Source organism: Caretta caretta, chromosome 13 (genome assembly GCF_965140235.1).
Source record: "Caretta caretta isolate rCarCar2 chromosome 13, rCarCar1.hap1, whole genome shotgun sequence".
In the NCBI taxonomy this organism is placed as follows: Eukaryota; Metazoa; Chordata; order Testudines; family Cheloniidae; genus Caretta; species Caretta caretta.
The window spans coordinates 10,300,562-10,444,740 of NC_134218.1; the positions used below are offsets into that span (position 1 = coordinate 10,300,562).

At 44.1% G+C, this 144,179-nt stretch overlaps 3 protein-coding genes across 5 annotated transcripts in view; 1 reads left to right on the top strand and 2 right to left on the bottom strand.

The window, feature by feature from the left end:
• Window positions 1-69,840: 69,840 nt before the first annotated feature.
• CDH26 (cadherin 26) lies at window positions 69,841-104,288 on the bottom strand. Its single transcript, XM_048820597.2, has 17 exons — window positions 104,209-104,288; window positions 93,820-93,897; window positions 93,058-93,180; window positions 91,585-91,746; window positions 89,255-89,402; window positions 87,119-87,285; window positions 86,817-86,945; window positions 82,732-82,917; window positions 82,277-82,545; window positions 81,256-81,398; window positions 79,581-79,814; window positions 78,693-78,908; window positions 76,265-76,395; window positions 74,267-74,335; window positions 73,588-73,641; window positions 72,781-72,867; window positions 69,841-72,042 (listed from the first exon to the last, which is right to left on the bottom strand). The coding sequence occupies exons 1-17, from the start codon at window positions 104,239-104,241 to the stop codon at window positions 71,851-71,853; spliced, it is 2,421 nt and encodes an 806-aa protein (XP_048676554.2). The 5' UTR covers window positions 104,242-104,288; the 3' UTR covers window positions 69,841-71,850.
• A 22,530-nt stretch (window positions 104,289-126,818) lies between these two features.
• On the bottom strand, window positions 126,819-136,795 carry FAM217B (family with sequence similarity 217 member B). 3 transcript variants are annotated; one of them, XM_048820426.2, is made up of 4 exons: window positions 136,360-136,795; window positions 134,881-134,992; window positions 134,686-134,771; window positions 126,819-132,457 (listed from the first exon to the last, which is right to left on the bottom strand). In XM_048820426.2, exons 1-4 carry the CDS (start codon window positions 136,377-136,379, stop codon window positions 131,254-131,256), a joined length of 1,422 nt encoding a protein of 473 aa, XP_048676383.2. In that variant the 5' UTR covers window positions 136,380-136,795; the 3' UTR covers window positions 126,819-131,253. The 3 variants fall into 3 exon arrangements, with proteins under 3 accessions (XP_048676383.2, XP_048676382.2, XP_074974837.1); XM_048820425.2 differs by having other exon boundaries at window positions 136,355-136,795; XM_075118736.1 differs by lacking the exons at window positions 134,881-134,992; window positions 136,360-136,795 and having other exon boundaries at window positions 134,708-134,771.
• A 6,684-nt stretch (window positions 136,796-143,479) lies between these two features.
• Window positions 143,480-144,179, top strand: part of PPP1R3D (protein phosphatase 1 regulatory subunit 3D) — a 5,896-nt gene continuing 5,196 nt past the window's right edge. The window contains exon 1 of the mRNA XM_048820370.2: window positions 143,480-144,179. This exon is cut by the window's right edge and continues 5,196 nt beyond it. The gene's annotated coding sequence lies outside the window, so the exon portion shown is untranslated.

Below are 144,179 nucleotides of genomic sequence, written 5' to 3' on the forward strand. Positions count from 1 at the left end.
TGGAAAGTGGGTATGTACTCATTTTGTACCTGCCAGCCCCTGCACAATCAGATTGGTTAACTAACTTACCTGATTTTCATGTACAAAATTGGCACGTGCCTACTTTTGTACGCACAATCTATCATGTGTGCAAAAAAGAGGTATGTAAATTTGGTGGCTCGGAAGGACAAGATGGGCCTGCATTGTACTGTATAATTCTTGCAGCTTTATGTATATTTTATAGATAAAAATAATGAGCCAGTTCTGTTATATTTTACACATCCTTTGGATTCACACATTCTGTAAGTGCAATACCCCCTGGGGGATGAATTTCATGCTTAGATAGAATTGCCACTAAAGATAATGGGAGCTTTGCCTAGAGAGTTCTTCAGGATTGACCCCAATTGCTAAACTTAAATGATTATGTTAGGTTGTTGATCTGATGATAGCCTTATGGTCTGTGCCTTGCATTCATATCAATGTATTTAAAATATGCCAGATCCTAGTTACCTGCTAAGGTTCATGTACTTTTGGGGTAGAAGTAGAAAACCCTTTCACTAAATAGAATCACAGCACTTACCATATAAATGAGTGGAGTTCTTTTTGCGGGAGAAAGGAAGTCTGCAAACTCTGACTGGAATCTCCCTTACAATTTATTGTAATGCCCAAAAAAGCACCTCTAGACTAGTTAGACCCAGAGGACTTTCACTAAGGCAAAAGGGACCTATTTAACTTATTGTCATGGGGATCTGTTGAACTTATCATGACAGACATTGTATGTGAGAAGGGGAGATCCAGCGGAAGAGGAAGGATGATTCACTGGTTAGGATATCAGCACTGAACTTAGGAGACCTGAGTTCATGTCCTGAGTTCATGTCCTCTCTCTCATTGACTTCCTATGTGACCTTGGTTAAGTCGCGTAGCCTCTTTGAACCTCAGTTCCCATCTGCAGAATGAAGGTAATAACTCTTCCCTATCTGACATGTAGAGCCCTGCGCAGATATATCCGTGGATATAAAGCGGATATCCACAGAATTGCAGGGATCTAGCGACAATGAGCGAGACCAGCAGGGTCATGGCCAGCGACTGGGCCAGAAACCACAGTGATGAAAGCAGCAGCATGTTGGGCCACCACTTGCCTGCTGGGGCAGGGACCAGGTTCACTGGCAGCTGTCCCTGGTCATGCAAGCGGCTTGCACACTCCCGGACAGCAGTCTCACACTGCTGCATGGATGGGAAGGTGAGAAGCCTTCTTAGTACAACCCTTCCACCTCAGTTTAGCAGATTCATGAAGTTTGGATTCACTTTAGATAAGAATGCATATTTCAGGCCCAATTATGTAGCCTGTTATGCTCCTCCCACCCCTTCCAATTAAGAGCTCAATGTACTTGCATACTTGAGTAAAGCCAGTACCTCATCTGGTATAAATCAGCATTGCTCCATTGACTTCAATGGCGTTCAACCAATTTACACAAATTGAGAATCTGATCCTATATCTTTCGGAGTGTTTCATTGCAGACTCCTGCTCCCACAGGGAACTATGGTTCCATCTGTGGGGGGGGAGAAGGGTACTTTACCTTGGGGGAGTCACATGTGAGTTATTCCTCTGCCTTTGCCTCCTTTTGTTACTGTGATTTGCATGAAAATTACAGTCACAGGGCTTGTGAAGTATTAAATGCCTGTGTGAGAGCTCTAGAAAAGCCCAGGAGAGCATGGCTGTTACATTCACCACCAATAGATCATCTGTGAGTAGGTTAAGACGATAATTAGTTCATTACAAAATTACAATGCTGTGGTGAAGGCAACGTTGTTTTCTACACAATAAGCCTACCATGTATGTCTGAGGTGGAAAATGCAGCTCGCTGACAATCACTTGTCGAAATCTGTATTGCATATTAAACATCCAGAAGTGGCTCCTCCTGGCCTGTGTGGAAATAAATGATTGCAAGTTTTAGACTTCAACAAACTTAAGTTTAAGAATAGAGACGATTAAGACAGGGAAACGCTGAGATACGGACTCCAGGCTCAGCTCAGGGACAGTGCTGCAGGGCACGGCCATTCCCATACAGCTGCTCAGCTGCAGCGCGTCTGGTGAAAACACTCTAGAGCTCTCCCGTCGGCATAAAAACCACCTCTGCAGGTGGCAGGAGCAATGTCAGCGGAAGAAGCTCTCCACCCACATAGCACTGTGCACACGAGCGCTTATGGCAGCATATGTCGCTCTGGGGGGGTGGTTTATTCACATCGCTGAGTGACACCCACCCATGAAACCATGCTCCAACGGTCACTACATATAGGTTCTAGAGGACCAAGGGGAGAAGTATTGAGAACATCCCACTAGCCACGTCTTGTTTAAGTCAGACACTGGTAGCCTTAGCTCTCCGGTTCACAACATTTGCTATGGTATCTTGAGAGAGAGCGAGAGAGCCAGAACTCAAACCATTTAGGGCTTTATAGGTGAAAAGCACTATCCTTATACCTGAAAACCAATCCGCAGCTAGAGCAGCTCATGAAGCATGGGCCCAATGCACTGCCTATAGGAAACATGGGCTTAGCAATCAGGCCCCTGCTGTCTGCATCAGATGCAATTTCCAAACAGATTGAAGGCATAGCCCAATGCAGAATGTTTTACAGTTATCCAGCTTCATGGACTGCGTAACTGTGGCAGGGACCCAACAGTGAAAGAGAAGGTTTTAGTCCTCTCAGTGAGTGCAATACATAAAAAAACATCCTTGGACATCTACAAGCAGCTGGGGAGCCAACAACCCCCCACCCCCACCCCACCCCAAACTGGGAAGGTGTCTAACAAACTGCAGGTGTCCTTTTGGAATCAGCGGCCTTGGTATAATCTCTACCACTTCTTCCAGTTCCTTTTCTAGCCCTGTAAGCATTACCTTAGCCTTATCTAGGTCAGGCTTCAGCTACCTATGTCTCCTGTGTACCCCATGTTATTGGTAATGTGCTTTGAGATCCTTGCCTGAAAAAATACTATATATATAGGCGCAGCAGAATTCAATGCTTATTTCAGATAATGTCAATCTTTATATTTAAGAATTTTCTTCAGTTTTTATCAATTTAAATTTTCACGTTTGCAGGAAATTATGAGCAGTCATCAGACAAGGCGGGCTCAGACAATTATTTAACAACAGTAGACACCAAGATTCAAAAACAATTAAAGCTTTTAACAGTTCAAACACCAACTGTCAACACAGGAAATATCCTCAAATCCAACTCTAATCAGTTCTCAAGCAGCATTTTCTTACTTTGCCTATCTGTTAATTTTGATTATTATTAATGGAAATATTTTTTCATCAGTTTGTGTGTATACAGCAAAATTGATGTTTACCGACATTTACTATCTAATCCTTCCAAGCCTGTAAATAAATATAAAGAGCTATGCCATTGCCAAAAGTACTTAGTATTGAGTGGTCATAGCAATATGCTTTGTAACATAAACCTGGATATGGCCATGAAACACTTGTGTGGAGAAAAGGACTGCAATCAAATTATTGCTTGTTTTGATACATAATTTTGAAGCCAACGTTGAATATAGCTTACTCAGTTCATTATCTTAGGTGCAACAACTACAACAGTATCAAATTCAGCGGTTATTGGATGTGATCAATTTCCCTGGGCTCCTATATAATTATATCAAGTAACCCATTACAATGGCAATCCATTATTTATGGGCATCTAAATGGCAGAGAGGAGGGCATTAGCAGGATGTCTCCATTAGCTACAGTTGCTTCAGGATGGTATAAAATCTGCTCCCAGATCCAGTTGCTTTGAGTCAGATGATCAATAGTTTGTGGTCTAAGGTACAACTTGCAAAAATGGCAACCATAATCATTTGTGTCAAAGTATTGCGCAAACACACTGGGCAATATTCACCCCGGGTACTGCTGGAACAAACCAGAGTTCAGGGCAGAAAGTCCACCAGATGGGAGGTTACAGTGTCACTGCATTGGGGGTCCACACAGCCAAAAAGGTGGTTGGGGATGCTTTGATTCACTGCACTCCCTTTGCAGCTTGCACTAACATGGCTCTTGGGGAGCCCCCAGTAGAAATAAAAGCTACTCACCCCTGAGAGAAACAAATTTCCCCAAAGAATGGATCCAAAGGGAAAACTCTCTCTCCTTGTTCCAGCAGAACTGAATCTAGCCCACAGGCAGCATAAATATTTCCTTCCTTGTTAAAATGAGCTTGAGTGGGTATTATATAGGAAAAGACAAATTTATAAGCATGCAGATATACAGAGCCAGCTTCTTAACTGGTAAAAACCAGCATAGTTCATTCTGGACCATAAGTCATTTTTTAAAAATGCCCTTGATGTCCACTATCTCACAATATTTACCTAATATTCATTTCCATCTATTTACATTGGCATTCTGAATGAATCTCAACTGAACTATGAAGTTTTATAATACGTGTTCTGGGATTTTTTAATCTGGTAGTGGGAGCTCTAGCCATTGGCACATGGGCCCTGCATGCGGTTAAGATCTATTTCAAGGTGGAAAAGAGGGTTTTCCTCTCCATAAGCCGTGATGAGACATTGGATCTGATCAGAGCCAGTTGAGACTGGCTTCCACCTGCCCATCTGTTCTCAGACTCATAGCGTCCTTTTTAAAGTTCTGTCCCTCCTTCTTTAGAGCAGTCACATGCAGCCTTTCTGAATGCTCTCTGTAGCTCATGAGGGCAGTCAGAGGCCTCCAAAGCTAGACTGTTGCCACTTAGCAGCCACAAGAAAGTTCTCAAGAGTGCTGGGCTGCCGTCCGCTCCTTGTTGATACCCTGGGCTCCCACTACACCACGAAAAAGAGCCCTAATCTCATTCCCAAGCCTAGGTCTGTGCATCATCCAGTGTGACTTTCAGCATGTAGAGATATTTCCCATCAACAGTTCCTATTCCTGTGTTCTCAGTAGCCTGTATGTTTAGTGCTTTCTAGGAAATGCCATCACCTTCTAACAGTGTGTCAGAACAAAGCTAAGCCAAAATGCCCTCACAGCTACCTGACTGACTTTTTTCCAACTGTTTCCAACCCATTCTCATGCCTTTCTGCCCATTGCAACTTGTACCGGTGGAGCTGGGTCTTAGCATCAGTGATGACAATGAGCTTCGCTTTGCCTGCAGTGGTCCGCAGGCTTTTTTCCACCTTGCTTGCTGTGATGGGGGGCGGCATGGAAGGGTGAAAAGTTATATTTGCATTTCTGCATATTCGTAGTTTTCATCTGGCCGGAAAACTTGCCAAATTCTGTCTGATATTTCCCTTATTCCTGCCAAGTTATAAATGCAAAATAGACTGAAAGATTGGCCGCTCTCTCTGAATAGATCTGCCAATAGCAACACTTTAAACCTCCTTCTAAGGTCATCTCTGTAATTTTGTTACATACAGCATAAGATTTTACCCAGAAGCTCAATTTCAAAGTTAAAGGGGAGTGTCTACATATCAAAGCAAGGAGATACAGTGATTACTTGTTTGCATGTTGCATGAATGTTGTCATTCATTAACCCAAGAAAATAGGAACTTGCTCTTAAACCCACTATGTTCTCCATCACCCTCACTTCTTCCCCTACCCCACCTTGCAGATAGAAAAATGACTTCCCAAAGACTTTTGGGAAAGCAGCTGTGTGACCACATCTGGGTTTCTTGTCAATTCTGCATGCTGACTGGGGGAAACTAAAAGTAACATGGAAAGTAACTTAAAGTAGGGAGGGGATGTAGTTTGAGGACTGAAATAGGAGCCAAGAAATTAAGATTCTAATTCCAGATCCAATATTGATGTCCTCTACAGTCCTGGTTTAATCAAGTAAGGCCAGACTGTTAGGTGCACTTTTTGCTCACATACAAGCATGCCTGCTTTACGTTGTCATATCCAGATGGAGGCCTAGTCCTATTCACTGCTGTGCCAATGACTTGCCATGTAATCTTGAGCAAGTCATTTCATCTCTTGTGCCTCAGCTTTGCCTTCTGTAAAATGGGGCTATGTACTCACCTCACCGGGTGCTATGAGGATTAATTGGCTAATGTCTGTAAAGGAAAAAGCACTATGTACAATGAATGCTAAATGTTGTTATTGAAATATTTATCTGTGCATGCAGGAATTGGCCAAATAAGATCAAAGAACTCTGAAAGAAAAAGCATACCTAACACACTGCCCTGAAAAGAGGTATTAGATTATTAACACTTTGAGGCTGGGATTGTTTCTTAGCATTTGTTTGTACAGTACAATAAGAACCCAGAGTGATTAGGGCCTTTTGGTGCTACCATTATATATCTATAAAATTTAACAAAACATAACAAGAGTTAGGCTGCAGTTGTGCTGAGACCAAAGCCTGTCCTGCTGGCCAATACTGTCTCCTTGTTTCCTTGCACTCTCCCCATCTGTCTGTATCCATCTGTTGTCTCTTGCTTTATGCTTCGATTGTAAGCTCCTTGCGGAAGGGATAGTCTTTTGTTCTGTGTTTGTACAGAACCTGGCACAGTGGAGCCATGCCTGGGATTCCTAGGTGCTACTGAAATACAAACAGTAAATAGTAAAAATAATGGCTTCAACTGAGTTATGCAGTTTAGACTGACTGAGAATCTGGCTCAATTTCTTTTAATTTCTGCCTTGTGCTTTTCATTCCCAAGACTGCAACAATCATGGCAGGGACTAAGCATCATCCAGACCTAGGTTTCTTCATTTTCTTTCCACGGAACTTGTATAAAGTTAAAGTTTTGTACTTTGGCCTTTCCGTGTCATAAATATTAAATGTTAATATGTAAGCTCCATCTGGAAGACCCTTCATTCTCAAATTCTCAGCTCTATTCCCTCAGATAACAACCAATAAGAGATCATTAAATTAGAGGAATTTTATTTACCCAGAGTGAGAGCGTGACCTGTAGTACACAACATATGCAAAATATTAAGGACGAATATTTTATAGATCAATTTTTCTTTATTGCTGCTTATCTGTGAAGAAATGAGAAGATAAAATCATTGGAGTAGTAAAGCAACCACCACACCAAGTTTACTGCTGCAACTAAATTTACCTTATTCCTGTGTGTGTGTGCAGGCAGTTAAACTACAATAAAGAAAATACTGCTTAATAAAATATTTTCTTTAACTTTTCCACTGTGCTGTCTGCCTTTCAGTTTCTTATGGTCCTGTTTGACACCTACCAATTACTCACACTGGCATGCCCCATTGTTCCCAGGTTTGTGTGTGTGGGAGGGAGAGGAGGATATGGAATTTGCTTTAAACACTGTTCAAACCTAAGCAAGGCTAATTTATAACAGCTTACATTTATATATCTCCTTTCATCCTGAATTATCGAAAAGTGCTTTTTAGATCTATTATATTAGAGATGGGGGAACACTTCATCCATTACTGAAATGCAGGCAACTTTGGTTTGGATTGTTTAAAACAGGCAGTGAAGAAGGATAGCGTAGCCAGTTGAAATTTCAGGGGAATTTAAATACGCAGACTGCTGTGAATGGGGATTTTAAGGCTAACTCCCTGACTATTCAGAACAGTGCAAAGAAAAATTTAGTCACCGAAATGCCAATAAGGTACTTTCAGCAACACTTTTCCTCTTAACCTGTTTGGGGAATTGACTCATTACTACCTCCAAAGGTGGAGTCTGATACTGAATTGCCACTTCCTACAGCATCTTTAATTTTCCTTGAGTTGTCCAACAAAAGCATTGATTTACCCACCTTATCTGCATTGTTAGATCTGCCATAGTTACACAGTGAGGTACTAAGGCTGCAATTATAATGGTATCAAACTACATGTGAGTTTAGAGTTTAAATCCAATATGCATGTCCACAATGACCCAAGTGGTCCAGCCCCAGCAATGCTACCTGAGAATTTCAGTGCCAAAGGAGTGTGTGGCTGGGGGAATGGAGAGAAGGTATTTGTGGCTTTGTGCGGGCGGGGAAAGCAGTGGTGATTGTTTTTTGTAAAAAACGAAGGGGGATTTCTAGAGGCAGCAGAGTGACACTTTAATGCAAAATCACTATCTCCTCTCTATAAAACCTGATGAATTTCTTCCCGGTCACATTTTTGAAAACTCATGATTTGCCTATTTATCCAGTAATTGTGAACCCCTTGGTCACACTGTTGAGCAGTTACTCACATGAGCAAGCTGTCCTGTTGAAATCAGTGAGGCCACTTGTGAGTCACTGTTCTCCAATTTCGCGTGGGCAGAGGAGGAGTTGTACGCAATCCTGCATTTTCAAAACAGACCCGGAACCCAAGGTTGGTGCCATAATCTGAACTTGAAGAGGTTGTTTTCTAAGAGAAGCACCATCCTTTTGTGTCCTGCATTCTGCCTTCCCCTAGGTGGTGAATTGTAAGAAATCCTGAAAGAAAGGCCTGTTACCTTTGCTGTTTTCAGCACCTCTAAAATCATAGTGTCATTTCTTTATGCTTTGCAACAAGCTTGATTTAATTTTATTCGTAATCTTTATAGTATTCTTAGTCCTCAATACAGCAAACAACTTAAGCATGTGCATAGCTTTAAGTATGTGAGGAGTTCCACTTAAGTCAGCGGGATTACTTATGTGCTCAAAAGTAAGCACATGTTCAAGTGCTTTGCTGGATCAGGATTCTTATTTCTATGGGATTCTTTTTTTTTTTTTTTAGTCTGTTCTATTTTGGACCTCTGTTTTGCTCCACTCTTTCTAGGGGCATTTAGAAGCAGAATTAATGTATATTTTTTCATTGTTCAAACTGATGCTTTGCTCTTTCTCAAAAATAATACCATTATACAAAGTAATGGCAGCTAATTTTCCAGTGGGGAGATTACAAGAAGTCCAAAACATTTTCCCAACTATTGCATTTTCTATGAGTCCCTGGATCATCTGTTAGCTTTAATGTACATCACGATTCCATTGAACGTGGCATACAACTGTTGCAATTTACACTGCACCCATCAAAATTGATGTTTATTTGAAGGCTTTTAAGTAGATTTTGTCAAGATTAAAAGTAATTACTTTGTAAAGTTCATTTCCCACTCCTCCTGCTCTCGTCTGCTGAATAAATATTGCATGAGGATGAAATACAGAAGGGTCATTTACATCCATCACTTTTAAATGTTACTGATATCCATATGCAGTTCATTGTTGTGTAACATCTCCTGGATGCATTATTCCAACTCACATAACTGCATGTTTCAAATAAAGAACTGAACACAAGCTCCTCTTTATCATCATGTATAGAATAAAGCAAGGGGGAAGGGTTTGTCTATTAATTTTATTGCTAATACATCTTCCATTTACAAGGCTTTGCCATTTAAACATTTTTGTTAATCACTGTTATTAAAGTATATATCTCATTAAGACATCTATTGTAGCTAGGCTTAGAAGGATTAGATTTTATTGATAAATGTTAGTAAACATCAATTTAACTATACACACATAAGCTGTCAGAAATATATTCCCATCAACAATAATTTAAATTTACAGATAGCCAAAGTAAGAAAAATACTGTTTGAGAACCTCTTAGAGTCACAATCCAGGGATTTAAATTTGGCTTCTTACAAATAGACTAGTTTTAAATTTGGCTTGTTACAAATAGACTAGTGAATGAATAGTAAAAACAGGTATGATTTGCTGATTTCAGGATATTTATTTAGTATATTTTGACATATGATGTTGACAATTTGTGTTTTAATGGTTTATAAAAACAAATTTTTTGAACCTCTTCATCTACTGTCATTAAATAATTGACTGACCCCCATGAGTTTCTGCAATTGTGAAAATGTAAATAGATAAACATTAAAAATACAGAGGTGTCAAGGTTCCTCCCCCACTCTGAACTCTAGGGTACAGATGTGGGGACCTGCATGAAAAACCTCCTAAGCTTATCTTTACCAGCTTAGGTCAAAACTTCCCCAAGGTACAAAATATTACACCCGTTATCCTTGGAATGGCCGCTACCACCACCAAACTAATACTGGTTACTGGGGAAGAGCTGTTTGGACGCGTCTTTCCCCCCAAAATACTTCCCAAAACCTTGCACCCCACTTCCTGGACAAGTTTTGGTAAAAGCCTCACCAATTTGCCTAGGTGACTACAGACCCAGACCCTTGGATCTGAAGAACAATGAACAATCCTCCCAACACTTGCACCCCCCCTTTCCTGGGAAATGTTGGATAAAAAGCCTCACCAATTTGCATAGGTGACCACAGACCCAAACCCTTGGATCTGAGAACAATGAAAAAGCATTCAGTTTTTACAAGAAGACTTTTAATAAAAACTAGAAGTAAATAGAAATAAAGAAATCCCCCCTGTAAAATCAGGATGGTAGATATCTTACAGGGTAATTAGATTCAAAAACATAGAGAACCCCTCTAGGCAAAACCTTAAGTTACAAAAAGATACACAGACAGAAATAGTTATTCTATTCAGCACAATGCTTTTCTCAGCCATTTAAAGAAATCATAATCTAACACATACCTAGCTAGATTACTTACTAAAAGTTCTAAGACTCCATTCCTGTTCTGTCTCAGGCAAGAAGCAGCACACAGACAGACCCAGACCCTTTGTTCCTCTCCCTCCTCCCAGCTTTTGAAAGTATCTTGTCTCCTCATTGGTCATTTTGGTCAGGTGCCAGCGAGGTTACCTTTAGCTTCTTAACCCTTTACAGGTGAGAGGAGCTTTCCCCTGGCCAGGAGGGATTTCAAAGGGGTTTACCCTTCCCTTTATATTTATGACAAGAGGGACCTAGACAAATTGGAGGATTGGGCCAAAATAAACCTGATGAGGTTCAACAAGGACAAGTGCAGAGTCCTGCACTTAGGACGGAAGAATCCCATGCACCGCTACAGACTAGGGACCGAATCGCTAGGCAGCAGTTCTGCAGAAAAGGACCTAGGGGTTACAGTGGACAAGAAGCTGGATATGAGTCAACAGTGTGTCCTTGTTGCCAAGAAGGCCAATGGCATTTTGGGATGTATAAGTAGGGGCAATGCCAGCAGATTGAGGGATGTGATTGTTCCCCTCTATTCGACATTGATGAGGCCTCATCTGGAGTACTGTGTCCAGTTTTGGGCCCCACACTACAAGAAGGATGTGGAAAAATTGGAAAGAGTCCAGCAGAGGGCAACAAAAATGATTAGGGGACTGGAACACATTACTTATGAGGAGAGGCGGAGGGAACTGGGATTGTTTAGTCTGCGGAAGAGAAGAATGAGGGGGGATTTGATAGCTGCTTTCAACTACCTGAAAGGGGGTTCCAAGGAGGATGGACCTAGACTGTTCTCAGTGGTAGCCGATGACAGAACAAGGAGTAATGGTCTCAAGTTGCAGTGGGGGAGGTTTAGGTTGGATATTAGGAAAAACTTATTCACTAGGAGGGTGGTGAAACACAGGAATGCGTTACCTAGGGAGGGGGTGGAATCTCCTTCCTTAGAAGTTTTTAAGGTCAGGCTTGACAAAGCCCTGGCTGGGATGATTTGATTGGGGATTGGTCCTGCTTTGAGCAGGGGGTTGGACTAGATGACCTCCTGATGACCTCCCTTCCAACCCTGATATTCTAGGATTCTATGAGGAGCTACACAGTCCCGACTCCTCTATGTCGGGGCCTTGCACCGGCACACCCACACTGCCTGAGTGGGAATTATAATTTAAATCTGAGATTATTTGTTTCATTTGTTGGGCGTTTAGAGTTTAACTTCATGGGCGAATTCCTAATGTTTTATCCTCCACATCCTTTTCCTAAGGAAGGGGCCACCTTGTTTAACAACCAACTGCCTATGAAGGTGTATCATGGTTCTGCACCTGCCCCAGATGTCTTTTATCTCCTGGAATTTCCAGCTGGACCCACCAGGTGCTAGTTAAATTCCAACCCAGAGACCAATCACATCTGTAATTCTAGTCCCTGTAGAATCCTGCCTCAGGTGTAAGGGGCACTATGCATAAAGTATAGCATTTTGTTTTGTTTTATAGTCAAATTGTGGGTGAGCTATTCTATGTGACATCACCCTGGCTTTTACCACACAAGATTATACTCTCATACACAGAGCTCACTAGAGGCAGTGAGGGTCACTCTGGATTTACACCAGTAAAACTCAGGGCATTAATTCTAATTTTCACATACAGTATGTTTTGACTCTTAGAAAGAGACACTCTTTAAAGAATGTGGGTGTGTAAGGTGAAGCATCCATTGCTGTGATTTGTAAATTGAGTGTTGAAAATCACTTTTTGGAAATCAGGTCTCTTTAAGGTGTCTCAAATTGAGCACCCAGAAATAGAGAGACCCAAAAGCATTAGCCGCTCTTGAAAAGGTAATTCCAATATTAAAATAGCTTTCATGAAATATATTAGAACAATGATCTTATTTATCAAATACTGAATACTGCTTTTGACTGTATTATGGACATCATATTATGTCACACATACCCGTATACCTTTCCTGGCCTGTTATGTCTGGCTTTTCGATTGTAAATTCACTGAGGCAGCAAATTGTCATTTAGTCTGTGTTTGTACGGTGCCTAGCACAATAGCCTCTAGACACAACTGTAATATAAATGTTAATAAAGTTCCATATAAAATTTCTATAAATATGGATATACACTATGTATCTTCAAATGTGCTTATGCTTATTGCATCTATAGATTCTCTGCATAATGTACAAGCCAGATAGGATTCTTTCTCTCCTATAGTTGTTTGGGAAATCATAACCTTGATGCAAAGAACCTGTCTCTCAATGCACAAGTTAAATTTAGCACATAGGTATGAATTAGGTGAAGGACTTGATGTCTTTTCCAAGCATCTAGGGGCAAATGTTCAAACTGGGAGGTTCAAGGTCTGTACACAAAATTGTGTGCACAATTACCATGGCTACATTTGTAAACAGGGTGATTATGAAGGCTAATTGCTATTTACACTTTTTAGAAGCCCACCTAGTCATTTGTATTTGCGGTGACCTAATTTGTGAGTTCACGTGTGAATATTCATGATATTTTATATTGAGAGCTCAGGCACCTGTTTGAAACTTTCCCTTCCAGGTGCTCACGTGGAGATCTAGATAAATGTATGAACCACAACAGAATTGCTCCAGAAAGTCATTATAGAGCGTCCTCTTTCCCCAGAGCTAGAACTCTGCTCGGCATTGCTCCATTATTCTATTACATTGGTTGCTGCACAAGGTAAAGAATAAAAATGCCCCTGGGTGGGGAGTTGGATAATATATGCATGAACTCATTTCATATACAGTTTCACTGAGACTTTTAAAACCCCAAGTCATGGAAGATTTCACACATGCTCTGTTTTATAACTAGAGGTTCATCCATAACATTGGTTAATCTAGGTTGGTGTGATAAATTCAAAGTGGTTGGAAGTCTCTCAGGATGGTTCTTTAAAGTGTGTTTTGCTCTCTTTTTCATAAAAGAAGTAGGGCCTTGTTTGAAGATGAATCCTCAGCTGGAAAGTTGCTTTTAGTTTTAAATGGAGAACTGACAGATTTTCTTCACTCAGGCTTTGGCTGCAATCCATCCTTGACTATCAACCTTTCCAGAACTCCAGCTTCTTCCTCCTGTTTCCCTTCCTTTTGGAGACAAGGAAATATTTTTTTTAAAATGTAGCTGTAGTCTCACCTAACTTATCAAACCAAAGTGGGAGAGTTTTCAGTGGTAAGGACAAATATCTGACACAGTGGGCAGTGATAACAAATCCCAAACATCCCTAGTGCAGACGTATTGCTGGAAGGGGACTAACCTCTTGTCTCAGATAACCTGGCTTCAGTCATGCAGTCACTGCGATGATTTAAAGTCTCTGGTCAATAGAGGCACAAGACTAGTGGTTTCACCCTGTTTCCAGTGGGCAGATATCCACATCTAGAAACACCACTCCATCCATACTGGCACTATGTGGCAATGTTAGCAACATCTGCAGTAAAGCCAGGGATTGACTGGGCATGAGAATTGACTTACCCTCTCACTCCTAATGTGTGCTCCATGCAGGCCCAATGAGCCTAACTTGGGGACTAGGTACATCATGTTTGCTAGGACCCCACCCTTTCCCGTTTCACTTTATTTACACAAACATTGCAGCTGTTTTGGGGGCCCTGTTTTGGTGGCTCAGGGCTCTGGTACAATTGTCCCCCCCTCCCTCCACCCCTCTCATCATCCCTGGCTCCATCCAGGTCAGAGTTCGGGCAGTAGGGATGCCATGGCTATGCTGCATCTCTCTCTCTCTCTCTCTGATAAATAGTGAGCTGTCCTTATGGTACATTTCAACAGCTCTAAATTCATTGAAAGCTAAGAAAGAAAACATCCAGCCCCCATCCTCCTGCCCCTTTTGTTAAATAGGGAAAAGGGGGAGGAAATAAAATGCAGCAAATTGTTCCCTTGTTGGGGTAAAGCCATACACTTCATATCAAAGATGTTAGGGAAGCTGTTTTAACGTGTTGCTGGCTATGATACAAGGCAGCTTCATGGGTCTTCACTAGGAAATATGGTGTGTTCTTTACTCATGTTAGCTAATATGAAAACTAACATGAGGTAAAATCCTAGTGAAGACCACAGAGTGTGTAGTTTTAACATGAGTTAGCAGGGTGAGGTAAAGACTAAGGGGGAGCCAAGATTTACCTGAACCAGCTAACTCATGTTAAAACTACACACTCTGTGATCTTCACTACACTTTTACCTTGTATTGGTTTCCATGTTAGCTAACATGAGTAAAGAACACACCATATTTCCTAGTGAAGATGCACCTGTGGTCTTACTTTGGCATAAAGAGGGGAAGGCAGCTACTAAATTAAAGGAAATTGCATGCAAAAGCATTGCAAACTCTGCAGTTTTGGTTCATGGAGGTTTGACAAAATGTTTAGGTTTGGTTTTTTTAATATCTGAACCCTGAATTTCTCTTTGAATGTCAGGTTTAAAAACCCCAAAGCCACACTCAATAAAAACAGTTTGCGTTTTTCTGATTTGCAGAGCCCGTGCAAAACTGCCAAAGTTTTGTGTGGTCATTAGGGTTGCCCACTTTGGTTGAATGAATTCCTGGAGATTTCATCACATAACATAATCTTTAATTCCTGGAGACTCCAGGACAATCCTGGAGGGTGGCAACCCTAATGGTCATAAATGAAATCACAAGTCTTTCCCCACAGTCCATACATGGGAAATGAAGAAGGGCCTGAGTTTATTTCAAAGGTCTGTGTCCTTCGGCAGCCCTTCCAATAAACATGGGCCAAGTTTGGGGTATGTTATAGAGCTTCCAGCACACCTGGGTCCAAGCAGCTTCCGGGTTTGTAAGAAGAGATGAGCCTCAACCAAAACACTGAACTTTGGCAAATTTAGTGGTTCAGCCCATCATTTCTTGCAAATAATGATCTGGCCAGCGCCAGTCCATAAATTGTGCTCATAGGGAAGGCAGTTTAGACAATCTCCTTTTTCTTTCCCAGCTCTCTCACATATCCAGCGAGCACATGTATGTTCAACATTTGGACAACGCAAATCAGGGCCATTAACTCCATGTATTTCTGCTCTTGATTGCCAGAACATGCTGAACTTCTCAGTGTTTGTGACATTAAAGCTGAGTGAGAACAGAAGAATCCCCTCTCTGACAATTGCCTTACCTCACTCGAGCTTTATCTCATCCCTTACCTGTTTTTTCTAATGGTGTGTTCAGCTGTCCAGCCTGAAGTAAAAAGGATTTTCTTTAGTTGTTACATGAATTCTTCTAGCAAAACATTCAGAGTCTTTTCCTGGGACATAAACTGTTGGCTAAAATGTCACAGGATTTTATTTGACAATCTAAAGTTAATTGCAAATAAGTTTATGCACTCATAAAAGATGATGTTATGCATCTATTAAATCTACCATATGGTAACTATTCACAGGGGGGCGGCAAGTGGAGATATTACTAAGTATTCATTTAAAACAAACAGATGGAAAAGGGTAGTTTAGAAAAGTAATATTAATTACGAATGAGAATTTGTACAGCATCAAAGGCCCTCAAAGAGCTTGACAGACATTAATGAATTTGCATCCATGTGCCACAGAGAAGTATTGGTCATTCCCACTTCAGAGATGATTCCAATAGCCCAGGTGCTTACAGCAGTAGAGTCAGTTGGGTTTTTTTTGGCGATTTTTTTTCTGCCAAAAAATGGCTATTCCTTGAACCTAAATTGGTTTTGATGAATCTCTCGACTCAAATGCTGAAGAAAAGTTTCAAAATTGTCAAAATGTTTTATTTTCACATTTTTTCAACAAAGGTTTCCATTTTTCTGGTTCGAAATGACTTTTCATTTCAAAATTTAAGCTAATTGGACTGAAAAGGGTCAAAGAAAATGGGTCAAAATTGAAACTACATGTTTTGATTGACCCAAACAGGAAAAAAATAGTTTTTGATTTGCAAACATTTGAGATTTTGACTTTTTGTCCTGATTCAGGATGGTAAAAAACTGGTTACTCGAAGATATTTGAGAAACAGGAAAACCATTTCCTGCACAGGTCTACTAATAAATACTGGAAGTGTTTAAAAGTCAAATAAAAAGAATTTCTCTTCCTCTTTATGCGTTTTGGGGCAAATTTGCCAGCCCATAGTCCATGAGCCTGGAGGGCTCCAAGTTTAGTGGGACTGATGTGGATCTGATGCAATGGGAGCAGGGGGCATGTGGAATTTGCTGCATGCTCTGTGAGGGCTCCATCTACTCCACGGTGCAGGTGTTTTGGAGGAGTGAGAACAAATGAAAGGAATGGTAGGGTTGGTGTATCCATAACTATGCGGATTCTCCAGCCCAAAGAAGTAGCCAATCTCCCCAGCTTCTGTGGTTCAAGATTTCATGCCCCAGCCCCGTTTTATTTGCAGTGAGAGCATGGTCCTGTCCCATATGCTGTATGGGATAGTTAATGTGCTTCCATCTTACTACCAAGTGCACTACTGATTCTAATACATTTGGGCTACTCTACGCACCGGCATGTACTCTGGGTAAGCAACAGGTGAGTTGTGTTATAGGAGAAGCAGCTTCTAGCTCTAGAAAGGAGATCCAGCCAACAAGATTCCTCTTTATTTTTAGTGTCCTCTTTATTTTTAGTGTCTAGGAGACGGATCCATTTACAAATGGTTTTCAGAGGAGCCCCAAGGTTTACCTAATAAAATGATCCTTCAACTGCAGAAACAAATTACAGTGCAAACGAACAACAGAAATCTCAGCTCTTTCAATGTAAGTCAAATACGTCTCATTATTGTTGATGCACAGCATCATTACATTCACAGAAGCTGGAAATCCCTTGTGCCATTCAGCTTGACACAAACCAAATATAGAAAGCCTTGGCTGGATAATAAAGTCCCTTATTAAAGTGAAGATAATTTTGCTACTGTGCAAAACAAATATTTGTGCTCCTTGCTCATCTGGTCAAGTTTAAATGAGATCACTTGGTTAGAGGAGGGCACTGGTAGCCATCACTCCTGGCTTCTATTTCTATCTTTGCTGCTGAGTTGTATATAACCTTGACCAACCCACTTAGCCTCTTTAAGCTTCATTTTAATTCCCTCTGTAAAACAGGCATAACAATATTTATCCTTAATGTCTGAGCACTGCTTTGAGACCTGCGGATGGGAGGTGTTCTTTAATGGGCCGAATAATTACTTGTGTTATTATTGTCTCTGGCTTAAGGTATTGCAGTGACAGGTTCTAAAGAGGGGTGTTTTTTTTTCAAGTTAAATGAACTGTATTAACTGCAGTGCAAACTTTCTTCTAGCAAGTCTTCATTTTGAAGGATGACTGAAACTTCAACAGTATCCCACTTTGCCATGACAAACAGTTTAAATGTACCATGGTGACAGGTTAACTTTAAAGCTATTTCAAGTTAATCACATGCTGCTAGAGACCATTGTGCACAGACAAGTCCTACGCTGGCAATTCTAACAAAGTATAGAAGATTCCATTTTGCGTTCGCCTCAGCTAAGGTATTAATTGAATAAAGAGGTAGAAATGAAACCAACTCCAAGTGCTCCATTAAATAGTTAAGTGGGTTCAGCTTTCTCACTCATCTCTGAAAATCTAGACTGTCTATAAAAACATTGAAAATATATGAAGACATGACCAAATTATGGCTGCTCCACACGGGTGATGTTTAGGGAGTGAGTACAGGGAACTCATTTTTCCACCAGAGCTACTGTGCACAATTTAAAAGACGCACGCCCTAATCATGTGAGGAAGGCACTGTAGCCTGTAGCAGCAGGCTATAAATCAGAAAGTTATGAGTTCTAATCCTGGTTCTACCACGGGCTTGACTGAAGCAACCGTGCTCTTGTCTCTGAGATTCACTATGTGGGGATGATATTTACATACCCACCTCACAGGGTTCTTGGATTTGGGCTTGTGCATTACACATGTGGCAAAATTACGTGTGGAGCAGACACTGCAGGGTGGCAAGGTGACCATGACACATCTGATCCCCTCTTTGCTCTGGCAAGTATGAGAGGGAGGCCTCCAAAGGTGCCATGAAGTCCACCGGTGAGTGTTCTTATCCCTGTTCCTCATTGAAGCACATTGCTTTAGCTACCACTGCTTTTGCAAAGCACACACCCCACTGAGGCTCTGGGAGCCTTGACTGGAAATTCCCTGTGGTATCGGTGGACTTTAAAAGCCCCGGGGCTGCAGTAATCACACAAGGACAGGACACGCTCAATGAATGGGACGCTGGTAAGGAAGAATTACTAAAAGAAGCCTGTTATCAATTGATATACCAAATTAGTGCTAAAACATGTAAATTGTTAATGATGTGTTGTTTCCATTAGGGAACAGAAGGTTCAAAAGGCAAAAAAAGTTTGCTGGCTAGCACAGCAAGAATCTCTTTAATGTTTAGCCTTGGGGGAGGGGGAACAATACATTGATCTTCTGAACAGGTTTGTCTGTAATCATGTATGAAGTTTCATCATATGAATATCATCAGCATAAATGAGAAGATCTAATTCATTTAGCAGGTTTATTTACTAAGCAACTTAGAGCAGATTAGATCATGGCTGTGTTTTACCATTTGGCACATATGATATTTATTGACTTAATGGCTTCATTAAGGAACATTCAGAGAGTGTATTAACTGAGGGAGTCTATAGATCAACCTGCTGCAAATTTACTAACTTAGTTTGAGCATTTTGCTATTTCAGTTACAGACTTAACTGTCTCCAATAAGGTTTCCCGTGTGAATTTAATAAGAGAATTATTGTACCAAAGAGTTATTAAAAGCATGTGAGTTTTAGCATCCATATAAGAGTGGGTCCGGATATTCTGCAAGTTGATAAACCTCAACTGGACCTTAAGTATTTGCTTTCATTGAATGAAAATCTAGCCATTTTAATGCATGCACTGGTGTTTGCAAATATCAATTATTATGCCCACAATTTAAGCATCTGCATTTTCAGCTGCAGTATTTGTGTGTGGACATGTGCAATACATGGCTAAGTGCTCTGTCTCCCTCAGGCAGCTGGTCCACATAGAGGATACAGAGCCTGCAACTCCTGCTAGCTAACAGACTTTCTCCTTTAGCTTCTATGGCAGAGAGCCGCGCTTTTCACAATGCCAAAGATTTAGTACCCATTGTCAGCTCATGGTTGTATTTGTAACATATGTGAAAATGTGCACAGACTTCACTTAATAGAAGTCAGGTTCCAGAAATGCTCATATTCAGTTGTCCTATTAAGTGTACCATGTAGAAGGTTACTGTATTTCTTTAAAAAAGTTTCTCAAAAGATATACTAACTTGTCTATAATTTGCGTCAGTGAAGACACCCAAGAGAAATGCTTCGCTGTAGAAAGAGGAAAGGGGCTGCTACATAGTTGGAGGCGATATCCACTCTCAGTAAGCAGTCAGCAGCACTGCATCAGGTTACGCAGCCAAGGAGCCCCTGACCACCCGCCAGGCGGCTGCAGTCTGGTGCTCACTGAAAGGCTGAGGGCAGCGCTTGGTGAACAGCCCTTCAGCCAGGAGTCGTGCGGTGTGATATGGGGCAGCAGTGCTGGTGCATTTGAATTTATAAATCAACACCTTGTGTGTTAGAAGTGATGCAATCTGATATTATCTATGTAACCAGGAACACAAAGCAATGAAATATTACCAGTGTCTACACTTGGGTATAAAAAAAAATTAGGTCAAGATTGTCTCTTGCCCTGTGCTCTTGCATAAGACCTCCCTTGTGTAGGCTACCTGTATCACAGGTCAAAGCACAGGGAGACAGCAGCCTAAGGGCGTGTTGTCACTGCAGAAGTAGCTCCAGTTATCTACACTGAAGTTACTCCTTTCGAGTTAGCCTAGCTCGGGGGACACCGTCACCCTGCGAAATAACCTTCAAGTTGCTGCATCCACATAGGGGATGCACGCTCTCATGTGTGGCACTAAGTCTTCTGGGGGCACCTCCCATGATTCCTAGTGCTTCCGTTACCTGAGTTAGTCTATGCATGTTTTTGCAATGTATTGTGGGAGAATTTATCTGTTCTTTCTGGAAATTGTGGGAAAGCATTGGAGGACAAGTGGAGCTAGCTTGTGTCCACAGTGCATAGATTCATAGATTCCAAGGCCAGAAGGGATTATCTAGTCTGACCTGCTGTATAACACAGGCCATAGAAACCCCCCCACCCCCAAAAATAATAATTCCCAGAGCAGATCTTTTAGAAAAACATCCAATCTTGATTTTAAAACTGTCAGTGATGGAGAATCCATCGTGATCTCTCTAATTGTTCCAGTGCTTAATTACTCTCACTGTCAAAAATTTACATCTCATTTCCAGTCTAAATTTGTCGAGCTTCAACTTCTATCCATTGGATCATGTTAGATGTTTCTCTGCTAGATTGAAGAGCCCATTATTAAATATTTGTTCCCCATGTAGGTAATTATACAGTAATCAAGACACCCCTTAACTTATTCTTTAAGCTAAATAGATTGAACTCTTTGAGTCTATTCCTATAAGGCAGGTTTTCTAATCCTTTATTCATTGCCATGGCTCTTCTCTGAACCCTCTCAAATTTAACAATATCCTTCTTGAGTTGTGGGCACCAGAGCTGGACATGCTATTCCAGCAGTGGTCTCAACAGTGTCAAATACAACAGTAAAATAACCTCTCTACTCCTGCTCAAGATTCCACTGTTTATACATCCTGGGATCACATTAGCTCTTTTGGCCATATGTCACACTGGGACCTCATGTTCAGCTGATTATCCGCCATGACCCCCAAATCTTTTTCAGAATCTCTGCTCCTCAGGATAGAGTCCCCCGTCCTGTAAATATGGTCTGCATTCCTTGTTCTTAAATGTAGACCATTACATTTAGCTATATTAAAACATATATTGTTTGCTGGCGCCCAGTTTATCAAGTGATTCAGATCTCTCTGAATCAGTGACCTGTCTTCTTCATTGTTACCATTCCCCCAATTTTTGTGTCATCTGTGAACTTTATCGCTGATGATTTTATGTTTTCTTCCACGTCATTGATAAAAATGTTAAATAGTGTGGGGCCAAGAACCAATCCCTGTGTAACCCCACTGGAAATACATATGCTTGATGGCAATTCCCTGTTTACAGCTACATTTTGAGATCTGTCAGTTAGCCATGTTTTTAATGTCTGCCATGTTAATTTTATATCATTCTAGTTTATTAATCAAAATGTCATGCAGCAGTAAGTCAAACACCTTACTGAAGTCTTAGTATATTGTCAACACTATTACCTTTATCAAGCAAACTTGTAATTTCATTTAAAAAAAAGATATCAAGTTAGCTTGATAGGATCTATTTTCCATCAGCCCCTGCTGATCTGCATTAATTACATTACCCTCTGTTAATTCTTTACTAAGCGAGTCCCATACCAGCCTCTCCATTATCTTGCCTGGGATCAATGTCAGACTGACAGGCCTTATAATTACCCAGATCATCCCATTTACTTGTTTTAAAAACTGGCACAACATTAGTTTTCTTCCAGTCTTCTGGAACTTCCCCCATGCTCCAAAATGTATTGGAGAGTGGTTGGGCTAGCAGCTGACGAGTTGTGCTTACCTGAACTTTTGCCTATGCTCCCTCTCAGGCCAGTCAACCCAAGTTAAAAATATTTTAACTGAGGACTTTTGTGTTGAGAGAGGAGCAACACTTGAGTCATAACTTTGCAGTGAAGACAACCCAAAGTGAAGCTGCTGCTCCCCTTCCCACCCAGAGTCCTGCTTTGTCCCCCTCCCCAATGTACCAGCCAGCGCAGCAGAGAAGTCATCTGATGCTGGTCTATACTAGCAATACGTGACTTCCTTAGGGGAGTGAGGAGAGAGGTCGGGGATTAGTCGTGACCCTTCCAGTCACGGTTTGTTCTCTCGTCTGCTCCTGGGACCGTGCAGCAGCACATCACCCCTTATTCCACAAGAATATTCCCCATTTTAGATTGGGGAATTCGGCTGTTCAGGGGAAAACACATTGGTTGACAAGTGATTAGAAATCAGTGAAGCAAAAAACACGATACGTTTCTTCAGAAAATATCCAAGCTGTTAATTATTAATTTAGAGTGACTTCAAAAAGCGATCCCTAACCATCTAATGGTTTCCTCCTGGTAACTTCCCAGGCTACAGGTGGTTGGGGAGAGCTTAATAAAACAGCTGCTCATCAGCTCCGGTTTCTCATTATCTTAACTTAAAGAGATTCACTGTCTGTGATCATGTTAGAAAACAACTCTGCTTTCAAGAGCCGCACCATATGTTTACATATAGCAAAGCCTGATCTGCAAAGCAGCTATGGTAGGCAGACCTTGCAGATTTGGTCTGCCTAGGTAGAGGGGTTGATCCTTCACAGTACAGGTATGGAGTGCTGTGTGTGAGCACAAAGTGATGAGTAAGACAGAATGCACAGGACTGGATCTGGCACCCATGAGACGCAGCTACCAAGGTACTTCTGAGGGCAGCACGTAGCTAAGTGCCCGTGAGCATGAGGAGAGGCAACTTTAGAGCTGGTCAAAGTGTTTTCAGCAAAAAAAAAAAATTGGCAGAAAGGTTTGGTTGTCGAATTTAATGTTTGATGGACTTTAGAAATTTTCAAAATGGTAAAAAAAAAAAAAAAAAAATCCCACGCTCACTTTTTTTCCTCCTCTGCATCACTCCTTTTTTCACTGGGGAAAAAAATGGGGAGAAAGTTCAAAAAGTGAGGGGAAAGCGGGGAACCCCAACAATTTTAAAGGGCCTTTTTCAAAAGGAAACCAATCGCTTTTGAAGTGTTGTTTGTTGTTGAAAAACAAAACAAAAAACAAAATCAGGAAAAGTTTCAAATGAAACAGACAAAAACCTGTTTGGTTTTTTTTCTAAAAATTTTCACGGAAAAAATAAACAAATGAACCAATTTGCACTCTCCGTTAGAAACAGCACTGCCTCTGACATGCCCATTCTCTTCCCATGTCCATCGGGAAGAGCTGCTTTGCTTAGAAGACAAGAACTAGGGCTTAACTTTACTTGCAGCCTGTGTTTGCCTTTCAAGACTTGAGTTATAAGGCGGTGTGAGGGGGACAGGAAGGAGGTCATCTGCACCAACTACTAGAGGGCCAGCACAGATTACTTCCCCTTCCCACCTAGGAGCAAACTGAGACTCCCTCCGAGCACAGTTTGGCCCCTCATGTGCTCACAGGGCAGCACCAACCACTTGCTGCCCCTTACTCAGACCTTGTTAGTATTTAGGCCAGTGGGAGTTTTGTCTTTGATTTGGGTGGGTGCAGAGCCGGGCCCTTAGTTCAGATGTCAGTCGTAAAAGGCACGGTGGGAAACACATACTTAAAACAGGAAAATGTGTGTAGTGAAAGCAAGAGGAAAGAGATGCAGAACTGGGAACACCAATAACTGTAGCTGTAATGGAGCCTCAGGGTAGGAAATCAGTGTCTGTGCAATTATTTAAAACTCCACTGAGTAAAAGATAAATCAGCTAACAGCGAGAAAAGCCACGGCTACAGCTGGTATTCACGTGTACCATTGAGTGGCCCATCACTGACCGTTGGAGATATTTGCTGCTACCAGTGCAGATCGGCTACATTCCATGTAGGCAGTCGCATCATATCATCCCTTCCATAAACTTATCAAGCTCAGTTTTAGAGCCAGTTAGGTTTTTTACCCACAGGGCTCTCCTTGGAAGGCTGTTCCAGAACTTCACTCCTCTGATGGTTAGCTGATTGCCATGTGCGGGGATGGGAAGGAATTTTTCCCCAGGTCAGATTGACAGTGAATTTGGGGGGAGCGGGAGTTGCCTTCCTCTGCAGCATGTGGGTACAAATCAGTTGCCAGGATTATCTGGGTATATCTCATTTAATAATTTCCCTGCCATTGTAGGGGCCTTGGGCACAGGTGCACCTCTGTCCCTCCAATTCTCTACCTGTAGCACATCATAGTTTAGTTTCCTGTGGGTTGTAATACTTTGGTCTCATTTTGGTTGTTGGATTTAGTGCGTGAGTGAAGTTGGTGGCTTGTGAGGTACAGGAGGCCAGACCCTTCTGGCCTTAATCTCTATGATCCTGCCCATTGTTTAATGTTAGTGGGATGGGAGCGCCCGTTTTAGGCAAAGTGCCCATAGCATAATTAGAAAATGGGGAGAAAAATATTCTGCCTTCACTGCTTCTATCTGCAAGAAGGCATCATGTTCCGGGGGATGTTCCCGGACTGAGAGTCAGGAGACCTGAGTTTGGGTGCTCTGGCAATGACTTGCCCTGCAACCTTGGCAACCCACATACCTACAGTGAACTGCGCCTCAGTTCCGCCCCCGCCATACCCAACTGTAAGTGCTTTGAGAGCTCTGTAAATGCTTATCATTTCCTGTCTGTCTTTTGCTTCCTTTTTCTCTTCCTTCTTATACAAGTGATGCGGTCAGTGAGACAGTTCTTGTTCCGTGTCCACCCAGTCGTGTTCTGACAGTTAACCCAAACATCAGGCTGATACCCCAACTGATAGTTATTTGGGAGGTCCTTGGTTTGCTATGAATACTAACAACTACCATCGTCAATATTTTGATTCTGCTCAGTCAGTCATGATAAGGTTGCTATGATGGGTGAATTAATAGAAAATAAGTAGAGTAGATACAGTAATAAATTGCTAACCTGACAGAACCGTCAGCTCTCCACCCAGGTACTGAAGAAGAGTTGAGAGATGTGTATGATTGGCTTTGGTTAATGGGTGATATCTGAATTAGCATATTGTGCTGTGGGCACTTGGAAGCCTCAATCTACTGTATTAATACTTAGCAATTAAGTAGCACTTTACATCTTCAAAGCACTTAGGTCACAGGAGATTACATTCATTTAAAAACAATGATAAAATGGTTGTGGTTTATATGTGGGAGAGGAGGGAAATATCAGTTCTGCTGACCAAAGTTTCCGCACTAGCTGCAGCGAGAGATGCTGGGAAGATTCATCTGTGGGTGGAATATTTTATAACAGGATTTTTGTCAGAGCAAAGCTGGGTGAGCAGTGCAAGCATCAGACACTGAATTTCCTGGCTGGGCCCCTGAACGAAGGGTAGGAGGGATCACTTGTTTTTGCCGGTTTTGCTTTGGATTTCCAACCCACCATTTAGGGCAATTTAACGCCTAGATCCTGCCAACACTTTGTCATGTGCTTAGCTTTAAGTGTACGAGCTCTACTATTGACTTGAGTCAGACTACTCACGAATATATACAGGATCAGGATTGAAATTTGCTTCCTTTCCATAACATGTGCACAGAATGCACCACAGCTCCCTCCCTAAGAGACACAGGTGCTATATTAATGCCTTTTCTTTTGTTTTGCCAGAAAAGATAACCTTAGATCCTGTTTTGCACATGGGGACCCACTGAGTTTCCTGCTTTAGGTGCATAGCACTTGAAATCACGTCAGTCGAGACGGACTTTGAAAGCTAATACAGGGCCTGATCCAAACCAGAATGAAGTTCAGGAGAATCTTTCTAAGGATTTGAGTGGGCTTTGCATTAGACTCACAGTTTCCACAAATCAATGTTCTGTCGTTGTAAGGCAGTCTGGTCTCTGCACTGTTCTCGTCAGCTCAGGTCCTCCGCTGACATGGGAAAAGCAACCATGTTTCAGGCCAAGTTGTACAATACACTTGCAACCTTAAATGGAATTAAGTGGTAAACTTAGCGGCTGGTGCGGGGGACGCTACCTATCAACTCAAAGTCTAGTTGGTTTCCTAAAAGGAGGTTTTGGTACTATACCTGCTCTTGGTCCTTTCATGTCAAGTTTTAATGCTATTACAATCATTTTTTTAAAAAATGGGATTCTATGCCCTGTTGCTGTGCACACAGACAGGGGAAACTGTCTCGATCTTATTTCACTGTTTCTACTGTACAAAGGGCTGGCAAAGGTACAAAGCAAACAAACAGGAAAAATAAATATTTTCTTCCTCTTTCAGTTGTAGTCAAGTTAGATGTTACTTGTAACAATGGAAGGCACCACATTTTTGGACAGATTCACTCATGATTTTTGAATGCTTGGGGTTGGTAATACTGATGAAGCAGGAGATTTGGGGTTTGATTGGTGCAGTAGCTTGCATAGGAAAGCAGCCTTGTCTGGGCATTGGGATAAGCCAGACCTGTTTGGGTCTTGTGCAGCCCACCGAGCCAGGTCTAATTGCCATTAGCTGTTATCTTGCGTGCAAAGGCCATTCAATTTGGAGACTTTCCCTATACATTTGGGTCATTTTTTGTCCTTAGCAAAGCCCTTTTCAGTGCAGGATTTTGGTTATGCACAGAGATATGGGATATAACTGTGTGATTCTGCCCAAAGGCCATCCTCACACACACGGTTCCCACCAAAAATGCTGAATTTGCCCCTTCCGCATTTCATAACAAAATATTTTAAAAACTTTGACTTCCAGGCAGTTCTGCATTGCAACATTAATATTTTGCTCCCCTCTGCTTTGAAAATACTGCTCTATATTTTGTATCTGAGACTCCTGGAAGCACCGTAGCATTAAGTCAATGTAAATGCCCTCATGATATGGCCAGGTAAGCTTTGTTTTTGGACTAAATCATCCCTGCCTCTTAGAAAAGCTTGTTCCCACTGGACATGGCAAAAGTCATATTATACAAACTCTATAGTAAATTCTGGGCAATCTATTAAGTATGTCATGCAGCACTCTTCATTTCATGTCCTTTTCAAGGTGAACAGAAGTGTCATCAGCAACTGGTTTGTGAAGGTGTCTGTGAGTGTTGGCAGGTAAATAATTTTTTATTTATTTATAGCCAAAGTTAACAGTCCATGTAATCATGTGCATCAATCTGATTGCTATAGAGGCAGCTGTTCTGCTTACTGTACTTTGGTAAGAAGTCAGAAATGTGCAAGATGAATGGGAGCACAGGTTTGGCACAAGGGAACATAATGACAGCATTCACTGAAACCAGAGGTGCAGATCTTATTAATAGCATTTGGCATATTGAACACATGAAGCCCCATGGGACATGGACTGAAAGGGGGATGATCTCAAGTGGATCCATGTAAACAAGAGCAAGGGTGCTCATTAGAGCCTCACAATTCTGTAAGTGGTTGGTTTGTTAAGATCATTCTGCAGCCATTGGTGGGAGAAGGGCCTAAAGGGAAAGAGAAGGAGCTACATACGCTGACCAGATCTGAAGGAAATGGCATAAGTAGAAGTTAAGCTAATATTGAACCAGCTGCGTTTAGGAGATCACAACCCCACTGGCCGTGGACAGTTACCTTAACGAAGTTCCCACCTTTTGCTCCTTACTCTACGTCATTAATAGAGCCATTTCTTTAACAGTCAGAAAGCAAATGGGTGATCTCCCATCGGACATCATCCTCTACTTAGTGGTGTCTGGAAGAAAACCAAGGAAAAACTGGAGTCCTGCCTCCATTCTGCTTTCAATCTATTTGTTTAATAAAGAGGGAACATTTCTGAAGTTGCAGGAATAGTCTGCCTGTGAGAATCATTTTCAGAGCCTTCCTTCCCGTCGACTGCTGCTTTCTGAAGGGGGAGAACCAACAACACCCAATTACCAAGGAGCAGATTGGTATGGAAGAAACCCTCGTGTCTGCAGTATGTAAGGTCTCTTTCAATGTCTGCAGCAACAGGATACTGTATATACTGAGAAGAGTAGGGTGTGACATTATTGTATAGAACCTTTAACAGGAGTCAGTGGGGCAGCTAGAACCAAATCCTTTTGTAGAACAATCTGAGCTCTGAGCTTTTCTGAAGAGTTCCTTCAGGCCCTGGTGCACCTTAGCAATGCAGGTTGTTGAAGGGGAAACTTCCCCAGCACTATGGGAGAGCTCTTCAGTTGTGAAAAGTCAGAGTCATTCCAAATCTGATACTATATGATTTAAGAGAAGGGCATTTTCTCTAGCTGTGGGACCCAAGGAGCTGTACAACACAAGAATATGCATTCCCATTTCTGAAGAGCTAAAATAAACAAGCTTGAGAGAGGAAAATCCTGTGCCACTTGTAAAGGTTCATTCTTCCCACCAGAGATGTGCTTGGGGAAGCTTCCAACACTATTAAAGGACATTCTGTGGACACTGAGAATGAAATATTTATTGAGCATATTATTCTATTTATGATCAAATAGGTTTTTAATGTCAACCTACTACAGACTGGTTCTTTGGGTTTCCTAGTGAGCAAGGAATTTTTTTTATGGCCAAGCATGTTAACAAAATGCTATTTGAAGGCACCAGGTCTGGGCCTCAGCCATTCATATTTTAATTAAACTGCCTTTGTTCTCTTTGTAGGCCAGATCTTTGAATTGACTTCGCTGGCCATTGACTTGAGTAGCAACAAGTTCCAACCTACTGATATTAGCATAGCATTTACCCCTTATCTGGATTTAAACATACACTCCCCCAGTCCTACCACAATTAATATTAACCCGCTGAGCTACTCTCAGTACAGCTTAACGAACCTTTGCATCTTTCCTTTAAATAATACTGTAGTGCCAAAATAGGTCTGCAAGATACTGAGCAGATCTGCAGTGGTTAGGGCTCCTCTTGCAGCCCAGTCAGACTGTGGCCTGTGTGGCTTTCATAAATGAGTGATAGCCCAGCACTGTCACCCTGAGAAGGTTTTACTTACTTCAGGTATTTACATGTTGAGCTGGTCTGTCAAGGTGATGAACAGGAGACTTAGTTGCTCAGCAGCTTTTGTTATAAAATTTAAAAATGCCTTTGTATTCATGAGTTGCATTTCTGTCTCCGAGAGGAAACCTCACCCAGGAGCTACCAGGATTCATTGCTCCCAAACCTCACATCTCTTTAAAATACTGTGGAATAATCACAAAGAGGACATAAATAAAAAGCAATTAAAAGGCTATTTCTTATTTGTCATTTTGTAGCTCTGAACAAGGGATTTAATAGAGCAGGGTGAATAATTCATAGCAAAATTATCCAATTAGTTTTGCCACTTTGTTTGCAAACCATCCAGGACAAATGGTTCAGATTTGTTATGTGAATTTATTCAGTAGTAGGGCATGTGGTAGGTTCCTATTCCCTAGATAGAGGAAGGAAAGTTAAAATGAGTCTATGCTTATACCCCCGTGCAAAGCCAATGAATTCAGCAAGTATTTGTAATGTGTCCCACCTGGAATCCCATCAGTGACCCAAAAAAACATGCTCAAGATCATTTTAAAAACTGTTTGCTGCAAATTTGAAAGTTACTTTAACAGTTATCAATCATTTGTAATGCAGCAGCACTCAGAGGGTCCAGTAGCGATTAGGACCCGACACGTTAGGGTGCTGCACAAACACACAGGAAGACATAGTCCCTGCTTGGAAAAGCTTGGTGTAAATAATAAAATAAACTTTCCACTTTGTTGCCAGTTATATCAGCAACTCACACATTTCCACTGAACTCTTCCCAAAGTCTCCTTGGCACAGACTGTACAGGCACAAAGAGCAGCAGACGGCCCCACAGCAGGCGTTCACATGAAACACCACGCCTGAAAAGATTTTGAAAGGCTAACAGCACTGCTTTTACCTTTGATCTCTTCCCTAACCAAAAGCCTGTTGTGTTTTTGTTTGGTTCTGTTCCCTTTCTTACCATCTCATCCGCATTTTGCAGAATTTCTGCCCTTCGTGTTTGTCAGTTCTGGCAAGGCATTTGAAATCAAAGCAGCCAGGCCACGAGTCCTGTTTCATTGTCTAACCACCAGTAACTTTAAGGAAGCTTTAAGTCTTCTGGCCATTCAGAGAGCAGGGTGCATAACACTAACATACGTCGTGCCATAGGTGTCATGGCGCTTTAGTGGCAAATGTAAAGAAGTGTCTGCCCTGAGACGTTCACAGTCTAAAGTGGAATACAGCTAGGTCATTGCAGGTGCTGGGATAGAGAGGAGGAATAGGTGTCCATATTGGAAGGTGAATCTGATTTGGGACTACTAGAGGAAGATGATCCTAATCTGTTCTCCCCCTGCCAGAAATGCCCTTTCTTCCTGCACCACATGTGGCTGGCCTGTTCCCATTGCAATGAACAAGAGGAAGGGACGTTAAGAAGTATGTACAGCCAGATATTTTAAACTATTTTCAAAATCAGATGAAGCAGGGGTTCCCCAAGTGTGGTTTACAGGAGCTGGCTGCTCCTTGTTTCTAGGTGTTTGGACCCTTCATTGCAGAGAGGAGCCCAGTTGCCGGTAGAAGCAGCTGGAAATGAGGAGGAGCCATCTTAGCTGCTCATAATCAACTGCTGTAGTTGCCAGAGGGATGTAACAGGGATGTGGGGTGAGTGGGGAGCTGGTCCATGCAGTGGTGAATGGGAGAGCAGGTGCTCCATGAGACAATCTCTATTAAGCTGTGGTCCATGCTATGTAAAATATAGCAGTCCCTGGGATGGAGAGAGAGATAGGATGTGGTCTGCAGCTCCTGCTTCACTCAGTGGGGTTGCTCCCAGTAATGTCAGTTCGACAAAGAGGAGACACCAATGGTCTCTAGCAGCTGAAGTAGGGCTGAGGTAGGACAGTCCTCCCAGTCCCAAGGATTTCAAGCATTTCATGCACATACACAAAAGCAAATTGCCAGAGATTGATGGGCATGGCAAAGTGACACCTGAGCTTAGCCCCTGGGTTCCAGGAGTGGCTCTCAGTCCCATTGCCAGCAGTAATTCACTAAGTGAACTGAGGGAATTGGGATTGTTTAGTCTGCAGAAGAGAAGAATGAGGAGGGATTTGATAGCTGCTTTCAACTACCTGAAAGGGGGTTCCAAAGAGGATGGATCTAGACTGTTCTCAGTGCTAGCACATGACAGAACAAGAAGTAATGGTCTCAAGTTGCAGTGGGGCAGGTTTAGGTTGGATATTAGGAAAAACTTTTTCACTAGGAGGGTGGTGAAGCACTGGAATGGGTTACCTAGGTGGTGGAATCTCCGTCCTTAGAGGTTTTTAAGGTCAGGCTTGACAAAGACCTGGCTAGGATGATTTAGTTGGGGATTGGTCCTGCTTTGAGCAGGGGATTGAACTAGATGACCTCCTGAGGTCCCTTCCAACCCTGATATTCTATGATTCTAAGTGAATGGAGAGCTTTAGAATTGGGCTGCACATTAGAGATGCCAGTGGAAGCACATCCTGTCCTCATAGGAAGCCAACGGCGGCCACGTCATTGACAAACAAGCAAAGGGGCAGCTTCCAGTCCAGTCACTCACAATGCTTGTCTCTGACAGTGTCCAAGGGAGAACACCAACTCACCAACAGGGGTCAAGTTCACAGTCTGGCCCACAGAGTAGGGGCCCTGAACTCTGCCTCCATGTGATCAGCAATGATGGGCAGTAGCTGTTTTACATGTAGGAAACAAATGAACCATTTTTAGTAGGAGAAAGAGAAATGGGTCCCCTGCATATGTCCACCTGTATCTCTCCCTGGATACCTTGCCTAGGCCTTTGTTCAAAGGAACTCCTGAGCAGCCTGCATGCAGCATAAGAGACGTTATCTTTCCATTCCCTTGTTCATATTCACCTTTGCAATAACATTTCTGCATCTTTGCTGCGCTGTTTAACTGGACTATTTACAACCACAACATAAACTTTGGCTTGCGTTTCCTCACAAGGACAGGCAGTCTGCTGAGAGTGCAGCAGCTCCTGCCCTGCCAAGGCTGAACGCTAAAAGGATGCCTCACCGGATTTGAAGTTACATTTTCAAGGAGTCATCATGAAAATACTAATGCTATTTAACACTTACACACTGGCTTTTACCCAAGGCCCTTAAAGTGCCTCACAGAGATGGATCATGATTGGCATTTTACAGGTGGGAAAACTGAGGTACAGAGAGAGATTAAGTCACTTGCTCAAGATTACACAGTGAGTCATTAGATGAGTGAGGAATTAGTTCCGTGCTTTAGCTACGATGCATCTTCCCCACCATTCATTCAACCTGTGTTATCAGGTTAAATTCCATCACTATGTTATAAGAACACAGTTCAGATTTTCAGACAGTGCCAGAGACTCATGGAAGATGCCTGGTTAAATCCACTGCACTGTTTAAGAACCTCAACCATCTGTATCCCAGCCTCTTAGCAGGTTCCATTATGTCTTTTTGGTTACAAATAGCGTTCCCTATATCTGTCCTTTTAAGAGGTAGAGGGAAGTTAAAGGATGGGATGGAAGCCAGAAGGAAGAAGAATTTTGGGGCTGATTTTCAGAATGTTGTGGCCTGAGATCTATGAATTTGGACACCAATTTTGCACCGGCAGTTGCCACAATTGCATGTGCAAACAGGCATTTATGTCCACAGTCACAAAAACATGCAAAATAAGCCCTGGTAAATGTATGCAGCCTTCAGGCCTCAGCCTTCTGAAAATCAAGCCATTATGACCTCTGCTTTAAAGCAGTAAAATGGGGATTATACCAGCATTTTCAAAGCTCTTTGATGTCTTCTGATGAAAATGCAAAGTGTTATTTTATTACAAAAATGTGCACCACATACCTGTCAAGGGCAACTGCATTCCATACTCAAGCAGAAGCAGAGCCTTAAGTCTAAGCTGATGTAGAACTTGTTCAGTTATTGTTCTTTCTGCAAAGTTCCGGCATGACAGTGATGCCACTTTAAAAGTTTTGCCGATTTGGAATGATTCTACCAGTGTGAGAGACTCCATGTACTTAAAAGTATAGGATAACCAATGAAACAGATAACTTCTGAAACAGACGACAAAATGGACGACATTTTTAAGCAAGACCATTGCGTGCTTCAGAAAATCCTTTAATCGCATGCACAAACCAGGGGCTTGTAGGCACGAGTGGCCAGCTGTGTCTCTGACTGGTCATTTATACCTGCAAGGCACACACAGTTTGCATGCACCTTTGTGGTAATTCTGCACACACTTTTTTTACATTCAATGGCAGAGAATTTTTAAAGTCAGGCCCAGAAAGAGGAAGTGTCAAACGACATCCCTAACGTATACATCATTAGAATCTACCTTCTGGATTGGTTTGGTAGAAAGCATTGCCGCCTCCATGGAATATTTCTTCCAAAGGGAGCATTTCAATCCACAAATATTGAAAAACCAGTAGCAACGTTGTGAAAGGCTTCCAGGAAAATTTATAACTTGGGAGGGCGGTGAGTATTTTAACAGTGTCGGTGTATATGTGGATTTTTAAGCAACATTATATAGTGTATTACAATTTATGCTTCTGCTCTTATTGCTTTGATAAAACACATTGGGCACAAGGAAGATCTATAATGCTAACATTGCTATCACGTACATACCTGGTAAAAGCACTCTCAATTTCATTATTTTGACAGGCAGATTCCATTAATACATCCACAACAATCATGTTCCTCTTTTTAAGAAGGTAAAAGAGGAGGATTATTAAAAATTACAGGCAATCCCTCTATCCACTTAATCTCGCCAAATTCATTTTACAATGGCTGCCAACACCAATAACATCAGGCAGTATAATCAGCAGTGCATAACATGGCAGGACCTGGGTAGTCTCCATAAGGATTTCTTTCCTCACCCCACAATGAAGCTACTTTTCCCTATACAGTCAGTTGCCCCCAAAATCCATGTAGAAAAGATGTCTGTTAGATGACAGTCTAGTTGTTGTACCACGCCCCACCCAGCAGGCCCTTGGTGTAGCTCTCAACACTGAAGAGTCATGGTTAGTGAACAGGGTAGTAGGACAGTGTGTCAGATACCACAAGAGTTCTGCCTCTGGAAGGGAGGGAGACCATAGAGTTCCTGAGTACCATGCGAGGAGGTGGAGGGTAGAACATCCCACCCCTTCTCCTCCTCCACCACTGGTGGCCAGTAGGACAAGCCTCCTGGCTAGCGACTCACCTGCTGCATGGTTTGTTGAGGGCTGATTGGTGCATGCCACTTTTTGAGGCTCTGCTTATCATTGATTTATGAAGAATTAACCTGGAGGTTAATAGGGCTTCTGCAGGAGGGCAAAGTAGGGATGCCCCCAGAAATGTTTCATATGGTACACACAACTGAATCACTGTCACTTTAACTTAGCATGGTGTCTACACAAACACTTGTTTATCTTACACTAGGAAAAAACCCTCATGTCCCCATCCCGTCCCATCCCGTCCCCCGGGCTAGCCACTGCCCTTCTCCTGGCCCTATGGCTCCTCATACTTGTGCCAGGCCTTCATGATGTCACTGGGAGAGTCCTGCAGGCAGAGCAGAGAGGAAACAGGCTTCTGGAGACAGGGCGAGGCCTGGAAGGCCCCTAGGTGAGACTCCTAGTACAGCAGCTGACCCTAGAGCAGTGACGAGGAGGAACAGCACTGTCCATCCTACTGCCCACTCAGATTTGGCCCCATGGCCCTCCACCATGACAAGGGTAGCAAGGCAAAAACTGAGTGAATGGCATTGGGCTGTCATGCATGGGGGTCGCAGTGCCACTCCAGGGGCTGTGGGCCAAACCTCAGTGGTGCTGTGAACCACGTGCACCAAGTCACAATGCCACTCACTCCATGTTGGCCTCGCCATCCCTTCTCCTCACCCCTGCCGTTGAGACAGTTCTTGCACCAGTACTGAACCAAACCAAGTGGAGTTCAGGGAGTCTCCCCACCACAAACTGGGCCCGAGGCACATGCCTAGGTTTTCTATGCCTGAATCCAACCCTGCCAATGGTACACACCATGTGTTCGGCTGTGGGTGTCACTGGGATGAAGTGACTCATCTTTTCTGGAATCTGGATTGGAATCTACACCATGTTTGTCAATATGAGCTGTTGGGGTCCACAGCTACAGGGCGTGGGAAAAAATTCTCATCGCAAGCAAGTGTGACAGAAATTAAGTGGATCCAAATATTACTGGCTACCTTTTGCATATGTAAGCCATGCCAACCTAGGCTTGAGAGAGAGATTGAAGGATCCGCTCATCTTCCTGGCTCTGTTAAAGGAAGTCATAGATGAAGAAAATAGGGAGGGAGTGAAAAAGGCTGCCTTGGCTCCTGTATCACAAAAGCCAAGAAGAAACGGCGACTAGCCAAGAAAAGGATGTGCAAAAGCAATTGAAGGACTTGAAGGATCAGGCGGCTGCTGTGCAGATATCACAAAGTCAGCTCCCTTTACCTAAGCCTGTCATGGAGGAGGGAGGTAGCCACCCTAAGCAGCCTATTCAGATGCATCCAAATCAAGAGAGACAGAGGAGACCATCTCAACCCATGGGCCAAAATCCTCTGGTCTGTTTCCACTGTGGGGAAGCTGGGCATAAAGCCTGGAGAAGTCCTAAGCCCAGGAACAGGGGAGGCACAATTCGGAAGTGTCTACAGGGTTATGCCATTCAGAGAAACACCAGGGTCATGCCATTCTCCAGCATGATCAATCTCCCTGACATAGTGACAACTCTGGGAAAGTACCTGCCTAAAGGTCTGGTAGGACCTGCCTTGGAATGAGCTAGAAGGACACACCTGTAAAGCCAGCTAAGGCAATGACTCCCAAGTGACCCTCAGCTTTAGATCCCTATATGGCAAATTACTGCAACACCTGTCTGCCCGCTCTGCAAGGACTAGCTGTATGGGGACTAAGTATACTCCAAGTACATCACTGTTCAACTGGAATTTCCCCCTGATGTGACTGGAGTCAGGCGTAAAGTGGACACATTAGCCCTGATCTGCCTGGATCCACAGAGGGATACACAGGTGCCTGTTCTCATTGGTACTAATGCCAATATGCTTGGACAGCAGCCCATGCTATGCCATGAAAAGGGAGGAGGCGACCATCCTTACATGCTCTGCATATACTTTATGGTGAGGGATGCCTACCAGAAGAAGAAAAACTCACCCATGTGGAGATATTGAAGTTTGTGGGGAAGCCCATAATGATACCTGCAGGAATGAAAAGTCTTAGAGAAGCTACTCCAAACAGCAAGTACCAGGGAAGAGGCTTGAGCCACATCTCAAGGGAGAGGCAACACATATAATTTTGCTGATCCACTTTCGGTGCAATTAGCCCTTAGGCAATCCTGTCCAGCCATTATGGGTGGGATTTACCATTGGTCTCATTCAGAACCCACTGATGTCAATGAGCACAGTGCCCGGCCACCTGAGTGCTTTTTAAAATCCCGCCCTTTACATCTAATGATTTGGGGGGGGGAACCTCCCATTACTTTCAGTCATTACTTTGCCTATTCTGAGCTGTTAATTTTGCAAGAGAAAAAGACAGGCTGCCTTCTTCTAATTAAAAAAAGGACTGGCATTTCCTGTATCCTCAAGAGAATGAGTGCCCCCTACTGTTCTTAAATGGGCCTGTTCCTGCCAGTTTTACCACCATTTCCTCAGAGACACCAGTGACTGGCAAAATGGTACTTTTCTTCTCCACTATTACTGTAAATAACTTTATAAAGTCTACATCTGCCACAGCTTTGTAACAAAATAATTCCACACACCACTTGACCACAGGGATATGGAGATATTAAAGGAGATAAACATTTATCCTGTCAACTGAAATCTCTTTAGTCTTTCCTTTAAGGTCATGCTAAGTGTAAGTGACTAGAATTTGTTCCTGGGCTGGCACACTTTCCTGACAATTCTGCAAGGTGAAATAGATACCACACAGTGATATCTAAGATACCATAGTACTTCCTTTGACTTAGGCTAGGAGACACTTTGGCATCTCAAACTCGGATTGTATAAATGCTGGCTTTGTAAATTCCCAACAAATAATGTGTTGTTACATGTTGATGACCTAAAGGCAACCACTGTATATTGAACAAGGAAGGGGCTTTTCTTCTTTTGTAGTCCAGTACCATGTAAAGTTACTAAAGTACCTTTGATAAAGAGAACGCAATGGTAGCGGATAGCTTTAAGGTCTGAGCAGTGACAAAGCATCAACAATACGTTCACTTAATAAGTTTATAGCAATTTGACCAATAAGCCAGGATCTGTGCAGTTGTAATGGATCCCTGCACAGACCCTCAGCCAGACAATCTGATTCCTCTTTTCACAGTGCCCAGTTTGAAGGCAGATATTTCAGAGATGTGCATATGGATATAGCTCAATAGAGCTGACTGCTCACGTTGACAGGATGTTAATGAAACTGATCCAGAGTTGGTGATTTACCTATTCTGAGCTGTTAATTTTGCAAGAGAAAAAGACGGGCTGCCTTCTTCTAATTAAAAAGAGCACTGGCATTTCCTGTATCCTCAAGAGAATGAGTGCCCCCTACTGTACACTCACTGTCTTGGAATAGTAGAGCTGTTTTTAATTTAATTTTCTCCACCTTTATATCAGTAAACCCAAACAAAGAGAATACACAGCAATAATACAAAAGGGAATTTCCTTACAGCTGAAGTCTTAATGCTTGCCTTTGAGGTGTATATTGCCACAGTCCTTGAAATAAACTGTTGAGAAAAATGGGTTTCAGAGTAACAGCCGTGTTAGTCTGTATTCGCAAAAAGAAAAGGAGTACTTGTGGCACCTTAGAGACTAACCGATTTATTTGAGCATAAGCTTTAGTGAGCAACATCCGATGAAGTGAGCTGTAGCTCACGAAAGCTTATGCTCAAATAAATTGGTTAGTCTCTAAGGGTATGTCTACACTACGGAATAAGGTCGAATTTATAGAAGTCGGTTTTTTAGAAATCGGTTTTATAAATTCGAGTGTGTGTGTCCCCACAGAAAATGCTCTAAGTGCATTAAGTGCATTAACTCGGCGGAGCGCTTCCACAGTACCGAGGCAAGCGTCGACTTCCGGAGCGTTGCACTGTGGGTAGCTATCCCACAGTTCCCGCAGTCTCCGCTGCCCCATTGGAATTCTGGGTTGAGATCCCAATGCCTGATGGGGCTAAAACATTGTCGCGGGTGGTTCTGGGTACATATCGTCAGCCCCCCGTTCCCTCCCTCCCCCCGTGAAAGCAAGGGCAGACAATCATTTCGCGCCTTTTTTCCTGAGTTACCTGTGCAGACGCCATACCATGGCAAGCATGGAGCCCGCTCAGGTAACCGTCACCCTATGTCTCCTGGGTGCTGGCAGACGCGGTACGGCATTGCTACACAGTAGCAGCAACCCCTTGCCTTGTGGCAGCAGACGGTACAGTACGACTGGTAGCCGTCATCGTCATGTCTGAGGTGCTCCTGGTCGCCTCTGTGAGGTCGATCAGGAGCGCCTGGGCAGACATGGGCACAGGGACTAAATTTGGAGTGACTTGACCAGGTCATTCTCTTTAGTCCTGCAGTCAGTCCTATTGAACCGTCTTATGGTGAGCGGGCAGGCGATACGGACTGCTAGCAGTCGTACTGTACCATCTTCTGCCGAGCAGCCATGAGATGTGGATGGCATGCAGTCCTTCTGCACCGTCTGCTGCCAGCCAAAGATGTAAAAGATAGATGGAGTGGGTCAAAACAAGAAATAGACCAGATTTGTTTTGTACTCATTTGCTTCCCCCCCTCCCCTGTCTAGGGGACTCATTCTTCTAGATCACACTGCAGTCACTTACAGAGAAGGTGCAGCGAGGTAAATCTAGCCATGTATCAATCAGAGGCCAGGCTAACCTTCTTGCTCCAATAAGGACAATAACTTAGGTGCACCATTTCTTATTGGAACCCTCCGTGAAGTCCTGCCTGAAATACTCCTTGATGTAAAGCCACCCCCTTTGTTGATTTTAGCTCCCTGAAGCCAACCCTGTAAGCGCCCCTCCCAGCGTCAGAGCAATGGCAAACAATCGGGCATCTGAGAGTGCTGTCCAGAGCAGTCACAATGGAGCACTCTGATGGGGCTAAAACATTGTCGCGGGTGGTTCTGGGTACGTGTCGTCAGGCCCCCGTTCCCTCCCTCCCTCCGTGAAAGCAAGGGCAGACAATCATTTCGCGCCTTTTTTCCTGAGTTACCTGTGCAGACGCCATACCACAGCAAGCATGGAGCCCGCTCAGGTAACCGTCACCCTATGTCTCCTGGGTGCTGGCAGACGCGGTACGGCTTTGCTGCACAGTAGCAGCAACCCCTTGCCTTCTGGCAGCAGACGGTGCAATACGATTGGTAGTCGTCCTCATCGTGTCCGAGGTGCTCCTGGCCGCGTCGGCTGGGAGCGCCTGGGCAGACATGGGCGCAGGGACTAAATTTGGAGTGACTTGACCAGGTCATTCTCTTTAGTCCTGCAGTCAGTCCTATTGAACCGTCTTATGGTGAGCGGGCAGGCGATACGGACTGCTAGCAGTCGTACTGTACCATCTTCTGCCAGGCAGGCAAGAGATGAGGATTGCTAGCAGTCGTATTGCACCATCTTCTGCCAGGCAGGCAAGAGATGGGGATGGCTAGCAGTCGTACTGTACCATCTTCTGCCGAGCAGCCATGAGATGTGGATGGCATGCAGTCCTTCTGCACCGTCTGCTGCCAGCCAAAGATGTAAAAGATAGATGGAGTGGGTCAAAACAAGAAATAGACCAGATTTGTTTTGTACTCATTTGCCTCCTCCCCTGTCTAGGGGACTCATTCCTCTAGGTCACACTGCAGTCACTCACAGAGAAGGTGCAGCGAGGTAAATCTAGCCATGTATCAATCAGAGGCCAGGCTAACCTCCTTGTTCCAATAACAACGATAACTTAGGTGCACCATTTCTTATTGGAACCCTCCGTGCAGTCCTGCCTGAAATACTCCTTGATGTACAGGCACCCCCTTTGTTGATTTTAGCTCCCTGAAGCCAACCCTGTAAGCCGTGTCGTCAGTCGCCCCTCCCTCCGTCAGAGCAACGGCAGACAATCGTTCCGCGCCTTTTTTCTGTGCGGACGCCATACCACAGCAAGCATGGAGCCCGCTCAGCTCACTTTGGCAATTAGGAGCACATTAACCACCACACGCATTATTCAGCAGTATATGCAGCACCAGAACATGGCAACGCGATACCGGGCGAGGAGGCGACGTCAGCGCGGTCCCGTGAGTGATCAGGACATGGACACAGATTTCTCTGAAAGCATGGGCCCTGACAATGCATGCATCATGGTGCTAATGGGGCAGGTTCATGCTGTGGAACGCCGATTCTGGGCTCGGGAAACAAGCACAGACTGGTGGGACCGCATAGTGTTGCAGGTCTGGGACGATTCCCAGTGGCTACGAAACTTTCGCATGCGTAAGGGCACTTTCATGGAACTTTGTGACTTGCTTTCCCCTGCCCTGAAGCGCATGAATACCAAGATGAGAGCAGCCCTCACAGTTGAGAAGCGAGTGGCGATAGCCCTGTGGAAGCTTGCAACGCCAGACAGCTACCGGTCAGTTGGGAATCAATTTGGAGTGGGCAAATCTACTGTGGGGGCTGCTGTGATGCAAGTAGCCCACGCAATCAAAGATCTGCTGATATCAAGGGTAGTGACCCTGGGAAATATGCAGGTCATAGTGGATGGCTTTGCTGCAATGGGATTCCCTAACTGTGGTGGGGCTATAGATGGAACCCATATCCCTATCTTGGCACCGGAGCACCAAGCCGCCGAGTACATAAACCGCAAGGGGTACTTTTTGATAGTGCTGCAAGCTCTGGTGGATCACAAGGGACGTTTCACCAACATCAACGTGGGATGGCCGGGAAAGGTGCATGATGCTCGCATCTTCAGGAACTCTGGTCTGTTTCAAAAGCTGCAGGAAGGGACTTTATTCCCAGACCAGAAAATAACTGTTGGGGATGTTGAAATGCCTATATGTATCCTTGGGGACCCAGCCTACCCCTTAATGCCATGGCTCATGAAGCCGTACACAGGCAGCCTGGACAGTGGTCAGGAGCTGTTCAACTACAGGCTGAGCAAGTGCAGAATGGTGGTAGAATGTGCATTTGGACGTTTAAAGGCGCGCTGGCGCAGTTTATTGACTCGCTTAGACCTCAGCGAAACCAATATTCCCACTGTTATTACTGCTTGCTGTGTGCTCCACAATATCTGTGAGAGTAAGGGGGAGACGTTTATGGCGGGGTGGGAGGTTGAGGCAAATCGCCTGGCTGCTGGTTACGCGCAGCCAGACACCAGGGCGGTTAGAAGAGCACAGGAGGGCGCGGTACGCATCAGAGAAGCTTTGAAAAACAGTTTCATGACTGGCCAGGCTACGGTGTGAAAGTTCTGTTTGTTTCTCCTTGATGAACCCCCCCACCCCTTGGTTCACTCTACTTCCCTGTAAGCTAACCACCCTCCCCTCCTCCCTTTAATCATTGCTTGCAGAGCCAATAAAGTCATTGCTGCTTCACAGTCATGCATTCGTTATTCATTCATCACACAAATAGGGGGATGACTACCAAGGTATCCCAGGAGGGGTGGTGGAGGAGGGAAGGAAAATGCCACACAGCACTTTAAGCACAGCACTTTAAAAGTTTACAACTTTAAAATTTATTGAATGACAGCCTTCTTTTTTTTGGGCAATCCTCTGTGGTGGAGTGGCTGGTTGGCCGGAGGCCCCCCCACCGCGTTCTTGGGCGTCTGGGTGTGGAGGCTATGGAACTTGGGGAGGAGGGCGGTTGGTTACAGAGGGGCTGCAGTGGCAGTCTGTGCTCCAGCTGCCTTTGCTGCAGCTCAACCATACACTGGAGCATACTGGTTTGGTCCTGCAGCAGCCTCAGCATTGAATCCTGCCTCCTCTCATCACGCTGCCGCCACCTTTGAGCTTCAGCCCTGTCTTCAGCCCGCCACTTACTCTCTTCAGCCCGCCACTTACTCTCTTCAGCCCTCCACCTCTCCTCCCGGTCATTTTGTGCTTTCTTGCACTCTGACATTATTTGCCTCCACGCATTCGTCTGTGCTCTGTCAGTGTGGGAGGACAGCATGAGCTCGGAGAACATTTCATCGCGAGTGCGTTTTTTTTTCTTTCTAAGCTTCACTAGCCTCTGGGAAGGAGAAGATCCTGTGATCATTGAAACACATGCAGCTGGTGGAGAAAAAAAAAGGGACAGCGGTATTTAAAAAGACACATTTTATAAAACAGTCGCTACACTCTTTCAGGGTAAACCTTGCTGTTAACATTACATACATAGCACATGTGCTTTCGTTACAAGGTCGCATTTTGCCTCCTCCCACCGCGTGAACGGATTTTGGTTGAATGCCAGCAAACATACACTGCAATGCTTTGTTCTACAGTGATTCCCCAGTACGTGTTGCTGGCCTGGAGTGGTAAAGTGTCCTACCATGAAGGACGAAATAAGGCTGCCCTCCCCAGAAACCTTTTGCAAAGGCAGAACCGCAAATGCCAGGGCAAAGTAATCCTTTCACATGCTTGCTTTTAAACCATGTATAGCATTTTAAAAGGTACACTCACCAGAGGTCCCTTCTCCGCCTGCTGAGTCCAGGAGGCAGCCTTGGGAGGGTTCGGGGGGTACTGGCTCCAGGTCTAGGGTGAGAAACAGTTCCTGGCTGTCGGGAAAACCGGTTTCTCCGCTTGCTTGCTGTGAGCTATCTACAACCTCCTCATCATCATCTTCTTCGTCCCCAAAACCTACTTCTGTATTGCCTCCATCTCCATTGAAGGAGTCAAACAACACGGCTGGGGTAGTGGTGGCTGAACCCCCTAAAATGGCATGCAGCTCATCATAGAAGCGGCATGTTTGGGGCTCTGACCCAGAGCGGCTGTTCGCCTCTCTGGTTTTCTGGTAGGCTTGCCTCAGCTCCTTCAGTTTCACGCGGCACTGCTTCGGGTCCCTGTTATGGCCTCTGTCCTTCATGCCCTGGGAGATTTTCAGAAAGGTTTTGGCATTTCGAAAACTGGAACGGAGTTCTGATAGCACGGATTCCTCTCCCCAAACAGCGATCAGATCCCGTACCTCCCGTTCAGTCCATGCTGGAGCTCTTTTGCGATTCTGGGACTCCATCATGGTCACCTGTGCTGATGAGCTCTGCATGGTCACCTGCAGCTTGCCACGCTGGCCAAACAGGAAATGAGATTCAAAAGTTCGCGGTTCTTTTCCTGTCTACCTGGCCAGTGCATCTGAGTTGAGAGCGCTGTCCAGAGCGGTCAGAATGGAGCACTCTGGGATAGCTCCCGGAGGCCAATACCATCGAATTGTGTCCACAGTACCCCAAATTCGAGCCGGCAACGTCGATTTAAGCGCTAATCCACTTGTCAGGGGTGGAGTAAGGAAATCGATTTTAAGAGCCCTTTAAGTCGAAATAAAGGGCTTCATTGTGTGGACGGGTGCAGGTTTAAATCGATTTAACGCTGCTAAATTCGACCTAAAGTCCTAGTGTAGACCAGGGCTAAGGTGCCACAAGTACTCCTTTTCTTGTTGAGAAAAAGATAGAAATCTAAACTGGGTGGCCCTTACATGCCCACTCAGGGGTACAGGAGGAAGTCATAATTCTAACATCACTCCCTCTGCATGGTCATGTCAGGGCTGGTTGTAATTGTCGTTCAAGGGCTCAGGAGAGCCTAAGGGTTGTTCCCTAATGCCTTCCGGCATTCTCTTTGGAACAGTCTGCCGTGGCCCTGCTCTTTGCTACAGGCTCCATGGATATGGGGCCTGAATAATACAAGAAACAAAAGGATGGGAGTGTTGAGAGAACATTGCACATGGAGAAATCAGAAATGACTAGATAGTAACAACTCCAAAGAAAAGAGACAGGAAAGAGAGAATTTAGGGACACCAGTCAAAACTCTGATCTGTTGCCAGCGCCAGTCAGAGAACTGTGAGCACAGATGTGGCGTGGGGGTGCAACAAGCTGTGAAGTGGACAGTGAGTGAGAGGTGAATAGAAAATGTAAGAGGAAAGTCTCTTGGACATCTTGTAGTGAAGGTGGCTGGATGAAATATGGCATCTAAGGTACTTTAATATACACAGGCAGGGCTAGCATCCTGAGTCCTTGGAAAGGACACTGCTGTATCAAGTGACAGTATTGAGATGCTTCCTTGACAAACTGTTCCCCAAGAGATTGCTCTGGAATGACTGGATTGTGTTGTTAGGTTTTTTTTAGCATGCAATTAGTTATTTGTGTGAATATATACATGTATGCTATGTTTAAGAAGGATGAATTCAAATTGGAACAGGTACAGAGAAGGGCTACTAGGATGATCCAAGGAATGGAAAACCTATCTTATGAAAGGAGACTCAAAGAGCTTGGTTTGTTTAGCCTAACCAAAAGAAGGCTGAGAGGAGATATGATTGCTATCTATAAATATATCAGAGGGATAAATACCACGGAAGGAGAAGAATTATTTAAGCTCAGTACCAATGTGGACACAAGAACAAATGGATATAAACTGGCCATTAGGAAGTTCAGACTTGAAATTAGATGAAGGTTTCTAACCATCAGAGGAGTGAAGTTCTGGAACAGCCTTCCAAGAGAAGCAGTGGGGGCAAAAGACATATCTGTCTTCAAGAAAAAGCTTGATAAGTTTATGGAGGAGATGATATGATGGGATAGCCTAATTCTGGCAATGAATTGATCTTTGACTACTAGCAGTAGATATGCCCAATGGCCTGTGATGGGATGTTAGATGGGGTGGGATCTGAGTTACTTCAGAGAATTCTTTCCTGGGTGTCTGGCTGGTGAGTCTTGCCCACATGCTCAGGGTTTAGCTGCTTGCTATATTTGGGGTCGGGAAGGAATTTTCCCCCAGGGCAGATTGACAGAGGCCCTGGGGGTTTTTTGCCTTCCTCTGCAGTGTGGGGCACAGATCACTTGCTGGAGGATTCTCTGCACCTTGAAGTCTTTAAACCACGATTTGAGGACTTCAATAGCTCAGACATAAGTTAGGGGTTTATTACAGGAGTTGGTGGGTGAGATTCCGTGGCCTGTGTTGTGCAGGAGGTCAGACTAGATGATTACAATGGTCCCTTCTGACCTTAAAGTCTATGATTTTGCTGTCTAAGGAAAAGGGATATACCTGACTCAGGTAATGGAGGGGGATAAGGATAGAAATGATGTGAAACCTAATCACAACGTAGAAGTGCTGAAGTTTGGTTAAAACCAGAATATTCAAGACAGGAAGGATCCAGCAAATTTATTTTTCTCAGTATATCTCATATGTTTAGGAGATGGGTGTGTTTTCCAAGGTGATAAAGAACACTCAGAAACAGTCTACTAGACAAAGGACTAATTAGCAAGACCAAACAATAGGGCACTGATTCCCTGAAGGATTATGTACCTTCATTGGTCTGAAGTCAAAATGAAGATTCCCATTTACGTCAGTGGGCTTTGATTCAGGCCCTTTGAGGCCAAACAGTGAAGTTAGTGAGTGGGCACAGTTCAGCGTCAAAAGAGTTGGCAAGTAAGGAGCTAACATGATAGGATCAGTTTTCTTCACTGTGTAATCAATAGCTTGTGAGCATAAGGATTTAGGATGGATTCATACTTTCATGGGAGAGCGTCCAATAGATGTTCCTGATGGTAGGCTAGATTCTCTATTTAAGGCTAAGATTTTCAAGAGGGATTTACAGGGTTTGGGAACCCAACTGCCCGTGAAGTTCAATGTCATTTGGGTGCCTAATTCTCTTAGGTGCCTTTGTGAATTCTAGCCTTAGTTTCTTGACAGTAGGCCTTTCGGATCTGAAAGCACAGAATGGTCAGACTTCGATAAGAGACTTTGAAAGAGGGAAAGGCTTGTTTTTTTACAGCTGCCACAAGGATCTGTTCTGCATTTGATGGGCCAAATTCTCTGTCTCAGTTAATGGAGCTGCATGAGTTTACACTAGCAGAAACTGTAGCCTCGTGGGTGGGTAGCTCCTGTTGACAATACTGGAAGTTAGGGGAGTTCTTGGAAATACCTCCTTATACCCATTAGAATATAGTGGTAGTGTTTCCATCAAACTCTGGATGTACATTAAGAAACAGAGGTTGGGAAAACATCATGTAAACATGAAACTAATCTGATTTATGACTTTCTGTTTATTTAAGGTCCAGTCCTGCCACTCTTACATTGAGCAGTGCCTTTGTCAAGGTTCCTTCCCCACTCTGAACTCTAGGGTATAGATGTGGGGACCTGCATGAAAACCCCCTAAGCTTATTTTTACCAGCTTAGGTTAAAACTTCCCCAAGGTACAAACTATTTACCTTTTGCACTTGGACTTTATTGCTGCCACCACCAAGCGTCTAACAAATATATAACCGGGAAAGAGCCTGTTTGGAAACATCTTTCCCCCCAAAATCCTCCCAAACCCTACATCCCCTTTCCTGGGGAAGGCTTGATAAAAATCCTCACCAATTTGCATAGGTGAACACAGACCCAAACCCTTGGATCTTAAGACCAATGAAAAGGCAATCAGGTTCTTAAAAGAAGAATTTTAATTGAAGAATAAAAATAAAAGAATCACCTCTGTAAAATCAGGATGGTAAATACCTAACAGGGTACTCAGATTCAAAACATAGAGAATCCCTCTAGGCAAAACCTTAAGTTACAAAAAGACACAAAAACAGGAATATACATTCCATTCAGCACAACTTATTTTATCAGCAATTTAAACAAAACAGAATCTAACGCATATCTAGCTAGATTACTTCCGAAGTTCTAAGACTCTATTCCTTTTCTGTTCCCGGCAAAAGCATCACACAGACAGAGAGAACCTTTGTTTCTCCCCCCCCCACCACCCCAGCTTTGAAAGTATCTTGTCTCCTCATTGGTCATTTTGGTCAGGTGCCAGCAAGGTTATTCTGGCTTCTTAACCCTTTACAGGTGAAAGGGTTTTTTCCTCTGGCCAGGAGGGATTTAAAGGTGTTTACCCTTCCCTTTATATTTATGACAGCCTTACTTGAGTAACCTCAGCAGGAAGTACCAATGTGAGTAACGATGGAAGAACAAGCGCTTACTGTTTTACACTAGCATTGATGTTATTCATTGGGTAGTAAAAGTGATCTTTGGATTTCCACGCCCACCCTCCTTTTTATTGGGTATTAGAAGGAAGATTATTTTATTCTAAATGATTGGGCAGAAAACAGGCTCAGAATTAATGTCTATGTTTGAGTTATAGAGTTTTTGTTGGTTTAGCCTCTCTTGGAATTCTCTACTCAAAATAATCCAGTTGTCAGACTCAATCCTCATTTTCAAATCCAAACAGAATTTTTTTTCTCCCAATATTGTATCTCTTCACTAGACTTTCGCTTATGAGCTCTAAGATGCTTCTGAAAAGGGTTCTAAGAATAATAAGTATGTGCCTAATTATTTTTCGCTGTGCTTTTATAGCCATGTTGGTCTCAGGATATTAGAGACACAAGGTTGGGGAGGTAATATAATTTATTGAACCAACTTCTGCTGATGCAAGAAAGAAGCTTTCGAGCTACACAGAGTTCTTCCTCAGGTCTGGTTTTCTCATTCCTTTCTACTCAGTTTGTGTCTCATGTTAATTGTTGATGTCACTTTTTTTGCTTAGGTGTAGTATGCAGGACAAAATGTTGGTTAAAATTAAGTTCTGAAATCCACATGCAGGCATCTTGTGAGGTCTGATTTTCTTAGGTGCTGAGCTACCTGCAGCTCCCAGTAATGTTTAAAAAAAATCTTTATGGGAAATTTTGCCATGAACCCAAGACCTTTTCCCAGGTTGGAAACTTGGTGTCAGGGGCAGCTGAAAAAAGCACTCAGAACCTTTAAAAGCCTCTTCCACCTATGCGCCTAAATTACCCAGCTTTAGGCACCCAGGTTTGAAAAGTTTGAGCTCCATCTGCAGGTCACATCCCTTCCAAAGGAATCCATTTTGTCACTCATATCTGTTTCTTTCACCGCAATAGACAACTCATCACAACTCATCGATTTTTATGCAAAGAAGTCAGCTTTATGGCAAAGATGACATGTGGAAGTATGTGGCTATGCCTATTGGGAGCTCTTGTGTGTGAAAGCACTAAACTCCAATTATAAAGGGGAAGGTGCCACGATAACCTGCTGTTACTTGATGCCGCGTTGTGTCAGCATGGCTGTGCTATAGTACAAGTCCTTGGTAAGGAAAGGTATGAAGACTATTGCAGGAACATCCTCTTATGTCGTGTTTCCTCAGTGCTCTGCACAACAGGGCTTACTCAGAGGTTCCAGGCAGGAGCACATACAAATATATACTATTTATTTGCTTATGAGTCAAATCCTGATTCCTTTACACACGCAAAACTCACTTTCATGGGAGATTTGCCTTGGTAAGGGCTCAGGACAGAAATATTCGGCCCTGTGTGTTAATATCCATTGTTTACTATAGTAAACACATTTAGCATTGGAAGGTCTCTCGTGTGCCTTGATTGTGTGCCAAGATTCTCATCTTGTTTATACCAGTGTAAATCCAGGGTAATTCCACCGAACGAATCTATCTGTTGTAACTCCATTTGCGTCAGTGGGATTACTCTGGATTTACACTGGTGTAAGCAAGATGGGAGTCTGGTCTTATCTGAGGCAGTTTGCTATACAAGTGTGATTGTGCAGGTTCTGTGGCCTGCAACGTGCAAGAGGTCAAACTAGATGATCACAATGGTCCCTTCTGACCTTAAAGTCTATGAGTCTGGGCTGATACTTGCGACTGCCTGCCACGTGGCTCAAGGGATCCTGCACACACACATCCACAGCCAAAAGCTCATCGCCCACTATTTTATAAAGAAGTTGCTGTTTTTAACACTTACTTCAAATCTGGGTCAGTTACAGAAGGGGACAGGAGGGGCTTAGAACCAGAATCTAGTATCGTTCTACTTTCTCCATTCGCCTCCCATGACACAAGTTACTTGCAGTGTCCCAGCCCCAGAGGGTAGGCGTGAGTTCACAGGGTACGTCTACAGTGCAGCGGGGAGGTGTTACTGCAGGACATATAGACATACCCAAGCTAGCTTTGGGTTGGCTAGATTAGTAGCAATAGCAGTCACACTGGCAGCACAGGTGGATGCAGGACTTAGCCCCACCCACCCAGGACTCTGGGTACACACTGGAGCAGCCGCCACTAGATCAAGGGGGGAGGGATAGCTCAGTGGTTTGAGCATTAGCCTGGTAAACCCAGGGTTGTGAGTTCAATCCTTGAGGGGGCCATTTAAGGATCTGGGGCAAAAATTGGGGATTAGTCCTGCATTAAGCAGGGGGTTGGAATAGATGACCTTCTGAGGTCCCTTCCAACCCTGATATTCTATTCTATGAAAAGCTAGCTGAGGTGTGCTTACACATGCTGCAATCCCACCTTCTGACTACACTGTCGACATAACCATGGTGAACGAGCCCATGCAAAATGCAGCGTTTACTTTCCTTACCTGCTCTGGGACACAGTTCTTTTACTCTCTCTCCTAAGCATGTTTTATTTTCCTCCTCTGCAGGACCAGCTTCAAAGGCAGGGCGTGCTTAGACTGAAAATAAAGATAAAAGATAGAAAAAGTTCTTGGGGAATAATCCCTTATGGAAAAGTCCTATAGCATTCAATAGAGAGGATTCCATAGAAACTACTCCAAACACCTGGAGAATTTAATAGAGAATGGGATTCCTTCTATAGGAAGGAAGTGGAATTCTGTGGAAATCTATGGACTTCTATAGCAGGGATAGAATTAGCTATTAGGTAAAACAGGATTATTCAAAAGGTCTATAGAATGGCTACCTTTTTCTATTAAATTCAACAGGGTTTTTTTTAAGGAATGGCTTGGGGCCAGATTGTGGGCTTGGGCTAGGGTTAGGATTGGAGCCAGTTGATGTCCCAGGTTAGCCTTAATGGCCCTGTAGGGAGGCAGTGTGGTTCCCCAGTGCCCCGGAGAGGGACGAGCTCTGCCAGACACCAGAGTGGGCAGAGCCAGAGCACTCCAAGCGCACCCCTCAGATGGTCAGAGGCTGGACAGGAAGAGCCCACCCCCAGAGCTTACTTGAGAGGCCAGATGCCTCCATCCCAGCTCCCGCTGGGGAGATTCCAGCAACCAGCGGTGGACCTGGAGACTGGCCTGACTGGCCAATACTCGATGCAGATCAGCGTGTGGGAGAGTTGCCAAGCCTACCCCTTGCCTGCTACCCAGAAGAGTCACTGAGCCTATCCCTCGCCAGCTACCCCAAGGATCCAATGGTGATTGACGCCCCTAAGGATAACACCTTGATGAGTGGGTGGCAGTCTCTCCCTCTCCCAGGCCGCTCGGAGCCTGAAGCCTAGGTGTGCTATCTACCTGAGTTTGCTCAGCCCCTGCCTGAGCCTTGAACTCATTGCTGCCCCGCCCTGACCTAGGGCCTGGGCCTGTTGACTATATAAACTGCTGTTCAGCCCCTGCCTGAGGGCCTGAGATGTGACTCTTTACTGCCCTGCCCTGACCCAGGGCCTGGGCTTATCATCTGCTAATGGTTACCTGTGTGTGATTAGCCCCCTGCCAGATGGCTTGAGCCAGGACTCCTGCAGCCAGACCAATTCCCCGAGGGGCCATGCAAGGACTAAGGGTGGCAGTGTAGTTCCCCTCCGCCCTGGAGAGGGATGAACCCCGACGAACCCCCTCCACAGGCCCATACATTAAAAATAAATGAGGAAGATGCAATGAAAATATTTCATTCCTCTCCTTCTTGTGAGCCCACTGGCAATTCTAGCCAAGCCAATGGGATTTGTGTCCCTCATTTGCCTTCTGGTAGCACATGTGGGCCCTTGGCACCTGAGGGGGTTAATCCTCCCTTTCTTTATTCTGGCGAAACTCCCACTGATTTCATTTTGGAGTTGTGCCCGTGTAAGGAGGGCAGGATGGAGCTGCAAAGTGATAAAGGAGTAGGTGGGTAATTGCTGTAATTCAGATGTCAAGTAACCAGCCAGACTATTGTGTCTTCCCTTCCCTTCCCTTCATGTTCCTTTGTATTTTTCCACCTTCAGCGGCCCTGTTTGATTCTGACCGTGGTGCCTCTACATTCTCACCTATTACAACAGGCTCAGTCTCATTTTCTGTCCTGTATTCAGCTGGGAAATCAGTAAACCAGAAAGTGGGTGGAATGTAACCTTCATTGTGAGTATGAGACACAATCCCCAACAGCAATATTCTCCCCTGGGTTAAAACATACCTGACCCGATAGGGCCTGGGCACGGAGGCCATTAGAGTCCAGTTCTGAGTAGCACCAGCCAAGGGCGCTGGAACCTTTGTAGATGTGGGGGCATAACGTGAAATACCAAATTCTTATCTCCTGGAAAAAATTGTAATTTTAGCAACACACATACAGGACCCAGTACAAACAATGCAAACTCCTTTTGGAGCCTCTTAAATTCTACTACTGTATAAGCCTGATGGGCTTTGCTCCACTGAGGTCACTAGAAAGACGCCCATTAATTTCAGTGGGCTTTGGGTCAGGACCATCTTCGATCCCATGAGATCGAACATAGAAAAACAGCTCTACAAATGTTTGAGTGCTAGCCACAGAGGTATTGCGGGGACAGGGGGTTCAGCAGCAAGGCTATCAGATCGTTTTTGAGTCGGGCGACCTGGGTTCTGTTCCCATCTTTGTCACTCTTCCAGTGTGTGGCACTCGGCAAGTGCTTGGGCCTGTATTTTCTAATGTGGGTGCCTACAGTTAGCCACCTAAATCCACTTGGGTACCTAAATGAAGGTCCTGAATTTTTCAGAGGTGTTGAGCACCCACCCCTGTTTTCCATTAGAGTCAATGAGACCATTCACATGGAGAAGGTGAGGAGGATTTGGCCCTAGTCATGTTCTTGTTGTGGTATTTCCTATGATTTGGTAGCAGAGTGCAGTCCTCCTCTTCCTATCTCCTAGAGAAACTAGCTTTTTCTGCACAAAAAAGGTAGAAAGTATACTATTGGGTGTTTAGTTTAAAAACAACGAGGAGTCTTTGTGGTGCCTTAGAGACTAACAAATTTATTTGGGCATAAGCTAAGTTTAAAAACGTGTATCTTGCTTAATATTTATTCAGCACACTAAAAATATCTTCCTGGGCTTTGCTTTCATTTGGCTCATAAACCTGGCAGTTGCAACAGCTAAGAACAATATTTATTCAGTATATTAACACAGCATCGGTTCAGAGAGACTTTATATTTTTATCTATTATATTTATATGTCTCCTGTTGCTGTATAATCAGAGCATCTTGCATCCTTTAACCTGTTAACCTCACCAGACCCCTGTGAGATAGGACACTGCTGCTGCCCTCATTTCTCAGCTGGGGAACTGAGGTTCAGAGAGACTAAGTGACTTGCCCAGGGCCACACAGCAAGTTGATGGTGCCGCAGGAAATTGAATATGGGTCTCCAAAGTCCCAGTCTAGCACCCTCACAGCTGAACCATCCTTCCCTGATTTCTTTATTACAGGCGTGATCCTGTCCCGTTTCCTCCTGCTGAGTAGTACCTGGCTCTCAGAGTACTCTCCTTGCGATCGGTGAGACTACTTGTGGCCGGTAAGGGGGCGCAGAACCAAGCCCTGTGTGCTTATTAGACATTCAGCCTGATTTTTTTAAAATATTTTTTTGGCATTTTTACGATAGTGCAAAGGATTTATGCATTTGTGCTGTAGGAGCTGAACATACACATTCATTTGATTGCACAGTGCGCTATTCTGCAACCCTGCTTCGCAGGCAGGCCGTGTGTTATACCGGTACATTCAGATGAGGTCATTTATGCCTGGATTTCCTAGATTTTGGCCTAGCCCTTGTATGAGCATTCAGGGGAGGGGAAGAAGAGCCTTCCCATTTGTGTTGCCCATGTGAAAGCCAGGCAGAAATGATCCCTAATTCTGCCCACTGGGATGCCCAAATGAGGTGAGGAAGAGCAGGTGGAGCCATGGTTCCCCCTTCTAGTACCCCAGCCAGTCCCGCACACAGGGGCTAGGGGTGTTAAAAAGGAATGTAACAGTCTGTGCTCACCTGTATGCACTGCGAAGCTCCAGGAGGCAGTCTGCATCCCAGTGTGTCTGGGCTCCCCCCGAAGCAATGCAGCACTGTCCCTTCCCCAACACGGTGCTGTGCCTACAGGGCACAATCAAGCCCTCTATGATTTATTATGGGCTTAGACATTACAGTCTGAGTAACTCCAGAATTCCTTGTTTGGTCCCTTAGAATATACAGCTTTGAAGAGATCCATTTTTGTAGCGAGATTGCAAGGGCCCTGTGGGTAAGAAATTGCCAAGAGACCCTGCTTCATTCAGCCCAGATTCCATGAACCATACCTCCTCCAGCTCCTGCAATCACTTAGGAAGTTTGCTGCTTTTGTACCCCTTTTGTCCCCCATCACCCTGCCCGTAAGGAGACCATTTGATTTGATTGGTGTAACGCTGGCAGCTCTCAGCATATGGGCATGTTCACTCCTTCAAAGTTGCTTTGTGACCAAGATAACTGTGGGCCTGATCATCCTCTCATCTGTACCAGCCAAGTCCATTGGCTTCAGTGGAGTCACTCCAGATTTCTCCTAGCATAAGCAAAAGCCATATCAGGGCCTGAAGAAGGGAATTCTCTCAAGCTCTAATGGATTTCAGAAATAGGGACTCACTCGTCACTATCACTTTAAAATGAATTTCTAAATGAAAAGATCCTTTACACTGTCGATATTATAACATGGAGATAACAGGTTCTGTTGGATTTCCATCAGCGGCTGCCTGTGTCAGCAGCTTTGCAGGAGCTTGAATACACTCTAGTTTCTACACTAAAAGCCGCTTCTCTAGGTTGTTTTTTTTCCTAGGTACAGTGTTTCTGCTGGTTCCTCATACTGCCCTCGCCACTCCTTTGTTGTGTAAAAATGTGTCATGTGTTCTCTGGAACATTTGTTGGTACAGCATCCACAAATCACTTTTCATTCTCGCCCATGTCTCTTCTAAATGCAATTCAATTAAATAGACTGATGGTGTTTGTATTAATCTAAACAGCATTCTTGGCAAGATGACAGGCTGAACTGGAAAGAGTTGTTGTGTTCTTTTTCTGAGAGCCGTGATCGCGGCAGGGGTTTCTTGGACCAAATATAGCAGGAAACTTTTTTTTTTTTTAAATTCTCATCTCTGGTAATGAAGAGAAACTGTCCAGGGCAGGCAGCACACAATACAGGACATGGTATGAGTCCTCATACTGCCTGCAAAACACATTGGGGGGAGATTTTCAAAGGCACCAATGGCAGGTAAGCACCTAACTCCCAATATTATTAATAAAGTGGTAGCATCTGGGAGCCCTAGTCATGGACCAAGACCCCATTGCGCTAGGTGCTGTACAAACACAGAACAAAAAGATTATTCCCCCTCCCCAAGAGCATACTAAATAAGCACGTTTACAATTCATTGACTTTCACTGGGAGTTTGGCACCTGACTGCACATATCAGAGGTGGGCAAACTACAGCCTGCGGGCCACATCTGGCCCGCAGGACTGTCCTGCCTGGCCCTTGAGCTCCCGGCTGGGGAGGCTCACCCCTGGCCCCTCCCCTGCTGTCCCCCCTCCCCTGCAGCCTCACCTCGCCGCACCACCAGCACTCTGGCCCGCCGCTTCTGCCGGGCAGCGTGGCGGCATGGCTGGCTCCAGCTGGGCGGCAGGGCTGTGAGCTCCTGCTGCTCTGAGCCACATGGTAAGGGGGCAGGGAGTGGGGGTGGGTGAATAAGGGGCAGGGTTCTCAGGGGGCAGTCAGGGGACAGGGAACAGGGAGCAGAGGTTCTGGGGGGGTGTGATCAGGGGGCGGTTGGATGGGGCAGAGGTTCTGGGGAGGCAGTCAGGGGATGGGGAAAAGGGGGGATTGGATAGGCATGGGAGTCCCAGGGTGGGCTGTCAGGGGGTGGAGGTGTGGATAGGGGTCGGTGAAGTCAGGGGACAGGGAGCAGGGGGGGTTGGATAGGGGTAGGGGGCGGTCAAGGGACAAGGAGCAGTGCGGGGTTGGATGGGTCGAGGGTTCCAAGGAGGGCAGTAAGGGGGCGGAAAGTGGGAGGGGGCAGATAAGGGGTGGGGGCCAGGCTGTTTAGGGAGGCACAGCCTTCCCTACCTGGCCCTCCATACAGTTTCGCACCCCGATGTGGCCCTCAGGCCAAAAAGTTTGCCTACCCCTGGCATATATGCTTTTGAAAGTGTCTCCCATTTTGTTTGAACTAAGAATCCCCACCCTGAAATTGTGTGACAGGGTAAATGATCTTGCAAACAACACAGGAATTTTGTGGAGGTATTTTCACAGGTATTTTCCTTTATACTGCCAAAATGTTGCTGATAACTAACCTCTTTAAAAAGAAAACAAAAATGTCCTGGCCCAGATCATATACATTGCAGCAGGGTCCCAATAAGTCATATTCATGCTCGAAGTAGTAGCAGTCAAGTCAGCGAGGTGCAGCGGTGGTTGATTTATCCCACTCTGTACACGTGTTTAATATTTCTAATTTGCAGATAGCTTTCCATAGGATAGAGCTTTGTTCTGACATTTTTATTCTTTGCAATGAGACATTAAAGAAAAATAGGTTAAAGAGACATCCTACCAATCTTGGTCCAACAGGGACCTTTCAATCTATCTCTAAGGTACCTGTCCTGGGGTTGGGATATTGGACTGGGTTCAGTTCCCCACTCAGCCAGGGATTTCCTATGTGACCTTGGGCAAAGTCACCGTGCCTTAGGAAAATGGGGGACATTGGACTGCCCTCCCTCACTGAGGTGTTGTGAGACTAAAATCCATTAATAAGTGTGCGGCACTCCAAGACTGTGGTCACAAGGGCCATAGAAGTGACCTAGGGAAAGATATCAAAATGCCACCCAATTCCTCTCCCCAGCACATTCACCAGGGCTGTGCAGGAGCCAGGTCTGTGAGTGTTTGTAGCTCCTTCCCCAAGGCCTGGCTCAAGCCTTCTCCCTGGTGCTTGCTATGTGTAGCAGCTTCTCCCCTCTCCTCACATGGGCTGGGTCCTGGGTTCTTCATTTTTCTGACTCCCGGCACCTCCGCCCAAGTCTTGGGCCCGGGACACAAGGGGTACTGGGATACGGCACAATGCCGCTAACGGGCAAGAAGTATAAAATCCGGTGCACAAGAAACACCAAAGTACATTAATACAAACCCCAGCAAAAGAATGACACCCAAAATAACAGTGTAACAAAGGGGCCTTTACCGGGAGCAGGAACATAGATTCTGGAGAAGAAAAGGGTCAGGGCTGACAGGTACTGAGCATCAATGCATTCCCTACCTCCCAACCCCTCCGTGTCCCATCTGGAAGGTGCCAGGCAAATGGAACACTGGAGACAAGTGCCACAGGGCTGTGAACAGCTGAAACAAGAAGGGTCCATTTACTGTGTCTCCTCCCCTGGGTGGGGCAGGGTCCTCTTCTGGCTTCCTGGTCTCGTGTCCTATTGGGGTCTCATCTGGCTCTTGGTAGCTGGCCCTGGGTTGGTTCCCTGCCACTCTGACACTGGTCTCTGCTGGGCTGGAGCTGCCTGATCCCATGCAACCGGATCCCACAGCAATGCAAAGATGTCCCCTTTGCACACAGAGGGGGAGTCAAGCAGAGATTCCCTGAGCTGCTTTGCTTCTCGCAGCTCCCAAACTCAGAGCTGAAACTTAACTAAACAGTCTCTTAGCCAGGCTGTTCTCTCACCCCAGGGGCTGAGCCGCCCTGGCTCATCGTGTGCCCAGCAAACAGCTTGTCCAGAGCACCCCATGCAGAAGCCTGCCTGTTGGCCTCAGCAGAAGTTTCTAGTCCATTCTGTCTCCATCCCTGATGCTGAGCTTGCTGGGAGATGGTGTCAGAGGGCTCTGGTAGCCATGACAGTTGTAACCCCTTTGCTAGGACCCCAACGAGGCTCAGTCTGGCACTCCACAAGCTGGCAATAGGGTTGCCACCTGTCCAGGCTTTACCAGGATTGTTCCTTATGAGGTTGCTGTCCTGGGGAATCTGTGGTGGGGGCTCAGGACACACTGCCAGCTGTCTGGTTTTAGGGGCTCAGGATCATCATGGAGGTCCTGGGTTTTTGTACCTGAGAGGTGACAGCCCTAGTTGGAAAAATCCAGGTGGGGGTGACATGAATATCAGTCTTCTTCCCACAGCAGCAAAGTAGCTTCAGGGCTGCCCCCTCTCATACACACACATTCCACTGGATCCATTGGCTCCTCAGTTCCACATCCTACCTCTGAGCAAGGAATCCCTACGGAGACCATTGTCTGTGGTCTGTGCTGGGAAGCAGGGATGGACCCCTGGGGCAGGCTCCTTGAATCTTCCTTCCCCAGCAGCAATCCTGTTGCATCCAGTGCCTTCCACAGCTGCAGGGAGGACAGCAGGATTTCCCCCCAATATTTAATTCATACTAAGTTGGGAGAGAATCAGATATTTGTTTCATACCATCCCTCTCCTACAGTTTAGCATGTAGATCCTTTCCAATCCCCAGCTTTGTTCCCCTTCTTGCCTCCTCCAGTGTTTAGAAATGTGAGGGCCCCAAGCCAGGCGTGTGCAAACCTCCCCACGCAGCTCAGCCCAGGCATCTCAATCCTGACCCGCAGCAAACCTGCTAATCCAGCTCTTAGCCTTTTGGAAGCAGAGGCTGCCAATTACAGTGAACTGTGACAATTTGCAAACTAGTGGGAAAACTGAGGCAAGGAGGAGACCACCAAGCTCATTTTCACTCACAGCCTCACTGGGATTTGAACCCTAGTCCTGAAGGGATGTTTGTTTAATTGCATTTCCCCATTTGTTTGCTCGTGTGTGGAGCCTTAGTTTATGCATGCAGCAGATTTTGACTTGGCAACGTCCAGACTAATGTAGAGCATACTTGCATTGTGCTGAGTTTCAGTGTTGCACCATCATGTGGCTACTTAATGCTGTGAACTGCAAATTTAAACACACACAATGAAGGGGGGGGAACCACCCTCTACTTGAACTTTTATCCATTGCACCTTTGTACCAGCGATTGTGGTATTGTGCTAAGCATCATTTATTTTCTCTGTTGCTCTGTGGTATTTATATAGTGCCAATCACTGGAATTTACACTGCATATTGACACATTCAAATCCCACATGTGGACATGTGTGTGCTCCAGGGCAATTGCAAGCGTAAGTTCCCCTTTTCCACCCACAAATAGTAATTTGCTTGTTTTCCCATAAGCACTGCATTTTTGAAAGTCATAAAAACAAATTTCTTAAAGTACCAAATAGAATTAAAGCCACTAACCTGAGCACATCTGTCTCAAAGGAAAATAGAGGGAGACATTTTATGTCATTCTAACGTACCACTTAACAGAAATATATGAACAAGCTGGACAACCAAAAAGATTGTTTGTGTAAAGGACAAACTCTAACCCAAACACACAGCTCAAACCCCCAATAAACCATAATGGGCTTCTCACCTTCCTTCTCTGTATCACCTATTAATTAAGATATAAATTTTTAACAGTGAAGCTAATTAATCACTGGAACAATTTACCAAGGGTTATGGTGGATTCTCCATCACTGGCAATTTTTAGACCAAGATTGGATGTTTTTTCTAAAAGATCCATTCTAGTTCAAATAGGAATTATTTCAGGAAAGTCCTTATGGCTTGTGGTATCCAGGAGGTCAAACTAGATGATCACAATGGTCCCTTCTGGCCTTGGATTCTATAAATTGGTCCATTTTTTCAGATGATGCCAGTGAGAGGAGAGATTGTGTCCTAACAAAACCAACCCCCCCACCAGGCAACCTCCCTACCCAAATGAATATTCTTTATAAAGAGGTTTGTTTTGAAACTGAGTAACAGTGAATATTCTTCCTTTGCTTCTGCTGCTTGCTTGAGTAGCCTCCATATCCAGTTTACTGATGCCATCTTCTGGTTACTTACTTGACTGCTTTATGTAGTCCAAAGCTTTAGTATTTATCAGTGCTGTTAAAGAATTTTCTAAAAATCACATCCCAAAAATAGTTTTCCTTCCTTATTTTTAAGCATGTTGATCAAATGAAATATTAGAAAATTATTAGTAGCATGTAATCATATTCAGCATTTATGAATACTGTAATCATCATATTTTACAAAGACAGCTCTGAATGTATGAGTCCAACAATTTTGCTATGTTTCCCATCGTTGCCCATTAAGAAATGGTGCAAATTTGATAATATTTACAGTATATCTTATTGATGGCATTTTCTCGGATATGACACCAGATTATCCCAAATCACTGGACGTTCTATCCTTTGAGAGAAGGTGAGCAAGAACAAACCACATGTAACAGATGTCAGGTTGGTATAAGAACCTCTATAGAACAGAGTTGTTCTTTATGTGCGGCTGGGAATTTTAGGTGTGTCGCAGAGTTGGGGGTCTCTGTGCAGCTGCGGGTACTGCCTCTGAGGAGATGTGAAACTGAGACCCTGACTACTTGTGGTCATTAAAGATCCAGTGGGATTTTTTTGTATTCTCCCTAGTGCCCTGGCCAAATCCTGTGCCTATCAAAATCTCCCCCTATGGTTTCAGTTGGATATACTGAACTTCACTTCCTGATCTAAATGTATGTGTAGTGTTGCTGAAATAAAGGGTTGATGATATTACCATTTTTGGCCTAAGTGGCTAAACAGCCAAAAATTCAGGGTCCAGTAGGTTGTTCCAATGGGAAGTAGAAATTGATAGAGTCTGGTATTTTCTTTGGTGCAGTTTTGTTTATTTCCAAAGAAGGTGCAAAGTCCTGTGTCTCTGAGCACAGGGGAACTCAAATGACAGGAAACAGCTTCTTTTGCTCACAGCACCAAGAGCACTCATTCCAGCCTGCACCTCAGACCCAAAAACCTCTTTCCAGGTTTCTTCCTAAGTCAGCTACCATGCTTTCAGCTGCTCCTTTAGGTTGTCTGTCTCACTCAGCCTGTTCGTGTCTGATCTCAGTTTCTGTGTGATCTCTCTCTACACACACACACACTCCCCTACCCAAAAGAATACTCAGCCAAAAAACCCCATGGGTGGATTCTCACACTTCTTTTGTCTTAGGTAGGGCTCATGTTTACAGTGATCTTAACTGAAAGGTGAGTTTGCACCTACCAATCTCACTAGGGTTTTAACTCAACTCATCACAATAATTTCCACCCAGCTCGTAAGAATATGTTGCAAGCCAGAAGTGACTGCACTTCTGTAGGGGTGAGATGATCCTTCTATAGCAGGGATCGGCAACCTTTGGCACGCGGCCCGTCAGGGAAATCTGCTGGCTGGCCGGGACCATCTGTTTACCTGCAGCGTCCGCAGGTTCGGCCGATCGCAGCTCCCACTGGCCGTGGTTCGCTGTGCCAGCAGCAGTCTGAGAAATGCCCCAGTCCCCGGTACAGTACCGGGAGGGGGGGGGGTTGTTAGGATACGGTTAAATAACGACAACAGGCATTTTGGAGCATTGATAACCGTTTACTTTGGAACAAGGAGGATGTGCCCCCTGTATCACTGTGATCAAGGTCGGTGGGCTACACTTCAGTAAGCAGAGTCAGCATAGGGAAGTGGGAAGTTGCACAGCAGGCCAGGGGTAGGGAGTCCTCTTCTATCCCACCTAGGGTGCTGAGGGTCAATACTGCAACCTCATGGCTTAATTATTCTCGGCTGCCCCCTTTTGTGGGAGGAGAGATCCCTGATGCAGTGTGGGATGAAACATCTCTCCAGCTGGTAGTAAGACTGAGGCACAGTGACCAAGCAGGTCATTTACCTATTGTCTGCGTGACAAATTCCCAGCTGTGCATTCTCTGCGAGTTGGTTCCTGGCTGTAGTACCAGGAAGTCCCCTCCAGCCCATCAGGGAACAAACCTCCAGAGCCCGTTTGGCGGGTCATTTTGAACTGTGGACACTGGAGACTGTCAGCTCGTACATCCTCAGCCAGGCATTTCCAGCTTCGGTCAGACACTAATGATTTTCAAAATGCATAAAGTAAAGGGGAAGAAAAAGATCAGACAAAAAATGCACAGAGAAGTGATGTTACACCAGTGACTCGTATGTGGGCTATACTCCCTTACTCGCCAGCTTTGCAATCAGAATGCAATTGCACGCTAAGCTGGGAAGCCACATTTTTAATAACTTTCTCATTATTGTCAATTTTCAGCCCCAGCACACATGCAAAAAAGAAGAAAAAATGTCATTTCTGGTTTCTTTAAAGGTGCTAAATGGCTTTGCACTGAGTTGTGAATCTTTGCCACTAGCACAGTCGCTGCAAAGTCTGTTTGCCTCTTACTATCAGAAAACCCTTGGAGAAATCCTCACAGGCCTAGGTGTGCTTTTTATGCCACCCCTAATTCAACACTCTGTTGTTAAGTGTTTAATTATTAAGACAGTGAAATATGACAACAGCCAAGATGTTAATTGAGGAAACTAATTACAGCTCACCACACACCTGGGTCACCCTCAGCTTAAAAACCCACCTGTCATTATCATCTAGTTGTCCTTTGGATGGCTCCTGATGTAGTAATCTCTTAATTTGGACAAATGGCTCCTTCAGAGGGGAGCAGATGACTCCAAGTTGATGGAGGAAAATCTTCGTCCTCCTACAGCAGCAGCTTAACGGTCCTAAGAGATCCCCTGTCTGTGCCACCACACAGAAAGGCCAGGCTGTGGGAGAAAAGCGGGCAAGAGGAGCTTTTCCCTTGGAAGATCCGAGGAGCCTTATTATTGCCCTGCAGCCCAGTGTGGAACATGTGGAACACACATCAGCACTTTGTAGGTCTTTGTCCCCCCGTAACGGCAGGACCATATAAGAGGTTACGGATCAGCTGCTGCTCCTAGCTATTAGGCATAGGCCCTGATTCAGCAAGCTGCTTAAGCGTGTTAAACACATGAACAGTCCTATTGCCTTTAAACATGTGAGCCATTTAATTGAAGTTAAGTGCATGTTTAAGAGCTTTGCTGAGCTGGGGTTTTAGGCCTTTGCATTTGTCAGCAGAGGCTCCTGCTTTCAGCTTGAGAGGCCCTGGGTGACAACCCTACTAGGGGGTCATCATTCAACAAAACACCACATGAGTTGCTGGGGGATGAAATGTACAATTGCCTTTGATTCGGTGAACAGCAGTGAATATGACTGACCGTCTCTGACGACCAAGTGCTGTGAGTGGCCTGGACAAAGGGTCCTGCTTCTACAACAATTAGTGGGAACATTTTCTGAAGTGTCTGAAGTCACTTTTGAAAATGGGGCTTAGGTTCCGAAGTCCAGACCCTCAACAGTACTTAGCAGCTGAACTCCCATTGATTTTAGTGGGAGTTAGGCACCTGAATGCCTCTGAGGATCTGGGCTTCAGGGGCTTTTAACAATTTTACTCTAGATCCCTCCAGCTTTAAAATGTATCCTCATAAGAGCTGGAATCCAGAACCTCAGTGCAGTTTGACAGCTCCAGTTTTTAAACAAGGGGGTAGATCAAACCAACTGCAGCCTCCTCTCAATTGTCTGATTTGAGGGAAGAGGGTGGCCGCTGAGGTGGTTAATTTCCCCAGGCCTGATTACATGTCACTTTACTTTTCAGTGAGATTTATAAATGAGGCAAAAACAAAGACACAGATGAAGACCGTGCAACAATAAACGCATGTGCGGCTGCGACTCCCACAGACTTAAGCATAGCAGGGACCAGGAATAATGGCGATTCACAGGCATCTTGACCAACCCCCTTACTGGTAGCAGGTAATTGAAATGCTGTAGTCCATCGCTACCACTTACAAAACTATGACCCCCAAAGGCGCTGAGTTTAAAGCAGGTCTGGAGCAACCAAGAGGCCCCACACATTCCTTCAGACACAGGGCACCAAGGAAGAGGCGAAGTGTATGCTGAACAATCAGTGCTTTGGTCCCAATCCTGCAGACCAGAATTAGGAGGAGTACATCATCGAGCCTCGTTTCTCTTCCACTTCCTCTAAGTTCAGTAGCACATGCCACTTGCTCTTGGGGCAGCACTACCAGTCACTCCGCCTCACGCTAGGGAAACGGGTCAGATGCCTGCTTAGGACAGCTGGGCTCAACTCTCAGCTCTGCCAGAGTCCCTGTGCAGTCTTGGCAGCTAACTTAGTTCCCGGGGTCACTTTGCTCACACTGGCCTACCTTCCTGTATGCAAATTTGAGTTCCTGAACACACAGAAATTCTGGGTACTAGTTCGCATTGCTACCATATTGCAGCAATTCCCTCCTGAACCCACTAGTTCATTATCGTCTGCTTAGCTCTCTGAAGCAAGTGTTCTTGTTAGTGTTTCTCACAGTCTAAACCTTCTGCTAGGGACTCTTTGGTGATTATCTTGCTGCATTGGGCACCAGACTGGGAGTTAAACATGCACCCAAGTGTGTGAGCATTTTGTATACCTAACACTTCATGGAGCAGTTCTGGTTCTATTGAATGGGGCCACGGTACACATGCACACTAGTCCACTTCTTGCAATACATTCAAAGGAGTCTGAACACAAGTCCAGCCAGCTTGTTTCTGTTCAGATGTGCAGTAAAAATCCTGTCTTTGGGCTTTTACAAATGTGAGTTTTGTGTATGTAAATGTCTGGGCCAAAAAATATTTTAGGCACAGTTAAAGGAGACCTGCTGAATATGGAGCCCTGACTTTTAATGGGGAATGAGAAAGCAAGGGCTTGAACTTTAGATCTTGGGGGTGGACTTCAGTGTTTGCTTAAGTAAAGAAAGAAAGAAAGAAAGAAAGAAAGAAAGAAAGAAAGAAAGAAAGAAAGAAAGAAAGAAAGAAAGGCCTTTGATTGGAAGCTTGAAACAAAAAACCAGGAGATCACACCCAGCGCTTGGGAGACTGATGATCCTGTATCATCATTACAGGCAGCAGGACAGCCGCTGATGGTGCGAACAGTCTCACAGGCACAGACGGGGATGTCTTTCCAATAGAGCTACATGTATTGAGTGGCAAGCGACACAAGAAAATGTGCTGCCTCCAGGCGCCCCCAGACATGCCTGTCTCTGGATTCTTACTCGGTCTCCCATGATTAAGAGCCATTTCTTGACTAGCTTCCTGCCGTCTTGTCTGCAAAAGCGTGATGGATGTAAATGTGTCATGTGGGTGAGATGTGCCCTGATTTATGCCTCTTTCTCACTAGTTATTAATCATCATGTTGCTCGAAAGCCTCCAAATAATCCTTTTTGATTGTAGTAATCGAGTGGAGAGGACAGACCTCATCAGCTTGGGCTCCCCTGCTGCCAAACTATGCTAAAAAGCCACTCATGCCTTGAACAGATGTTGCTAGTTTTTAGACCAGTAGGAGATTAATGGAATAATTTAGACTCCCTTTTGAGAGCAAATGCCAGCTCAGTCAAAATCCACACATTGACTGATAAGGGAGGGAGTGTTGTCCAGGGGTTAGAGCAGCGAACTGGGAATCCCACTTCTCTTTAGCTTTGCCATTGTCTCTCTATGAGCATTTGGGCAAGACACTTCACCTGTCTGTGCTTCAGTATCTGGGATGACGGTGTTCATTTGCTTTCCCTGAAATGTCGGGAGGCGTTTGTAGGTGTTTGTAATGTGATTTGAGATCCTTAGATGAAAACTTGGATGTCACTAGTGAGAGGCAGACAGCCACTTGGAAGAACACTGACAGATGTTCAAATAAATTGAGCATCGAATTATGCGATTAAATTGCACATGTAACTATCACAATTATGTGCACAAATCATGGACCAGTGTGCCCAGCAGCATGCATTTAGGTGTGAAATTATCCAGTTTGTGATCAGAAATGGATGATAGCAGAGTAGGAATCCATTTTGCACATGTAACTGCACAAAACTGGCAGGCCTGAGAGGAAGGACGGTCTTGTGGTGCTGGTTCCTGGGTGAGAGATCTGGGCTCAGTTCTCCACTCTGCCGCAGACTCCACCTGTGGCCTTGGGCAAGGCATTCACTCTTGGGCCTCAGCTCCCTGTCTGTAGCATGGAGATAACCGCCCTGCCCTAATTCAATGGAGTGTTGCACGGATAAGTACACTAAAGATTGTGAGGTGCCTGGACACCACAGTAATGAAGCCCATGTAAGTACCTTAGACAGATAAAAAGTCTGGTTGTAAGAGGCAGCATTAGAGGCAAGGAACCTGCTCTAGTCACTGTGAAAAGGAAAAGAAAGGTCTTGTACTTAAAACCCAGGACTGAGGGTCGGGGGAGCCAAGTTCCATTCCTGGCTTTGACGCGGGCATGTTCTGTGTCCTTGGCCAAGGAAGGATCTGTTTTTTGCCTCAGTTTCCATTCTCTGTGGTAGGGGTGTTACTTCCATAGCTCACTGAGTTGTTGGAAGGTTAAATTGATTTAGCGTGTGTAAAGGGCTTTGAGGTCCTTTGCTGGGGGGCGCTGTAACACTCACTGGTATTATTTTATGGAGTAGGTAAAGGTTGGCATAGTACATGTGATGGTGAATGGCCTGTAATGGTGGGTCCCCGTCATTTATACAGCCCTGTACTTTCTCTTAGCTCAAAGATGGTGGGTTTGACCCCCTCTTATGCCCATCGAGTCTGTGTGTGTTATATCTGACTACAGTATGCTACACACCCAGTACATGTGAATAGTGACCATACACACGCCTTTCTTTATTGTGTGTGGGGGGGCGTGTTTTGTTTTTTTTTATTTTATTTTAGTTTTCAGCACCCTAAACAGAAAAAAGACATCCCAACTCAAATCTCACTCCCAGGGGAACAGTTTGTAATAAAACAGCCCTCGTAGGTATTGATACTTTGCTGGAGGCTGACTAAAGCACTGGGCTTGATCTAAAGGCTCCCAGCTGCAATGATTAGTTACAGGCAAATTATCAGAGTAATGATTTATTGTGTTAGCAGATCCTGCCTCAGGCATTTAGAAAACTTTAGCTCCTTGCCCATCAGTGAAAGTTCTTTGATCACACTGGATTGAAGATTTTCAGCTTTGAATATCGGATTAATGGCATCTGAGCGAAGGGATTGATAGGTGGAGTAAACTCTGAAATGAGAGTGCGGGATCTGAGATACTGGACTTCAGATCTACTTCTGATGGAGCATTTTGCTTTTCTCATGAAGAAAGAACACAACAGAGAAGTGAGGTTACAGCTGACTCCATCTTCTGCACATGTTCATTCACTCGTGGCTGTGGAGTAGCTTTTGCAGATATCCTCCCTTTCCTCATTCATGAACATCAGTGTCATAACACAGCTCCACTGTCATGTTAGAGTGCGTGTGTGTGTGCACGCATCTGTGTACACTGCACACTGTTATACAATATATACTATCAGTGTAGCCTGAGGAAATCTCCATGATCCTTTTCTTGCTTTCCCATTAGTATCAAGAATTTTGCAATGATGCATGAGGAAGCCTATTGCATTTTTTCTCCATCACAATTAACATGTAGTTTCTCTCTGTGTAAACAGGTGTTTTGGAGAAAGCGGACAGTCATGCCCACTGCTGCTGTTCATGGTTCTTAGCATTAAGAAAACAGCAGCTTTAGCAAGTTTCAGAGTAGTAGCCATGTTAGTCTGTATCCGCAAAAAGAAAAGGAGTACTTGTGGCACCTTAGAGACCCTGGAAATGGCCTGCCTTGATTATCACTACAAAAGGCTCCCCCCACCCCCGCTCTCCTGCTGGTAATAGCTCACCTTACCTGATCACTCTCGTTACAGTGTGTATGGTAACACCCATTGTTTCATGTTCTCTGTGTATATAAATCCCCCCACTGTATTTTCCACAGTATGCATCCGATGAAGTGAGCTGTAGCTCACGAAAGCTTATGCTCACATAAATTTGTTAGTCTCTAAGGTGCCACAAATACCCCTTTTCTTTTTGCAGCTTTAGCAAGTCACTTTTTACTAAGAGTGTTACATTCACAAAAGTGTAACAACATGGACAACCACCAGGTGGCAGCGTACCTGTGACGTCACAATGCAGAAAGTGCACATTAATAGAGTCCTGCACGGATACAAAATTTGTATCTGCATCCTATCCACAGACGTGGTCTATGGATATCCATAGATATAAAGCAGCTATCCACAGTTTTGCAGGGCTCTAGATACAAAATTTGGATCTGCATCCATCCACGATCTGCAAACATGGTCAGTGGATATAAAGTGGATATCTGCAGATTTTCAGAGCTCTACGTATTAATATGTTTCAGAGTAACAGCCGTGTTAGTCTGTATTCGCAAAAAGAAAAGGAGTACTTGTGGCACCTTAGAGACTAACCAATTTATTTGAGCATGAGCTTTCGTGAGCTACAGCTCACTTCATCGGATGCATACCGTGGAAACTGCAGCAGACATTATATACACACAGAGATCATGAAACAATACCTCCTCCCAGCCCACTGTCCTGCTGGTAATAGCTTATCTAAAGCGATCATCAAGTTGGGCCATTTCCAGCACAAATCCAGGTTTTCTCACCCTCCACCCCCCCACACACAAACTCACTCTCCTGCTGGTAATAGCCCATCCAAAGTGACAACTCTCTTCACAATGTGCATGATAATCAAGGTGGGCCATTTCCTGCACAAATCCAGGTTCTCTCACCCCCTCACCCCCCTCCAAAAACCACACACACAAACTCACTCTCCTGCTGGTAATAGCTCATCCAAAATGACCACTCTCCCTACAATGTGCATGGTAATCAAGGTGGGCCATGTCCAGCACAAATCCAGGCTTTCTCACCCTCCCCCCCTTTTTCCCGGGGACACACACACACACACAAACTCACTCTCCTGCTGGCAATAGCTCATCCAAACTGACCACTCTCCAAGTTTAAATCCAAGTTTAACCAGAACGTCTGGGGGGGGGGGGTGTAGGAAAAAACAAGGGGAAATAGGCTACCTTGCATAATGACTTAGCCACTCCCAGTCTCTATTTAAGCCTAAATTAATAGTATCCAATTTGCAAATGAATTCCAATTCAGCAGTTTCTCGCTGGAGTCTGGATTTGAAGTTTTTTTGTTTTAAGATAGCGACCTTCATGTCTGTGATTGCATGACCAGAGAGATTGAAGTGTTCTCCGACTGGTTTATGAATGTTATAATTCTTGACATCTGATTTGTGTCCATTTATTCTTTTACGTGGAGACTGTCCAGTTTGACCAATGTAAATGGCAGAGGGGCATTGCTGGCACGTGATGGCATATATCACATTGGTGGATGTGCAGGTGAACGAGCCTCTGATAGTGTGGCTGATGTTATTAGGCCCTGTGATGGTGTCCCCTGAATAGATATGTGGGCACAGTTGGCAACGGGCTTTGTTGCAAGGATAAGTTCCTGGGTTTGTGCTGGAAATGGCCCAACTTGATGATCACTTTAGATAAGCTATTACCAGCAGGACAGTGGGCTGGGAGGAGGTATTGTTTCATGATCTCTGTGTGTATATAATGTCTGCTGCAGTTTCCACGGTATGCATCCGATGAAGTGAGCTGTAGCTCACGAAAGCTCATGCTCAAATAAATTGGTTAGTCTCTAAGGTGCCACAAGTACTCCTTTTCTTTTTACATATTAAAATGTTACAATTTGATACTATATGGCAGAGATGCTACAAACCTTTCAAATAATTTTTCGAAGATGCTGCAAAGGCATCGGATAAAATTAATTGTAATTGTAGTAGCAGTAGAAGTACGTTGCCTCTTAGATAGTCATACACTTCAAGGCCAGAAGAGACCATTATGATCCTCTAAACTGACCTCCTGTATAGCACAGGCCACAGAATTTCACCAGTGATTCCTGCATCTAGTCAATCACTTGTGATTGAACTAGAGTGTAGAGTTTTAGAAAGGCATTCACTCTTGAATTAAAAACTCCCACTAATGGAGCATTTATCACATCCCTGGCTACTAGATCCAATGGTTAGTTACCTTCGCTGTTCAAAACGGTGTCTTATTCCCCGTCTGACTTCTACTGCCTTTGACTTCCAGTCCCTGGCTCTTCTTTTGCCTTTGTCTGCCAGATTAAAAAGGTTCTTTGGTGTCAGATAATGCCTGACTGTGATCAAGTCATTGCTTATGCTCTCTTTAATAAGGTAACTAGTTTGCGCTCCTTTTGTTTCTCACTATAAAGATGGGTTTTCCAGATAACAGATGATCTCTCTTGCTGCAGAGGTGCAAGCAGTGAGTGTAGGAACATCAACAAGAGGCCTGGGATTTATAGGGGTAACATACTACCATGACATAGTGTTTTATTTTTTAGCACTTAGTGTTGCAGCTGACTGAAGCTCTGAATGAGACACAACACCACTGAGCCATTATCTCTATGACTCATGAGACTAGATAAGAGGATAGAAAAGCTTAAATCAAGAACACAGAAATGGGTGCGTGTAAAAGCCCTATAGCAGAGTAGCCAGCCGTTATGTTCTGTGGCTGTTTCATTTAGTGATATGCCCACGTTTGGTAGAAATTGAGTCTCTGCAAAGCGACACAGAGGTGTGCTAGCATATGGTGTTCACTTCAAGTCCACTCCACTGTCACCTGGTGCTAAAACCGGATGGGAATTTGAGAAACAGATTTGTAAACAGAAGATGCCAACCCCTGGCAAAATGGAAGTGAGATGTTGAGTCCCTATTGTGTGGCCCCTCTGCACCCTCTCCAGCAGGTGTGCAGGACAGTCGGACCTAGAGTAAACAGCATAAAGACACAGGACAATGTGAACAGGAACATAAAAGGTTGAGTCTTGCCCTGAAGTGTAACAAAGGTGGACCTGGGTGGGTATCAAGCAGAAGAGAATTCCACATGGGGGCACTTGTGAGAGGAGGTCAGGGGTCGCGCACGAGCAGGAGCATATGTTTATTTTAGATACATAAAAAGCCCGATTCAGACTGTTAGGCTCTGATAGAGGCCTTTCTACAGGATAGGGGAGCAGGCAGATACTGGACACAGTGTTCGTATATAATACTCTAAATACTTTTATTGGTTACAATATAAATCTCACTCACTCCACATTCACACCCTAAACATACTGCACCAGAGTCTGAAGATTAGAACCAAGTCCCAATGGCCAGTTGAGGTCCGCTCCAATCAATCAAGGCATGGGGAGCAGGCTAGCATAGCTCTTCAAAATTAGGGCTCTGGATCGATGTCTGACTCCAAGTTACAGATGTATATAGATGTATAGTCCATTCCATCATGTCAACAGTCCTTTGTTTCTGTTCACTGGGCCTTTCACCCACAACTCCATCCTGGGCATAATCCAAGGTGTTTCATTTCCCCCAATTTTTGTCCACGGCTCTAACGGATACATTGCTATGACAACACCACCACTGTTATTCCCTTTTCTGCTGATTCTTTATCTTTCCCCTGGACACAACAAATTGTTTCACACAAACAGTCCGTGGCCGCTCACAACCTTAAATCCTTGCTTCTGTTGCCAGCACACAACTCACGTACTCATGTCAAGCGCACTTCACTCACACAAGGCCTCAAATAGCCTATAACGTATTACAACATATTTATATATGTGTATACATACGTGTGTGTGTGTGTGAACATATGAGGTTATCTCCCAACAAGACTCCCCAAAGTATATGTACAAAAGAAAACATCTAAGTCATTAACAAACTCACTAGTGTCAATTAAAATCCACTTCCAGACTCAGAAAGTCACCTGCCCCAAAAGAGTTACATGTTCCCCACCCAGGCAGATCCTTGTTCAGACAGGACAAGACGATGTGCTCGTCTGTCCATAACAAGACTAAGTTCTGCACTCACTGTTGTCAGATTGTAACAAGTCACATACCCGCAGCAAGCAACCACCAGCTATGCTGCACCAAGCAGCACAGATCAGAGCTTTGTTCCTCCTGCTCCCAACATACAGGCTATCCGACAGGAGCTGAAGGAGAATCCCCTACTCCCCTGACTGGCTGCTGATATATCCCCTGTGAGTCTCCAGACCCTGGAGGCAACACATGAATGTACGTTCAAGTGGGTCTCCCACACACTGGCCAGTCCATTACACTCTGACAAACTAGCATTTCACTGAATGGATGTATTTGTACTGCAATCTTTGAGAGACCTTTCTCCCGCACCCTCAGATCATCTTATGCATGTACCAAGATTCCCATTTCACCAGCATGCATCTGCCCCAGCGAAGAGCTCAGCATGTCCCTGGAACAGTGCAGCCAGAAAGTTACTCAGTTAGCATGCTCTGGTTGGGAACCTTGTGGGCACTTCCGTCTATTTGCTCTGCCAAAGCAAACCACCCCAGGTACTGAGCCACTGCTAGGACTTTGCTCCTCTCTAGCCATACAGGGGAAACTTTCAGGGCCCACCTCCAGATTCTGCGTGCTTGCTTATGCAACAGGCCTGGACACACAGAAGTGAACTGATGCCTATTTTGAATGTACAAAGACAGGCTTTGCCCATACAAAATGGGTGCGAGCCAGCATCTGTGGGTGGAAGACGAGCCAGCTGCCTCACAAATTCAGGACTAGCTGGAAACGACCTTTGCTTTCTTATTAATCAAAAACCTAGCATTTACCAGAATTTGTGCTTGCTTTGTGATCTGAACTCCCAGCAGATCTACTGTAAATATCATCAGGATGGTGGCTTTTCGTCCACTTCTACAGCCCTACATGGGCGTCAAACACCATGGATTTTAAAACACCTTCCTATTTCTAGATTATTTCAATCTCTAGCTCTCTGAGGGGTGAGAGCAGATACCTGCAGGACTCAAGAATGATACAGGGCCCAAACAATTGGTGACCTGGTTTCCTCCGACATTCCAATTCGTGGGCTGCCCTAGCCCCTCCACACAGAAGATGAAGACACAATATTCAGCGCTGGCAAAACAATGGCAGGCTGACAATAATGACAGGTCTTTCTGTATCTCATGGGGGCAGGAGGAAAAAGGTCCCCACCATTCCATTGTTCCTATGAGACCGGCTGCGACTGAAATCATTTCCGGCAGATTTCATCCAAAGCAGCAAACTTTGGTCCCAGGGTGTCCAAGAAGTCCTTGGGCAGTTCATCGTCAACAGTGAGCAGGGAACTGAAGGAGCCGCTTATCTCTAGCTTTCCCTCCTCGGCATATATGTGAGGTTGGTACATGACCATGTTCTCCTCCAGGTTGCTGAGGTGATAGAGCCTCTGAGGAAGGGAAAGGGAACACATAAGAAAACAAAATCTCCCTGGAGACTCCGTCTTTCACACCCCTTTGGAAACCAGTGGGATTCATCATAAGTAGCAGGTCAGCAAGAAGTCCCATGGTGATACTATAAGAAATACTCGTCACTCCCACCCAACCAGCCAGCCCCTTTAAGGCACAGTATGCAGACAGGCACATCGGCTATGCCAAAGAGCGCCCTGGGAGCAGCGCTGCAATAGAATAGCACAGGGAAGCTATCATAAGAAATACAAAAAGCATGAAAAATTACTAGTTCCCCCGCCAGTACAGAACGGAAAGAGCAAGGAACCTGGCTTTACCTATGCACCTGCAATGGGAAGCACTGCAGTGCCCAGTGCCTGTCCCGAAAGGAAAAGGTGCACATGTGACAGACAGACAAGTGTCCAGGTAACTTGTAGGTGACCAGAATGGCACAGCAAGAAGTGCTGGAGACACGAACTCTTCAGCAAAGGCTCAGAGAGTGTTGTAAGTGGCCCCTCCTCACACTCCCTCCACTTCTGTACCTTGCTCTTAGCCAGGGGTTTGGATTCTGCTGCGAGTTAATGCCCGTTTTACACACCCTAGCCCCTTTTGCCATTCCCGGCAGGTGTGTCTCTCCTACGAGCGGCTGCAGCCGAAGTGGAAAGTTCCCACGGCAGCCCGTGCTCCACAGCCAGGACCCACGGACAATACCACGGCGTTCCAAACCAGCCATTTCCTACCTGATTCAACATGTCACCCGCTGTTCGTACCATCTCATTGCGGGGTCTTCTGTGGAGTGTTTCCACGTGCCTCGAATACTGGACCCCCTGAAAGAGAGACAAACCCTTGGACCTCGGCAAGGCCATAGCCCCTGCATCAAGATTTTACAAGTGTCATTCTGGTCTGAACAAATTCCTCGGCACTCACTGTATGGTATAGCCATTTCTCCTGTGCATGTGTAACCCACACACCTCCTAGGTGTGGTGTCCTGTCCCATCTAGTGGCAACAAGACCACTTCGACAGAGAGGGGTAAAAATGAGTCTGCTCTACAGCCTTAGCTAACAGGCAGTTGGCTTTTAGCTCATGCAGTAGAGGCTCATGTACTAAACTCCAGAGGTCCCCGGTTCGATCTTGCCTGCTGATGACAGGGGTCTGTCGGCGTTACACGTGTCTTGTCTATTTAGATTGCAAGCTCATCTGGGCAGGCACCATCTGCTACACTGTGTTTGTACAGCACCAAGCACGATGGGGCCCCAGTCTTGGTTGGTCCTTTGGGACGACTATCATAAACATGGTGAATCAAAAGAATTCACTGCATTCCTTTTAGTTAAAGACACCAAAGGCAGGACCTGATCCTGCCAATATTTACTCACACAAGTAGTCCTTACTCACAAAGGCCTAGTGTTTTAAGTGAAGTTTACCAACTCAGGGTTATGCTATCCAAATAAAGGCGTTATGCTTTGCATTTTTTTTAACCTGTCCCCAGACAGACATAGTTTGTGGAGCCCATTAGTGAGCATAACACAGTGAAAGACATTCTACTTACATGGGAACTGTGGTTGCCGCTTACTGGTCTGGACTGGACCATTGTGCTGGCACCCTTTAAAAATTAAAAACAGGGAACTGTTGCATGATTCCAGGAAAGTTATTAGGGGTAAATACAGGGGTCTCAAACACGCGGTTATTTCCTGCAGGCCACCAAGCTTCCCCCGGTCTCCCTCCCTCCAGCGCACTGCGTCCCCGCTCCTCTGCCTGTCTCCAGGCACTTCCCACTGCCAAACAGCTGTTTGGCGGCACTTAGTGCTTTCCAGGAGGGAGGGGGGAGGAGCAGGGAGCTGTGTGCTCAGGGGAGGATGCGGAGAAGAGGCAGGGCAGGGGTGGAGATTTGGGGAAGGGGTTGGAATAGGGGCAGGGAGGGGGTGGAGTTGGGGTGGGGACTTCGGGAAGGGGCTGGAATGGGGATGGGGATGGGGAAGGAGTGGGAAGAGGTGGTGCAGGGGTGGATCCTCGTGGAATGGGGATGGGGCCGGGGGCAGCGGGGGCGGGGGGTGTCAGTGATGCGGCCCTCAGGCCAGTGTACTAGTCCTCATGTGGCCCTCCTGGTGATTCGAGTTTGAGATCCCTGGGTTAATAAAACCCACCACAGTTAACCTCTCATTCCCCCCGCCCACCCAACACCCACACACACACAAAATACTCTATGCTAGTTTGTAGAGTGTACTTACACATAGACCTTGGTCACAGTGTCCTCGACTGGATGTAAGGGAGGGAGATGGTGCCATTACATTTACATCCTACAATGACAAACAACAATCTCACATTGCTAAACTATCCGGCTGGACAGGTAAGAATCTTGTAAGGGGAAATAGTTTTATTCTGAATGGAGACTAATCTTGAGAAACGTCAGCCTCAGACAATGATCAGTGACTAAGCACAGTGCTTCGAATGGCAGTGCAATCTCATTTTAGTTAAAGGTTTATTATTTTCAAATAGGGGCTGTCTTAAGTTATTCTTTTCACTGTGGTTCATTTTCTTAGGCCGCGTGTTAGGCACATCTGTGACGTTGGCAGACCAGGTGCCAGCTCATGCCAAAGCCCCACGTCAATTCACTTGTGTATTAGTATTGATCAAAGTAATTGTTAAATGTATAAGAATGTATTTGGTGTTTAAGCATTATGAAAATGGGATGTTACATGCATTTTTTTAACTTATCTGTAGCCTGTTATAATGTAATAGCAAACATTTACATTGTAAATACCCCTGTAACTAAATAACCCTTCAAAGAAGCCTTGTGGAATGCTAATGAAGGACTTTAACAGAAAAGTGCTAATTTCAAAGCAAGTGGCCATAGTATGTGATGACTGGAGGTCAATGACTCAAAATTCATTCCTTACTCACTGTCAGAGGAAAAGCCCAAATGGGTAGAGACACTGTCAGCTTGTTTTGTGTCAGGAGAAGCTATTAAAGATGGATTCAAGAAAAGATCCTTGATCTCTGGAGTACAGAGAAGTGTACCAGATGCAAAGCAGAGATCGCCACAGACTAATGAGGAGAGGCTGAGGGAACTGGGATTGTTTAGTCTGCAGAAGAGAAGAATGAGGGGGGATTTGATAGCTGCTTTCAACTACCTGAAAGGGAGTTCCAAAGAGGATGGATCTAGACTGTTCTTAGTGGTGGCAGATGACAGAACAAGGAGTAATGGTCTTAAGTTGCAATGGGGGAGGTTTAGGTTGGATATTAGGAAAAACTTTTTCACTAGGAGGGTGGTGAAGCACTGGAATGGGTTACCTAGGGAGGTGGCAGAATCTCCTTCCTTAGAGGTTTTTAAGGTCAGGCTTGACAAAGCCCTAGCTGGGATGATTAGTTGCGGAGTGGTCCTGCTTTGAGCAGGGGGTTGGACTAGATCAGTGGTTCCCAAAGCCGGTCCGCCGCTTGTTCAGGGAAAGCCCCTGGCACGCCGGACCGGTTTGTTTACCTGCCGTGTCTGCAGGTTCGGCCGATCGCGGCTCCCACTGGCTGCGGTTCACCGCTCCAGACCAATGGAGGCTGTGGGAAGCGGTGCAGGCCAAGGGAAGAGCTGGCCGCCCTTCCCGCAGCCCCCATTGGCCTGGAGCGGTGAATCGTGGCCAGTGGGAGCCGCGATCGGCCTAACCTGCGGACGCGGCAGGTAAACAAACCGGTCTGGCCTGCCAGGGGCTTTCCCTGAACAAGCGACGGACCGGCTTTGGGAACCACTAGACTAGATGACTTCCTGAGGTCCCTTCCAACCCTGATATTCTATGATTCTATGAGACAATCTGGGTATCCTGAGAAGACTTTTGGGAAACTGGCGGTGTGGTTAGTTTACTATAGAATTGGCTGCCAGCGTTGTCTTTGGTGTATGATCTGGAGTACCTATTGATATGGGGTAAGTGACTGGTCTCTTGGGACTGGGAGCAACCTGATGTGGTGTATTTTTGATTTGTGACCTTTTAATCACAAAGTCCAGTTTGTCTGGGTGGCAAGATAGACTGGAGACTCTATGGGGACTGTCTATGACTCCATGGTAATACTGATGGTCATTTTCCTGCCACATTCTGCTGAGAAAGGGAGGTGTGTTCTGCTCAACACCAAGTGACAGGTGACATGAGTGATAAGACCAGGTGGTTGATAATCTGGGCAGACAGGTATCGAGTTGGCAGGATGCTCACAATAGGAAGGTGGATACATGCTCAGTTGCTCACCTGAGACAAAAAGTTTTCACTCTCTTCATTGTACTTGATTAAAGTCTGGTTGCCTTCTTCAAAAGGGAGATTGGCTTGGCTTTTCCTGCTTTCAGACCCACGTGAACACTGCAGCAGAAGACAGCCTGCCACTGAAACAGGAAAAGAATGACCAGAATTGCCACTGACACCTCACAGCCTTTCAAAGCAGCCCCACAGGCATGAATATAGAGATCAGATTTCAGATCTTTTTTATTCTGAAACATGAATGAATGAATGGTGACATAGAAAACATCAGACTGGACTAGACCAGGGGTCCAGCTAGCTCAACATCCTGTCACTGACAATGGTCAGCTCCAGATGTTTCAAAGGAAGGTGCAAGAAACCCCACAACAGGCAATTGTGGAGTAACCTGCCGCTATGGGAAATTTCTGTCTAATCAACTCTCCAACAGCACCTACTATGAAGAACTCAAAGAAGACCCCACACCACAGTTTACCCAGGAATTTATGGATATCATCAAATCCTTTCCCCAAACAACTTCAAGAGAAACTCTACAAACCCATCCCCAGAGAACCCACCACTGGGACCTTCTGCATGCTTCCCAAGGTACACAAACAAGGGAACCCAGGCTGACCCATCATATCTGGCAACAGTACTCTCAGTGAAGGAATATTGAGACTCCTAGAAACCATCTTCAAACCAGTCACCACACAAAAAGACTTCCTCCAGGACACAACCAACCCACAAACTCCACAACATTAACAATTTCCCTCAGGACCCCATCTTTGCCACCATGCATGTCACTTCCTTGTACACCAACATCCCCCACAATGACAGCATCGCTGCCACTGGACAACACTCAGATCTCCAACCTGAACCCATCGCCAAACTCATCCATTTCATCCTGACCCATAGCAACTTTACATTCAACAACAAATGTTTTACCCAAACCATGGGAACAGCCGTGGGTACTAGGATGGCTCCCCAATATGCCATCCTCTTCATGGGCCACTTGAAGAAGAGTTTCTGGACAAATGCATCAGAAAACCACTGATAAACCTAAGATATGTCTATAATATTTTCATCCTCTGTATAGATGACTTAAACTTGCTCATAGATTTCCACCACAACTTCAACAGCCAGCATCTGTCCATTATACTTTCTTTGCAACACTCGCGCACTAGCATCAACTTCCTGGACACCAGAGTCAGTTTCAGCAATGGAACCCTACAGACAACTATGTACAAGAAATCCACAGATTACCTCCACAAATCTAGCAACCACCTCAAATACACCAAGAAAACTGTTATCTACAGCCAGGTACTCAGATACTACCGAATATGCTCCAAGGAGAAAGTCCAGGATATACACCTTAACGCACTGAAAACTGCCTTCACCAAACAAGAACACTCCACCAGAGAGGAGGATCACATCCTTGAACCCGCCCAGAAAGAACCTGCTTCAATACAGAAATAAAACACCCTCTGACCGCACAACCCTTCCTGTCACCTACCACCCATACTGGAACCCATAAGAGGCATCAAATAACTACAACCCATACTCAGTAGGACCCCATCCTGAATTAAATCTTTCCTGAAAGCCCTCTTCTGGCCTTCAAACAATCCCCCAGCCTCTCCAAGCTCATCATCAGAAGAAAGATCCCCACAGACTAGGACACACCAACTCACAGCTGCACCAGACCCTGTCAGAACAGATGCAAAACCCACAGACATATCTCCGCTGCTGCAATGATCAACCCCTACCTCCACTGATATCATAATATGTCGTATACCTCATTCAGTGCACTAAAATGCTCAGTAATAACACTTTTCACAAATTTCAGAGTGGTAGCCGTGTTAGTCTGTGTCAGCAAAAAAAAATGAAGGGTACTTGTGGCACCTTAGAGACTAACACATTTATTTGGGCATAAGCTTTCGTGGGCTAAAACCCACTTCATCTGATGAAGTTACAACTTATAACTTATAACGCTACAGTTAATTTAGAGTGCCCCCCCCCATGCATATGAGTCATTGAAATAACCCCTTCCAACGTCCATTACCCTTCATTTGTCAGCACTGGATATCATCTGCCATTGTGCTGCACATCATGGCATTTCTGCCAAATCATTTAGCAGACTATTCTCTTGGTTGCTGGAGATGAAGACTGCAGTGGTCGTTACACGAGCACAGCTATGGTTCCCACTGCAAGGCGAAGGTGGCTCCAGAATGTAATAAGACCACTGAATAGTGGTGACACAAAAGAGCAGTTATTTAGTTCCACCGCTACAGCACTCACACATATTGAGAGAGTCAAATGGCCATTTTACTGCCACTTGTTTCTTTTAAAGGCAGGTGCAATATGCCACATATTAATAGGTTGCAGCTCCCATGAGATCTTATACCCAGGTGATGAGTAAGTGAGGGGTAAATTTTAGGAGGTATCTTGCCTAGAAATAACAGGAGAGCTGCCAAAATCACAGCAATGGCGCCAAGACTCACTGACACGGAGTTCGGTTCTTCACATACACGTCCATCTGGGCAATGGCAGAGCCTCACAGACAGATTCTGCTTCATCGAGAATCCCTGCCTGTCCAGAATTAGGAGAGGCACCAAATACTTGCCACGTGGGAGGCTTCTCAACATTAAAAGTTCAACTGAGTCACCTAAAAGAAGAAAGGCAAGAACTCCTGAGCCTTACATAAAAAAGCAATAAACAGCCTGAAAGCACAGTGTTGATGGAGGAGTGGCTTTTTTCCATTTTGAGCCCTTCTGAATTATACAAACTGAGTGGGGAAATTGATTGGAAGCACAAAGGGACAGAATGTCAGTGAGGTTAGGTTCACTATTTGGTGTTTAATTTGCACACACCACTACCCAGACAGCAAGCACAAAGTGGATAACTGCATGTGCCAGTTCTTTAGTGCCTGCCTGTACCTGATAACGCTATCCAATAAAATAGGAGATCACTTTCCAATATGTGTAATGCTTTCAGTTCCACAGTGACAGTGTCAATGATCCCAGCAGAAAACTGTTTCTTGCCATATGTGAGATTTTAGAGGCCTCAAAGCAGAAAGTTGAATGGTACAAAATCCTATTGAGCCTATAATCATGGACAATTGTATTAAAAGACAGATTCTGACCTCAGTTTACTCCAGTGACTCCACTGAAGTGAGAGCGGACTTACTCTGAATCTATTCCGAGGTAGGAATGCAGAACTGAAAACACTGAAGTGAGACTAAATAACAGATGGTAAATATGACTATGCCTGTGTTAAACGGTGACAGGCTGACGAAGTGAGCAGGGGTTTCACAGGGTGTGTTGGAGGAAGAACTTACCAAAACTCTTTCCTAATCTCCAGTTTTGCTTTATATTTTTTGAGTCATCAGCGAGTTTAAATGTAAAAGGACCAGAAAACGGATGGGAGTCGTCATCCTCCGCCTTTACGATGAGAGGAGTCAGTCTCGCTTTGTCACAAACTTCCAAGGAACGTGTAACTAATGTTGGCATGCGGTCATTGGTGTCAGACAGATAGAGCAGAATGGTACCAGTGCCCGTCTTCGGCGGGACGCCTAGGTGGAGAAAACAGAGCTTGGCCAAGATATTGGCAAGAGTCTGACACGATTCCCCCGCCCAATTCGTTTCCTATTAGTCCCTGTATAAGTAAATACATTAGCAAGATGTAAGGACATTAGGATTTTCTGTACTGATCCTCCACTCAGATTCATGGTCAGTCATTTCATAGTGTGTTTTTGACCTGAGAATATGCTTTATTAGTAATAATCAATTCGCCAGGAATAATCAATTAACCCTTGATACTTCTGTCAAGTAGATACATATCATCTTCCTCTCTTCTTCTTAGGGGAGATACCAAGGAGTTAGATGCATTTCCAAAGGCACACAGCAAGGTCACAGTCAGGACTAGAACATATCCTCTCTCTCATTCCCCCAATCTCCTGCCCCAGTTATGAGATTACAGAAGGAAGTACAAAAGGAAGGTGGAGGGTGCAGTACTTAGGACACCTGCTCTGCCATAGATTTCTTGTGTGAGCTTGGACAAGTCAGTCCATCTCTGTGCCTGCATTCCCATCAGTACATGAGGGATTGTAGCACTGCCCTACCCTGTAATCCATTACCTGTACTGCAGCTGATTAGTGTCTGGGTGAAATCAGAGGTGTCGATTGAGACCTGCAATGCCCTACCTCTCCCCCTGTAAGATCCCAACACAGTTGCAATCATCTGAGGTGCCTGAGCTGACAGCAACCTTGTCTGCTAAGCGAGGCTAGAAGCGGGCCGTTCTCACTGAGGGGGGCCTCCACTTGTCACATTCCCTTGGTCCTCTAGAGCTCAGATCTGGTGAACTTTAGGGCACAATACAAGTCTGACCTGTTTTCCCAGGTGCTCACTTGAGGCACTGATTAGGAGACAGAGTGGAGCTCATTTTAGAGCAGGAAGGGTTTAAGCGGGAGGGTGTTGGGAAATTTCTTTTCTTTGAATGTTTATTTGCCATATTGTGATGGTAGTTGTGCCTTTATCCTTCACACATGTGCGTGGAGAATTTGACAGGAGACACTGAAAATCTGATCCTCCGAACAAATATGCAAATGAGCAGCATTCTGGATACAAAACAAGCAGGGAGTCCTGAAAAGACAGATTTAGGGCTAGTCTACACTGGCAACACTAAAGCCCTGCCCCGGCAGCGTTTTAACATGCCTGGTGTGGTCGCGGTGCAGTGCTGGGAGAGAGCTCTCCCAGCGCTCTAAAAAAACCACCTCGACGAGGGGCGTAGCTCCCAGCGCTGGGGCACTGTTTACACTGGCGCTGTTAATTGCCAGTGTAGACAAGCCCTTTCAGACACATATCAACAACTGAAGACCTTATCACTGTGCAATTGACTTGAGTATCCCCACTCTTCCTCTACGGGGACTATTTTTCCCTCTCTACAGTGATGCTAACACTCACAGCACATACTCAGAAACTGTCTCATTTGCTACCATCTGAGCAGAAACTCACCATCATCTATGGCATGAACAATGATGAGGTAAACACTGTTGTTCACATAGGAGGATTCCCGATCAAGTTCTTTCACAGCAGTAACAATGCCAGAGTTCTCATCAACAGTCACCCACCCTGACGGATCATGAACTAGTTTGTATCTGAACAAAACAAGACAAAAAACCCAAGGCCACACAATTATTTAAATGTCTTAGGCACTCAAATACAAGCTCCATTACATCTCCTGGTATCTTTTTAAGCCTCAGGTATTTCCACTCTGGGACTTTACTTTTTTGTTTGTTTGTTTGTTTAATGTTTCTTGTTGATGAAAAGTGATGAGGTGGGGTGGCTTCACTAGGGACTCAATTTTTTTTATCAGCCAAAACATTTGCAGTGTAGCTGGTGGCAATGCAAGATTCCCCACACCAGTGCTAATATGCCTCACCTAAGAGCCTGGAGGGACCACTGTTAAGGGTGAGACGATAGTTTAGTCTCCATTCCAGTTCAATTGTGAGGAAGTCAATGGGAGTTTTGACCAAGCAAGCACTGTATGATTTAAATCATTATTTTTACTTTTCCAAAAGCAGAACTAGATATTTCCTAAGGACTTGTTTACACTACCATGCGCGATCGATCTAAGATACGCAACTTCAGCTACTTGAATAGTGTAGCTGAAGTCGACGTACGGAGATCTACTTACCGCAGTGTCTTCACTCACTCTCCTGTCGACTCCGCTTGCACTCCTCATTCTGGTGGAGTACCCGAGTCGACAGGAGAGCACTCAGTGATCAATTTATCGCATCTATACTAGATGCGATAAATCTACCCCCGCTGGATCGATCACTGCCCGCCGATCCAGTGGGTCGTGTAGACAAGCCCTAAATCTGGAGGGTTGGCTGTATCCAGTCAGTCTAGTGATCCAATATACAGTTTAGAACAGCTGCACTAAGTAGAGATTTCTTTGTTAAAGTTAAAAAGCTCTTTCCTTTATGTTCCTTAACAATTTCCCCAGCTCAGAATTTATAGTGTCTCCACTCACTTTATCTTATTTGGCACCACATCTGGATCTACAGCAGAATATACTCCAAGCCTTGTCCCAGGCTTCACGCCTTCTTCTTTTTGAAAAGCAAGCGTGGGAGGGTGAAATTCAGGAGCATCATTTGTGTCTAGGACTTTCACAGCCACAGATGCACTAATGGGGAATACAGGAGGGCTCCTCGGTTTTCCTTTATGACACGAAGATAAAGGTTCTTCGTTTTCAACAGAAATGACAAGTCTCTTCTCTGAGTCACCTTCATAGTCCACAGGCTGCAAACCCCAAAGAGAAGCTTCCATTAGAAATTATGGCTTTTCCTGTGGAAAGATCATCTCTCGAAAAGTGAGAGCAGTAACTGATCCCAAATTACAAGCAGCTCCAACTACTAACATTGCAATCAATCTGTACATGCTCCAAAATGCCATATGATAACAAATCCATGACTTCAGTAACATTACCTTAATGAGACTTAAAATGCCCTCATTTGTTTCAGGATCAGTCTCAATGATGAACTGTTCCTTTTCATTGCCTTTCACTATTTTGTACTTTGCTCTCCAAGCAGGTGTGTTTGGAGAATCTTGATCTTCCACCTGGAGCCTTAACACTCCTGTCCCTACTTTGCCTTCTGCAATTTGCAGCTGATACTGAAAAAAAAGAGGATTGTCTCAGCAATGTCTAACCAGGAATCATCACATTGAACTAGTCCATCAATCCAGGTTCCCATCACACTTCCAAGCCCTGAAGATCCACTTCACAGAGGCCTTGTTCCTCTGCCCTAGCTTTAGGGTCCTACTCCTTGGCAGTGCAGCTCTAGTGTAGACACAAAACTAGGGCCTCTCCTACAGCTTCCTCCAGGACCCCATTCCCCAGGATGGCAGCGGCTCTGTGGATATGGCCTGAGGTTGAGTAATCTCTGAAGATCTGGGTGGGGACATAATTCTGCACAGTGTAAATATCTCCATGATAATAGTTACTTCCATCAGATTCTGTATCTTCTGCTGGTAATTTTAATTTTTTGTTTAGGGCTCAATGATGCCTCCCTTACTCACACAAAATAGCATTTTACTCTGCAAGCTGACTCACTTATATCAATTAAACTACTCATGAAACAAGGTCCTACTCAATGTGACTAAGGGTGGTAGAATCTACACTTGTATCCTGGAGCTTATCTAAAGCACCATCCATTGCCAGAGACCATTGCAGCTTCTCCACCCCATGTACCCCACAGTGCCTCTCATACCATTTGAAACCACACATAAATACAAACCCTGTTACCCATTTGGAGTGAACAAATCACAATGGCTACAAAGGACCATAGAACTTAACCAGCATGTTTTACCCCCACAAAGCCCAAACCTCACGCAGAAACCTGCTGGAACAGGTGCATTTTTGCTCTATGACCTGAAGCTTTCAAACTCTAGCAAACAATCCTGGGAGAGTGAATTACATAGGCAGAGGTCTGCCATGGCTAAATCTTAGTCAGATGTTTCTTTTGTGCACTTTGTGGCCAGTGCAGCAACGTAAGACCCTTTTCTCCTGGTCTGCACCTTAACTTCTTAATACCCACACATACCCTGTCAAGCCTCCCACTTTCATTCACTAGAACAGGCAAGTTACAAAACCAGTTTTAACCTTTTCTTATTAACTGGACTAGAACCCTAAAATCCTCAGCTGACTCATAAATTTTTCAGATTTCTTTCCCCAAAACCAAACAACAAAGGAGGAGACAGCAGAGGGGAAATGGAAACAGCGTGCTGGTTGCAGATTGGGTGGTAGGTGGGTGGCTATAATTACTGTCAGCTCAGACTGAAGTCATGGCTTCTTCTCAAGCAGAGAGTATTTCTGGTCCCTTAGAGGGCAGGAAGCCTGCTTCAGGAGAAGAATTCTGGACTTCCTTAGTTCTTGGACGAGGTAGCCTCTCTCCCAGCCTCAGGTCCAGCAGAGAACGCATTTGATCCTTTCCAGACCCACAACAGTGGAGGATGCATTGTTAAACACAAATAACATTGAGCCTGCATGCCAGTAGGTTGTAATCAGCCTGGTAAAACTCGTAACTCAGCAGAAAGAAAGAAAGAAAAAAAACAAAGGAAAGGGAAGATCCTGATTCTGAAACAAAACAATAAGCACCCAAACTGGCCCCACTCTCCTCAAAATCACTCTGGGTTTTTTATAAAGCCCTCAGGTTAGGCTGTGCACTATGCTCCTTCCAGAGTCTTCCAGGAACTACGTCTACCTAAAATAATCTTTACTCAGAAACCAGCCTAGATACATATCAACACGTCCAGTTCACAAACAAGGTTCTCATCACACATCAGATCTTCCTCAGACTAACTCTGGCCATAAGTTTGAGCTCTTTTCCAGAATTCTAAGGTAATTGTTCATTAATCCATAGCCCTTTTAACAGTCACTTTCCTTTAGGCAAGCTTGGTTCATTGGCCCCACTGTCATAGCAAGCCCCCTCCTGAGAGCACCCTGCTGCTGGTACTAGAGAGAGTTTTATCCTCTGAACTGACAGTAGAAACAACTCGGCAAAACTTAACTACCACAATGGGATATACAGAGGGTTCATAAGTAGCCAGGGGTACAAGGCATTATGGATCACAACCAGAATTGTTTTATGTAAGCAGTTCACAATCAACATTTCCGGTTCTTGGCTATATTAAAATTAATTGACTCTATAACATGCATTTGAGAATGTAAACCCCACACTGGCACTGAGTGGATTAACAAGAGCCTGGGAGCTGGAACCAAGAGGGGTGCTAAGTAGGTCAATTAGCAGATCCACCTGGAAAAGAGTCAGGACTGAGAAAACTCAGAGGGAGAGCCAGGAGAGAGGAGGCTGGGAGTTCCTGCTCTCTGAGAATGGTTTGATAGAAGTCAGGAGAGAGGAGAATTGGGAAAAGCTGCAGGAGGGGAGTTAGTTTGTGTGGTGCATCTCAAAATGGAGGCAAGATTCCTGGGAGGCAGCGCTGGGGTGTCAGTGTTCAGCTGAAAAGTAAGTACCAGGGAAGACCTGTGAAGGACTAACGTTCAAGCCTGGGAGAGATGGAAGTGAGTCAGAATGTACTTTTGGTTTGGGATTTGGTGAAGAACTCCAGGGAAGAATCCTACAAGCCACAGCCCTGAAAGAAGCGGGTGCCTGAGAGGCATGCAAGTGCACAGTGAGCGCAGAAAGGGGCTGGTGGGAAAAGTCTGTGGACAGGCTAAGATTGGAAGTGGTCCTGGGGAAGCAGCAAGGAATCTGAGTAGATGGAGCTTGGCTGCTTTCTTCAGGGTCCCTAGACTTGAACCCAGAGAGGAAGGAGGGTCTTGGTTTCACACTGGGCCCCAGAAAAGGTCCTGGAGACCACGTGTGGAAGGACTACTTTGTTAGGACTTGGGACGGAGACTTGGCTTGAGGCTGCCGCTCTGTTGTTTATCAGACTTTCTGTTACTCCAGAAGGCATGGGACTAAATGTGGCCTGGCCAGAGGGTTGAGTCACAAGAAGACTCAGACTGCTGCAGGGTCGGAGAGGCTGTTGGTAAGGGGTACCAGATGAGGAGAGCCCGCTATGCCATGCCCAGCCAAAAGAGGGCGTGACAGCAGTGAGTCCACTTTTCTACAACATGTAAATTCTGTTTTAATAGCACCTAATTACAGAAATGGCACAAAAACTTTTAGAGGAGCCAATATCAGTACACGGGAATCCACTGAAATTGATGACATCCTGTCAATTGTCTTCCTGTCAACACTTATGAGATTTCTATTGCCAGTCATAGATGCCGAGGCCAGAAGGGACCATTCTGATCATCTAGTCTGACCTCCTATATAACAGGCCCAAAATAATTCCTAGAGCAGATCTTTTAGAAAAACATCTGATCTTGATTTAAAAATTGTCAGTAATGGAGTGAATTGTTCCAATGCTTAGTTACTCTCATCAATAAAAATGTATGCCTTATTTCCAGTCTGCATTTATCTAGCTTTAACTTCCAGCCGTATCATCCCTTTCTCTGCTAGACTAAAGACTCCATTATTATATACGTGTTACCTCAGATAGATACTTATAGAATGTAATCAAATCACCCCTTAACCTTCTCTTTGATAAGCCAAATAGATTGAGCTCCTTAAGTCTATCACTAAAGGCTGGTTTTCTAAGCTTTTAATCATTGTCATGGCTCTTCTCTGAACCCACTCCAATCTATCAACATCCTTTTTGAACTGTGGGCACCAGAACTGGATACAGTATTCCAGCAGCAGTAACACATTGCCAAATATAGAGGCAAAATAATCTCTCTACTCCAACTCGAGATTCCCCTGTTTATGCGTGTCATTAGCTTTTTTGGCCACAGTGTCGCACTAGGAACTCATGTTCAGCTGAGTATCCATCACAACCCCCAAATCTTAGTGCTGTTGTGTTAATAACCCACATCCATATATACTTTAGCTTGATCTTGCAAGGTGCCAAGCACTCTTAATTTGCCATTGAGCGTATCCGGCACCTGGCAGGATTGAAATTTCTTCATCTTGGAATGGTTCAGTAAAGTAGCTGCCCTTTTTCCTTACATTTTCCTTGGTAAACACAGGCAGGTGGTTGTTTGTATCTTCAATGGCAATGTTAACTGTTGCAGGAGATGACATTTGTGGGGTACCATGGTCTCTGGCTTTGATCAGAAGTTTGAAAGAGCTGGCAGTCTGAAAAACAAGTTAATTAACTTCCAAAATATAGATTAGGAAAAAGTGTCTGGTCATTGCTACAAAATTGATCCTTTAAACTATTTATACTTGTGAATCTCTCCCTACTCCACAGATTCCTATATGAACCTAAATTTACACATGGCAAGTATATATCATATTATGTACTTCACCTGATAATCCAAGCATCCTGAAATCACTATCAAACCACTGGTAGGATCGATGTTAAATCTGGGCTCTTTCAGATTGGGTGTCTGTGTAGTAAGAGAATAGGTCACCCGAGAATTAGCCGTGTCTTCTTCATCTTTGTCAAGGGCTGTCACTTGGAAAACTGGCTCATCTAGGATGACGAATTGAAGCATTTATTACACGAGCTCACTACTGACAGGGATGTGCTTGGACCTAATGACCTTTATCCCTCTCTACTACTTCCCCTCTCCCCTCATTACCCCAGGCCTTCTGCATATCCACTAGACTCCTCTGTGCCTCCACAAATTCTCTCCACATTTGGACTGAGATTTGCCACTTATGTTTCTCTCCCTCTGCAGCTCCTGCCTCCTCTCCCGCTGTTATAATTACTCTAGCTCATTTAGGGACACAAATTTGAAGGAGAGATCTATACTATAAAGATATTTATTGAATTTCTGTATTTCTTTACAAAACATTCATTAGTTTCTAACCTAACAGTGCTGCCAGCCAGCCTCGCACTGTGTGTTCACATCACTGTTCTTTCCAAGCACACCCCATTCTGTTTTTTGTTTATCATCTGGTTCATTAGTGGAACTGGAAAAGGTTCAGAGATGGCTTCCATGCAAGGAAAAAACTACAAATATTAGGGCTGCTTAGCTTTGAAAAGAGATGACTGAGGGAGGATGATAGAGATCTATAAAATCAGAAATGGCGTGGAAGGAGTGAATAGAGAAGTGTTATTTATCCTTTCAAACAACACAAAAATCAGGGGTCACCTGATGAAGTTAATAAGCAGCAGATTTAATGCAAACAAGAGGAAGTACTTCTTCACATAATGCACAACTAACCAGTGGAACTCATTGCCATGGGATGTTCTGATAGCCAAAAGTATAACATGGTTCAAAAAGAACTGCATAAGTTCATGGAGGATATGTCCGTCAATGGCTATTTGGCAAGATGGTCAGAGATGTAACCCCATACTCAAGATGACCTTAAATTTCTGACTACCCAAATCCAAGAATGAAAGACAGGATGGATCACTCCATAATTATCCTGTTCTCTTCATTGCCCCTGAAGCTCTGGTACAGGCCACTATCAGAGAAATGATACTGGGCAAGGTGGACCATCATATCACCCAGTATGGCAGCTTTTATGTTCTTATCTGTAAGGATGAAAGGGTCCAGTCCTCCAACATGCTCAGCACCTCCTGTAAGGACCAGGGCCCTATCAGCTTCCAAGTCCTGCAGCAGAAGTTAGCCCACTAAATGCCTGCCAGGAACACTGAAAGCTCTACTGCTGAAAATGACTGTGTTACATATGGAGATAAGGGATATTGGAATTATGTACAAAGGATCTAAACCTGTTCCCACTAATCAATGTGAATTTTGCCATTGACATCAGCAGTGTACGACCTGGGATTTTTATTTCCAGGTTGGAGCTGGCCCTGTCTACTTCCCATCTCTTTAAGTTCTCTACAATTTTGTGCAAGTTTTGACTGATAAAAAGGTACCAGACCCAAGGACTCTGGAGGTTTTGCTAAAGATATTTGGTGTTTATGTATAACGTGCTACCATTGTGTATTTAAAGTTAATGTAGACAATAACTTTGGCATTATAGCTTCTCAGATGCAAACTAAGACACTTCATGCAGGGCTTTCATTATGAACCTTCTCTGGTCTAGGAAAATAGCTGACTTTAAGCCTCAAGCTTTGCAACACCATTTAAGCTGCATGATAAAAATGACTCCCCAAACTGCATTCCCTTTTTTGCTGCATTCTTTACAAGAAACTGATTTCAGACCAATTCTTCCTTTAGGTAAGACTTAAATCCGATTGCCATACTGCAATCAGAGGTGATAGTAGCAAAGGGATTGCTATAGGGCCCAAGCCTGAAAACAACAGCATGTACCATGGTACTGAAGGCAATGTGATAATGATAGTCTGTAGGTACCTGTTATTAGGTGATTACAGAATTTGGACCTGTCTGTACATTACTTATGATTCCAACAGAAATGGAAAATTGTTCCTTCGATCCCTAAACCAATGTATATTGGAATAAAAACTATAGATGAGGAAAAAAACCCACAAGCCACTAAAAATTGCTTCTTTAGATAGCACTTACCTGTATTGTGGTTTTCTTTTATAGTAATGTTAAATTCCTCCTTGGGAAACTTGGGTGCATTATCATTAATGTCTTTAATCTTAATAATGAAAATTAAAGATCTGTCCACTATCTTCCCAGTCACTCTATGTGCAACATCAAAACGTATCTGAGTAATGGATATCAATACAGAAACAAAGTTAGCCATCAGAATTGCACAGGAATAAACAAGGGGAAATAGGTTGCTTTTTATAATGAATCAACCATTCCCAGTCTCTATTCAAGCCTAAGTTAATTGTATCCAATTTGCAAATTTAATTCCAATTCAGCAGTCTCTCATTGGAGTCTGTTTTCGAAGTTTTTTTGTTGAAGGATAGTCACTTTGAGATCAGACATCGAGTGACCAGAGAGATTGACGTGTTCTCCGACTGGTTTATGAATGTTAGAAATGGTGTAGATTGTGGACCAGGCTTGGCAGGCTTCTTTCTGGCCCATTCAGAGTTGCTGCAACTATGCACCAGCTTGGCCTGGGTTCCTCTCCACACTGTGCTTGTGGGGCAGCACTCCAGACAATAACTCATGTGATAGAAGAGGGCCCAACTCTACATCTGGAGGGTGGCTCACAATGCCTAGCCTCCCTGCATACAGAGGCCATCCTTTGGTTATGGTACCTAAACACTGAGCTCTGACATCTGCATACAAGTGGAGAAGGAATTTTCTGTTGACCAGTATCAATTCTTCCTTCAGTGGTGAGCTGGAGCCGGTTTGCACCAGTTCCCTGGAACTGGTTGTTAAATTTAGAAGCCCGGGACAACCAATTCTAAAAGGGCTTCTAAATTTAACAACCGGCCAAAAGTGGCACCTTAGGCACCGACTCTGTGGGTGCTCCGGGGCTGGAGCACCCACGGAGAAAATTTGTTGGGTGCAGAGCACCCACCAGCAGCTCCCCGCCCCACGCCCGGCCCCAGCTCACCTCCGCCTGCTCCCCTGAAAGCGCTGCCCCGCTTCTCCACCCCCACAGCTTCCCGCGAATCAGCTGTTCGCGCGGGAAGCCTGGGAGGGCTGAGAAGCAAGTGGCAGCTTCACGCTCAGGCCCAGGGAGGCGGAGGCAGAGCAGAGGTGAGCTGGGGCGGGGGGTGCGAGGAGGGCCGCCTGCACCCCAGCGGGGGGGGGAGGGGGGGCAAGGGGAACTGCTCCCCGCCCCAGCTCACCTCTGCCACCCTGGACCTGAGCGCAACACTGGCGTCTCAGCCCTCCCCGGCTTCCTGCGCGAACAGCTTTCTCGCGGGAAGCCGGGGGAGTGAAGAAGCAGAGCAGGGCGGCGCGTTCAGGGGAGGAGGAGAAGGCGGAGCAGAGGTAAGCAGGGGCCAGCTGCCAGTGGGGGCTCTGCACCCACCAGATTTTCCCCGTGGGTGCTCCAGCCCCAGAGCACCTACAAAGTCAGTGCCTAAGGCGCCACTTTTGATGTGATCAGTCGGGAGAGCAGCTGCTCCCCCTGCTCCCCCCCAGCTATGCTATCCCACCCCTAGGAGCCAGAGGGACCTGCCGGATGCTTCCTGGGACTCCCCACCTCGCCCCCTGGCAGGTCCCTGGCTCTTAGGGCCAGGGTGGGCACCCACTACGGTGGCCCACGAGACCCTCCTGCCCAGTTCTGGGGGCAGTCAGGGGACGAGACGGGGGGTAGATGGGGCAGGGGTCCCGGGGTGGGGGGCGTCAAGGAACTTGGGGGGTTGGATGGGGCAGGAGTCCCGGGGGGCGGGGGTGGGCCACGAGCCCCTTGAGGGGTGAAGAGGGAACCGGCTGTTAAGATTTTGGCAGCTCATCACTGACTTCCTTTATACATCAGCAAAAATTTGCTTCCAGAAACAGTAACAGTGCAATAGGATTGTACTACAGGCCAATAGTTTATGGTTTTACAACTCATACTTTGCTGCTAGAATTGATATTTATCATGAGGTGTACAACAAGAACCTTAGACTTCAGGATGTTTATTCAGCCATGCTTCCTTAGAACTGCTTATGCTGCTTCATAGCAATGCCACTGTAGCTATGCAAGGAGTAAAATTCTGGGTTTGCAGAACTTCAAGCATGACACAAAGGCTAGACAATGACACTGATCAATGTTTAGATAATTTAAGCAATTTTATGGAGATCATTGGCCATGCAGATATTTATTGACATATTTATGGTAACTCTTATGATATTTATTATCATAAGAGTTAAGCTAGAAAGTAACAAACAAATACAGACTTGAATTTACTACTGGATTTTCGCCTTCACATGAAACATTTAGCACTAGGAGAGTAATTTAGAGTTGCCATATGCTTAACTGTTCTTCTAAACTCTATTTACCTTAAAATAGGGGGTGTTCTCTCTGTCAATGGTACGATGTACGTACACATGTCCTTTGGCATCGTCTCCTATAGAAAACAACCCAACCTCAGGAGATTCATTTACACCAGGTCCACTGATTAAATATCGTATGGACATATTATATGACACATTGTTGAACAGCTACAAAAGAAATGGAGTATTAGTGAAATGCTAACTGTATCATAAGGATTAAGTTTCAGCACCAGGATTCAAAGGTTTTAAAGAAACACTGCTAAAAGTTCAGGACAACATATTGATCTGGTACATTTTTGTAGTCATGGTTATATGACTCTACACTCTGGGAGAGTAAATATCATTGGATGTTTCTAGCTACTATGTTAATTCAAATTGTGATGCCAATTTTTGAAAAGAAGCAATTTTTACCAGAAGTGGGAGATCTTCAAAGTAATTATGGAGTCTTTGTAATTAAGGGTTTGATCCAAATCCTATTGAAATTAATAGAAAGCCAGCTGGATTGGACCCTAATATATTAAGAGCAAGGACAAACTCATAAATTAAAGAACAACAAATCCCCAGACCCAGTTAACTTGGACGCAAGTGTTCTGAAGGAACTGAAGAACAAAGGGTATGAGCTGTTACCAAAAATCTATTATCACTCATCAAAAGCAGCAACTGTAAAAGCAGATACTGAGGACAGCAAAAAGTTATGCCTATCTTTAAGATATGATCACTCTGAGAACCTGAGAATTACAGACTAGTGAACCTTACTTCATTATCAAGTACTCTTGTTGAAAATACAATTAAAAATAGATGAATACTATAAAGAATGCCTAGATGAACATGATACAACAGGGACAAACCAGCACCGCTTCTGTAAAGGAATATCAAACCTCTCTACCACAATTCTTTTAGTGTGTCCAGAAAAAAAAAAACAGCAGATAAAGGAGAACCAGTTGGACGTTCAAAAAGTCTTTGACAAAATCCCTTCAAAAGGCTATTAAGGAGACTAAGTAGCCATGGAATGAGAGGCAATGTCCTATCATGAATTAGAAACAATTTTTTTTAAAAAAGACCAAAATGTTAATCAAATAAGGAACAGACAAAGACTTTAGTTTTCTATTGGACTTTCTCCTCCACGTAAACTCTAATGTACTTAACGCTAACTCATAGGAAGAAACAACTCCTATGGATACTTTTTCCTGAGTTTTCCATGGGTTTCTTCTCTTCCTCTGAAGCAGCTGGGGATGATCACTGTCAGGGAAGGAATACTGGCCTAGATGGACCACTCGTCCAACCTGCTGTGGCAATTCTTATGTTTCTATCTTATGTGGTGTGGAGGGAAGGTACCAGTCTCTCGAATGAGGACCAATCATGCTCCACAGTGGAAGAGTGGCAGCCTCTCCACCCCATTACATTGTAGGCCCCAATCTCCAATGGAATGTATTCTATAGAGGAAAGTAGGAATATCCTTGCTAAGAGCTTTTGTTTTACCTCTCCCACAAGTTTGGGGAATGGTTCTTTGTCCTCCTCTTCAAGTTCAAAGGTGGTTATAATCCATCTCCTTTTTGTACGCCGTAGAGGACGAAGATTGTCTGACAGATAAAGATCCAGCCCCTGTTGGTATAACAATGTATTCAGGTCACAAAAGTGGGAGATGACTCTCCCAATAGATTGTGAATTGCAGATTTTGTTTTTATGATTAAACTATTTTATAAATATAAGAAGTCGGAGTATAAACCTAATATTTTAAAATCATTAAAGTTTTCAACAGAACTGTTTAACAGATGCAGTTGTAAAATTTTAGACAGGTAAGAGGGGTGTCAGAGGGGACAGAGAGAGGGTGGGGGCCCCAGGCTGGGAGGAGTCACATAGAGGCTCACGTGGGGAGGTCATGTGCGCCCCTTTGTGTCCCTCCCATAAGTGCAGTATTGGCAAGAAATGATTTCTACTTGCATCACTGCATACTAACAGGCGCAGCCATAAGAACAAATTCGGCACTTAGATACAAAGGGGGCAGGTACCTGATGGAAAACTTTTGCAAATAGGCCACTCTTCCCTTCAACTTCTCAAGCATAAAGGGTTCACCAAAGAGTGTGACCTGGCCTTTTAATAATGCAACTAATTCTTCCCTGTCTTTTCACATCATGTTGATTTCTTGCAAGCCCAAGACTAGCATTGCAAATCCTAAAAATTTACACTCTACTCCCAATTGTAAATACATTATTTATTAAGTAAATTAGTAGATTAACAAACCTTGCTGCTTGTCTTGTGGATGGTCTTTATTAGACTGACACTGTCCTTTTCATGAGAGGTGCTGCCAGCAGCAGTAACCTTATAAAACAAAATGGTTTTAATTAGGGAGATGGCTAATTATAAAATGTCTGTGAGACTTATGTAATATTGTACTTACCCAACAGAAAGTACATTGCCTTTTCAGACAGAAAAAGGAACCAAAAGACATCTGACTCTAAGAGGAGTTCTGATCAAGCATTTCCCAAATTGTGAAGTATAAAACAGAGTTTGATTTATAGTGGATTCTGTTTCTTTACTCTCCAGAGCTTACTAAAAGTTGCTAGTATCATAAATTTGTTTATCTTCTTGTAGTAATGTTGCTTCACACCTGACCCCATAAATGTGTGTTTTTTTTCAAATCCAAATGAAGACTAGGAAATACTAATATTTTGATACGTAGTCCTACAATATACCAGTACTTAACCTAAAAGGATAATTGCCATAGGACAGGGTACTCTTACGCAAGCAAGTGGTCAATTATTTCTTTGCTTAAAGAGTGAGCTTGTTGACTTTTATGGCTTAAAGTGTTAGGTCCTAAAACAAGGACTTATTAGGTGGGATTTTCAAAAGCACTCAGGGGTGGTTCAACTCTCTTCCCACTGATGTCAGTATTGTTGGGAGAAGAACCACACCAGCCCTGAACAATTTTGAAAATCCCACTCTATTTGGTCTGCAGTTGAGATTTTCAATGGAGACTAAGGGAGTCATGACCCCAACTCCCCTGGAATTTCAATAGCTTTCTAACTCCCTTGGGCTCCTTTGCAATTTAAAGGAAAGCAGTTCCACAAAACAAGTTTCACAGCTGTGGCATTTTCAATGTTGAGCTCACAAGTGGGGGTATGTTTTCAACAAAGCTGAGACTTAGGCTCCATTTTCCAGATGTAATCTGTACCCACAAAACTGGAATTTTTAATTCTGTGCCTGCAAAATTATTTGCAGAGGCAGTCAAGGCCACTAAACTACTTGATTTGCAACTGCAATGTAATTGTGGATTAAGTGTTGTGCGTGCAGTTTATGACCAGAAAAGAAAGCCCATCCTTTTGAGAGCTTTCTGTCTCTAGAGTTGTGACACTCTGTACCTCGGGGGAACGCCCAGCACCCCCATGTTCATTCTTGTAAAATGACTGAGTGGTAGCCAATGCAAAGTGTCATGTTGGGTGTCTTCAGAAGCCTCAAGATGTACTGAGCATTGTCGTTACAGTGATGTTATAGTTATGTTATGGGTTATAATTTCATGTATATAGTTATGAGGCTGAAAATGTATCCTTATGGCTCAAAGCAAGCCCAGACAAAAACTCTCCAAGAGCAGAGAGGCAGTTCACATCTTATCTGGGCAGGTATGGGGCAAACCCAGCCCAGCCTCACAGGAACAAAAAATGCTGGCCTAGGCAGCAACAAAAGAATCTGTTGGGGTATGTCTACACGGCAAAGTTATTGACAAAACTTTTGTCTTTCATGGGTACTTAAAAAAAGCCCCCCCTGCGAAAGACAAAAGTTTTGCTGACACAGGTGACCGTGTGAATGCAGCTTTGTTGGCAGGAGCTCTCTCCTGCTAACAAAGCTAACACAGCTCGCAGGGCTGGAAATATTTTGTTGGCAAAAGTGCCGACGAAGTACCAACAAAGAGCATTTACCCATGCTGACTTTTAGCGACAAGGCTGTGTCAACTCTGCCTTGACGCCAAAAGCTGCATGGTGTAGACAAGCCCTTAGACTCTCGAGAGAGTCACCTCCCTTCCTTTGGTCAGTTTGGAACTGCGATGAGGTAATGCTCACCTGACTCTGAAGGGAGCGGGGGGGCAAAGCCAAGAGAGAAGAAAGGACATGATAAATGGGAGAGACATTTGCCATGCTCTCTCTCTCTCTTCCACCTACATCTACAGACATCACACCAAATGACTGAAGTGCTGATCAAAGGGGACAGCCTGGCTGAAGAGCAACCAGCCAGCCTGTGGTGAGAAGCATCTAAGTTTGTAAGGGCATTGAAAGGGTTAAGATCAGCTCAGAATGCGTTTTGCTTGTATTTCATTTGATCAAATCTGACTTGTTATGCTTTGACTTATAATCACTTAAAATCTATCTTTATAGTTAATAAATTTGTTTGTTTATTCTACCTGAAGCCGTGCATTTGGTTTGAAGCATGTCAGAGGCTCCCCATAGGATAACAAGCCTGGTAGGTATCAATTTCTTTGTTAAACTGATGAACTCATATAAGCTTGCAGCGTCCAGCAGGCTTAACTGGACACTTCAAGACTGAGGTTCCTAGGGTTATGTCTGGGTCTAGAGATATTGACTAGTGTCATTCGGTTGCAAGTAGCTGGGAGCAGCTTACATGCCAGAGGCTGTGTGTGAACAGCACAGGAATGCGGGTTCTCACAGCAGAGCAGGGTAAGGCTGGCTCCCAGAGTCAAGGATTGGAATGACCTAGCAGATCACCCATCCAGATGACACCAGAGGGGAAGTCACAGTGGCTCAGCAAGCAGGGTGTATGTATGGCTTGTTACTCCAAGTGAAGTTCATGCTTTAAGCACTGATATTTGTGATTTTAAGTGAGTCTTAAGTGCAGTGGCTAAGAACAGTGAGGAGGAGGTCACAGTTTTATTATTTTCTGTTTATTTCCGGTGAAGGAAATAAGCACAAGAAAGCAGAAAAATGGCTACCAGTGAGGCTGCTACAAAACTAGAGCTGGCCAGACTGGAGGCAGAAGAGACGGCAAAGGCACGCGAGTTTCAAATGTGGCAGGCAGAAATGAGGCTCAAAGAAGAAGAGACTGCACACAGAAGGGCTATGGAAGAAAAGGAGAGAGAGAAATGTGTCCCAGGGGAGAGCCCAGAGAAGGGACAAGGAATCTCAGAAACCTTGGGTGGGTGAGGATTGCTAGGACTCTATAACACAGGGAAGCAGTGTGCTTCCAGCTGGGAGGGTGGTTGAGACCAACTTCTGCACTGCAACTGGAGGCAACACCACATCAGGAAGGGATGGGGGTGTTATGCCTGCCAGGGAGAGAACTGTCCAGGTTGTTAGCTGCCAGCAGGTTGCAGCTGAACCAGAGATTAACCCCGCTCTAGGGAGCATAAAGAAATGTGTCCCAGAGGAGAGCCCATAAGGGGCAGGGGATCTCAGAAACCACTGAGGTGAGTGAGGATTCCTGTGACTCTGTAACACAGGGAAGCAAGTATCAGGGGGTAGCCATGTTAGTCTTTAAGGTGCCACCGGACTCCTTGTTGTTTTTGTGGATACAGACTAACAGATTATTTGAGCATAGGCTTTTGTGGGTACAAACACCACTTCATCAGATGCATGGAGTGAAAATTACAGACGCAGACATAAATATACTGACACATGAAGAGAAAGGAGTTACCTCACAAGTGGAGAACCGGTGTTGACAGGGCCAATTTGATCATGATGGATGTAGTCCACTCCCAACAATAGATGAGGAGGTGTCAATTCCAGGAGAGGCAAAGCTGCTTGTGTAATGAGCCAGCCACTCCCAATCCCTATTCAAGCCCAAATTAATGGTGTTAAATTTGCAAATGAATTTTAGTTCTGTTGTTTCTCTTTGAAGTCTGTTTCTGAAGGTTTTTTTGTTCAAGTATAGCTACTTTCAAATCTGTTATAGAATGTCCAGGAAGATTGAAGTGTTCTTCCACTGGCTTTTGTATGTTACCATTCCTGATGTCCGATTTGTGTGTATTTATTCTTTTTCGTAGGGACTGTCCGGTTTGGCCAATGCACATGGAAGAGGGGCATTGCTGGCACATGATGGCATATATAACATTAGTAGATGTGCAGGTGAATGAGCCTCTGATGGTGTGGCTGATGTGGTTGGGTCCTCAGATGGTGTCGCTAGAGTAGATATGGGGATAAAGTAGGCAATGAGGTTTGCTACAGGGATTGGTTCCTGGGTAGGTGTTTCTGTGGTGTGGTGTGTACTTTCTGGTGAGTATTTGCTTCAGGTTGGGGGGCTGTTTGTAAGCGAGGACTGGCCTGTCTCCAAAGGTCTGGGAGAGTGAGGGATAGTTTTCCAGGATAGGTTGTAGATCGTTGATAATGTGCTGGAGAGGTTTTAGCTGGAGGTTGTAAGTGATGGCCAGTGGTGTTCTGCTATTTTCCTTGTGGCACCTGTTCAAGTATGGGAGGGGCTGAGACTAGCTCCTTTCCAGCAGAAGGCAACATGCCCTCAGGCGCAGGGGCAGGAGGAGCAGGGATTAAGGAAACTGTCCCAGTTGGTAGCCGGCAGAGTTCTGCATCTGAACAAATAACAGAACCCTTCATTTCTTTTGACCAAATCTGACTTGGTATGCTTTGACTTATAATCTTTATAGTTAATACATTCGTTTGTTTGTTCTACCTGAAGCAGTGTGTTTGGTTTAAAGCATGTCAGAGGCTCCCCTTGGGATAACAAGCCTGGTAGGTATCAATTTCTTTGTTAAACTGATGAACTCATATAAGCTTGCAGCGTCCAGCTGGCATAACTGGACACTGCAAGACGGAGGTTCCTAGGGTTGTGTCTGGGACCAGAGATATTGGCTAGTGTCATTCAGTTGCAAGTAGCTGGGAGCAGCTTACGTGCCAGAGGCTGTGTGTGAACAGCCCAGGAATGCGGGTTCTCACAGCAGAGCAGGGTAAGGCTGGCTCCCAATGTCAAGGATTGGAGTGACCTAGCAGATCACCGGTCCAAATAACACCAAAGGGGAACATCAGAATAGTATATGAAAGTACATTATTTAGAATAGTATATTATGCATCCGATGAAGTGAGCTGTAGCTCACAAAAGCTTATGCTCAAATAAATTTGTTAGTCTCTAAGGTGCCACAAGTACTCCTTTTCTTTTTGCAAATACAGACTAACACGGCTGCTACTCTGGAATCTGTAGAACTAGTTATCTGCAAACACAAACAAGCTTTTCCATGGAAGACCAAGTTTTTATTATAAAGGGCATTAAGCACAATCGGCACAAAGGTCTGCTTTATTGCAACTGAAATTAACCAAATTACTCCAAGGTCCACACTCTTAAACACCATACAAAGGTGTGAACGCCTGTCAGAGAAATATTGTTCCCCCTTTCAAGGCATGTTATCAGGTCATCTAGTCTATCCCCTGGGGAGAATGCCGGATTGGTCCCCAATGTATACATTCTAATGCTTCACATGCTAATTTTAAGTGTCTCCCAGGGCTATATTGTGCTATGCATTATTAATATCAATTGCTGTTCATTAACTGATTGAACAATATGGCCAACTGGATGGGGCTTTCACCATTTTCCATGGGAAGTTATTCCACAATCTTGTAAAGTTCAGCTCAGCTATGTGCTCCCCTGGTTACCCTCCTCTTCATTTCATCCCATTATTTTTAGCTACAGCCACTTCGTACCATGCTGATTTGTCTCTCTCTTCCAGTGTATGTCGCAGGCAAGTCATTCTCTGCCGTTTCAACAGGACCAAATCCTGAGAAGTGCTGGCTTCAGGTGCTCAGCAAGCAGGAACAGAATATGGCCATAACTCAATCTGTGCCTGGTAAAGCCATAATCGTTCCAGCCACACCCTTCCTTTCACTCTACAACACAGACTCAGGCTATGGCTACACTTGCAGATATACAGCATTCTGTTTCTCATGGAGGTGGATTACCAGGAGCGCTCCAGCTGCAGAATCCAGGCGTTCTAAGTCCCTTGCCAGTGTGGACACCTCAGGAGTTATGGCTCCTGGAGCTGATTTAACGTACTCTCACTTGCAAGTGTAGCCAAGCCCTAATTGACTCAGGTCTTTAATTTCTGCCTTTCCTTCTCTGTAAACATTTCCCTCAGACTTACTGTATCTGCTCCTTCTGAGAGAAGACTTAGAAATTCTGCTCTGTTTGCTGAATATATCTGTATTATTATTCCTCACTACCACCCATTCCAGACACTCTCGCAGAGTAGGGTGGCATTTAATAGATTTCACACCACAGATTTGCCAAACATTTTCTGATAAGCTGTGAGAAGCACTTCCAGATCCCATCCTTAGCAGGAGCCATCTTTAACAATCAGTTTGCTCTGCAGTAAGCACCAGTGCTGTGTCCTGTTATTTGGCAGAGCTCTCCATTTCTTAAATATTCAGGTAACACAGCTATTCAATCGTTTCTCACAAAATCTTACAAGGGGAAGAAAAAGGGAAAAACCTTTCCCCCTCTAGAGAATCAAGCCCAGATCCTGCATGGCTATACAACAACAGGGCTTCCTTGACTTCAAAGATGAGGATTTGAACCTTAAATACTGTTTAGCAAATTGCTCTTCTGGAAAATCCATTACAATGCAAATAGACATTCACTCACAGTAATTTTAAAAGGGACAGGCACACTGGAGGAGCTGACCGAGCTGGGTACTGGCTTCTGCAAGTGACAGCCCAACATACTTCTGCTTTCACTGCTATGGTTCCTGGCCTGGTCGCTGGCCATGGCCCTGCTGGTCTCTCTCGTTGTCGCTAGAACCCTGCAGCTCTGCAGATATCTGCTTTATATCCATGGCTATCTGCACCCAAGGATATCAATTGTGTATCCAAGCAGGGCTCTAGTTGCACTGAGATCCAACCTACAGATTCGGTCTGGGTTACCCTTGGCAGCTCTATCTTCTCCCTGCAGAGCTGGACTGGATCTGACTGGTGCTCAAACTGTTCACCAGTTTTGTACCCCAACAGAACTCAATATGGATTGGCTAGGAGCTTCTAACTGTGGGGGGTATGTGTACATGCAGGAATGTCTGCCCTAATTAATGGGGGGAGAGAGAGATGTGTGTATATGCAGGAATGTCTGCCCTTAATGAAGCCTTCTACACCAGCATCAAAACAGCTACCAGACATGGCTTTTAACTTCCTGCACTCACTCTAGTGTGATGAAATAACAATTACTACTTTGCAGTCACTCAAGGCTCTATACTGACACCTTGTCTGGGAACGTTTCCATATCAACTCAGAGCAAGTAGAAACAGCAGCTGTAATTACACCATGAAATTAGAAAATAAATGGGGGTTACACCGACACTACTAATGAAATTAAGACTAACACTAGTGTTACAGAACATCATGTCATTGATGCATCCCCTGAATCCCTGCCCAGGAAGAGTGTAAAAATAACTACAGCTTGTGAATTATTTGACCCACCATATTTGAAGGTCCTGAACCCATGAGCCAAGTATTTGGGGGCATAGCTGAACTACTTTTAATTGAGAAACTTCACTGAAGACATTTTTAAACACCAGAAAATAATAGACTAGACCACTGGTCCATCTAATCAGATGTCCTAACTCTGACAATGCTAGATGCTTTAGAAGGAGATATAAAACAACACACCTAGCTAACTTATTTCAGTTACCTTGCACAGGATCAGCTAATAAGAACTTCAAGCACAAAACCATAAATATGTATAGAAGTATTAGCATCAGTGTTCTACAAAAAGGGAACGGACTTCATTATTATTTTTAGACAGGGGTATATTTTATACTAGTCTTTATGTTATCCAAATAGTATGATAATGAAATTATAGTATTTATATCAGTGCATTTTTATAACCGCATTATAGACAGTATATATACATGTGAAGATTATAAAAAATATAGGTTGTCTGTCTAATTGGTTCAAGTATATATAAAATATATATATTTACAGTAGTTCTAAGTATGAATTATTAAATTGTACTTTTTTTCTATTAATGCTAGTAGTTTATAAATGAACAGGTATGAAATACGCATGTATTTACTAATTGATAATCAACTGATTTCGCATTCTGTGGGTTCTCCTACTTGTGTTTAAATAAGGCCCTGATTCTGCAGAGACTTTCACAAATGCTTAACTTCAAGCATGTCACTACAGTAGAACCTCAGGGTTACGAACACTTCGGGAATGGAGGTAGTTCATAATTCTGAAATGTTTGTAAGTCTGAACAAAATGTTATGGTTGTTCTTTCAAAAGTTTACAACTGAATATTGACTTAATACAGCTTTGAAACTTTACTATGCAGAAGAAAATGTGGCTTTTAGCCATCTTAATTTAAATGAAACAACCACAGAAACAGTTTCCTTACCTTGTGAAATCTTTTTTTAACTTTCCCTTTTTTTTTTTTAGTCATTTACCTTTAACACAGTACTGTACTAGATTTGCTTTTTTTAATTTTTATTTCTGCTGCTGCCTGATTGTGTAGTTTCGGTTCCAAGTGAAGCATGTTGTTGACCCGTCGGTTCGTAACTCTGGTGTTCGTAACCCTGAGGTTCTGCTGTAGTTCCACTCAACTTAATGAGACCATTCATATACTTTACAGTAATTCTTTGTAGAACTGGGGACTGAGATTGGTACCAACACTTTTTATGTATTATTTCCATTGTTTTACCTTGTAGCAATATCCTTCCAACTTGTTTGGTTATGTTTTGCACAAAGGAACCTATTTCACAGAATCATAGAACTGGAAGGGACCTCGAGAGGTCATCTAGTCCAGTCCCCTGCACTCAAGGCAGGACTAAGTATTATTTAGACTATCCCTGACAGATTTTTGTCCAACCTGCTCTTAAAAATCCCCAGTGATGGAGCTTCCACAACCCAGTGCCACCCAGAGGATTCAGGGGACCTAGGGCAAAGCAATTTTGGGGGCCCCTTCCATAAAAAAAGTTGCAATACTATAGTATATTGCCCCGGGGCCTGGGGCAAATTGCCCCACTTGCCTCCCCTCCGCCCCCGGGGTGGTTCTGCCACAACCTCCGTCGGCAATTTATTCCAGTGCTTAACCACTCTGACAGGAAGTTTTTGCTAATTTCTAACCTAAACCACCCTTGCTGCAATTTAAGCCCATTGCTTCTTGTCCTATCCTCAGAGGTTAAGGAGAACAATTTTTCTCCCTCCTCCTTGTAACAACCTTTTATGTACTTGAAAACTGTTATGTCCCCACTCAGTCTTCTCTTCTCCAGACTAAACAAACCCAATTTTTTCAATCTTCCCTCATATGTCATGTTTTCTAGACATTAATCATTTTTGTTGCTCTTCTCTGGACTTCTCCAATCTGTCCACATCTTTCCTGAAATGTGGTGCCCAGAACTAGACACAATACTCCAGCTGAAGCCAAATTAGCACGGAGTAGAGTTGAAGAATTACTTCTCATGTCTTGCTGACAATACTCCTGCTAATACATCCCAAAATGATTGCTTTTTTTGCAACAGCGTTACACTGTTCACTCATATTTAGCTTGTGATCCACTATGACCCCCAGATCCCTTTCCACAGTACTCCTTCCTAGGCAGTCATTTCCCATTTGGTATGTGTGCAACTGATTCTTCCTAAGTGGAGTACTTTGCATTTGTCCTTATTGAATTTCATCCTGTTTACTTCAGACCATTTCTCCAGTTTGTCCAGATCATTTTGAAGTTTAATCCTATCCTCCAGAGCACTTGCAACCTCCCCACAGCTTGGTATCATCTGCAAACTTTACTCTCTATGCCATTATCTATATCACTGATGAACTGGAGTACTTGTGGCACCTGCTCAAAAAAATTTGTTAGTCTCTAAGGTACCACAAGTCCTCCTTTTTGTGGATACAGACTAACACAGCTGTTACTCTGAAATCTGTGGTTGATGAATTGATCATTTGTAGGCTTGGAAGGATTAGATTTTTGTTGGTAAACGTTGAGTTCACCGTACCTACACAAACAGACACATTTCCATCCATGATCATTTAAATTTACAGCTAGCCAATGTAAGAAAAATTCTGTTTCAAAATGTACTAGTATTTGATTTAAGGATATTTACCTTGTATATTTTGACATATACTGTTGTCAACTTGTGTTTTAATGGTTATAAAAGCCTTAACTTTTTGAATCTCATCTACTGTCATTAAATAATTAGTGTCTGGCCCCTCCTTAACTTCCCACAACTATGAAAATTTAAATTGATTCACAGTCAAAATGTTTTAAAAGGAAATTATTGAACAAAAAAAAACAACAAATTCTGCCAAGCCTACCTCTTGGAGATCAGCACATCTTTGAAGAAGGTAGGTTAACAGGCAAACAATTTCAAGGGCAAAGATTTTGATTTCCAAAGGCTTCCCCCCTATAAGCGGCGTTCCCACAGTGGGGGAGTTTAATGCGGGGTGGGGGGGTTGCTGGTGGCACTGAATTACTCATACCGGTGCGGGGGAAGCCGAGGCAGACTCCGTGTATCCTTTCCACGGGGGGAAAGGGAGACCCATCTGCAGGCTGCGGAGCCTTTCTCCGGAGCTTCCCCAGCTCCCGCATCCGCTGCCTGGGCACAGCTCCAGCCTCTTCCAGCGCACGGTGCCCGAACGCGCCCTGCCCAGCCACCACGGGGCGCCCTGTCCCCCACGGACACCCCCGCACCTACCGCCAGGAGAAGCAGCAGCGCCAGACCCGCCATGGCCAGCAGAGCCGGCGGCGACCGGAGCGCGAGCTGGGCTGAGCCGCGCCACCGCAGCCTCCCCGCTTATGAAGCGGGCTGGAGGAGCCGCCTGGGCGGCCAGGTGCCGCCCCTCCGTCCCCTGCGGGGATACCGCGGCCGCTCCCCGGAGAGGCGGGGGCCCGCGGAGCGATGGGGGGGGCGGGGAGCTCCCGCCTCCCCCCAACCCCCCCCCCCCCCACACACACGCTGGCTCAGGGGAGATGTCCGCGGCCGTCGTCAGTAGTTGCTGGGCAGCTCCCCGCCCCCGGTTGCAAAGTGCGGGCAACACGCTCCGCTTCGGACGCAGAGTTTGGGGCCGGGACCCATCGGTGCAGGGGCCAGCGCCGGGAAGAAGGGGGTGGGCGCGCTACACAGGGCCCCCGGGGAAAGGGGTGCGGGGTCGGGGGAAGCTGCAGGGCCCCTGCCGTTCTTCTGGGGCGTTGTCCGAGCCCACGCCCCACCCCCGCGGCGTGGTCCTGCGGCCCCCCCACTTCCCCTGGCTGTAGCGGGGCGGCTGAGAGTGAGGAAGGGAGGGTGGTGGGAGTCAGCTGTGCCCCTAACGGGAGGCTGTGCCCAGGCATCTTGTGGACAACACCAGGCTCCGCTCCGGGGAGATGATGCAGATGTTTAAAATAGGCTCATGCAGCAGTCTGCTCTGCTGGGCTCCACCTTGGCTGTGCTTGAGTGTAACCATGGGCTCTGCCTGGCTTCTTGAGTGTGGCGGAATAAGTAGCGGAATCTCTAAAGCGCTACCCACTTGTAGCGCTAAAATGAGACACACACCCTAGGTGCATGGGTGCTGGAACTGGGGCGGCTGCAACCCCTGGCTTGAAATGGTTTCCATCTCATACAGGGTTTACGGTTTAGTTCAATGGCTCTCAGCGCCCCCACTCTACAAATTGTTCCAGCACCTGTCTCACTGCGTTGTCCAGGTCTCTGATCTTCCATCTCCTTTCTTTCCGCTGCGGTGACCGACTTCACACTGTTGACAGACATCATCATCACTAGATGAATGGGGCAGTTTGCCCCTCCCTGTTGTTCCAGGCTCTCTGCAAACTCAAATAGTTCATCTCTGCATCAGTTAGTCAAGGACACTTTTTTGTGGTTTTCTTCACAACCACACCAGGTGGAGATTTCTTTGAAGAAGACTGAAACCTGAGATTCTGGAGAACAACACAGTATCTACAGAAAGGTGGAGTGTGTTGTCTAGGCTGGTACCAGCTTATTTCGAGCTTCAGTCAAGGGCACGCAGCGCCTCGGGGAGAGCTCAACACCTGCCACGCCCTGGCCCACAGTGTCTAAGGCAGGGATCGGCAACCTTGGCAGGTGGCCCCTCAGGGAAATCCGCTGGCAGGCCAGGACGGTTTGTTTACCTGCCGTGTCCGCAGGTTCGGCCGACCGCAGCTCCCACTGGCCGCGGTTCGCCGCTCCAGGCCAATGGGGGCTGCGGGAAGTGGCGCGGGCCGAGGAATGTGCTGGCCGCTGCTTCCCGCAGCCCCCATTGGCCTGGAACAGCGAACCGCAGCCAGTGGGAGCTGCCATCGGCCAAACCTGCGGATGCTGCAGGTAAACAAACCGTCCCGGCCTGCCAGCGGATTTCCCTGACGGGCCGCATGCCAAAACTTGCCGATCCCTGGTCTAAGGTCTTGTCTGCATCAGGGCGTTTTTGTACCATTGTAGCTTAACAGATGTAGCTCCACTGGGGCAAACCCCTCGTGTAGACTCATTTCACCAGCGTAAAACAGGGTTGTCACCAAGCTGCCCTCCTCAAAATGTCACTTCCAATGGAGTGCAGGTAGATCAGGGTGTGCTGCTCTATTACAGCTACATCAGCGTCACTGCCACCCTCTGATGCAAACATTCCTGATGCTGACAAGGACTAGGTGATTTTCTTTAATATGCTCTTTCACTTCTAATGTCAAGCTAAATTGAAATACAGCAAATCACGTCGTGAGCAGCTTGACCCATGTCAGTCCCACACTGGCTCTAGCCTTTCTCCACTGGTGGTTTAAATGAGCACCATTTCTGCTGATGCTACAATTCTAGCTGGTAACTCTGAGCTCATTGTATCAGTGAGGTATGTACCAGGACAGTAAAGACCACAACGTGTTAATGCATCATACTTTCTGTCATTTATCAATCAGTCCCAGAACCAAAAGAAATGAAACACTACCTCTCCTCTAAGAACCCAAGCCACAAAAAAGGAGACCTGCTGTAGGCAAGGAAATGCCCCCATTCCCCGTAGTTCAGTGCAGGAGCAAGTGTAGTGGTAGATGAATCACATATTACATTTACTGAGTAGCCTGACCATTCACACATGGATACCCAGTGTCTGTTCATGAGCTTGGATTCTGGTGCCTTCACCAGCAGAAAGGGTGAAAATACGACCGTCAATTTAACTGGCCAAAATCATAGAAAAAATCTGGGTTTATATGCAAAGAGTGTCCTAGGAAATTAAGATGATTTCATGCAGCTGCTTTGGTAAATACAGCCTATAAAATGAGGCAAAGCTCATATCATCAGCTCCTTACACTGAGTTTCTGCAGCCATTGCATGCCATGTGTGAAATCCAGGGATAATTGCAGTCAAGGGACCGTAGATTGCCTCCTCAGTGCATGCCTGTGGACAGACGTCCTCAAAGGGTTGGGAAGGTTATGAGAGCATGGTCCCTTGGTACTGAAGGAAGAAGTCTGCATCACAGCATAATCTGTGAACCCCCTGTGTACAGGTGAGCTCAGGAAAGGACTGTAGCCCAGTTGCCGGCCCTTACAAACACAGTTGAGCCCTCTGTGACTTTGAGTAAGTCATTTAGACTAGAGGTTCTCAACCAGGGGTACACGTACCTCTGGGGGGACCAGAGATCTTCCAGGGGGGTACATCAACTCATCTAGACGTTTGCCTAGTTTTACAACAGGCTACATAAAAAGCACTAGTGAAGTCAGTACAAACTAAAACTCCATACAGACAATGACTTGTTTATACCACTCCATATACTATACATTGAAATGTAAGTACAATACTTATAATCCAACTGATTTATTTTACAATGATATGGTAAAAACGAGAAAGTAAGCAATTTTTCGGTGATAATGTGCTGTGACACTTCTGTATTTTTATATCAGATTTTGTAAGCAAGTAGTTTTTAAGTGAGGTGAAACTTGGCGGTACACAAGGCAAATCAGACTCCTGAAAGGGGTACAGTAGTCTGGAAAGGTTGGGAGCCGCTGATTTAGACAAAGACCTAATGGGAGTTAGGTGCCTAAATACCTTTGAGGATCTGGGCCTTTGTCTGTTTCCTCACTGGTAAAATAGGGGCAATACCCACTGTGAGAGATAAACGTCAATATTGACACAAAAATGGTTATTATTAAAGTTATAATTTATTCATATCATGTTAGGTTGTTACAAACTTTTCCACACCTTAACTAAACTTGAAGAAATAGCAGTATTTGTAAGTACTTGTATACACATGGTGCTTGGAAAATAATTTATATACTTATGTTTTCAGTTGATTGTTTTATTAAAGTGTTCAGGCTAATTAAAAAAAAAACAGAAGAAATCTCTGATTTCTCCCAATAAGTGACAGGCACAAGCAGCTTTGTTTTTGCAGAGTTTGTTTCATAGGAGTTTTTAATTGTGAACTGTGGGTGAAGTTATTGTAGATCCCACTTTTTGGAACTATTTAGATAACAGGGCAACATCCATGAGGAATGTCTGTCAAAGAGCCAGACACCGCCCACTTGTCAAGAAACATGAAGATGTTCTTTTTCTCAGAGTTGAGAGAGAAGTGGTGTGTAGCACCTCGTTGGTCAATGCCACAAAGACCAAGGCTGGAGCCTCTTCTCTTCTCCTTCTCTCTTCACAGAGGAAAAATTTCAGTTTAAAACTCATACAAAGAATTCTAGGAATATTTTAATTAAAAATTGATTCCTTCTATAAACACTCTGAAATCTTTACATAACTTTAAGGAAAACAGGTATTGTTGGGAAATGTAGAAAATCATTTATTCCTTAAATGCTTAGAAACAGCTTAAGCTGCTCTGAGATGTTTATTTACTAAAGTTTTGCGTTTATATAAATATAGATAGATGTTTTATGCACAGATATCGCAAGGTCACTTGGTCCTATCACTGGTTACTAATATATAAAAGCCATTTGCATATAAAATATTGTTGTTAATTGGGGAATTTAATTATGTATCTGGCAGTGCTTAAGCAACTGCCCTATCAAACTTAAAAAGACAAGAGCCCCCTCTCCAAAGATTAAGAGAAGGGACAATAATTTATTTGATTGTGTAAGTGTAAAAGACTTTATTTAACAATTATTCAAGTTTGAAGAAACTATTTTGAAAGCTAATAAATTGCTTTTATAGATGATACAAGGGGTTTTGGACTTACATGAACAAAACCTCAACTCTCATGAAAGCCTAATGAAACGAAAGAGTATTTCAGAAAATGGACTGAATACAACAAAGAATTAAAACTCTAAATTTAACAGATGTTCTGAGATTTCCCTCTACTAAACAGACAGTTACAACTCTTGTTGCATTTACATTAACAAAATGCATATTCATGAGCTAAAGAGGCTATCTGTACCATCCATCAACCAATGAAAGGGTGAAATCCAGCCATGCCCCAAAGGAGGAGTCTTGCACCTCCAGTGGAATTATGAAATAAGATTATAAATCTCTCTGAATTAAGAAAGCAGCACACTACTCCCATCTCAACTTCAACATCATGAATGTCTCAACACGCTCAACTCAGCCTGCTCATCTCATCTCCTTCAATTAAGCAAACAACAGCAAGAAGACAAAGAAGCCACTTACTGCATAGCACTACTTCTGCAGCATAATGTTGTCACCAAGACCCCAACGTGAGGGGTGAGAAGAAGTTTGCCAAAGCATGGCCAAGGAACTAGGTTTAATTTTTTCTTGTAATGATTTTAATGGGACATTGAAATGCTATTGTAATTTAAGACAGTAATAGCTTCTCTTTAAGACCAAAAAGATTTAGACTGTATTCCTAACAAGGAGACATAAGCTAACTCAGTAAACCGAGAGAAAAGTGGATTTAATTAGAATATTAAGATTCTTAATGCTAATTAATATGTCTGTCGCAGGACAGTTCCTGGAATGACTTCTTATAAGTAACTGAATTTAAATTTATATACTTTCTCTAGTTCCATAAGACTTAATTAAAATCAATTAAAATCAGAGATAAGGCAGGTGAGGTAATGTATTGGACCAACTTCTGTGGTGGAAGAGACAGACTTTTGAGCTATACAGAGCTCTGTGATCTGAACAAGAGCTCTGTGTTGCTCAAAAGCTTGTTCCAATAAAATATATTACATCACCCACCTTGTCACTCCTAGACACCAAAATTCCACACAAAGATGGACTACAAGCTGTCAGGAACAGTATCCCTGATAATGTCACGGCAAACCTGGTGGCTGACCTTTGTGACTTTGTCCTCACCCACAACTATTTCACATTTGGGGACAGTATATACCCTCAAGTCAGCGGCACTGCTATGGGTACCTGCATGGCCCCACAATATGCCAACATTTTTATGGCTGACTTGGAACAACGCTTCCTTAGTTCTCGTCCCCTAACACCCCAACTCTACTTGCGCTACATTGATGACATCTTCATCATCTGGACCCATGGAAAAGAAGCCTTTGAGGAATTCCACCATGATTTCAACAATTTCCATCCCACCATCAACCTCAGCCTAGACCAATCCACACAAGCGGTCCATTTCCTGGTCACTACTGTGCTAATAAGCGATGGTCACATAAACACCACCCTATACTGGAAACCTACTGACCACTATACTTACCTACATGCCTCCAGTTTCCATCCAGGACACACCACACAATCCATTGTCTGCAGCCAAGCTCTAAGATACAACCGCATTTGCTCCAATCCCTCAGACAGAGACAGGGAAACACCTACAAGATCTCTATCAAGCATTCTTAAAACTACCATACCCACCTGCTGAAGTGAAAAAACAGATTGACAGAGCCAGAAGAGTACCCAGAAGTCACCTACTACAGGACAGGCCCAACAAAGAAAATAACAGAACACCACTAGCTGTCATCTTCAGCCCCCAACTAAAACCTCTCCAGCGCATCATCACAGATTTACAACCTATCCTGAAAAATGATCCCTCACTCTCACAGATCTTGGGAGACAGACCAGACCTCGCTTACAGACAGTCCCCCAACCTGAAGCAAATACTCTCCAGCAACCACACACCACACAACAAAAACACTAACCCAGGAACCTATCCTTGCAACAAAGCCCGATGCCAACTCTGTCCACATATTTATTCAAGTGACAACATCATAGGACCTAATCACATTAGCTGTGCCATCAGGGGCTCGTTCACCTGCAGATCTACCAATGTGATATATGCCATCATGTGCCAGCAATGCCCCTCTGCCATGTACATTGGCCAAACCGGACAGTCTCTACGCAAAAGAATAAATGGACACAAATCTGACATCAGGAATCATAACATTCAATAACCAGTAGGAGAACACTTCAGCCTCTCTGGCCACTCAGTAAAAGATTTAAAGGTGGCAATTTTGCAACAGAAAAGCTTCAAAAACAGACTCCAATGAGAAACTGCTGGGCTTAAATTAATATGCAAACTAGATACCATTAACTTGGGTTTGAATAGAGACTGGGAGTGGCTGGGTCATTACACATACTGAATCTGTTTCCCTAAGTTAAGTATCCTCACACCTTCTTGTCAACTGTGTAAATGGGCCTTCTTGATTATCACTACACAAGTTTTTTTCTCCTGCTGATAATAGCTCATCTTAACTAATTAGCCTCTCACAGTTTGTATGGCAACTTCCAACTTATCTGTATGTATATATATATCTTCTTACTATATGTTCCATTCTATGCATCCGATGAAGTGGGCTGTAGCCCACGAAAGCTTATGCTCTAATAAATTTGTTAGTCTCTAAGGTGCCACAAGTACTCCTGTTCTTTTTCCTAGTTAATACTGTAATTGTGATTATTTTGCTTGTTTTTCTTGTGGTGTCCACTAAGGCATGGCAAGAACCCCATGTGACTAAAATAATGGGAGTCGCATTCTTGACTGGGTATGAAGACAGACAGTTATTAAGATTTGGCCTGACCATTTCTTGTTTCTATAGATCATAAATTTAGTAATTTTGCAGATACAGTTATTTAACACTCAGCTAAAAAAAAACAACCTTTCTACCCTACTTTCAGGCCTTCAGGTGGAAGGTGCTGTGTAAGTGCAAAGGACTGTTATCAAAGGGCGGGAAAATAGTACAGAAGCCATCTGAACCGCAGCTGAGAGAAGATTTCAAAAATCTGTGTCTGTGATTTGAAATAAGCACTTGTGCATTTCAGCACAAAAGGATATTTGTCAGCCTTCCGGTGCTGGCTATTGGCAGCTCCTCCAATCCATGTGCAAAAAATAGTTTTTTTAATTGAAAAAGCTCCCTGGCAGTATGGCTTCGCTACAGCTGTATTAACAGAGACTTCCTGTGGTTATGACTGACCCCAAAACATGGGGGAGGCTGTGGAAAATGGCTGTATTGTCTTTCCCAAGGAATCTCCATGGTGCTGGAGAGGGCCCTCTACTGCTGCCATCTCCTGCTTGTCAGCTCGCCACCCCTTTCCATTCCTCTCCAGTGCAGACCCTGGATTCCACTGAGATACAAAGGGGTGTGGGAAATGATGCCATCGAGGTGTTTGAGCGTCCATTCTGCACAGAACAATGGGAGACTTGTGCATGGAGGATTCCGTACTGTGCTAATCTAGGGGATACATACTTGGGCCTTCAGCAGTTACATAGCGATTGGACTGTCCCCAAGAAGTTCACACAATGGCTCATAAGGAGCAGGTAGTTCTTCAGTAACTAGTTCACCACAGTTCTGTGGTCGTTAGAGCTGTTTTGGGCAATGAGCAGACATTTCTGACTTGGCAGATTTCTTATCAAATAGGAATTCAACGAACAATGATTGAGATACTGTTAAATGAAAATGGATAAAAAACCAAATCACAACTACTAGTTTGGGTAGCTCTAGTGTTTTGTAACTTCATTGCACCTTGTACATAAGCTTGAGTGACAGAAAAAAACAGGTGTCTTCCTCCACAGAGTTCTTTGGAAATTCGCTTTCCAAACAACTTCACAGTAATTGTTTTGTAAAAGATAGACAAACATGACTTGATGTCACAGGGTTTTTATGGTAGTTTTAAGTAAGTTGTTTCCCTTGAACTATTTTTTTATCTGCCCACATGGAAGGTTACCTCATCTGCTCAAGTGACTGATTAAGTCATACATTAATGCAACATAGCCATAAACAACACTGGGATTGTGTTGAACTTCAATGAAACATAATAATGCACCAATAAAAACAATGAGAAAGTCCTTGGTGCTTCAACTTCTGAAATACTTTAACTCAACTGTTAATATAGGGAAATACGAAATAAAACAATTTTTGTAACATCACTGTAACGGGGCCCTTTTATGCTCATGTCCTTTTCCCTGCAGAAACTGCACGGACTCTCCTAGGTGTGCTCTCCGTGAAATTTTATTTCAATTCCCCTTCACCAGTATCACCACAGTCTCCCATGTTCCCACCTATTTACAATATTTGCTGACCTTTAGGCCCTCTCAACAAGACCTGAGGGGAATAGGGGTCACCTAACTCTCAGCCCTCTGTATTACTAGACTCAGCTAGCCCTGTTCTGTTCCTTTCCCTTCCCCACTTCCTTCCTGTGCCTCTTTTATCAGCCTGGTGGTGATGGGGCCAATTAAGTTTTTCCCCCATCCAGCCCACCAGCCTGAGCAGATTATTACCCCAATCAGCTTCTCCTGGGGCACTAATTAGCATCTAAGTGATCAGAGTGCAGGCTCACTTACTCACTCCCTGCACTCTGTCACAATCATGTAAAATACAAGAGACAATCTGAATAGTAACTAAATAAAACAGGCACTGAATAGTTCAGATGCAAGCAATAATATTTGAATTTTTAACAAACATAATGATTTGTCCTGACATTTATTCCAGTGCATTACGATTTTTGCCAAAGAAACTCAAATGTGATGGCTGAGTAAGGCAAGAAAACATCTTGGTATGTGATTTATTGAAAACAACTATGATTTGTATTGTGACAATGCTTACTAGGCATAATAATGTTTAGAGCTCCACTGTGTTAGGCACTGTGTACACTCAGAAAAATATTCTCTTCCTGGAAAAGGGAGTCGTCATTTTTCTGTGGTTTACTTCCTTGATACAAATAATACTGAGATGTAAGGTAAAGTAGGTCATATATGTGGTTAAAAACATCTTGACTGCAACGTGCCCTGCAAAAATGATTTTTCACTACCCCTCAGGTAAATCATAGAATTTCTGGATCTTCCTGTCCCCTTTAGATTTCCAATTTCCATGGAAAACCTGTTACATTTTTATCACTGGTAATAGAGGGACTGTGTTAGCAAGCTTTTTCTAATCTCAACAATAGCTAGACTTCTAATTTTTCTGATATTTCTAACAAAACCTCAAGAGACTTCTTGTTTCAGCAGAAGAACAGGATTCATTTTCCTTGAGGTAAATATTGACTTCAGCTTCATCTTGGTATGCTTGACATTTTTATTTACTCCTTGTATGAATAAATATTAATACTTACCTCAGTAGAAGTCAGTAGACTCATAGACTTTAAGGTCAGAAGGGACCATTATGATCATCGAGTCTGACCTCCTGCACAACACAGACCACAGAATCTCACCCACCCACTCCTGTAACAAACCCTTGACCTATGTCTGAGCTACTGAAGTCCTCAACTCGTGGTTTAAAGACTTCAAGGTGCAGAGAATCCTCCAGCAGGTGACCTGTGCCCCATGGTGCAAAGGAAGGTGAAAAACCCCCAGGGCCTCTGATTAGGGGTTTGGAATGGGTCCCATATGAGGAGAGATTAAAGAGGCTAGGATTTTTTAGCTTGGAAAAGAGGAGACTAAGGGGGGATAAGATAGAGGTATATAAAATCATGAGTGGTGTGGAGAAAGTGAATAAGGAAAAGTTATTTACTTGTTCGCATAATATAAGAACTAGGGACCACCAAATGAAATTAATGGGCACCAGGTTTAAAACAAATAAAAGGAAGTTCTTCTTCACTCAGCACCCAGTCAACCTGTGGAACTCCTTGCCTGAGGAGGTTGTGAAGGCTAAGACTATAACAGGGTTTAAAAGAGAACTGGATAAATTCATGGAGGTTAAGTCCATTAATGGATATTAGCCAGGATTGGTAAGGAATGGTGTCCCTAGCCTCTATTTGTCAGAGGGTGGAGATGGATGGCAGGAGAGAGATCACTAGATCATTACCTGTTAGGTTCACTAACTCTGGGGCACCTGGCACTGGCCACTGTTGGTAGACAGGATACTGGGCTGGATGGACCTTTGATCTGACCCAGTATGGCCATTCTTATGTTCTTATGTTAATCTGCCCTGGAGGAAAATTCCTTCCCGACCCCAAATATGGCAATCAGCTAAACTCTGAGCATGTGGGCAAGACTCACCAGCCAGACACCCAGGAAAGAATTCTCTGTAGTAACTCAGATCCCACCCTATCTAGTGTCCCATCACAGGCCATAGGGCATATTTACCGCTAAGAGTCAAAGATCAATTAATTGCCAAAATTAGGCTATCCCATCAGACCATCCCCTCCATAAACTTATCAATCTTAGTCTTGAAGCCAGATATGTCTTTTGCCTCCACTGCTCCCCTTAGAACACTATTCCAGAACTTCCTCCTCTGATGGTTAGGAACCTTTGTCTAATTTCAAGTCTAAACTTCCTGACTTCCATTTGTTCTTGTGTCCACATTGGTACTAAGTTTAAATATTCCTCTCCCTCTGTGGTATTTATCCCTCTGATATATTTATAGAGAGCAATCATATCTCCCCTCAGCCTTCTTTTGGTTAGGCTAAACGAGCCAAGCTCTTTGAGTCTCCTTTCATAAGACAGGTTTTCCATTCCCTGGATCATCCTAGTAGCCCTTCTCTGTTCCTGTACCAGTTTGAATTCATCCTTCTTAAACATGGGAGACCAGAACTGCACACAGTAGTCCAGGTGAGGTCTCACCAGTGCCTTGTATAACGGTACTATTATCCTTATCTCTACTGGAAATACCTCGCCTGATGCATCCCAAGACCGCATTAGCTTTTTTCACAGCCATATCACATTGGCGGCTCATTGTCATCCTGTGATCAACGAATACTCCGAGGTCCTTCTCCTCCTCTGTTACTTCCAAGTGATGCGTCCCCAGTTTATAAGAGAAATTCTTGTTATTAATCCTTAAATGCATGACCTTGCACTTTTCACTATTACTATTACTCCAGTTTACAAGGTCGTCCAGATCTTCCTGTGTGATATCCCTCTCTGTATTGGCAATACCTCCCAGCTTCATGACATCCGCAAACTTTATTAGCACATTCCCACTTTTTGTGCCAAGGTTAGTAATAAAAAGATTAAATAAGATTGGTCCCAAAACTGATCCCTGAGGAACTCTACTAGTAACCTCCTTCCTTATCCACCTTTCAATATGACCCGTTGTAGTCTCCCCTTTAATCAGTTCCTTATCCACCTTTCAATTTTCATATTGATCCCCATCTTTTCCAATTTAGCTAATAATTCTCCATATGGAACCGTATCAAATGCCTTACTGAAGTGAAGGTAAATTAGATCCACTGCATTTCCTATGTCTAAAAAAATCTGTTACCTTCTCAAAGAAGGAGATCAGGTTGGTTTGACACAATCTACCTTCTGTAAAACCATGTTGTATTTTGTCCCAATTACCATTAACCTCAATGTCCTTAACTACTTTCTCCTTCAAAAAATTTTCCAAGACCTTGCATACTACAGATGTCAAACTAACAGGCCTGTAGTTACCAGGATCACTTTTTTCCCCTTTCTTAAAAATAGGAACGATGTTAGCAATTCTCCAGTCATACGGTACAACCCCTGAGTTTACAGATTCATTAAAAATTCTTGCTAATGGGCTTGCAATTTCATGTGCCAGTTCCTTTAATATTCTTGGATGAAGATTATCTGGGTCCCCCGATTTCGTCCCATTAAGCTGTTCAAGTTCGTCTTCTATCTCGGATGTGGTAATATCTACCTTCATATCCTCATTCCCATTTGTCATCCTACCATTATCCCTGAGCTCCTCATTAGCCTCATTAAAGACTGAGGCAAAGTATTTGTTTAGATATTGGGCCATGCCTAAATTATCCTTAACCTCCACTCCATCCTCAGTGTTTAGGAGTTCCACTTCTTCTTTCTTTCCACTTCTTCTTCTTATTTATATGGCTATAGAACTTTTTACTCTTGGTTTTAATTCCCTTTGCAAGGTCCAACTCTACATGGCTTTTGGCCTTTCACACTTTATCCCTACGTGTTCTGACCCCAATGAGGTAGCTTTCCTTGCTGATCCCTCCCATCTTCCACTCATTGTAGGCTTTTTGCTTTTTCTTAATCACCTCTGTGAGATGCTTGCTCATCCAGCTTGGTCTACAACTCCTGCCTATGAGTTTTTTCCCCTTTCTTGGGATGCAGGCTTCTGATAATTTCTGCAACCTTGACTTAAAGTAATTCCAGGCCTCCTCCACCTTTAGATCCACAAGTTCTTCAGACCAATCCACTTCCCTAACTAATTTCCTTAATTTTTTAAAGTTAGCCCTTTTGAAATCAAAAACCCTAGTCACAGATCTCTTATCCTTCCATTTAGTTTGAACTGAATTAGCTCATGATCGCTCGAACCAAGGTTGTCCCCTACAACCATTTTTTCTATGAGGTCCTCACTGCTCACCAAAACCAAATCTAAAATGGCATCCCCTCTTGTTGGTTCAGCAACTACTTGGTGAAGGAATCCATCAGCTATCGCATCCAGAAAAATCTGAGCCCTATTATTATTACTAGCACTTGTCCTCCAGTCTATATCTGGAAAGTTAAAGTCTCCCATGATCACACAATTCCCATTAGTAGCTACTTATTAGTAAATAACAAGGAGTCTTCAGCAGTTTGACTTTCTCTTAAACTCAAAAGGAGGACATCACTGGGATGGGGATATACATCAAGTCTCAATCAGGGGGAAAAGATAGATGGAGGATCAGCTACCAGGAATCATTACAACTAAAAGCCCTGGGGTGGCCATCAGTTAGATTAATTGGTGTCTGGGTTTTGCTGGAACATGAGATCAGTGTTGGGACCAAAAGAGTGGGTGGGGTACGCCCGTCCAGGAAACAAAATGTGAAAGAGTTACAGCAATTAAAAAGTATTACCCTTCAGCCAGCAAATGTTCCCTTCTGAAGGGCCCAACTGCTCCCAAACACGTATTTCAGCCAGTAGCTGGATTTTCAGGTCTTCTAAAATCTTAAAACTCCATTAAGACAACCATTAATCCAGCTCACAAATGCTTGTCCTGGCTTGCCAGAGCACAGTTCTGGTTACTGTTTGCTTTTCTTTCTTTTGTGACAAAATCAACAGTATTTTCTGTACCACACAATTGCTGTGGGCACGGAGAGGGAGAGAGAGAGAGCTTTGTATTTATCTTGTCACGCTCATGTGAAACACTTTATTATGATAAACCCATTTAAGCAACATAGCTGTATGCGGTAAATGAAGAACATTGCAACATAAATGAGTAAATTTAGGAAATGCACTTGTATACCTGGAGAGAAAGATAATGTGTTCAATTTACATTTACAGTATTCAGCATCTAGTTCTCAACTGAAATCTCATGACAAAGTTTGTTTCCTGCATTTGACAAGACAATTATGGGACAGGCAAATAGTAAATAGAAATTCTTCTGCTTTGCTATTATGCAGAAACATCGTATGGCCCGGATGGTATACAAAGTTTTGAAATATAGTAGATGCCGTTTGCCTATTCAGCAGCAAGCTGGTCAGTGTCCAGTTACACAGACGGTCATAAGTGGGTGAACCTCTAGTCCCTATGTATTTGTCTTACTGCAACTTATTACTAACTTGTCCTGACAAAAGCCATTTCTTTTGCAAACCTAGAGACTGATTCTACAAATCCTTACTTGCATAAGACAGTTCTTCAACTTTATATGAGTAAGAATGGGTAGAATTGGCCCTTACTCCAGCCAAAGAATAAAAACGTCAGTGGGAGTCAGGCTTATGGGAATGCAGTGCATAGCCCCAAATTAAGGCCCAAACTTGCAAGGTACTGACAGCTTCTCCAAACGTACTGAGCACACTCAACTCCTGCACCTCCCAGGAATAGCTCAGCAGCTTGCAGGATTAAGCCCTAACAATTGGCCTCATCCTGTTGCCATTTATATCTATGGAAAAAACTTCCATTGAATTCAAAAGAGCAGGATCATTTGTGGAAGGGCCACTTTAACAGCATGGGGGCTGATCTTGCTTGCATCAGAATCAATGGGAATTTTGCCACTGATTTAACTGGGAATAGGAACTGGTCCATAGTGTTCCAATGACAATCCTGTCCCTGCACAAATGTACCAGCTTCCCGGTATAGGGGCCTTCTGCAGGGATCTGGATTTGTCCCTTTGTTAAGTGAGTTAAGTGAACAAACAAGATTTTAAAAATCAGCACCACATACTAAGATGTACTGAACTATACACAGCTATCAGTAGTATGAAGGCAGAGTCTTAGATCTGAGTGCAGCGCTGTTTGCTGGAAAGAGGGGCTGCATCTCTCGTTCTAGGGATTATGGAATTAGCAAAGTGAGGTTCAATATGAAGCTGAAGGGGGGATGATTTTTCAAAGGGGAGTTTGGGTGCCTACTTCTTTGACCTATTTGAAAATCCCATCCTGAAAGAGCAGAGCAGATCAATGCAGAGCCTGGTGCTGTTCTCAGATATCTCACTGACTTGGGACCTCCCCCCCGCACTCACACCTGCTTGCAGAAGTGGGCTCAGCATGGGTAAAATTACTGTAAGAAAATCCTTTGATCGTGAAGAAAGAGCAGATTTTTGCCCTTTGGTACCCCAGTATTAAACCACTGATGTCAATGAATTTATATGGATATGAGGTCAGAACTTGCCCAAGTACTATGAATTTTTTTGCCGTAGGATTGTCACCCCATCTTGTCATTAGGAAGCACGTCCATTTTAGGCCTAATTTTTCTCAGCCTCATGCAAATCTGGTATTTTTTTCACTTTTACAATTCAATTATTTACATCCCAAATACCCAGTCATGAGGCTGATGTTATAGACAGGTTTCCTGTTGATTTCACACCCACGCTACCTGTAGGGAGCCAGGGTGGCTTCCCTCCGAACCAGAGGGTAAAGAGCCACCCTGTCAGCCTGAATGGGCAGGGCCAGACCAAGCTTATGCCAATCCCCAGAAGGGAAGGGTGGGACAGGAAGTACAAAGGGCGGGGCCCTTTGCCCAGTGAGAGAAGTACCAGGAAGGGAGACAGACACAGGCTGGTCCCTCCAGACCCTGCTGCCGACCCAGGGGAGGGGCCAGGAGGAACCTGACCAGGGGGAAGGCCTGTGGCGACCAGGACTGCCAGCCGCTGAGTACCCGGGGGACCTGGAGGGGCCCGGCTGTAACCCAGGCCAGCGTGAGCCTGACACAGAGGGGGAGCTGGAGCTGCCAGCAGCTGAATACCCGGATGAGCTGGAGGGACCAGAGAGGCCCGCTTGAGAGACCAGGTAGGAAGTAGCCCAGGGGCAGAACTGCACCGTGGGGTGGGTGTATTTGGTCAGCAGGGCGCAGATGGCCCCCCGCTGACCCAGCGGCGGGACCTTCGCCTCCCGCTGCTGTCAGGGCCCTGGGCTGGAACGCAGTGGAGTTGGGTGGGCCTGCGTTTCCCTACCCCGGCCAACCTGCCTTGGGTAGCAGACTCGCGCCGGCGTGCCCCGGGGCTTGAGGGGTGCGCTACGGGCTCCGGCCGGCACACCTTTTCTGCTAATTCCCCAGCGCCTGAAATGTGTGACTAAGGCCTGCCCGCGGGACCCTAGCTCTCCATCGCCCCCTCGGGGCTCGGTGGACTGATTGAAACCTGTCACGCTACCCTATTGACTTTGATGTGACTTCCCTGTGGCACTTAGGAGGCTAACTTCCAGTTTCGGGACTACTTCAATTCACAAAACTCCTGCTGAATCCTATAGGCATCTAAACTCACTTAGTGCTTACATTTTTGCAGTAAAAGTTCCTAGGTACCTATGTTTCTGCCTGTGGACAGATGCAGTGCTGCCACTAGGTGCCTGTAGGTTTATTTCCCACCCAAGTCCCGAGCGATTCACAAACTGGGGGACGACAGACGTTCAGCTGCCAAAGTTGTTTGCAGGACCCGATCCAGTAGTTGCACTCTAAGCATGCCTACTGGATCAGGCCCCACAGGCAAAGTCACACAATATGGCAGCAGTAGGCCCTCCCTCATAACTTCTAGCCTAGTGGTTAGGGTAGTCACCTGGGATATGCCTGAGGGGAAGAAAGGATTTGAACAGAGATCTGCCACCTCTCAGGTGAGTGCTCTATCCACTGGGATAAGGCTGATGTGGGGCTGTCTCACTCTCTCCTGTTGAAACTGTTCCACTAGACAAAGACTTAAAGAGTCACTGGAGTAGGGATCCTGGATCTCCTCCATCCTGTTGAATGCTCTAACCAGGTTAGAGAGTCAGTCTCATGTGTGTGCTGTCACTCACTCACTCTCTGTGCCTGGCCCAAATGACACCAAGTATTTATCCACAATGCAACAGCGTCAATAGAGATTCAGGGCACACACACACTGCCATCAGGATGTTCCATAGCCCAGTTGTTCAGGCACTCACCTGACAGGGGATAAAGTCCATCCTTTCTCCCTGTCAAGTGGAGGGGGACTTGAACTGGACATATCTCACTGGCTGCCTTAGACAGCTCCCTGCCTAATGTGCTGGCTTTTGTGAATTGCAGGGTAAGGCACCTATCTCTCCCTATTCATTGTACATGAGTCTAGGTGCCTGACTCAGGCTTTGTGAATTGCAGGGATTTTCTAGACATTAAGGTGCTGTGATGCTCAGAGTCACAACACCTAACTCCTTTTCTGTGCCCTGGCATATGTGACTTCTGTAGGACAATATAGAACGTAAATGAGCACAAATGTTGGCCCATTGTTCTTTATATTAAATTAATTCCACCTCATTTACATGTTCCTGTTTCTTTGGTGTCTCTCATTTTGGGTGTTTGTCCTCTCTTTGGACACTAGCAGGCGATGCTGGGTTGCAATCAGCAGACACTCTGCCAGGATTCACAGTAATGAGCTTTGCATCTTAATTAAAAATATTACTAACAGACCAAAAATTGTATGGTGCAGCTCCCACTATCTGACCTCATCATTGTCAGTTCAGGCGGGAAGGGACTGACAGTTTGCAAGGCATATGGGTCAGAAAAGGTGATATATCGCAGTAAGCACTTATTAACCCCTCACACACAATTTGGTTTTACAATCTTGTGCAAAACATACTAAAAATCACACTTCCCCAATGCTTCCATCAAAATGGGTTCAAGTGTAATATGCACAAGAGCTTTGACCTGGAAACAAATGTTTGGTCATTCTACTTATAACAGTACAAAGAACAAGGATTGGGTAAATATTGTGGACTTTTCCAAACAGCTCAAATGGCTTTGGGAATGTGAAAAAATGTTTTGAGTTTACAACCATTTTTCAAGCCCAAATTCTAACCCTCAAGCTTTCCCCACACTTCAACAATGACTCAGTTTTGAGAGACAAAACATTTTTGCTACCTAGGTGAAGTTTGAGCTTTATATGACCACCCACCCACCCCAAAGCAATCTAAGCTCGCATAAACCTCAGAATTATATACTTGCTGAGCCTGATTCTACTTTCAATTCACTGGCATATGTCACTAATAACTCCACACTGTAAACTGGCATAAGAGAATAATCAGGCCCAGTGGATTTATTTTTTGCATTATAATTTCCTCTCTTTTTCCCAAATAATATACACTCTGAGCAGAAGTTTTGAACCCACAATGCTTGAATGGGTTTGAAATAAAGCAAAACAAGTTTGTCCACACCTAGCAGCGGCTCCAAAAAACTGTTTTTAATGCCTTGCAAACGCTTATACTTCACTTGCTTGCAAGATCAGGGCCTAAGTATCTGTGAAGCTATCACAGAGCATGTGAAGGCCATTGGATTGGGTAGTTTATTTTTCAAGTTCAATCAACACATTTTCACAATACTGAAACTAAATTCCTCCCACTGATTTGAGGATCTTCAGGTGGACAGGCAATCAAAGATTAACTTGTGGTTGCCACCTTGTGGCTGACGAAAAAAATACATAAAAATGACAAAGGTACAGTATCACACCTTTATGTAAATAAATGGACAGTATATATATTGAATTAGCAAGATCATTTTCCTATTACTAGCAAAACCAAACATCTGCTAAACACAGGAAGCTAGGCTACAAAGTTATCAGAAAGTTAACATATTACTATTGTTTCATATACATCACATTTATGGCCTGATTTTCAGGAAGCCTGAACGCCCAAACATCTCCCTGATGTCTATGGGAGCTGCAGATATTCGAAACCTTTGAAAATCACGCCATTAAACGACATCGTAGAAATTTTATCTATTTTACAGACACAGAAAAAGGCACTGTACACTGAATATTACAAACCCCTCTCATCAAAAACACCATGAAAAAGTTCTGTAGCTAGTACTAGATCCTCGAAATAACAGCGTCAAGATGTAAATTGCCCCAGAAACAGCAGTGACCATCACATACAAAGGGAGCATGCAGGGGTTTTGATTTTTAAGGTAAAGTTTAGGAAATATGAAGTTAAGTGGGCAAAAATAGCCAGGTTATTGAAGGATATATATAAGGCTACTGTACTTGTTTTGTGGCCATTTTTCTTATATGACAGGTCCAGCTCACAAGGATGAATTAAAGTTAAAATCAGATCCTATATGCAGTACTATTTATGAGCCAAGTCACTCCTCTATCTTATAAAAACAGAAATTCCCACAGTATGGGGTCAGAGGGAAGAAAACATCAATGAGCCTCTGCATGTATCCCTTGAGTCCCATGTTGAACATGATGGAGGCAGGGGGACATTCACACAGATGCTCCCACTCCATTCTGCTTCTACACCTCCTCCATGCTATTCTTCACTGCTCTTCTATCAGTACCGTGCTCTTCCCTTGTGACCCCTGCTCTTGGGTGGGGGTTCTACAGTGTGAACATTCTTTATTCAGAAGTTGAACTCCAGGCTGTATTGACTTCCAGGTCAATTTCCTGCCGAGGTGTGTGTGATGTACAGGAGCCTAGAAAGTGTGTGTGGTTGGGGGAAATGGGGAGGAAGGGTGCTGATAAGGCATCTGACATCCTCCATTCCACATGAGAAGGAGGAGATCCATACATAGAGGATTTTCTTTGCATATAGATCCTTGTGAGATGTTCTGGCCTTTTCACGTTGACATGCTCTGGTGTGACTTTTCTGCTCTTAAGGTCAATATGGTGAGGTGTTATGCACCTTCAGGTCCCTCTGAATCCAACAAGAATGGAGGACGCTCAGCACCTTGTAGCAGGTATTCAACATCTTCTAGGACTGAGGCCATATCTAAGAAATCTTAATGATATAAGGCTTGATCCAAACCCCATTCAAGCCAATAAGATTTTTTACATTGACTTCAATGTGCTTTGGATCAAGCCCATACAGAGTTATTCAATGTGGTGGAGAGTAATTAGGGGAGTGAAGGCTGGGGCAGGATACAGAGTTACAAGTATAAGTAACTGTATAAGTAGGGGCATAGCGAGCAGATCGAGGGACGTGATCGTTCCCCTCTATTCGACATTGGTGAGACCTCATCTGGAGTACTGTGTCCAGTTTTGGGCCCCACACTTCAAGAAGGATGTGGATAAATTGGAGAAAGTCCAGCGAAGGGCAACAAAAATGATTAGGGGTCTGGAACACATGAGTTATGAGGAGAGGCTGAGGGAGCTGGGATTGTTTAGCCTGCAGAAGAGAAGAATGAGGGGGGATTTGATAGCTGCTTTCAACTACCTGAAAGGGGGTTCCAAAGAGGATGGCTCTAGACTGTTCTCAATGGTAGCAGATGACAGAACGAGGAGTAATGGTCTCAAGTTGCAGTGGGGGAGGTTTAGATTGGATATTAGGAAAAACTTTTTCACTAAGAGGGTGGTGAAACACTGGAATGCGTTACCTAGGGAGGTGGTAGAATCTCCTTCCTTAGAGGTTTTTGGGGCCCAAATTCTGTTTAGTTTGAACTCAGAGTAACTCCATTTAAGATAATGACGTTATTGTAGGTTTATATCAGTTTACCTGGAAGCAGAATCTCCCCCTACATTTACAGTGAAACCTCAGAATATTCATTTCAGAAGGAAATAAACAGCTAGAACCTTGGGTTCCCTAAACTTGTAATAAATCACCTTAGTAAAATATTCCAAATCATGATAAATTTGATGTTCAAAAAAATCTTTGAATTTTAAGATTATCTGCAAAAGGTGTTCTTGACATTAACATAAGCATAATGTAACAACAATAAAAAACAGGAATGATTTTAAAATCAAACACAATAAATTCAGTTCAATAAAAACTGGTCTGTTCCTTTTCTACTTGTGATCCTGAAGGCTATATCCCTGAATGAAAAGTCTGGAAAATGTATACAAAATGAGTGAAGTGTTTACTTTGAGCCTGTGCATAAATGATTGCATTCATCGTAGGCCCAGTATGTGCACAAGCTAAAATGGAAGTAGAGGTGGAAAACAAAAAATGGCTTCCATATCAAATTCAAGTAAGGGCTGGAGAATAAAGTCCAAATCTCACCATCTGCTGGTCTGTGGAGGAACCATTATGCCTTTAAGGAACAGGCTGAAGCCTACAACCAAACTAGTTTGGGTGTAATCAAGGTCCCCCTGCCCTGGGGTTGAGTTACTTAAACAAGAAAAGGAACTGGAGCAGGATGAAGGGGGTTAGAAGCTATGTAGGCTGTGGTCTCAATGCCTCCTCTTGGGCAAGACCAGAGAGTTTGTTTCCTTACTAACAGGTTTCAGAGGAACAGCCGTGTTAGTCTGTATTCGCAAAAAGAAAAGGAGTACTTGTGGCACCTTAGAGACTAACCAATTTATTTGAGCATGAGCTTTCGTGAGCTACAGCTCACTTCATCAGATGTTTACCGTGGAAACTGTATATAAACTTTATATAAAGTCTGCTGCAGTTTCCACGGTAAACATCTGATGAAGTGAGCTGTAGCTCACGAAAGCTCATGCTCAAATAAATTGGTTAGTCTCTAAGGTGCCACAAGTACTCCTTTTCTTTTTTCCTTACTAACTTTGGAGGCTCTGAACCAGGGATCTGAGGTAAGGATCTTATGAACTCTGTTAAGATTGCTTCTTTCCCTGAGACCTTCTTAAAGGGGATATTTGCTTTGTTAGTTTGTTTTGGTCTGGATCCATTACATGGTGCTAAAAATAAATAATGTAAGAATTGTTGTTTAGAGAAAACACAACACTTTAGTTCTATAAATGGGGAAAGGAGGCTTTGCTAGGAATAACAGGAGACCAGACTTTTGTGTTTATTAGGCCAAACTGGTGTTCAGTAATTTAACAAGTGTTATGACTTACACCAGTGGCATCACCATTCTTACCTGCTTGATGAATTTATTTGGCGTCCTGTGACAGATTCAGATACTACGGAATACAAGCTTTCATTTAAAAACAAAGCTTTCCAGCCCGTCCAGCGTAAACTACCATAGCTCTGTTTAAAGCAGATTGAAATGGTTCTTAGAGGTGTAGACTGCCACACTGATCTCAATGCTAAAAGCTAAAGACTTTAATAGCAAATTTTCTTTTAAAAATGTCAGTGCCAACTTGTATCTGGATACTTAACTTGTGTAACTGTGTATGCAAACAATCAAATAAGTGCAGTTTATATAGTCACTTTTCAGAGGAGAATCTTGTTTCTCGTAATACTCACTGAAAGACAGATTCCTGGTTTTACTGGAATTTGGCTTTTAAAATAAGTATTAATGATTATGGCCCTGCTCCTGCACACCTTCACTCATGTATGTAATCCTTACTCTTGAGTACTTTCACTGACTTCCAGGGAATTACTCATGTGAGTAAAGGAGTACTCATACAAATGAACGTTTACAGGATTGGGCCCAAAGGATGAAACTCACCCTTTGGACTCAAGACCCTTTAAGCCAAAAGGCGGAGTGTCATGCTCGCTCTGAAAAAAGATGGACCAGCAGATACAAGGGTTGTACTGCAGCTTGCTGGTAGTACCCCCTCTAATAAAGCCAATTTATTTGATTTTTGGGCACAGGCACTTCACCTTAGCTGACTACATGCAGTCATGACATGCAACTACAGTAGTTTTAAAAATAATTGCAACCTGGCTTGATTATTAAAAATGGAAAGACTATGATATCTTAAAGTGATTTTTCTTCCATCATTCTATCAGAGATGCACATGTTTGGCCTAGAGTTGACTAGGAAGACAACATTAAAAATCACTCAAACTATTCCTGAGCATATGACTTCATTTGGAATGTACCGTAAAATATTCTATTTTATTACTACTTTTATGAACATTCATCTTTCCAAAGTACTTATAAATACATGCTATAAAAGTTTACAGAGCTGAAGTCAGGCAACACACAATGTCAAAAAAGAAACAACTCAGCATTTTAGATAGCGAGTTCAACCAATAGCAACATAATTTAAATAGCTTAATTTGTTCTCTTGTATTTACAGCTTCTTAATGTAAACCATAATAGGCAAGAGCTACTGAAGAGTCATGACTTAGTCACATGTCAAGTAACAGCTCTGATGCTTGTCCCTGGAGCAGAAGTTTAGCATCTGCTATATAAATATTTTCTTCTTTAAAAATAAGTATCAAACTTTTTTCAGATTTTTTTCCTTTGTTTTGAAAAGGCAGGGCTGTATCCTCAGCTGCCGTAAATCTGTGTCATTTCCTGGGCTTGGAATTACACCAGCTGATGATCTCATCCTACAATTCTTTGGTAGCTGTTACGCTAATCTCTCTACTTTCCTGTCTTTCACAGAATTCCACTCTCCCAAAACAAACACTGTAGCCCAAATATGGTCCTGAAACAGTGCACAATCCTGGCTGTAGAGTTACTTTCTGCAGATTCACATTACAGCAGATTTCATGATATGGAGTCATTTCACCCACTCCTGAAATTGGAACCCAAACAAGGTGAAGTAGAGTGGACTGCAGGCCAGTGCTACGGACTGTAGGTGGAGATGTATGTAAGCGATTGAAAAGGGGCTAAAGATGTATCAGTGCTTCAGCAGAAAGCATGTAGAACACATCATGTTAAACCCTCTCCCCAGTAGCCTGATTTTCAACGGGAGCTGCAGAGCTCAGCACATTCGAAAATCAGGCCACAATCTAATGGGATCCATCATTTTTCCTTATTCTTCAAACCTTGTAGGAGATGTGGAACTGATCAGAAAGTACAGAAGTTTCATCTAGAAAGTTTGTGTGAAGAGGGAGAGGAAATCGCAACAGAGCCATAAGCCAGTTGTCCGGTTCTCAGACATTTTCCGAGTAGGCTGGAAAAAGGGCCTTGAGTATAAATGATTGGGAGAGGGGGGAAAGGTTCAGGCAACACAAAAGGCTTAAGAGATCATTATAGATGCCATACATATGAGCCTGAAGGTTTCCTCAGCCATTTTATGTGGGACATTCTGGACAAGAAAGGAGTAACCATAAAATCAATCTACAGCTGTCCCAGATCGACTAGAAAAATGCTACACCAAACCCTCCATCGTTTCTATCCACTGATCACTTTGTTTTAGCCAAAGAAATTCTTTAGAGCTAGGGAAAGCAATGCCACAAGACACAGTAACTTCAAAGGTATAGGGCAATGGTTACTTCTGTGTCTTTGGTCTAGAAATTGAAATAAATGTGTAATTACCATAATTCTTCAGCTACCTTGCTCCTGACAACTGTCATCTCTCCCGGCTGACCAGGTAGGAGAAATCACACTAAAGAAAGATATGAAAAAGACAGACTCCAGTTACCAGGGACAGGTGTCCATGTCATGAAAGCCACCACCACAAATGGCAGCCCCAGCAATGAGAGGGAAGAATGGTCTGAAACACTGAATCACCACAGTGGAGACAGACCTTGAGAGGAGGGCTGAAAGGGGAAGACTGCCACTCTCACTGCCCAGGCTGTGTAGACCAATAGCTTCATTCCCTAGGGCTGTCAGTTCACCTCTCACCAGCATGACAGTCACATCCTCTTTTTAAAGCTATGAAAGAGGAGCTGATTGAAGTGAGAAGTCTGGAATAGCTGTGCTTTAACTCATTCCTGCTCCTGGGAAATGGTAACATTACTCCACTGGGCCTAATTTTGCTTCCAATGTTGGGGGGGCGGAAATATTTTCAAGGGTTGTTTGAATCCAATTATTGTCACACGTAAGAATGTGATTTTATGTAGACAAGACCAGGCTGTTGTCTTACAACAAACTTATCTTTACTGGAAAGGGAAGAGATGCATTTTTTCTCTAAACCATTGTGGGCCCAGTCCTGCAAACTATTCAGTAACTTCAACCTCCATTGCCATCACTAGGAGCTGAGAATGAACAGGAGCTTTCAAGATAAAGGGCCCAATCACAAGAGAGTGAACAGAAGAATGGCCATATAGGGTCAGATCTGTAGTCCCATCTAGCCCAGTATCCTGTCTCTTGACAGTGGCCAGTATCAGAAGCTTCAGAGGGAATGAACAGAACAGGCCAATTATCACGGGATCCATCCCCTGTCATCCAGTCCCAGCTCCTGATAGGCAGAAGCTTAAGGGCACCCAGAGGACAGGGTTGTGTCCCTGACGTTCTTAGCTACTGGCCATGGATGGGCCTATCCTCCATTAATTTATCTAATTCTTTTTTGAACCCAGTTATACTTCTGGCCTTCACAACATCCCCTGGCAACGAGATCCACAGGCTGACTGTGCACTGTGGGAAGAAATACTTCCTTATGTTCATTTTAAATCTGCTGCCTATTAATTTCACTGGGTGACCCCTGGTTCTTGTTTGTGAAGGGGCAAATAACACTTCGTTATGCACTTTCTCCACACCATTCATGATTTTATAGAAGTTTATCATATCCCCCGCTTAGTCATCTCTTTTCTAAGCTGAACAGTTCCAGTCTTTATAGTCCTTCTGATATGGAAGTAGTTCCATACCCTTAATCATTTTTGTTGTCGTTCTCTGTACTTTTTCCAATTCTAAATAATTTTTTTGAGATGGGATGATGTGACGGGATATACCAAACCCTCTGTGGTCCCCTGTTGGAGGCCTCATGGCCCAGCCACACCCTGCCCCCAAAAAAGGGCAGTGGAGAGGGTCCTCCAAGCTGCCTAGAGTGGATGTGTGGGATACAACCAGTCAGGGCCCAGCAGCCTCGTATAAGAAGAGCTGCAGAGCCAGAGGGAGATCAGTTCCTTGCTGGAGTTGTAGGAGTGTGGGTGATATGTGGTGGGCTGACAAAGCTACAGAACCCCGGACAGGGCAGCGCTATCGTAAGTTGGGGAGAGTGAGAAGGAGCTATGAGCCGGTTGCTGGGACTCCATTAGGACAAGGCCCTGAGGTAAAGGTGAAGACAGCATGGGGAAGTGGCCCAGGGAATTATAGAAGCCATACAACATAGTTAAAGGGACACAGCAGATGGCTGCGATCTACAGGATTCCTGGGCTGGGACCCGGAGTAGTGAGTGAGCCTGGGTCCCCCCACCTCATCCCCCATCAGCCACTGGGGGGAAGTGGCCTGGACAGTGAGGCACCCCAGAGGGGGAACTGAACTATAGTGACCCAGATGGAGAGCTGCAGCCAGGAAGTCCCAAGAGGGCAAAGACATTGTCTCCAGGGTGGGAGCCCTGGGGTGCTGCTCTATCCCAGAGGAGGGACTATCAGAAAGCGAGAGTGTGCAAGTGTGTGCACTTGGCCAAGGGGGCACTGACGAGAGGTGAGTGCACTCTGTTACAGGTGACCAGAACTGCAGTATTCCAGGTGTGGGAGTACCAGGGATTTATATAGTGGCATTATGATATTTTCTGTCTTATCTGTCCTTCTCCAAACAGTTCCTACCATTCTATTAGCTTTTTTGTCTGCCACTGCACACTGAGCAGATGTTTTCAGAGAACTAACCAGGATGACTCCAAGATCTCTTTCTTGAGTGGTAATAGTTCAAAACGTGAAGAGGGTCACCTTCTAAATGACACAAAACAGCAAGACCTACAAGGTGGACTTTAAGGAAAACGGTCTAACACTACAACAAAGGTAGCTGTATAAAAATATCCAGGCCATATTCTTTGCCTGTACCTAGATGAGCAGATGTCAATCCTTTAGCAGTGGTATGATTTTAACTAGTAGAATCTCTTCTGACTCGGAAGATTACTTCAAAACATTCTCTTCTCTCTGCTCCTCACAGTCCGATTTCCTGCTCTTCCCTCATGAATGAGAGACTTTGACTTTGCATAGATGAGCCTGGCCAGTTCCATTATCTTTTAAAATCAACTAAGCTCTTCTCCATCAGAAAGAAAAGCAAATCTGTTTCCCCTTATACGACACACATGTGTGTCTGCTCAATGGAGAATGTATGGATTTGATTCTTCTCTCACATACACCAGTGTAAATCAGGAGTAACTCCACTGAAGTCAGTGAAGTTACATGGGTGTCAGTGTGACAAGAAATCAGACATTTAATGTTTTCCTAACCTTAATAGATAGAATCCTCTTACATAAGCAAGTGTCAACCCTTTGAGGAAAGACCAGTGGAAGACATTTGCCTTCAGAGAAAAATATTACCTGTTGGCCCAGTTTAAGATCCAATGTGCAGAAATTTGCATCAAGAACAATTTTCTACAGGATTTCCTGATGGAAAAACCACGGCCCCTCTGCTCTCCAGCAGTCAGCATTGCATTGCCAAATTACTAATAAATGATTCTTCATTATTTAAATGCACATGATGTTTGCTTCACACCATTTGTTTTTAACTTCCGGTCCCCTGTTGGTTTCTTGGAAGGAACATAATTATTAGCATTTCCATTCTTCAGATTTGAACATGCCTGTGTGTTTCTCCCCTGGATGGGGGCAGCTGAACTATGGAACTTGGGGGAGTGTTTGAGGGGTCTAATGTTACCAACATCCTGAATACCAACATCCTGAATCTTAGAGCTGCTTGCACAGGGCTGCATATTGAGAAGTTGCTGCTTGGTGGTTGACCTCTTTTTTACCTCATTCCTCATTTCATAGGCACGTCTCTGTGGGGATGACGTGCCACCCATCACCTCAGCAACTTTTGAGTGACTTGGATATGCATTTAACTGGCTATTTTCTTCACAGTGTACATCTCTTCTGTGACCTGAAAGGCTGATGGGGAGCTTTATAACACTTTCTTGGGGAGTTAACTGCTTGTTAGGCAAAAGGCTATGCAATGATTTGCCTTTGCCAGGGCTTTTTAGGGTCCGAGTGATAGTAGGAGCCGTCTGAGGCCTAGCCTTGGCTGTCTTTCCTTTCTCATTCTGTATAGTTTGCACCTGCAGCCACTCCAGCTGCAAAAGCCGATCGATATATTTCTCAAGAAATCCTGCTGGCTGTGGTCGAGATTCTGATTTACACTCTGTGTTAACAAACATTGCCAGCTGCTGCAGGTCCCAGGAGTTGAAAGGGGGTGGGAGGAAGTCAGGATAATAATACATTGATTCTTTATACCTCGCATCAAAGAGGTGTTCAAAACATGCTGGGTCAATTTCTTCAGCTCGGAGGTTGAGTTCCGGCGGTGTGCAGGGGGAAGGGGGAATGGGAATTCTTTCTGAGTCAGAAAGGTCACTGGCACTGTCCTCAGCAGCATTCTCTTGAATAATTCTCACTGATTCAAAGTCAAGAAGCATCTCATTCACAGAGGTCCCTGGATGTTTAGAAGTGCAAGGGACAGCTTCAGTCACATGCTCTCCAAGACTTCTTTGAGATTCTCCTTTTTGATTGGAATAAAATCTTTGCATCAGTCCATCTTCTTCCCTACTGGAGCCACCTTGTGAATTCCCCTTCAAATTGGAAGGGGTTCTGTATAGTCCAGATTCACTTTGCTTTCTTTCCTTGAGGTCCTTCTTTGCCCCTCGTACTTTGTACAGTGATGTGCAAACACTCATCATTCTATATGAAAAGAGAGAGCATTTACAGTTAGATCATTGAACCCCTTTGGAACTCCAACTACCCCAGGGCTTGCTAACTCCATAGCCTCTGGATCCCCAGTTGTGTCCACAAGCTGAGTCAAAGCTGAAAATGAAAGATAAGAGAAGTGGTATGACTTGAGAATCTATGAATGAGATTAAATTAATATCTGCTGGCAGAAATAACCTTGCCTAATGTCCCATTTCATGGTTTGACCATTTTGATGTACATAACTTACAATATGTGTTTTAGAGTAACAGCCGTGTTAGTCTGTATTCGCAAAAAGAAAAGGAGTACTTGTGGCACCTTAGTGTGGCACATTATTAAGGATCTACAACCTATCCTAAAGGATGACCCAACACTCTCACAAATCTTGGGAGACAGGCCAGTCCTTGCCTACAGACAGCCCCGCAACCTGAAGCAAATACTCACCAACAACCACATACCACACAACAGAACCACTAACCCAGGAACTTATCCTTGCAACAAAGCCCGTTGCCAACTGTGCCCACATATCTATTCAGGGGACACCATCACAGGGCCTAATAACATCAGCCACACTATCAGAGGCTCGTTCACCTGCACATCCACCAATGTGATATATGCCATCATGTGCCAGCAATGCCCCTCTGCCATTTACATTGGTCAAACTGGACAGTCTCTACGTAAAAGAATAAATGGACACAAATCAGATGTCAAGAATTATAACATTCATAAACCAGTCGGAGAACACTTCAATCTCTCTGGTCACGCAATCACAGACATGAAGGTCGCTATCTTAAAACAAAAAAACTTCAAATCCAGACTCCAGCGAGAAACTGCTGAATTGGAATTCATTAGCAAATTGGATACTATTAATTTAGGCTTAAATAGAGACTGGGAGTGGCTAAGTCATTATGCAAGGTAGCTTATTTCCCCTTGTTTTTTCCTACCCCCTTCCCCCCCCCCCCCCGACGTTCTGCTTAAACTTGGATTTAAACTTGGAGAGTGGTCAGTTTGGATGAGCTATTGCCAGCAGGAGAGTGAGTTTGTGTGTGTGTGTCCCCGGGAAAAAAAAAGGGGGGGGTGAGAAGGCCCACCTTGATTATCATGCACATTGTAGGGAGAGTGGTCACTTTGGATGAGCTATTACCAGCAGGATAGTGAGTTTGTGTGTGTGTTTTTTGGAGGGGGGTGAGGGGGTGAGAGAACCTGGATTTGTGCAGGAAATGGCCCACCTTGATTATCATGCACATTGTGTAGAGAGTTGTCACTTTGGATGGGTTATTACCAGCAGGAGAGTGAGTTTGTGTGGGGGGGTGGAGGGTGAGAAAACCTGGATTTGTGCTGGAAATGGCCCAACTTGATGATCACTTTAGATAAGCTATTACCAGCAGGACAGTGGGGTGGAAGGAGGTATTGTTTCATGATCTCTGTGTGTATATAAAGTCTGCTGCAGTTTCCACGGTATGCATCCGATGAAGTGAGCTGTAGCTCACGAAAGCTCATGCTCAGATAAATTGGTTAGTCCCTAAGGTGCCACAAGTCCTCCTTTTCTTTTTGCGAATATGTGTTTTATGTAAAGTGCAGGGTATAGGAAAGCAAATTTGGATCTGCAGGAAAAGGCAGGCTCTTGCAAGAAGATCTGAGACAGAAATAAAATAGCTAGGCTTTCCGGGCCCTATCACCAACTGATGTAAACTGATGTAGCTCCCTTGACTTCAACTGAGCTTTGCTAACTTATACCAGCTGAGGAGCTAGCCCTCTGTGTGGTTAAATGGTTAAAAACCAGAAAACTTTTACTCTTAGCTCCTAAACCAGTAAATACAGATGTTAGCCACCATTTGTCCACGGGTATCATGAGGTGAACTGGAGAGATCAGTTTTTAACTATGCTTAGAACAGGAAATAATGGTGGTAAGCATGTGGCTCCTGTTGGGGAATGTTGTCTTTATAAACACATACAACTGACTTTTTTCCCCTCTTGCTGTCTCCTGTTTCATTTGAATCTGATTTTGACTATAAAGCTCTTTGAGGCAGGCTAGCAAGATTCCAATATTGGTAACTAAAATCTGCGTTCCTAATAACTGAACATGAAGGGTGATATCATGGCCTCAATTAAGTCAAAGGCAACACTTCCATTGAATTCAAAGCCAGTATTTCACCTGAAGACTTTTATGTGCAGCTTTCAAAAATCTATGGACCTCAGATAGACAATATAAAAATGTTTACCTGTTTTGCTGATGAGCCTCACCTAGCTTGTTTCTTTCCTTGTAAAGAAAACTTGGTTGACTATCATCCTGGGCACAATGGAAAGTCTAGAAAACATATGTAAATATATGTACCTAAAACTGTAATAAAGAAAAATCTGACATAAAATGTAAGCACATTTTTTTATATATATGCAAAGGATTTGAATTGATGTACCTTTTTCGTGGTATTTAAAATACTTTTGCCTAATCTGCTGGAAGAAGGTCTCACATGGGGAAGTGGTTTCTCTAGTCCTTTGGTACTTGGATGTCCCTTTCCACCACTGGAACTAGCAATAAACAAACAGGATATTGTCATTAAATAACAATATACTTGACAATCACAGCTTCAGTACAGATTCGTTTTAAAAAGGGGGCGAGAAAGATAGAGTCAATTATACTTAAGTGTTCCTTAGATTTATGGGATTTCTCATTTATGCTTCACTAAAACTTTTTCATGCATATTTGGTAGTCCCTTTTAATTTACATGCCACATAAGTGCTTAATTCACAAATAGATAATTCAACAGTAATACTTCACACTTTTAAAGCACTTTCTGAGGATCTCAAAGCAATTTACAAACATCAGTAATTAACCATATTACTATTGTTTTGCATAGTACATTGAGGAGCTGGTTCATGACTGGGACTAGGTGGTTCCACAATACAACTTAAGTAATGATGATAATATGCAGTAGTAAGAATATAGCAAGCCAAATCTTGCTTGCCTTTTTTATATGCATAGTGCCAGTGATGCTCAAGGGATTACTCATGAGGATGTAAGCAGAATTTGGCTCAGAATGTGCAGTTTGTTACAATAGTAATAGAAGCTATTTCACAACAGTGGCACAAAGCAAAATTCACAGTTTTGTGTGATTACAGGTTGGTGCTTAAATCAAGAGCAAAAAAATCCCACACATGTTCAAAATGAATGATATGCACTACTGATCTGGACAATTTGACATTATAAACCAGAGAGTAGTCCCTTAAATAAATCAGAGACACTCTCTCTGGGGCCACATTAGAAAAAAAATATTTTAACATTTAAAATAATGTATTCTCTAAGAATAAGAAAAGTTGCATCTGCATTGCACATGAGAAATATACCTTATTTTAAAAAAGAATGCTTGAAAATGTCACTTCAAAACAGCAACCATATTCTGTCTGCTTTCAGATGGATTGCAGTAAAATTCACTTCTGTCAGTACATAGTACTCATTTTTAGTTGAAGTCAGTACAGTGTGTTTTGTTTGGAAAAATGATGTTTTGTCACTTGAATGGGTTATAAAATAATGAAAGGAAGTCCCAGGCCCTCCAGCATGGAAACAATCACCTCTAACTTTGTGACCTGCACATAAACTATTTGATCATCTGTGCTGTTGTGAATAAACAAATAGATACATGAAAAGGAAGTAAATGACAACCTGGCTAGCCCTAGGATGACCAGATGTCCTGATTTTATAGGGACAGTCCCGATTTTGGGGTCTTTTTCTTATATAGGCTCCTATTACCCCCGCACCCCACCATGCCATCCCGATTTTTCACATATGCTGTCTGGTCATCCTAGCTACCCCACTGAATCACACAATCAGTTAGCTACTAATCTGCAGTAATTACATATTTCCCTAGCAAAGAGAAAAAATAATTTCCTTACATTACCATTCCTTTGTGGGTTTCATGGATTTGGCTGTCCTTTTTCAGCGTCCCTCGCTGCAGTAGTAAGAGGTAATCTTGAATGCCTGGTCCCATTATTATTCCTTTTAAAGAGTATTTGCAAGTTGCACCTTTTTTTTTTTTTACATCATTTTCCACAATCTTAAACAAAGGACTCCAACCTTTTCTGCCTATAAGATAGAGTGGAGTGGATACAAATATCACCACATCCTGTGGATGCAGTAAGCAAACACCATGCACCCCCCCCACACACACACACACACACACGTGATTTAATGTTTTATAACAGTAGGATAAAAATACTCAGCTAGCCAGCTGCACTGGAAAACAACATTTCCCTCCCCCAAAGCTTGCTGAAGGAGCAGCTGCATTATTCATCTTTGATCTTTGTTGGGCTGTCACCACCAGGGCTATTGAATGGAGAGCAGCACCGTGCCCCTCCACCCTCCCTGAGGAATAGGTTGGCCATTAGAATTGCAAAGCATTGTGGGTCAAGGACAGCAGGGAGATACGCATACTTTTCTAGAGGAAGCTCGGTGGCTGCTGCTGCAATATTTATCAGACACAGCCTGTCATTCACTCCTGCCTACCATACCCTGGATTAGGGGAGGCTGCGCTAGTACCATCCCAAAGCATGAGTGCCCCTGGGAATCTGTTGACAAACATGGCTCTGCACGATCACTTGTAAAGGTAGAGGGCTGCATTTAAATGCACAGCAGCCCTGGAACCGTGACCCTTCGTACGCTCCGTCGTGATTTAATTTCCTCTTGCACAGAAGCATTAGGTGGAGCTGAGTGTCATTTCCCAATAACTCTCTGCTTTTACAGTAACACGAACAGGTGATCAGCCACCTGTGCTTTCCCTTTGACCTAGCCTTTAGTTAAAAAAAAAAATGCATAGACCTTGTATATATTTGTAGACACTGGCAAATTTTAACACTACATCCATTTCATTTTTGGCTCCTCCTTCCAAAATTAAATCCTAAGTAAAGTCTGAATTCTATATCGAAAATGCCTGGACTGGAGCAGTCTATGGATGCTCTCTCTTATTCCCTTGAAATTGCATTCTCTGGACCAGGAATAAAGAGAGGGAGGTGATGTAATTTCCAGGTGACAGACAACCAATTCCAAAATTCCATCCCCTCACCTGTCCTTAGTTCTGATCATGTTTCTTAAACATTTCGCTCCTCTCCATAAGAAATCTCATCCCTTGGACCAGGACAGAGGACACGTGGGGGATGAGATTTCTGATGCGTTTCTCTGCCATCCTTCAGCAATTGTTTCAACCACTTGTCCTCAGCCCTCTCAAGGGATGCAATTTCTGATAGAGCGAAACATCTCATAATTTGCACCTCATCTATTCTTGGCCCTGTTCCACAGGGGAGCAGATTTTGACAAGTCTCTCACCCTTTTGAGAATTTTGCATCACTTGTTTGCTTTAAAAGTGATGACTTTTTTGTTACTTTTAGTAAATATTACATTTTACTTGGAATGTTTCAATAATTCTAATTATATTCCAGATAGGAATAATTTTTAAATGGTACTCTATAAAGGTATAATGATGAACATTCTGTTGGCAAGGATGCCCAGTTAAAAGTAATATTCCTACCCTGATTTCTGTCTATGTGTCTGTCCCTTTCCCATAGCTGTCCCACCAGAAAAACTGAAATACTGTCATTACAAAAAAATTAGGACCAGATCCTTGCTCCCAGTAAGAGTACTTTGTGCCGTTCCAGCTAACAAAGCAGCCTTCAAGATGATCTAAGTGGCCAGCTGGGGATTCTCCTAGTATGATACAGAATTTCCAGGGGCATAAGACCAGTGTAGCAATGGTAACTGCAGATGTTCATCCCCTTGTTAATTCATGCCAATTATTTTGGCAGTCAATAATGTCCTTAACTAGTCTGTCACATTCCCTCTACCCCTTCTGCTCTACCAGTGACACCACTATTAACATCCCTTCATCCCCACACACAAACATCTCTGCACCATCTCTACAAATATGCCTGGAACACTCTCCTACAACCTATTTTTCAAGTCACTGTGGGGAAATTTTCCTAAGTGGCTAGTGATTTGGGATGCTTCCCTTTTTGAATGCCCAACTTGAGACACCTTAAAGAGGCCTGATTTTAAGAAAATGCTGAAAACTCATCTCTGAAAATCAGTCTTAAGTTGGACCCCACAAAAAACTGAGCCATGGAAAATCAAGTCACTTTTGACAAACTTGGTCTAACTCTCTCCCAAAAATTCACTTTTGCCACAAAGCCTGAAAGAAGTGAACTATAAAAATGTAAACTTAAAAAAAGTTTGCTAAAAATTTGCATGAAGTGAGTTACATGATCATGTGGATTTAAACTTGTCTATTTCATCCCTTTCTGCTATAATTTGTTCTCTCCATCCTTTGTTGTCATTTTAAACTTCTAAACTATAAGTGCTTCAGGGCAGAAACCACGTGAAGATCCTTGCACACCTGTCCTCTTAATACAAATAATAAATTATGGTTTTTTGTTTGCAATCTTTTATTGTTTTGTGAGAGTAAATGTATACACAGCTTTTAAGTGTTCAATACATTCCGTTGCTAGCTCTTTGGGGGCAGGGACTAAGAATTATTTTGTATTTGTGCAGCATCTAAAAAAAAAGGCACCCCAAATTTAATTGGAGCCTTTGGACACCAGCCGAAGATATTAATAAATAATGGCAAGATCTCCAGATTATCAAATCAGTGAGGGGAAGGTACCTAACTTAAAAACAGCTGCAAAGCAATATCCAAGATCCTCTACTAGCTTTGAAATGGTTATTGGAAGACTCTGTCAATGAACAAATGCTAAACTCTCAGAGGCAGGGCAAGGCCAGCCTTTTTGCTGTGTTTATAGACTGCCTTGCACAATGGTCCAGGACTGGGGCTCCCAGGTGCTATCACAGTGCAGAGTCGCATTAACTTTTTGTCGTCCCGGCGCCAAATGTGTTTGTGGGCCGCCCTGGGGAACAATTGTAAAAAAACAGGCAATGGACACAGGAGTTATCTTGGACACAGCGCACAGCTGCCGAGCACAGGTTTTATTTAAGAGTTTAAGTTGCAGGTGGAGGTGGCTACCACTAGGGTTCCAGCAATGGTAGCCCAAGGGCAAAAAGAACACACACAAGTGCACGTAAAATTAAATTACAAAAGAAAAATACAAAATTAAACACGGTGGGTAAAAATAGCTAACAAAAGCCAAAGCTGGCCAAAACACCAGCCAGGTGCTGCTCCCACTAAAAGGAAAACTTCACACTATCTCACCCTTCACATTTCTCATATGAACTACCAGGGCTTGAATTGATTTTTTTGTATGAAACTGGGGCAGATTTAAAACATTTAAAAATATGAAAAACCATAATATATTTTATTTACAGCATTATTATTCATACTAGTCTTGCTTGTCTAACAAGTACATCTGCCATACTTGAAAGAACCCAAGGAAGAACCTCCATTAGGAAACCCTCTTTAAATCTGATTGATGGGTTAACAGCAGGATGCTGCCTTTGCAGTAGAAGTGAGGGAAGCAGGTGAACTGTGAGGAAAGACTGAGATCTAAAAAGATATGGGTTGGCAGCCACCCTTTGAGAAAAAGTTAAGGGATATTAAGATGTTACCCAGTTTATTAATTATTATTAATGGAGGATGTTCATGCTAAAAGTAAAAAGCCAACCTTTTTTGCTCTAGTCAAACAGCATTTGCATTGTAACAATTTAAGTTTCACGAATCACCCATTGTAGTTTACCCACACATACAAACCCTATCACACATGAGCATTACAAGAAAAGAATTAACCTGGCTTAACTGCACTGACATTATTACTTAGCCTCTTCTCTCATGGTGTGTTGAGGGATAGATATGAAAGAGGTTTATTTTTCATTTTAATGAACATTTCATATACTTAACATTTAGATTAAGTTCTCTCCCCTTCCTCCTACACACACACACTTTTGACTGAAGCATTATTCACCCCATTACTAACACTGCATCAGTATATTTTAGGGCTGTCAATTAATCACAGGTAACTCACGTGATTAACTCAAAAAATTAATTGCAATTAAAAAAATTTAACGCGATTAATCACAGTTTTAATCGCACTGTTAAACAACAGAATACCAATTGAAATTTATTAACTATTTTGGATGTTTTTCTACATTTTCATAAGTATTGTATTCTGTGTTGTAATTGAAATCAAAGTGTATATTATTTTTATTACAAATATTTGCACTGTAAAAATAAACAAAAGAAATAGTATTTTTCAATTCACTTCATACATGTACTATAATGCAATCTCTGTCCTGAAAGTACAACTTACAAATGTAGATTTTTGTTGTTACTTAACTGCACTCAGAAACAAAACAATAGAAAACTTCAGAGCCTACAAGTCCACCCAGTCCTACTGCTTGTTCAGCCAATCGCTAAGACAAACAAGTTTGTTTACATTTACAGGAGATAATGCTGCCCTCTTCTTATTTACAATGTCACTAGAAAGTGAGAACAGGCATTTGCAAGACACTTTTGTAGAAGACATTTCAAGGTATTTATGTGCCAGCAGCATTATCTCCTGCAAATGTAAACAAAATTGTTTGTCTGAGCGATTGGCTGAACAAGAAGTAGCACTGAGTGGACTTGCAGGCTCTACAATTTTACATTGTTTTATTTTTTAATGCAGTCTTTCTTGTACATAATTCTACATTTGTAAGTTCAACTTTCATGATAAAGAGATTGCACTACAAAACTTGTTTCAGGTAAATTGAAAAATACTATTTCTTTGGGGTTTTTTTATAGTGAAAATATTTGTAATAAAAAATAAATATAAAGTGAGCACTGTATACTTAGTATTCTGTGTTGTAATTTAAATTAATGTATTTGAAAATGTAGAAAACATCCAAAATATTCAAATAAATAAATTCTATTATTGTTTAATCATGGGATTAATCTGCTTAATCGCTTGACAGCTCTAGTTTATTTTAGAAAGCTGACAAACTGTGGAATGGTATAAAGGCATCCAAGGCTGCAGATGTGCCAGTTTAGCATTCAGCTCCCGCGCCACACACCGCTCCGAGTCCCAGTGTGCATTTAACCTTCTAGCTGTTAGAAATTTGACCCCCTCCCACATAGGTGGAGCACAGTAGCAGGCCTATGATTTTTCCTCTTGCCTCAATTCACTCCATTGAGGCTTCTGTCAAGCAGGTTCTCACCTTGCAGGGGCAGAGACTCCGAGATTGAGGGGGAACACATACCACTTGCTCCTTTATTCTGGTATTCTCCTTTCTAAATTAACCCCCTTACCCCCCAGCGAGAGAAGTTTTATGGTAATTTCTACAGGAACATAACATGCCATTCACTGCAACAGTACCATGAAGCTTTTCAGTTGCAATATCATCACAGTGTAACTGAAGCTGGCATGTGGTGACAAGCTAATGCCACCTAGACTCATAGCAAGTGACACAGTTATATGCACCAAGATGTCAGGCGGTTCTGAACTGGCATTTTACAGGACATTGGTCATGATGACCAACAGCATATTCCCTCCCCTGTCTCCTCAAAAGACAATCACCTCTGTTACGCTCCTATTTCTGTATACAGTATGTTTGGCATAGCTTGGTTGGAGATGAAAAGGTGGGAAAGTGGTAGCAGCAGATAACGGAGATAAATTAAGAATATCAGTGTTGTGTTACTGCAATTTTCCCCAATAAGGGCTTGGAGGAAAGGACCATTTTCTGAGCTGCACAGACTTCTTTCCCCAGGTGTTGCCTATGCCCATGAAGAGGGTATAAGATTACCCTTGACCCAGTGGCCACCCATGTGCTCATCCCTAAGGCAGAGGCCACTATTCGAAAACACAGCTGTACACAAAAAGGATGGCAAAAAACTGCCAGAATCAGTGCTCTCCAGGCATACATATTGTTTTCTGACAGGCAATCATGATGACAATGAAATAGTCTTTTTAATTATGAAGAAATGACACACGATTAGAAGGATCTTAAAAGAATAAAAGAAAGTCAAGATGAACTCTTATGGGGAAAACTGGGAGAAGTAATCACTATGCCACGTGCAAGCCATACAGTACAAGCCTGCATGCTCTGATTTGTACACTACCAAGTGTGACTTACACTTGCAGAAATGCCCCTGCTCTGCACACGCAGCAGCTGTCTCCTCCTGCAGCTTGCTCTGCCTATCAGGCCGCAGACAGAACAGGAGTCCTATGAGCACGCTGGCACAATCACAGCCCCCTTGGCTTCCTACCTATCGTCCTCCTTGTCCAGCACCCTTGTCCCAAGGGCAGCCACTCCTTCTCTCCCCCCTTCCCCTCCAGTAGCTGCCTCTGCTCCAGGGAGGGGGAATCATAGAACTGGAAGGGACCTTGAGAGGTCATCTAGTCCAGTCCCCTGCCGTCAAGGCAGGACTAAATATTAGACCATCCCTGACAGGTGTTTATCCAACCTGCCCTTAAAAATCCCCAATGATGGAGAGTCCACAGTCTCCCTCAGCAATTTACTCCAGTGCTTAACCACCCTGACAGTTAGGAAATTTTTCCTAATGTCCAACCTAACCTGCCTGTGCTGCAATGCAAGCCCACTGCTTCTTGAAGTGAAGGGGGGCTGAAGCGTTGGGAAAGTAAATGCGCTGCGGAGCGAAAAACACACCGGGATCACCCCCCGGTTTCTCTCCCCCACCCAGCCAGCCAAGGCGCCACGCGGTACTGTCCCCACACCATGCTCAGTGCCCCACAAGTAGCAAATCCCTACAGGGAGCAGTTTCCCGCACTACAATACTCCCGCCTTTTTCCTCTCGCTCTCCCCCCCCCACTTTGCCCCGCCTCCGCCTGCCCGCCTCTTCCTGCTCTTGCAAGCAGCTCCCGCCAAGGCCTACGGGCAAACCGAAAGGCACAGCCCAAGCCGCAGCGGCTTCCTTTCCGCTAATGCGCATGCGCCGAGAGGCGGGCGGCCCGGTGGTACGATTGGTCACTGAGGGAAGGCTGCATGGGAGGAGGTGCTACCATACTGGAGGAGACGGGGGGAGGGGCGTTGCACGGGAGCGTCAGAGGGGGGCGTGGCCTGCGTGCCCCTGTTGCAAACTGCTGCAAGGGAGATTTGGATTGCAACCATCTGTCAGCTGATGCGCGGGGCGGCTGCACCCCTGAGCGCCCGGGGACCTGGTTGCTGGGCGGCTTCCAGCGCTCGGCCTGTGGCGGGGCTGAGTCTTGGCTACCAGCCCGGAGCAGACGGGCGCCGTGAGAGAGTAGTGGGAGGGGCGGGGTTGGAGGTGGGCTGCAGCGCCGCCTCTTCCCCCGCAGACCTAGATTCCTCCCTGTCCAGCCAGTGACACAGCATCGATTCCTCCACCAGGCATCCTGACAGCCTCCAACCTGCTCCAGCCTGTACAACAGCCTCCTTGCAGCCCAGTGACCTCCAAGTCCCCTCTAGCCTGTGCAGGAGTCTCGAACCATCCAGCGTCAAGTGGGACTGTCTCGAATCCTGCTCCAGTCAGGGCAGGAGTCTCAGATCCATCATAACAGCCTCCAATCCTCCTTGAGTCTGTGTGACAGCCTCGAACCCCATAGTGCCCACCGCAGGAGCTTGCAGTCCGCCCTCAACTGGTGCAAGAGCCTTGAATCTGCCAGCGTCCAGCACAACTGTCTCCAGCTTTCGTGACAGCCTCAAGTCCACCAGTATCCAGTGTGACAGCCTTGATCCCACCTAAGCCTGTGCAACTGCTTTGAGTACTCCACCATTCAGTGTAATAGCCTTTTAGCCTTGAATTCTCTACCCAGTGAGACAACATAT

Bases quoted from the DNA above. Each gene is read 5' to 3' on its own strand.
- CDH26 (XM_048820597.2), bottom strand. From the start codon at position 104,241: ATGGCGGGTCTGGCGCTGCTGCTTCTCCTGGCG. The intron at 87,286-89,254 runs GTAAGTGCTATC...TCGTCATCCTAG, and splicing joins AAAAGAAAACCACAATACAG to ATGAGCCAGTTTTCCAAGTG. The intron at 82,546-82,731 runs GTAATGTTACTG...TGGGGTTTGCAG, and splicing joins GCATTTTAAGTCTCATTAAG to CCTGTGGACTATGAAGGTGA.
- FAM217B (XM_048820425.2), bottom strand. From the start codon at position 136,449: ATGGGACCAGGCATTCAAGATTACCTCTTACTACTGCAGCGAGGGACG. The intron at 134,993-136,354 runs GTAAGGAAATTA...GTTTATTGCTAG, and splicing joins ACCCACAAAGGAATGGTAAT to TTCCAGTGGTGGAAAGGGAC. The intron at 132,458-134,685 runs GTAAACATTTTT...CTTTTCATATAG, and splicing joins GAGGCTCATCAGCAAAACAG to AATGATGAGTGTTTGCACAT.